General features: G+C 49.6%; 4 protein-coding genes across 10 annotated transcripts; 2 read left to right on the forward strand and 2 right to left on the reverse strand.

Annotated features, from left to right (window-relative positions):
• The first annotated feature begins 1546 nt into the window (after nucleotides 1-1546).
• On the forward strand, nucleotides 1547-34103 carry TMEM120B (transmembrane protein 120B). 3 transcript variants are annotated; one of them, XM_036929178.2, is made up of 12 exons: nucleotides 1547-1921; nucleotides 16608-16726; nucleotides 18459-18575; nucleotides 19752-19811; nucleotides 20492-20587; nucleotides 23914-24003; nucleotides 29785-29850; nucleotides 30355-30416; nucleotides 31444-31532; nucleotides 32469-32533; nucleotides 32885-32953; nucleotides 33441-34103. In XM_036929178.2, exons 1-12 carry the CDS (start codon nucleotides 1700-1702, stop codon nucleotides 33490-33492), a joined length of 1107 nt encoding a protein of 368 aa, XP_036785073.2. In that variant the 5' UTR covers nucleotides 1547-1699; the 3' UTR covers nucleotides 33493-34103. The 3 variants fall into 3 exon arrangements, with proteins under 3 accessions (XP_036785073.2, XP_036785074.2, XP_036785072.2); XM_036929177.2 differs by having other exon boundaries at nucleotides 1554-1921; nucleotides 31444-31536; XM_036929179.2 differs by lacking the exons at nucleotides 19752-19811; nucleotides 20492-20587 and having other exon boundaries at nucleotides 1551-1921; nucleotides 31444-31536.
• A 1346-nt stretch (nucleotides 34104-35449) lies between these two features.
• RHOF (ras homolog family member F, filopodia associated) lies at nucleotides 35450-47105 on the reverse strand. The gene is made up of 5 exons (XM_036929180.2): nucleotides 46228-47105; nucleotides 45853-45940; nucleotides 37796-37905; nucleotides 37574-37708; nucleotides 35450-36620 (listed from the first exon to the last, which is right to left on the reverse strand). The coding sequence occupies exons 1-5, from the start codon at nucleotides 46351-46353 to the stop codon at nucleotides 36456-36458; spliced, it is 624 nt and encodes a 207-aa protein (XP_036785075.2). The 5' UTR covers nucleotides 46354-47105; the 3' UTR covers nucleotides 35450-36455.
• A 9223-nt stretch (nucleotides 47106-56328) lies between these two features.
• SETD1B (SET domain containing 1B, histone lysine methyltransferase) lies at nucleotides 56329-78878 on the forward strand. The gene is made up of 17 exons (XM_036929542.2): nucleotides 56329-56873; nucleotides 57349-57536; nucleotides 57782-57880; nucleotides 58493-58763; nucleotides 60837-60949; nucleotides 61812-63050; nucleotides 66278-67105; nucleotides 67569-67830; nucleotides 67914-68245; nucleotides 68330-68432; nucleotides 68971-69456; nucleotides 70727-71998; nucleotides 72916-73082; nucleotides 74822-74953; nucleotides 75051-75170; nucleotides 75248-75385; nucleotides 76236-78878. The coding sequence occupies exons 2-17, from the start codon at nucleotides 57363-57365 to the stop codon at nucleotides 76407-76409; spliced, it is 5910 nt and encodes a 1969-aa protein (XP_036785437.2). The 5' UTR covers nucleotides 56329-56873; nucleotides 57349-57362; the 3' UTR covers nucleotides 76410-78878.
• Nucleotides 78879-82426: 3548 nt separating this feature from the next.
• Nucleotides 82427-108355, reverse strand: HPD (4-hydroxyphenylpyruvate dioxygenase). 5 transcript variants are annotated; one of them, XM_036929543.2, is made up of 14 exons: nucleotides 107334-107439; nucleotides 107193-107219; nucleotides 106648-106710; nucleotides 106202-106306; nucleotides 105588-105630; nucleotides 105320-105402; nucleotides 104282-104371; nucleotides 103238-103341; nucleotides 87417-87494; nucleotides 86730-86892; nucleotides 86526-86597; nucleotides 84974-85096; nucleotides 82860-82976; nucleotides 82427-82764 (listed from the first exon to the last, which is right to left on the reverse strand). In XM_036929543.2, the coding sequence occupies exons 1-14, from the start codon at nucleotides 107334-107336 to the stop codon at nucleotides 82654-82656; spliced, it is 1182 nt and encodes a 393-aa protein (XP_036785438.2). In that variant the 5' UTR covers nucleotides 107337-107439; the 3' UTR covers nucleotides 82427-82653. The 5 variants fall into 5 exon arrangements, with proteins under 5 accessions (XP_036785438.2, XP_036785441.2, XP_036785443.2 ...); XM_036929546.2 differs by lacking the exons at nucleotides 106202-106306; nucleotides 107334-107439 and adding an exon at nucleotides 108272-108355; XM_036929548.2 differs by lacking the exon at nucleotides 106202-106306 and having other exon boundaries at nucleotides 107334-107440.
• Nucleotides 108356-112828: the final 4473 nt, after the last annotated feature.

Genomic DNA, 112828 nt, shown 5'->3' on the forward strand with positions numbered 1-112828 from the left:
TTTCTTCTTTGGAGAACTGTCTCTTCATATCCTTTGCCCTTTTGTTAATTGGGTTATTTGCTTTGTGGGTGTTGAGGTATGTAAGTTCTTTATATATTTTGGATGTTAACCCCTTGTTGGATATGTCATTTACAAATATATTCTCCCTTACTGTAGGATGCCTTTTTGTTCTGTTGATGGTGTCCTTTGCAGTACAGAAACTTTTTAGTTTGATGTAGTCCCATGAGTTCATTTTTGCTTTTGTTTCCCTTGCTCGAGGAGGTATGTTCAGGAAGAAGTTGCTCATGCTTATATTCAGGAGTACACATATGTTTTTGAGGGCCTACTCTCTGCCAAGCTCTGGGGATGACAACCAAGACAGAGACAAGATCCCTGAGACCTCATGGAGACTAGACTATGCCCATGGAGGAAAACGTACAACCAACATGGAGACAAACATGTTCATATAATGGTAGCTTGTATGAAGGAAACAAAACAGGAGATATATAAGTGACCAGGAGGAGGCTTGAACCTCTGGGTAATCAGGAAAAGTCTATTCAGAGGTGATGTTACAGGTTGGATTGTGTCCCTGGGAAAGGTATGTTGTAGTTCTAATACCCACTACCTCATAATGTGACCTTAAATGGAAATAGGGTCTTTGCAGGTGTAGTTGAGATGAGGTCGTGCTGGAGTAAAGTGGGCCCTAAGTCCATTAGATTGGCGTCCTTGTAAGAGGAGAGGACACAAACAGCCACCAGGGAGGAAGGCCATGTGACAGCGGAAGCAGAAATTGGAGGGATGAAGCTTCAAGCTGAGGAATGACAAGGATTGATAGCCACCCTATGAAGAAGCAAGAAAAGATTCTACCCAGAGTTATCAGGGGGCATAGCCCTGCTGACCCTGATTTGGCAGGGCTAGCTGGCGTCGGGAACCGTAGAGAATACATTTCTACTGTTTAAGCAACCCAGTTTGTGGTTAAGGCAGTGCTAGAAAACTAACAGGTGTCATATGAACTAAGGCTTGAATGATGAGAAAAAGTCAACCATAGGAACAATGTTCTAGTAAGGTCAGGAAGAGGAAAAAACGGAGGCCGGAGAGTAACAACCCGGGGCGGGACGGGGTGTGGTAAGATTAGTAGGGACTGGAAAGCTAGGCGGGGATGGATCTTGTAGGAGGACCATGCAGGGGAAGGGGAGGGAATTTGGATTCAATTCGCTTTGAGGACTGTGTCATTCGAGTGACAGAAACAGCTGTTAAGAGTCACCGAGAGTCTTAGAGGGCAGGGAACTAGGATGTATTAATTGCAGTAGGTAATGACCATGTGAGATGACAGGGCCCTCCCCGCGCTTCCCCGCCCTGCCCCGCGACCTTGCTCGACTGCCGATGTCAGTTCTAGCATTCCAGGCCCTTGGCTTTGGCTCAGGTCAGGCAATGCCACGGGGTGGTGAGCTTCCACCTTCCCCAAATCTTTCTCCCTCCCGATCCTAGGCAGCCCAAATAAACACAGTCTAAGTAAAATAAGTTCTGCAAATGCAGTTTACAGTCAACCCCAACTGGGAGAGAGATTCTGGAGGCGCAAAAGCACTCTCACTAGGGCAGCGACAGACTGCCGAAACCTGCAAAACTCCGGCAGACTTCTCCCTCCCCCACGGCCCCGGCCAGCGCAGCGGGGGCGGAGCCGGGGAAGCGCGTGCGCAAGAGCGAGACCCGCCCCCTGGCGATGGGCGGGGCTGTGACGTCAGGGGCGCGCGTGGCTCCGGCTGCGCAGGAACAGCTGGTGGCTCGGAAGGCGGCCGGCAAGCGAACGCGCTTGGGCTGTAGGCGACCGCCGCGCGGGGCTGCGGGAGCCGCCGCCCCCTCGCGCCGCCGCACCATGTCCGGCCAGCTGGAGCGTTGCGAGCGCGAGTGGCACGAGCTGGAAGGAGAATTTCAGGAACTGCAGGTAGGGCCGGGCCACCTGGTCGTGCAACTCTGCTACCTGAGGTGCAATGCCTTCCCTTTCCTGCTTCCCCGGCTCTGGCGGTGGGGCCCTCAGGGCCTAGGGATACCCCTGGTTAGACCCTGGGGGCTGGGGGTACGCGTGGGCCAGCCCCTCCATCTCCCCGCACTTCAGCTCTACATCCACTTGGGTCGCCGGGTCGGAGCCCACCATTCCGCCACCTTTACTCCGCGCATCTCCTTCGCTGCAGAAAGTTGGTCTGTGGTCTCTGAGGGGAAGTTTCAAGTGTGTTCATGTGGGAAAGGCCTGGGGGACAGGTATGTGCTGGGACTCAAAGAGAACAGCCTGGCCCCACCTCCGCAGGGTCTCCTATACCCCCCACCACAAGCCCCCGAATTTCCCGCTACTCTGGCGGGGCAGCCCTCTCTTCTTGTAGATCCGTTTTGGCAGGTGTGCTTGGGAGACGTTCACCTTCTACCCGCAGGCTTTGCTTAGGGATTGGGGACCCCTGTTTTCTGTCTTTGGAGCCCTGGTATCTGTGCCAGCTTCTGGCGCTGCTGCAGGCTGAGTCTGGCGTTGTGGATGACATCTGTCAGTTCTGACAGCTGGGTTGCCTCCCTCAGTGATAGAGGCTGCTCCCAGCCCTCGCCCATCTGGCCCAGAGCCTTACGTGGGGTGGGGTGAGAGTGGGTGTAGGAGAGGCCCCTGAGAGAATGGTATTGCCCTGGAGGAGTCCTCAGGAGGAGCTGTTCCTCATATGAGGTTCAAAGAGGCCTCAGCCACCTTCTCTGGTGACAAGAAGTGCCTCAGGGACCTTGGGGTTGGCCAGGAGGAATTCCTGGATCGTTTTTGGAGATGAAGCTGTTCCCTCTCCAGCTACCAGCTTGTTTTCTCCAGAGAAGGCCTCTGTTTGCCTGAAATCACACCCCACACCCTCACCCCACTCCCTCATATTCTCCGCTGGAGCTGCGACATTGTCCCTGTCTACATAGCTCTTGACTGCAGTTGATTGGCCTCCTGTAGGGTCCAGAGGAGGGCAGAGGAGATTGCCAAGGGTGTCTGTGATGGATCTGTCTAGACATGAGGCAGTAGGTCTGGGTGAATAGAGAGATGGGTGCTGGGGAGAAGGCTGATCAGGAAGTGGGGTGCTGTTACAGGCATGAGCAGAGGATGAGGTAACCAGTACTAGTGTGCCTCTTTTGGCCTGTCCAGCGTGTGTTGGTTGGTGCCCTCTCCTTCAGGCCCAGGGTGTGGGTCCCCCACTGCCTCAGTTCCCAGGGGACCCTTCTGGTTCCACTCCCATTGAGAAGACTCAGCCACTTCTTAATACTTTGTCCCACTGGGTTCTTTTATGGGCCATGTCCAGCCATGGAGCCACAAAAGGGGTATTAGGTTCAGGAGTGGGAGAAGAGTTTTATGGTGCTTTTGTTGTTCATAATTCCTTTGCCTTGCCCTGCCTCAGATTAGGAGAGGAGGAGTCCTAACACTTCAGAGCTATGCAATTAATGCAATTAACAGTAATTAGATAGCTAGTCTTGGCAGGCAGAGGTTGCAGAGATGCTTGATTTGTTGTGTTCTTACTTGGTGTCTCTGGGGCTTAGGTGTGTGAGGGACAAAACAGACAGGAATTGGGAATTAATCCTGCATTTTGTTCCCTGGTGTACAGCAAGCAAGAGTTGCAGAGGGCTGGCTGGGTGGAAATTGATGTCCTCTGCTTGGTTCTTTAGCAGAGGGGGAACTGGAGTGCCTGGGTCCTGCTTTGGGGAAGAAGGACCCTGTAGGCCTCAGGCTTTGGTGGGCAGCTGCTGGGTCAGAGGCCAGGGATGATGGAAGGCCCCAGAGTCTCCTGAAGGTCAAGGTCATAGAGTGGAGCAAGAACACTGTCTACATCTTCAATTTTTAGGTGAGGAAACTTGTGCTTGGGAATGGCCATTGACTAAGCTGGGGTCACACCGGTATTTAGTGGCAAAGTCAGGACTGGAACTTCATTCTCTAAGTGGTTAATTGGGATGTCTGTTTTTGCAGTCCCCTCCCCCCATAAGAAATGTGAGAGCTCTGAACTCCTGAGATGAGTCTCTGGAAACATGCATATGCTAAATAGGGTATACATTGTCATTGTGTATGTGTTGCACAGTCTTTCAGATGAGACATTTGTTGGGGAACAAGGAGGTCACCACAGGTAGGCAGATGGGCAGATTGGAACTAAAAAGGTTAACAACGGGAAGGATTTTTTTTCCACCAGAAAATTCTGGTGTATCTTAATTTTCTTATATCTGCCTCAGAATCTGGGACTTGTGGGTTTTATGTTTGTATATGATTCAGTCTTTCTTAGAGTGGTGTATGTCTATGTTTGTCTCTCCTTCCCTTTTTCAAATGAAGGGAGGAAAGAGGAAACCTAATTCTAAAACCCTAGAGAATTTGAAAGATCTTTGGAATTCCCCATGTCCCCAAAGCCATAATCTCTGGGACTTTCTAGAGGAAAGGATCCTTTTTCTTTTGTGATTTGCATCCGCCCAGGCTTCACTGGACTCGGGCAAGGTCAAGTCACTAAGGGAATTTGGTTTTAGCTGATTGGGGTTTCAGCCATGCTGGTGAATTGAGCCTCAGTGTGAGACCAGCACGTTTTTGGTACTGTGACCTGTGGTGTGACCACAAAAGGTCACTTACAGACCCTGCAGCAGGTGACTTAATGAGCATTTCCTCCCTTGCATCGCTGGAAACCCGACTCTGGTCCTTCTCACCCAGGAAGGAGGTAGCCTGAAGAGGCCTTTCTCTAAACCTGATCTTGCAGAAATTCAGGAGCCTGGTAGGCCATTGTAAAGATTTTTGGCTTTTACTGCCAATGAAATGGGCATCCGTCTGGCTGCTGTGTATACACTAGACATGAGGGGGACAGGGTGGAAGCAAGATCAGAATCATTTTTTTTCATCACATGAGACAACAAATTTCCTTTAATTAAGCCAGTTTAAATAGAATTTTCAGTCACTTCTGTTAAAGCATCCTGGATTAGGGACTCTCAATTTTTTTTTATTAAGGTGTCATTGATGTACAATCTTATGAAGGTTTCACATGAGCAACATTGTGGTTTCAACATTCACCCATATTATCAAGCCCACCGGACCCCACTCCTCATTGCAATCACTATCCATCAGTGTAGTAAGATACTGTAGTCATTTCTAAGATCAGTATCATTTTATTAAAGCCCTGTAAAATAGATACTGTCATCTCCATTTTACAGAGTGAAAATCACATACCCATAGTCACATGGTTTGTAAGTACTGGAGTCAGGATTGAACTCATGCTGTTGTATGTTAAAGTCTGTACTCTTAACCACTACACAAGGCAGGTCTACCCTGGGCTCACTCTTGCAGGCTCTTGTTTCTCTTCACCTTGAATTGTCTTAGGGACCTCTTTCTTTAGAAATGGATTGTGTAGAAAGAACCCTGGTCAGGGAGTGAGGATTCCTGGGTTCAGGCCTGAACTCTGCCACTGTCTAGTGTGTGACCTTTTGCAAGCTACCTCTCTGAACTTGAGTCTCTACCAAACAAAGGCTGACAAGAATAATAGTAAGAACTAACTGTATGATACATGGATTATTCCATTTAATCTAAACAACAACCCTTACTTTATAGATGAGGAAACTGAGGCTAAGAAATGTTAAGTAATTTTAAAGTCACAAAGCTAGAATTTGAATGCAGGTCTGCTGTATACATCAGGTACTTTTTGGGTTCCTAACACAGTGTACTCTAAAGTACCTGAGACCTTTTGTTTTAGAAGGAAACTTTTGAGCCATTTCATTTGGCTGATGCTTTACCATAATGCACCAGTCAGGGTTCTTAACTGCAAGTCACAGAAACCCAGTTCAGTCAGCTTTAAGCCAGAAAAAGGGGTTTATTGGCTCATGTATCAGGAAGTCCATGTATCAGCAAATGACTTCAGGCAAGGCTGGATCCAGGGACTCTGCTGATGCCTCTTTGTATGTCTTTCTCTGTTCCCTCTTTCTCAGGGGTCTCACCTATGTTGCAGCAAAGATGCGCACTGGAAGCCCCAGGTTGATATCTACCAGCTTAGTAAACATGGAAGAAGCAGAGTAATTCCAGCAGTAGTCCCAAGGCCGACTCACTGTCCCAGCTTGGGTCATGTGATAATCCCTTACTTAACCAGTCACTGTGGCACTGATCCACTAGGCCTTGGTTACTTTTCTTACCCCTGGAGCCCAAGACTGGAATCAGTGCCACTCAAACCACATGTAAAAAGAGTGGGTGAGGGGTGGCCCCGTGAAGGAAAATCAAAATACTGGGAATAAAAAAAATCAGAGATGTTAGACAGGCATTTTGGGGGGTAATAGAAACAGTTTATATATGTGATTTCCGAATTGTGTCAAGACACTCCCAAGGAAGTTATGCATAACTTATAAAAATATAGAATGTATAAGATAAAGGCAGGGTGGGGGAACCCCCTACCACTAGAAAGAAGCACACGTTTTGGTGGTGGCCATGGCTCTGTTGCAGTCTGCTGCATTGCCCACCAACTTGCAGTGTTCTTGGGCTAAGGCCCTATCTGAAAATACCACGAGATTCCATTGCTGGCAATTCTTGCAGTATGTTGACTCAGGAGTTGTGACTTCTCAGTTCCGGATCTTAACAACTCAGCCAAGTTGTGTTAAGAAAGCATTTCCAGCTGTTTCACAGCCGTGCTGGGACCTGGAGTCATTAACCTCATCTTCCCACTGGCACAGAGCTTGGGGCCTCAAGCTCTCAAAGGACAGGAGAGTCAGCAGATCCTGTAATCCTCCAGTGGAAACTTGCTAGTTTGTGTCTTCTATACATGGTATAAAAGGATGGTAATCAGATATATTGGAAAGAATGATCCAATGTTAGTGTGTTCCCCCACCCTTATCTTATACATTCTATATTTTTATAAGTTATGCATATCCACATAGTTAAAAATTCAAATAGATATGTACAGGAATTCTCATAACACTTGTTTATAGCATCTGAAAACTGAAACTTAAATGTCCGTCAGAGTCAGAGTGGACAGTTCCACTGAATACCCATAGAGTGGGGTATGAATTACAGAATGAATAAACTAGAGCTATGTGTAGCAACATCAATAAATGTTATAGAAAGAAAAGCAACATTGAAAGTTGTAGTATAATAAAGTATTATATGATACGAAAGTATATACAATGTGTAATATTCAGAACAACACTACATATTGCTTACTGATACATATCTATGTAGTACAAATACAAAGACTTAGAAAGGAGTGATATGGGCCAGATGCAGTATAGTGGAGACGTGGGCAGGGCCCTGGCAAGAAGCAAATGACTCCCCAAAAGGGTCTCACTGAAAAGAGTTTCAGGAAGGTGTTATTTACAGAGGTGCAGCAGTTTAAGGGTGAGGCCCCTGCTGCTGAGACCCATCCTAATCCTAAAGGGGCAGAAGTAAGGGGGCAGTCACAGAGCTTGGCCATAGTCCACTGCTGGGAAAGGTGAGCTGCAGGTCGGGAGCTGTGATGGTTGAAGGCTGCAGCAAAGCAGGAAGGAAGCAGGAGCAACAAATACCCTGCTTCTCTCTCCTCCTGCCTTCCTGTCTTGTCTGTGCATCCCACTGGCTAACCCCAGGCAGGAGGCAGGGTAAGGGAGTCCAGGAGATGCAGTCCACAGTGGTCAGCCTCCCAGGGCACAAAGACAGAACTGATCTGGGATGGGCAGAGGGACAGAAATAACCGGGATAGGGGTTCTCCTTTTTGGGGGCAGAGGATGGGGATCCCACCTAAAACATATATGGGCTTTATAAAACTATGTGCACTGTTATTTCTTAAACTGAGGGAGAGAATATGGTGTTAATGTTACATTTATTTTCTATTATATGTTTCTGTCTTTTTTTGTATGCCTGAAATATTTCATATTAGAGTGAGCAGTAGACCAGAAAGTAACCCGGCAGTACCAAAAGGCTCATAAACAAAACCAGGCTCACTATCTCTAGGCTCAGTGTCAGTCATTTACATGATTATGACTGCACAAATATCATTTACTGCAGAATCGAGTACTGTTGGCTAGTATTTCTCTTGGACATTTTGATTACATTTATATAGTTAGCATTTGATTCTTTACTGGCAATGTTTGCCTTATAATTATCTTCTCTTTTCCCCCTGAAGCTCCATCTTTAAATATTCTATCAACTGTGTTATTTTTTTCTCTGATTGGTCTTGAACTAGACAGTTGGGAGTTGGGGCTTGCTTTGTACTGCAGAATGGAGTTCTCTTCTGCAGCTGCCTGTCTGTTCTGGTGCCCTCAGCACTCTGGGTTATTTTTAGAGGTAACAACTTGATGTGGGAGTCAGTCACATTTAATAAGGTGGTACTCCTAGTGCTGTGCAGAGAGCTAACTCCCAGTTTTTGGTGTTTCCCATGTTCCAATCCACTGCTGCCAAATTTAGAAAAAAATAATGGTTTGGCAGTTTGACATTTTCTTTAGAAGTTAAACTTATATTTACCATACAGTCTGGCAGTTCCATTTCTACATTATCTGCCCAAGACAAATGAAAATATATGTCTACACAAAGACGTGTACATGAATGTTCATGGCAGCATTATTCATAATATCCAAGAAGTGGAAATAAGTGTCCAACAACTGGTGAATGGATGAACAAAATATGATGTATCTATACCATATTTTTATTGCTGAGTACCAATAAGAAAATACAAGTACAGATTTTTCCTGTTCTCCAAAAGTAGAGTGTTCCTGTGAAACCTTTTATAAGCTGAAATGGTGTGAAGTAAAGAGTATCCCCTGCTTTTTGAAAGTTCGCATTACTCCACTTTGCTGTTGGGAAAGACTTATGTTAGTACCTGTTTTTGCTAACCCAAAGAAATCTGAAGAGGATTTTTGCTTGTATGATAAAAGCCATTACTTACTAATGTAGGTCTTTTGAAAAAGTAAAGTGGTATAGCTCGAACATTCAGAAAATAGGGATACCCATATGTGCTACAATATAAATAAGCCCCAAAACATGATGTTAAGTGAAAGAAGCCAGACAAAAAAATGATATATGATTCAGTCTATATGAGATGTCCAGAATAGGCAAATCTAGAGGGACAGAATGTAGATTAATGGTTGCCAGAAACTGGGGGGAGGTGAGAATGGGGAGTGAGCTGGAATCTTATTAGGTGATGGAATTTTCTAAAGCTGGATATTGCGCAATTTGGTAAATGCATAAAAATCACTGAATTTGCACTTAACATGAGTGAATTTTATGGTATGTAGATTATATGTCAATAAAGTTGTGAAAAAATAATGGCTTAGGTACTTGGTTTGATAGAAAAATACCCAGTGTTGTTGTTCAGAGATCTATATTTTTGAGTGCTTGTTTAGTTACTGGCTTGATGAAGGATTCATTCAGCCTGACTCCAGGTCCTTGTTTTTGGTGTCTTTAACATGACAGTGCCCAGAGCAAGAGCTTGGTAATAATGAGTCCAAGATTTGCAGCTTCTCTTCTTACCTGGTGTGGTAACTTTGCCCAGAAGGAAAGCTTTGTTCTTTGGCATATTAATCTGGATTCTTCCATTTGCCTCTGAAATGAAGACATTCAACCCAAGCTGACAAAGCCAAACAGAATAAAATGGCATTTGTTTACTTACATAATTGGGAAGTTAAAGATGTACTGCCTTCTGGTATAAGCTGATCCAAGGACTCAGACGAAACCATCAGGGTTCAGCCTTCCTCTACTGCTGTGCCCTGTTTACCTGTTAAATTGGGTTCATCCTCAGGCAAGACAGATGCATTAGCTCTGAGCTCATACCCTGCTACCTTCAAAACTAGTGGAAAAAGAGTTTTCTCTTTTCAGTAGTTCTAATAAAAACCCCACGACTGAGTTTTGTTGGTTTTGAATACCCATCCTTGAATCAACCAGCTGGGTTGGGAGGCTGATGCTCTCAATGGCTAGGCCTGGGTCAATATGCCATGGAACCTGGTGCAGGGTCAGCTCTGTGCCTAGCCAGATCTCATGGACTGAGTGTAGGGGAGGGGTGGATCTCCAGAGAAACTACTAGGGACATTAAACAGAAGGGGAATGGCTGCCTAGTTGGCAAAAACAACAGAAGGCTGCCATCTGGTGATGAGTTCCATTTGAGACCACAGGGCCAAGGTTGATTGGATGAAAGGCAGGATTGGATTGCCTCAGTGTGGCTCATCCTGCTCCTGGAAAAAGCATCTCAGAGCACTGTTCCAGTTGAGGGTCTGCTGGAGACACCCTCGTGCAAAATAGCCAGGGACCCAAGGGAAGACAGGAATTGTGTCCTTCCCACCTTCCAGAACCACTCCATGGACACTGCAGCAAGACACAGCTGTTGTAAAATGGTGCAGCTGCTGTGGAAAATGGTATGGCATTTCCTCAAGGTAAACAGAATTATTATATGATCTAGCAATTCCACTTCTGGGTATATTCCACAAAGAGGTGAGAATACAGACTCGAGCAGATACTTACACAGCCATGTTCGTAGTAACATTATTCACAATAGTAAATTTATGTAATAAATTACATAGTAAGTTACATTTTTCACATAGTAAAGTTATTCACAGCCAAAAGATGAATGGATAAAGAAAGTGTGATATATCCATATAATGGAATATTATTCAGCCTTTAAAAGGAAGGAAAGTCTGTCACATGGTACAATATGGATAGACCTTGACAACATTATGCTATGTCTAAATAAGCCAGACACAATGGGAATGTAAATTAGTTCAACCATTGTGAAAAGCAGTATGGAGGTTCCTCAAAAACCTCAAAATAGAAATACCATTTGACCCAGGAATTCCACTTCTAGGAATTTATCCTAAGAATGCAGCAGCCCAGTTTAAAAAAGACAGATGCACTCCTATGTTTATCACAGCACTATTTCCAATAGCCAATAAATGGAAGCAACCTAAGTTCCATCAGTGGGGATGAATGGATAAAGAAGATGTGGTACATATACACAATGGAATATTATTCAGCCATAAGAAGAAAATAAATCCTACCATTTGCAACAACATGGATGGAGCTAGAGGGTATTATGCTCAGTGAAATAAGCCAGGCGGAGAAAGACAAATACCAAATGATTTCACTCATATGTGGAGTATAAGAACAAAGAAAAACTGAAGGAACAAAACAGCAGCAGAATCACAGAACCCAAGAATGGACTAACAGTTACCAAAGGAAAAGGGACTGGGGAGGATGGGTGGGAAGGGAGAGATAAGGGTGGGGAAAAAGAAAGGGGGCATTACGATTAGCATGTATAATGTGTGTGGGGGGCATGGGGAGGGCTGTACAACACAGAGAAGACAAGTAGTGATTCTACAGCATCTTACTAAGCTGATGGACAGTGACTGTAATGGGGTTTGTGGGGGGGACTTGGTGAAGGGGGGAGCCTAGTAAACATAATGTTCTGCATGTAATTGTAGATTAATGATAACAAAATAAATGAATAAACGAATGAACAAACGAACAAGCAAGCAATCAAGTCTGGAGCCACATTCATAGAGACAGAAAGTAGAATGGTAGTTGCTAGGGACTGGGAGAATAGGAAATGGAGTTGTTTGATGGGTTTGGAGTTTCCGTTGGGAGGATGAAGAAGTCCTGGGGATGGATGGTTGCACAACAGCATGAACATATTTAGTGCCACTGAATTGTACACTTGAAATGGTTAAGATGGTAGATTTTATGTGTATTTTATTACAATTAGAAAAATAAAAATTTAATGATTAAAATGATGCATTTTATGTTGTATATATTTTACCAAAATTAAAAAAGAGAGTGAGAGACAGTTGTCTGGGAAAAAGTTAGGGTCCAGGAAATGAATTAATCCTTCCTACGATTTGTGGGATTGGCATGAAGTGGAATCAAGCAGAGATGGGGTGTGGATAAGGAATGCCCTGGGAGTAAAGGTGGAGAGAGTCACACTGAGGGCCTTGTTTCTGACTCCCCCCACCCTACATTGTATGCCTCATGGCTGGCAAATCCTGAGCCTGCAGCCGAGGACAGGAGTGGATCGGATGTGTAGTCTCCAGTGTTGGAACTACCGTGGAAAGTGGCTCTAGCCAATGTCAGAGAGTAGGAATGATTCAGTGTGCCAGGGGACAAAATTATGGGAAGGTCCATTGACTTCCCATCCCTTTCCAGTCTGCCTTAGGATCCAGCAGAAAATGTCCCCATCAGAGCATTAGAAACGTGTCTGTAAAAATGTAAATGTGGATGGAGAGCACTGAGTGTTGGTGCTGTGTGGACAGCTGTTATATGCTGTGGGTAGGAGTGTGAATTGGTATAGCCACTCTGCAGGCAGTTTGTCAAGATCTGTTAAACTGAAAACAAGCCTGTACCCTCTGACCCAGCAATCCCACTTCTCTCCCCCAGGGAAATACTTGCACGTGTGCCCAAGGAGGCAGTACAAGGATATTATTCAGTGTTGCATTGTTGGTTATTGTCAGAGACTGGAAACAACCTAAATATCCAGCATTAGGAGAATGGCTAAATAAACTGGGGTATATCCATAATATGAAATCCTCACAGCACTAAAGTGAATGAAGTATATCTGTATATTCTTATGTAGTTAGATCTTGAAGACATGTTGACTGAGAAAAGAAGGTTGTCAAATCATATCTATATTCTAATACTATTAATATATTTTTAAAAATCAAAAGTATGTGCATTAGGGTATAAGTTATGCTGCTATAACAAAGAAATGCTCAAATAAAGACTTAACTTAGGTAGCTTCTTTCTCACACAACAGTCCAGAGGGAGGCGTGGCCCAGTGTGAATGGTGTTCCAATTATCTGCTGCTGCATAAAATAACTATAATTGCATTTTGCTTATGGTTTTTGTGGGTCAGGAGTTTAGACCAGGTATACTGTGGATAGCTTGACTGTGCTGTATGATATTAGAGGCCTTAGTTGGGAAAACTTAAATTGCTGGGAGTAGCTCACATGGCTGGGACTGGAGTCATCTGGAATCATTTACCCCATGTCGGTGCCTGAACTAGATTGACAAGGTTTGTCTTAATTGTGACTAATGGTCAGAGTGTCTACATGTGGTTAGGGTTTCTATACAGCATGGTAGCCTTAAGATAGTTGAACTTTTTGCTCTAAGAGTGAGTATTCCAGCAAATAAGGTGGAAACCATATGGCTTTATGTGACTATTTCTTAGAAATTGTATAGTGTCAGTGCTGCCATATTTTACTGGTCAAACCAGCCACAGCCTATGTATATTTTAGGGGAGGGAACAGAGACCTCACCTCTCCATGTGAAGAGTGCTAAACAGTGGGCTAGCATGCTTTAAAAACATCGTAGGGAGGAGGGCGCTGTCACATGCAGCTACCTGGGATCCAGGTTGGTTTGGCCCAGGAAGGGGAGGTGGACCATTTGCATCATGTGGCTTCCAGCTCTGCTTTCAGGGTAACCAGACCCACTGTTGCCGTATCTCAGCCAGAGAAAGCAAGAGTGGAGGGCAAGCAGTTTCTTATAAAAAATGTGGTTCAGAAGTTACCCACATCATTTCTGCTTGCATCCCACTGGCTAACTCTTTGTCATACTGCTACACCTGGCTTCAAGGGAGACTGGGAAATGTCTGTAGCTGGATAGCCATGTGCCTGTTTACGACTTGGGGAGGTCCTATTAGTAAAATGAAGCAAAGGATAGTAAGTATTAGGGACAACTGGTTTTTGCAGTATTTTTCATATACATGCATATATATTTGTGTGCGTAAAGAAATAGGTCTATATAGAAATACATGGGTACATAGACTGCAGACTGAAAGGATATACAGACAAAGGTCTAGAAGAGATTGGTAACAGTGGTTACTTCTGGAGAAGGGAGAGAAGGTGGGATAGGGGTATATTTAAAACCTACTTTAGCCATAGCTATAGTGATTTAATTTTTAATGAGAATAATGTGTTCATATTTTACTTGTGAAATTAAATACTAATTAAAACTGGAGAGGGCCTGATGAGCATCAGGCTGCTAATGTTGCAGTTTTGGTCTTATCTCTTTATGGTGGGACCCAACACCAAAGAATGCCAGGAGATAGCATGGCCCTTTATCTTCCAGGAGCCTGAGCTGGCACTGCCAGAGGCTCTCATGCCAAAATGCCATCTTCTCAAAGGCCGTGCAGTCTAGTCAGGGTCTCCTGGCCCTGTCCTCTCTGGCCAGTTCTAGAGGGTTCCTTTTATTACCAGCAGATACTAGTTGAACATAGAGGGTTGTTTTTGGCCCTGAAGAATTCAAAGTGATTAAAACGCAGCCTCTCTCTACAGATGACTTATTAATAACGGATAGTAAGCTGGTTACTGTAGTGGAGAAAGTGGGTTTCCTGGCAATCAAAGCAAACATCACTGACACTGTGTCCCTCCTGATGGGAGATGCTGATGACAAAGCATCACTTTAGTGGCATGTCTGCCCCAAATACATAACCAAAATCCAACTGTGAGGAAATATCAGATAAACCTAGGTGAGGGGACATTCTTCAAAAGAACTGAACTGTACTTTAAAAATGGCATTGGCATGAAAGCCAAAAGTTGAAGAGCTGTTCTAGACTAAAGGAAACTAAAGAGATGTGAGCAGTGGTACAAGGCAGGAGACTGACCTGCCTCCAGGATCTGGGGGAGTTGCCATCAAGGGCAGCTAGTAAAATTTGAATTTGGATGGTATTTGAGGTCATAGTATTATATTGAATCAAGGTTACATTTTCTGTATTTGATAATTGTACTGTGGCTATACAAGAGAATGTCATGTTCTTAAGAAGTACTCGCTGAAGTATTTAGGAGTAAAGAAGCATGTTGTCTACAACTAACTCCCAAATGGTTTAGAAAAGGAGTAGGCCAACTTTTTTGGCAAAAAGGACTAGTAGTCAAGATTCTAGGCTTTACGGGTCATATGGTGTCTGTCACAACTACTCACTCTGCCATTGTGGTGCCAGAGCAGCCTTAGACAATATGTAAATGAACGGGTGTGGCTGTGTTCCAATACATTTATTTATGGATACTGAAATTTCAATTTCGTATACTTGTCACATATTATAAAATATTCTTTTGATTTTTTTTTTCCAACCAAAAACGATTTCTAGCTTACTGCCCATCTGCCTGCACAAATCAGGGGGCCAGATTTGGCCTGTAGGCTGTAGTTTACTGATGCCTGATACAGAAAACACACACACAAACGGAGATAAAGCAAATGTATCATAATGCTAACAGTTGGTGAATCTGGGTAAAGGGTATAGGAGAAGTCTTTGTACTCTTATTACAATTTCTTTGCGAATTTGAAGTTATTTAAAAAATTAAAAGTTAAATAAAAGAGAGACACAGTGTTCCTCTCTGGGGACCCTGGAAGGAAAGAGTGTGGATACTGTATGCTTCCCGGGGACCGAGGCCTCTCATCTGGGGGCCATACCAAGTGAGACTTGCTCACAGCATTCTTTGATGTTGCATCTGATTGTTACCTAGTCATATGTCACTGCCTTTACTTCTTCCTTATTTTCTAGTTTAATCTTCGTATCAAGGGATCCTGCTTGGCAGAAATGAGCATTTGGGCTTCTGGCCTTGCTATTTGACCATCCCTTTTTTCTCTCCCTCCACCCAAGAAAACAGCCACTGTAAATATGTTCATTGAATTAATGTTTTTAATTTCATAGCCTCCATTTCACATACTGTTTTCTCCAAATTGTTGTATTTATCCTAGATGGTCAGAAGTTGAGAGGGAGTGGATTGTCTCCCTGCATGTGGCATTATTTTGGAGGAAGTGCTGTGGCATCAGTGTTGAGAAGTCACTGTGTTCCATTCCCCCTGCATTGTGGCCAAATCTCTTGTATTTCCCCTGGCTTTGTGGTCCTCAATGATTACTTCTAGGAATGAGATACTGAGTTGATGGCAGTGACTGCCTGTGGTAGGGAAGGCTGCCTATGAGGGAAGAGCTATGTCTTTTTCTTAGTTGACTTAGCAAGGGCTCACTTCATTGCCAGAATTAGAAACCCAACACAAACTGGCCTAGGGGAGAAGGAATTTATTAATTCATATCACCAAGAGTATTGGATAGATAGCATTACATTCAGACCTGGCTAGATCCAAGAGCTGAAATGATGCTGTAAGAATTCTGTCTCTTACCATGTCTCAATTCTGTTTTCCTGTTTGGCTTCATTCTTAGGCAGGCTGCCCTCACTCAGCAGCCTCAGGTATACATTTGATCAGATTAGCGAACTGAGAAGAAAGAGAGCCATTGCTAAACCAGTACCAGCCTGAATCCCAGAGCTGACTCTCATTGGCCCAGTTTGAGCTCAGTGTGTTCACCTCTGATCCATCAGCCAGGGAATTGGAGGACACTGATTAACCAGGCCTGGATCACATGCCCATCCTTGGCATGGGGATGGAATGTCAAACCATCTGGACTAAGAATTGATGATAGGTGGCCCCTCAAAGGCATATTTGGATGCTGTTACCATTAGAAGGATGGGATCTGGGCAGAAAAAAAACAGTTTATTATCACACAAGTGCTGTGTTTTACTGCCTTCCCTGAATTTCGAAGCCACATCTTTGATATTGTAGTTGTGTCTTGTAGCTGTCAGACTGTAATCTCTAGTCATATCCCATTGGCACAAGCAAGCTATGAAAAATGACCTATTCACATTCTCTCATATGCCCTGCCTGGTCTCCTTCGTCCCTCAGGAAACTCACAGGGTCTACAGGCAGAAGCTGGAGGAGCTGACTGCACTCCAGACTCTGTGTAGCAGCTGCATCAACAAGCAGAAGACACGACTAAAAGACCTGAAGCACACACTCCAGAGGTAGGTGTGGCTGCAATTTAAAGACTTCTGGTTTTAAGGGACAGAAACCCAACTCAAAGCTGACTTGAGCAGAGAAGGGAAATTTTAATGGAAAAAAACAGGCATTGCTGGATCCAGGGGTCAAAGTGTGTTTTTAGGAATCTGTTTTTTTCTTCCAAATTCTGCCTTCCTCTAGATTGGTTTCGCTCTCAGGATAATTGTTCCTTCATGGTCACCAGAATGGCTACCAGCAGTGCCAGGCCTATATCCTCCAGCCTCACTTCCTACTGGCTTGGCCATCCCAGAAGAATGAGAATTTGTTTTTCTTTAAAAGTTCTGGGTGTGATCCTCATTGACCAGAACTGGTCATACCTCTGTTTGTGAACCAATCACTGAGATCCTGGTTAAATAAGGCTAGGTCATATGCTTAGTTCATAGACCTGGGGGATGGGATGACCTACGTGAACCATGGTGGCGGGTAGGGGAGGAGGATGAGAGGTAGTGTCCCAGAGGAAAGTTGTTATAAGAAGTCCTGTTGAGCAGGTCAACGGCAAATATCATTTTCATGGATGTGGGGGCTCACCCCACCTAGGAATCTGGCGTTAAGAAGTCTGGCATGCCTGGTGGGGACATACTTGAGTTCACGACTTAGCTAGGTTCCTGAGGGCAGGATCACATGCTCACATCCGAATCCTCATGTCTTCATTGTTTGGGTGCTCTCATCCCCACAGGTGAAAGAGTTCAATGGATGCTGTAACCCTCACCCTTCCAGGCAGGCAGGGAAACTGAGGCTCTGAGAGCCTTGTCCCAGGTCACTTAATTGGGCCTCCATTCCAGAGTGTGTGACTCCTGGTCAATTCTTCCTTTCCTTTGTGGACAATTTTTGGTGAGGTTATGACTATACCCCTAACTTTGGCTAACTATTTGGAAATGGAGGACCATTAGTTGTGGGGTAGAATATGGATGGTTCCATGTAATGCTATCTCCACTCTTGGAAAAACACATCTTACTGATGGCAAGACTCAGAGTCTTTTATCAATCTGGGGTTTTTCAATCTCGGCACTCTTGATAATTCTTTGCTGCAGGAGGCTGTTGTGTAATATTTAACAGCATCCCTGGCCTCTCTCCATTAGATGCCAATAGAACTTTCTACCCTGTTGTGTTAACTAAAATGTTCCCAGACAGTGTCAAGTGTCCCCAGTGGAGAACCACTGGGTTAGAGGGTAGACCCATGAGAACCCTACTATTCTGAGAGTCTGTTTACTGACTTGTTTTTGTAGTTTTGAGAGTTAAATGTCACCAGAGAATGACAGCCAGGCCTTGATGGTTGACTGCTTATATATTCAAAGTGCTTTCCTGCTGTCCTCTTAATAACCTTCAGTTTATTCCTTTAGACTAGGGAGGACAGTATTACCAGTAGACATCCATTGTATTCATTGATATCCTTATCATCCTCAATGCGTTATGTTGCATTTACTGACTTAACCATCACAGTGGTATTGTCAGTGAGGTAGGCCTGATGCTATCTCCTGTTATTAGGTATAGAAAGTAAGGCAGAGTGGTTAAAGGACTTTGCCAAGGTCACAAGGCTAGCAGAGAGCCAGCCTCAAATTCAGAGAATACAGATGGAAAACTGAGGTTGCAAGAAGCATTGAGATGGAAAGATAGGAGAGCAGTGCCCAGAGTTTCCAGATTCTTCCTCTAGTCTTGAGTAATGCCCCTGCTTCTCCTAAGCCCACACCTCTGACTACAGGTACAAGCGCCATGCCAGCCGGGAGGAAGCAGAGCTTGTTCAGCAGATGGGTGCCAACATCAAGGAGAGGCAGAACATCTTCTTTGACATGGAGGCCTACCTGCCCAAGAAGAACGGGTAGGAACTGGGAACTCACCTCTTCCCCTGCCAAGGGCAGGTGCCCAGGCCTAGAATACCTAGTCTGTATAACTCCCACCTCCCTGTTCACAGCACAGAAGCTGGACACAAAAGGCCACATACTGCATTAGCTTATTCACATGAAATGTCTATAACAGGCATATCCATAGACATGAAGTAGATTTGTAGGTGCCAGGGGCTGGGGGAAGGGAGGAATGGGGAGTGACTGCTGATGGGTACAGGCCTTCTTTTTAGGGTGATGAAAATATTCTAGAATTAAGTAATGGTGATGGTTGCACGACATTGAGAATATACTAGAAACCATTAAATTGTATACTTCAAAAGGTGATGTTATGGTATGTGAATTGGATCTAGATTTAAAAAAGGGAATGTTCATAGCAGCTTTATTTTTAATAGCTCAAAGCTGAAAACAAGCCAAATGTTCATTAATAGCAGAATGAAAAACTAAGTTGTGGTATCTCGACTCAGTGGGATACTACATACAATGAAAACTACATACAATAAAGGAATTACTGATGCCCAGACAACATGGATGAATCTCACAGACATAACCTTGAGGGAAAGGAAGCCAGGCATAAAATAGAACATGCTGTGTACATTATGTGAAGTTCAAAAATGGTCAAAACTAATCCATGGTGATGGGAAACACAGCAGTGGTGACCCTTGGTGGGCAGGGAGCATAAAAGAGTCTCCATGGGCTGGAAGTTTTTTATTCTGTGATCTGGGTATTGGTTCCATGGATATGTAAGTATATAAAAATTCATCATGTTGTATACTTAAGACTTGTGCACTTATGAAACTTACACCTTAATTTAAAAAAGAGCCCTTTTGAAATTGATGTGGAGATTGTTCACATGCCTTCACCTCATTGGCTGGAACTTTGTCACATGCTCACATTAACTGCAAGGGAGGCTGGGAGATAATGGTCTCTAAGCCAGCTACAATGGGGGGAAATGGGTTAGTCCTGTCCTGTGTCACAGTTGTCACATTCTCTAATCATTATTCTCACTTGATGTGAGAATTTTACTGTGTGCTAAGCATTTTCCAACATCCATTGCTCAGTGCATGCTTATTAAACTTGAATGTTTTTTGTTTGGGGTCCTATTCCCAGAGCTGTTAAGGAATGTGTCAGCCCTCACAGGTCTTTCCTTCCAGGCTCTACTTAAATCTGGTCCTCGGCAATGTGAACGTGACCCTTCTCAGCAACCAGGCCAAGTATGTATCCCAGATCCCCACCTGGTTTTACAGAATCCAAGGCATTTTGCTCTTTCAACTTAGGAGAGATGGACCAAGCTAGCTTTTTTGCATAAATAAAAAAGTAACAGTTGGAGCCCTGGCTTTTCGTCTTTCTGACACTCTCCTCCGTGGGGAGACCACCTGGGAGAGGTTTCCTTCCTTCATTCACAGAGTTGGCAGATGGGACTGCCACTTTCCTGTGAGAAATGGGCGCTGCTCTATTCCAGGCCTTCTCACACACTTTTCTCCTAGGAGGCAGGCAGTCCTGTCCACTTGAATCTATCCATTTCCAGGGGAAATGGAGCTATGGCATTTCTGATGCAGTAGCTGGTTGAGAGAGAAGACCCTGTCTCTACCTCTGGCCATCCCCATCCCAGGCCCAGAGCCCTACACCAGGAGTCCATTGATTGTCACCATTAATTCAAGGCCAAGTCTCCCCTTGACTGGGATCGGAAGACCCTGTGGGATGTGGGTGGTGGGAGGTCCAGGATCTAATGGGGCTGAAAGCCCCATCCCCAGATGACATGTAGTTATTTTACTGTAAGTCTAGTAACAGGTGATCTTTCCTGGGGACATCTGTCAGATGACATGTAGTTACATTATTGTAAGTCTAGTAACAGGTGACCTTTCCTGTTTCCTGGGGACACCTGTCACTGCAGATTTGCCTACAAGGATGAGTACGAGAAGTTTAAACTCTACCTGACCATCATCCTGCTCCTGGGTGCTGTGGCGTGTCGATTTGTCCTTCATTACAGGTAACAGGGTGTGATGGTGTATGGGGGCATGCAGTGGGTGGGGTCGGGGGACTCGCCTGCATCTGCAGCGATTGGTGTGATAAGGTGTAGGTAGAGAAGGGCCATTTCTCATGGAGAGTGGCAGTCCCGTCTACCCTACATCCATCCAGCAAACAAAGCATCCTATCAAATGGCTGCTGAAGAGGCCCTGTGGTGGAGTAGTTAGGAAAGAGCCCAGTGGCACACCCACACAATGGGTATTATCGGGCCTAAAAAGGGATGAAGCACTGACATGTGCTATCCCGTGATGAACCTTGAAAACATGATGCTGAGTGAAAGAAGTTAGTCACAGAAGGCCACGCATTGTATGATTCCATTTAAATGAAATGTCCAGAATTGGCAAATCCACAGAGACAGAAAGTAGATTAGTACTTGCCAGGGGTTCTGGGGAGGGGATATGGGTACAGTTTCTTTTGGAGTGATTAGAATGTTCCAGAATTAGATAGTGATCATGGGTGCACAACTCTGAATATACTAAAAGCTACTGACCTGTATACATTAGAAGAGTGAATTTTATGGTATGTGAATTATATCTCAATTACAAAAAGAGTGAGAAAGAGGGAAAGGAATGAAAGGAAGGTAGATCTCAGCCTGCCTGAGTTTGAATCCTGGCTTTGAGACTAACTGGTTCTTACCACGCGCTGGTTCCCTCTGGGAGCCTCAGTCTCTGCATTTGTACAGCCAGGGTGGCACCAGTGCCTACTTCACAGTGCTGCTGTGATGACTCAGGTCATTGAAACTATGCAGCAGGCTCTGCCTATGCCTGGCACCCAGTAGTGGCCTTGAGAGCGCCGGCTGCTGCTGTTTGAGTAGGAGGAGGCCGTGCTGCTCTGAGAGGCCGAGGCCAGTGGCCTGAAGCTGTACTGCTCCTGGGGATTTTGTTTCTCCCTCTGGCCCTGGGTTTTCCCCCTGAAGGGGAGGAAGCCAAGTACAGCCTGGGCATTTGATCCACATGTCAGGGGGTGTTTCTAGGCAGGGAGTCCAGTTGCTGACCTGGCCACTTGAATGTCCGAACAAAGGCTTTTTAAGGCTCTGGACCTGTGCCCACTTGCTGCCTGGGCCAGGCCTATTTGCCTGGAGGGCAAAGGCTGCACACATTAGTGATGCCTGCTCACATGCCCTTCTGGAAGGGGTTAGAAGTTCTTGATGTGTAACCAGATTCCCTTGCACTGGGACCCCTGGGACCCTCACAGGGCAAACCTGTAGTGTACTGTCAAGTTCTAAGGTTTCCTGAGGGCCTGGGTATTTCCATTTCTCTCCATCCCTTTCTGTACTCATTTCCAGGAGATCTGATAACAAAGCACCACAAACCAAGTGGCTTAAAATAACAGAGATATATTTTCTCAGAGTTCTGGGGGTGAGAGTCTGTGGGCAGGACTGTGCTCCCCTTGAAGGCTCTGGGGGAAGACCCTTCCTTGCTTCCTCCAGTTCCCGGCATGGCCGGCAGTCCTTGGCTTTCCTTGGCTTAAAACTATTTCAGTCTGGTCTCTGCCTCATGCACCTCAGTCCTGCCACATGGCCTCTTCCTGGGGTGTCTCTCTGTCTCTCTCATGGTCTTCTGAGGGCACCAGCCATTGGATTTAGGGCCCACCGTAGCCCAGCATGACCTCACCTTAACTGATTACATTTACAAAGACCGTGTTTCCAAATAAGGTCATATTCTGAGATCCTGGGTGGACATGCATTTTTGGGGGGACAATATCAACCCAGTGTGCCTTCTGCAGGCTAAAATAGGACAGGGGTTGGGTGCTGGATGGGCAGCTCATCTCTGTTCCTGCACCCTCAGGGAAAACTGCCCTGCTGTTTAACCTTGGGCAAATGACCTAACCTCTCCCCGCCTCAGATTCTTCACATAGAAAATGAGGATATCAAGAGTGTTTTGGCAGGGTGGTTGTGAGGACTGGATGAGTTGTTTGTTGTATTCAGAGCAGTGCCTGGCAGACAAGTGTTGCATAAAAGTTAGTGGTGGTTGTGATTACCGCCACCACTTTGTGCAAGGTTGGCAGGCTCAGAAAAGATCCACCTTAACAGCCAGTGCATCCTAGGAGCAGGGCTTTCTTTCCTTACTCTTGCTCCCTTGGGATTGCTTCCTTGCTGGGTGCCCCACCCGAAGGCCCTTCCATGACCCTAACCTATGTGTAGCATGGCCAACATCCTTCAGAGCCCAGGGTTCTGGGTCCAGCTCTGCCAGTCATGGGTTTTGTGACCTTGAGTGGAGTCCTTGACCTCTCTGTTTCTGCTTCCTTATCTTTCCCTTGGCCAGAGGACACCCACTCTACCCTAGGCTCAAAGAGTGGGTGGAGAGTGTGATGCTTCCTTCTTCCACCATCAGGCCAAGAGGCTGTGTCTAGGTGAGATTGTTGGGACCAGGTTGGGAAGCAGGCAGAAAAGAGGTGGTTAGAGTTAAGTGTGGATTTGGATCTCAGTCCTGAGCAACTCACTTCCCCTCTCCGAGCCTCAGTTTCTTCATCTGTAAAATGGGATGTAGTATTAGTTTGGGTTCACCTAGAAGAGACCCCCGAGACAAGCATTTGAGTGCCAGTAGCTTATTTGGCAGGAGATCCCAGAAAACACTGGTAGGGGAATGGGAAATGAGACAGGAGGGGCCATCCTGTGGACACCTGGAGCTCAGTGCTGCTGAGATCTGGGGACGTGCCTCAGTTAATCTGCCTAAGGGGCAAGGGAGCAGGGATATTTATCCTCTAGCTGCTACTGCTCAGGGGAATTGAGGACTGCTCCCTGCAGGTGTTAACTCCCCTGTGCTCCTGATCTGCCCCACACACACCAGCAGAATAAGATTTCAGGGAGTTCTTAAGCTCATCTTATAGACAATTCAGGCCATAAGAGGTTTTTTTTTTGTATGTGCAACAAAGTTTATAGATGGTTTGAGGGGGCAGAGGGGATTTACATCTTGACATTGTAGACAGTTTAAAATAGAATATTAGGTTTCCTGCTTAAAACCTTGTTGCCATCCCACCAGAAATCTCACATCAGACAGTAAGAATTTAGAAAGTTGTAAGGTTGGTATGGGCTGAATGGTGGGGGAAGGAGAGAAAGCCTCAGCTAGAGTCTTAAGGGCAGGCAGGGTCCTGTATGAAGGTGAGGAGGGGAAGCATTCTAGGGGAGGCCAAGCTCCCTGAGCCTTCCTTGGGACCTAGAAAGTTTCCAGAGGCATGCCTGTACAGGCAGCCCTCACCCTGGTTTGCTGTTCTGTTGCATTGGGGCCAGGACAGCTGTCCCTGGTTCTGATACCTGCTTCCCTCCGTGGGGCTGTTTCTCCATTCCAGGGTGACAGATGAAGTCTTCAACTTCCTGCTGGTATGGTATTACTGCACCCTGACAATTCGGGAGAGCATTCTCATCAGCAATGGCTCAAGGTAATCGGGGGCCCAGCTTTGTGGTGAGTATAAGGGGATCCAAAGGGCAATCTGTCCTGGAGGGGAGGCAGGTGAGAGCTGTCACCCTCCCAGCCTGTACTCCCTTCCTTCTTGAGGGGGGTGGGTCCATGACTATCCAGACCCAGGGAGAAGGAAAACCAGGTTGCTACAGGGTCACTTGCTATGGTCCATCTCTTGCTTACAAGAAACTCTAACTCAAGTGGGTTTAACACAACAGGAAACTTGTTTTCTCATATCAAGAAACTGGTCCACTGGGACGAACTTCAGGTAAAGCTTAATCCAGGTGCTCAGACAATGTCATCAGAACCCAGTTTCTCTCCATGTGTCACCTCTGCCTTCTACTTTGTTGTCTATATTCTCAGGCTCCATGTAGAGTCACCCACCAGCTCCAGGCTCACGTCTTTATTTCTAGCATTCCCAGCAAAACAGGGCACATCCTCTCTTCCAAGAGTTTCACTGGGTCCTTCTGGTGCTTGCTGATCGTATGCCCATTGCTGAGCCAGTCACTGTGGCCGGAGAATGCATGACTGCGATTGGCCAGGTTGAGCTTCTGCATGCCCTGTGGCCCTCCTTAGAAGCCTGGAGGCTGAGTGTCAGGAGTAGAATGGTTCCCCAGAGGAAAATGGGATACTGTCACTAGAAGGACAAGTGGGTTCTGGTGACGAGAGTGCATGGTCCCCCATGGGAGATGGGAAGGATGGTGGACAGATGCTGAGGGCCTGGGGCCAAACCTGCCTTGTCCCAGAGCCACTGCTGGGGAGGAAGATGGCCAGGCTGAGAGTGAATACCCCTGATTTCTGGTCCCAGTGCTGTCACCCAACAGATCCGTGACCTGGGACAGTTGATGTCCCCTTTTGGACTGTTTCAGACACACTATTGTGTCTCAGTGCTGCTGAATCTAAACTAAGCACTGTTGGGGTCCCCTGGTCCCTCCATATCTAAAGGCCTCCAAGGACAGGGAGCCCCACTGTTTTCTTTCAGTCTCCTTTCTGCCTGCCTGTGTCTGAGCTGAGAGTCTGAGGAACATTAAGATCCATGACCTGCCACCTGCAGGACCCATTTTCTGAAGGTCGAATTCCTTTGTGGGGTGGCCGGCTGAATCTCTGTGTTCTATTCATGTCCCTGTTCTTCCAAAAGTCATAGTCACCCACCCCCTCCCCACTTGCTCCCTCCTGGGGGCTAGTAAGGAGCAGCCAGCACCTGTGTGTTTGAGATTGTGGGCATCAGCCAAACCCCAGGTAATATGCTACCTTCTCGCCTTTCTGCCCAGTGGTCTGTTATGGAAGGTGTCTCTCCTGCCGGGCCTTAACTGGAATATAGAGGCAAGAGGTAAGGACCAGGGAACAGAGATTCTTAGGTACACATCCCTGTAGCATGTAGCCCTTTAGAAAAAAAAATCAGTGTTTCTCAAACTGCACTCTTGTCCCATCCATGCCATTTTTGGCAAAAGCACATATCACCTCGATGATAGTTTTCTCACATTTTAAACCAACCTTCTCCTTTTTCTTTTTTTTTACTTAAAATAAGTATTAGTTTATTCCAGAAGGAAATTTTATTTCACCACTGTACATGGAAAACCAGCATCACTTGCAGGAAAGAGGAAGTAGCGTAAAAATCTTTTCGTTTTCATTGTATAACTTAACTGAAGTCAATTACTCTTGCTTCCTGAAGGCTCTAAGCTTGAGGTCTGCTCTCTCTGTATATATATGTGTGTAAAAAGGGATATTAGCAGATCTTGAGAGGCATTAAAGCTGTACTAGCATCTAACCAAGATGCTCTCCTTGACTTAATCAGGAGAATGGAAAGAGAACTGAAAAGTGATTTCTCACCATGTGATTCTCTAACATCTAGTGTTACGTTTGATTATCATCTAAAGTTCCCCCTGCTTTGGGGAATGCTGAAGTAGAAAATATTATCAAATAAATAACATTCATAGTTCTCCTTAATTTTAGTTTACCAGAGGTTACCAGAGAAAAATTGTACCTTTCTGCTTTGGGTGTGGTTGGAGGGGAGCCAGGGTAGTATATAATGGGGAAATGGGGCCAGGGCAACTGGCAAGGCTTCTTTGTCAAGGATCCTCTTCCTGTACCTGTGGGTTTGTCGTCTGTCTTGCAGCTTCACCATCCTGATGGACTCACATTAAGAGCGTTCAGGGGCATGCTACATGTCTGCCAGTCACTGACACTTTAGTAAGAGTTACTCTGGTCAGCTCTTTTTCTAGTATGATATGTTGTGGATGGGAGGTTACCAGAGAAAAGGAAACAGGACTGACTGGAGGTCCCCGCAAGTGTGGGGCACATCAGGAAAATGGGGCAGGGAACAAATGGGAGAAGAACCTGGTTCCAAAGCCAAGTGTTATTCGGCTACTTTAGCAGGGGCTTTTCTGGGGCCTCTTTGGAGCTCATGTTCTTACGGGACAGCAGGGCTGTTTCTGAGCTTGTAATGCAAAGCTCTCTATGTGGGTCCACTCTGCCCCCCAGTCTGTCATTTTTCACACATTTGTTGAGCATCTCCCAGGAGCCAGACACTGAACTAGGAACTCCAGGATAGCTCACACTCCGTGCCTTTTGGGAGCACTTGGAGTTGTTTTTAAAAAGATCCACTCATGGCAAATATGGTTCAGGAATCTCCAATTGTAATGGCACTGGTCCTCTAGGCCTGTCTTCCCTCTGGCCTGGGCTGGGGTTTGGAGGTGGTGGTGAGTCTGAAATGGGTGAGGTTTCTCATCTTCTGGAATGACTGTGGGAGTTGTGGCCAATTTATAGGGGCATGGCAGGTGGGCCAAATCTGAGTGACTAAAACATGTGACTCATCCTCAGTATCTGTTTGATACTTAGCCTCCTTCCTCCCCAGCTCCTTCTTGGAGCTGATTTCTCCAGGGAGCAGGCAAGGGAGATGCCTCAGAGGTTCCCCGTTGCAGTTGGCACTTACCAGGGAATAGCAAAGAGAGAGCACGTGAGAAGCGGGGAGGGGTCCAGACTGGGAGGAACTCTGCCTTTCTCATTTCAGAAGCATCCCAGGGCCAGTGCAGGAGCTTAGAATTGGTACCCAGTAAACACCCCTTGGGCTTTGTAGAAAGTAATCAGACTCAAGCTTTGCAGTGAAGGATTGTCCTTGGGGCCATGCCAGCGTTCCAGAGACAGCAGAGCTGAGCCATATGGGCTTCCTGGAGTCTTGCTGCTCTGTTTTGTTCTGACTGAGCCTCTTTCTTCCTGTTCCCCATTGCATCTGAGACCTGAATTAGGGCTGTGGTCAGGGAACCAGGTCTAGAGAATTGGGGATGTGCAGGGACCCCGCATGTGGGATGGAGCCACCCTTGGTTTGTGTCTGATATCTCTCATCTGAGATGTAGTCCATTAACTCAGTTACTGCAATAAGCAAATCAATTTACTTTGCAAATTTTGCAAATGAGGGAAAACCACCAGTAGGAGTAAACATGAAGAGGGAACATGGGGGCATAGAAATAGTCCAAAGAGGTGAAAAGGTTTCAAACAACATTAACAGCCCCATCCTCATCCTCATCCCTTTGTCCCCTTGCTGCAGCCCAGGCTAGCATCCCACTGCATCACAAACCGAGAGGAAAAAAAGCTCCTTTCCTCTGCAGATCTAGCTGCAATCTTGAGACAGGCTTCTGATTGGCTATTCTCAGGGCACATGCTCATCCCTGAGCCAATCACTGTGGCTGGAGGGATGCAGACCCCTGATTGGCTGGTTCTGAGTCATGTACCCAGTTATATTCCTCACCTGCAATGCAATTAATCTAGACTGAGTGTGGGGGTGAGGTGGTTCCCAGAAAGCCAGGGTGGGAACCAGAATGGAAGGTGATTGATAAGCAAAACAGCAGCCGTCCCCTACAGTTAGTTCTGGGCCAAAATTAATTGTGAGTCAGGAATCACAGTGGCTTTTCAGCCCGTGGGTGTCTGGTTCCAACCTGCTTTTATAGAGGCCTTTCCCAGGATGCAGAGGTGTAAGGGGTGGCAGGTGAGGGAGGGATCCTCAGTGTAGAAGCCATTCACACAACCGTCCAGATGACCTGAAGCTCAGCCAGAAACTGCTGAAATTGTAAAGTGAGTGGTGCACATACCTGTGCACACATGCAAATGTAGCTAAGGTGTCCTGAAGGGAGGACTGTGGTCTCCTGGGCCCAATACCCCGTTCTGGCCATGTGTGCACCTCTCTTCTTGGGGCATCCATTGACTGCTCATTGGAAAAACCCACAAGCCTTCGCAGGCTTCAATTCATTTCTGTGGCAAATCAGGCCCAGAGAGTGACATGAGTTTAGAGTTTCTTTTTGGGATGATAAAAATGTCCTAAAATTTATTGTGGTCCTGGTTGCACAATTCTGTGAATATACTAAAAACCACTGAGTTGTATACCTTAAATGGGTGAATTGTACAGTATCTGAATTTTATCACAATAAAACTGTTACATAAACACACATTCACATGCACAACACCAGCCCAGAGTCCTGGGGTGTATAGACGGATGATGGGGCTTGTGAGTGCCACGCTGGGGAAGGAGCAATTTCTAGCCTCTCCCAGGGCCACTGAGCTGTTTATTGGCGGCATCTGTCAGAGCTGGGCTCTGGGCATTGTGAGCTGTGAAATTAAAAGCTGCTGCTCATCCAGGCTTGCTGCACAGACAGAGAGAGGGCATTTCTTGGGGGGCTTCAGGGAGTAGGACAAAGGAGCCAGGGCTTGCCAAGACTCGAGGGCTTGTGTGGGGCTTTGTAGAGAACTGGGGAGGTTCCAGAGATGCTTCTTGTGTGCTCTTCAAGCTGAAGTCTGAGGATAGGGCCAACTGTCTTTTCTATCGGAAAATTAGAGCCAAGGGCCCTCATAGACCCTGACAGGCAAGAAGGGAATATGGGGAGGGGAAGACTGGGAACAAAGGAGCGGATGGCCTCTCATCCTGCTCTGTGAACTCCTGTGGCACCTGCATCAATCTTCTGTCACCTCTGTGCTGGTGGCGTCTAGAGCAGCTGCTGCTTTGACCAGCCACACTCCTGGACATCATTCATTTCAAGGTGTATTAAGTGCCTGCTGTTTACCTGGTGCTGTTAGTGCTAGGAATAAAGAGCCACAAAAAACCTTGCTCCTCACCACAACCCTTGGGGCATCCGTGGACCATATTGTGAACTCCTAATTTATGTCCAGAACTATTGTAGGGCTGCAAAGAGAAGAGATTAGTAAGATTTAGTTCCTGCTCTTACAATGTTTGTTCTGGTTGGAAGGTTTTCAGACCACTCAGACCCACTTATTAGGGCAATGCAAATCAAAACCTCAATGACACACCAATTTTCATCCAATAAAATCAGCAGAAATGTAAAATTTTGGTGTCCACCATTGGTGTGGGCTTGGGGAACCAGACATTCTACTCTATTGCCAATGGGTGTGTACATTGGGTTGGCTATCATTTTTGGAGGGCAATTTGACGAGTTACAATGCACACACACTCTGACCCAGCCATCCTACTGGGACAGGGAGGCGGGGTGGGGTCCTGGTAAGGTTAAGATGTGTTCTTAGCATAGAGTGAAGCCCCTGGAGGCCCAAGAGCTTCTGTGGGTCTGGTGGTTAATCTGTGAGTGGTTATTTGTGATGTGCATCTCTGCAGGACAGAGAAACAGGCAGAGTCATGGCTTGGGTCTGTTTCATGGCTATTTCAGGGCTCAGAGGAGCCCTTGCACTTATAGACTGGAAGGCAGGGAGAGACCTGTACTTCCCTCCCCACCTGAGTGCCTTTCCTTCTCTTCTCTCCAAGAATTAAAGGCTGGTGGGTTTCTCACCACTACGTGTCCACGTTCCTTTCTGGAGTGATGCTGACCTGGTGAGTGGCTCCTACTGCCTCTGCTCACCCTCCCCAGGGAGGTGAATGGGGAGTTGGCAGTGGGCGAGGGGTCTGGATGGGGGTGCTTTCCAGGGCCTTGGGCCATGCAGGAAAACATGAGCATAAACCAGACCACAGGGAACCCCAAGCCATCTGGGCAGTTCTCTAGGGAATGTCTAGTTGGCTTGCTGGCTGGAGCAGAGGTGACAGGGAGCAAGGCTGGATAGGAATCAGCACAGGGATGAGGCTGTGGCAGCAAAGGAGACTGAGATGGAGGGAGGAGGAGTCAGCAGGAACCTAGGCTTCACAATGACTACCTGGGCTGCCATGGTTCTCCAATATAGAACCTAGTCCAGCCCCAGGGGCACTGGTGATAAAGGACAGAAGTTGGGGATCTGGGTTTAACTGGGTAAAAGCTTTTCTTCTCTCTTATCTGGAGGTGGGTGGGTGTCAATGTCTGATTTCATAGCATGCCTCATCTTTGCTGTCCCCGCTTCTCTGCAGGCCCAATGGACTAATTTACCAGAAGTTTCGTGATCAGTTTTTAGCATTTTCCATATTTCAGAGTGAGTATGTTGCCTGAATTCAGGGGAGGGGGCATGGTTTCCTGTGGCTGTTCATTGATACAGGCCCCTGTCGCCGCTTGGGAGTGGTGTGAGGAAGGGAGACAGGGGAGATCCCTGGCCAGCCTGGGGCAGAGGAGGGTCCCAGAAATCCAGAACATGGCTGTCTCTCCCCCAGAGCAACTCCATCCTACCACCCAGCCCCCAGCTCTCAGAGAGGGTGGCCTGACCCACCCCTACCCCCAGGAGCCTCTGTCACCACCCTTTCCTTCCCCAGATCAGAACTTGCAACCTTCAGGTACTGAATGGTGTGGGGGGCACTATTTTGCTACCTTCAAAATGGAAATATATGTTCTTTTGCTCATTTAAGAATAGTTCTGGATTTATATGAAGTTGGTCCCAGGGCTCACCTCTGCAAAGGAATTGCTTGGCTGACTGGGGACAGAGAGAGCTGTATTTTCCACCAAGTACCTGTTTGCTCCCTTTGAATTTTATACTGTGTGCATACTGTGCTATTAAAAATGCAATTTTTAATTTTTAAATAAAACCTTGCTTGCAAACAAATACAAATATATAAAACAGAGTGAAAACAGCAGATCTATGTCCTTTCAAACATTTTTATTCATAAATATGTATAATCTGTAAATACGGTATCCCTCTGTACATATAAGCTTTGCTTATAACCTTTTTTTCTTTTAATAATTATGGGTATTATTCCACATTAATACCCAGAATTCTACCTTCTCGTTTTGAGTGACTACCAAATATCCCATTGTATAGAACTGTCTCTTGCTGTCTTGGCATGACACACAGCTCCCAGGTGGTGCTGCCATTCCAGCAAGCATCTGTTGAGTGCCTACTGCATGCCTAGGAAAGCTCTACAAGTTTTTAGTCTAGTTAGGGCTTAGTTGGGTCCTCAGATAACCTGAGGTGTGTGTGTGTGTGTTGGGGCGTAATGTACCCTGGCACCCCCTTGCGCCTGTTGCCCAATCCCCCAGGCCCTGAGACAAACCCTGTGTTCTTCCTGCAGGCTGTGTCCAGTTCCTGCAGTATTATTACCAGAGGGGCTGCCTTTACCGGCTGCGGGCCCTGGGGGAGAGGAATCATCTGGACCTCACGGTGGGTGAGTAGCACAGCCTGGGCAGGTGGAGGGACAGTACTGGCCCCTCCCTGCTCCCCTCACACCTTGCCCCAACTCCCCACACTGGGAGCACATGCCAGTAAGAACATAACAAGACCTGCCATGCACAAAGCCTGAGTTGCTTTTCATAATTCATCATGGATTCTATTTCAGCTGACAAGCTGAGGCCAGCTGTGTGCCAGGCCCTCAGTGCTGGCTTCTTTCTTATCCTTTTAAAATGTGTCTTTTTTTGTCTGTGTCTTGTACATAATGTTAGCCTAGTGTTTCTGTGCTTATGAAATTTATGTATAATATCAAACATAAATATATACATGTATATACATTGGGAATGTGTGCTTATCATTATTATTTTTTTAATCCATAGGGGTGGGTGGGTACCTATTCAGAAAAGCTTGAAGACCTCTCTAAGCTTTCAGGGGAAACTGTTTTTTATAAAACTGTCAGCTCTTGAGATAGTGATTTTCATCAAATTACTCTGCAAAGTAGGCTCTACTTTGTCAAGACTTGATTGAAATGATGCATGCAAAAGTCCATTAAATGTATATCATCTCTATTTCTGTTAAAAAATATTTAAGTTCATTATAAAATGCAAACTCCCACACAAATTAAATAAATTATTTAGAAACATTGTGCTTCTCACATGAGTATTCCTTGAGCGTTGCCAAGCCCACTGTAGTTCCTGGTGACGTGATATGTGAGAGCACTCAGGCCTGATGACAGGTATTCTGCGTATTCTCTGGGTTATTTTCATACTGAGCATTCATCCACCTACGAGAGGTGAAAGCTGTGCCCCTGCCCTGTGTTTGTTTGTGTCTGGCTGATCTTGGGGTGACTGGAATGGCTGGGCAGTGGGTGTTTGGTGAGGCAGCCGAATCCTTCACATGGGCCCTTCACTTCTTCCTTCCTCTCCACAGAAGGATTCCAGTCCTGGATGTGGCGGGGCCTCACCTTCCTCCTGCCTTTCCTGTTCTGTGGCCACGTGAGTCCTCCTGGAGTTTGTGGGGCTCATCTGCTCTGGGCTAACCCCCCTTGAACAGGTCTTCTTCCTCACTCACCAGCCGTCCCTGAGCTGGGCCCCACAGGGTCCTAGCGCTAGAACAGCCCCAGGGGTCTGGGATGCCAAAGGCAGATCCCAGAACTGGCCCTCAGTGTCAGCGTGCCCAACCCCAGGCTACTCTGGCCTAGGATGCCAATTTTGTTTTGAGGGTTGTCAGTGTCTATGGGCAGTTAATACCAGAAGCTGGGGACCTGGGCCTCTCCATGGGTTTTCCCATGTGGGTCCCTGGGGGGATCAGGTGGAGTAAGCAGTGCCTGCCTTCCCTCTCTCCAGTTCTGGCAGCTCTACAATGCTCTCACGTTGTTTGAGCTTTCCAGCCATGAGGAATGCAGAGAATGGCAGGTATGGGGTATGCGTGCATGCGTATGCAACTGTGTGTGGTGGGGGGGGGTGGGGGAGGGTCCTGGGGTTCCGGTGAAGGCTGGGTGGGCTTGGGAAGAATTATTTCTTCAGCCACCCTTTACCCCCACCATGGGGCTCTGCTGTCCAAAGCTCCCTCTGCTGGGGCTGGGAGCCTGTGGGAGGAAATTTGGGAGACCAGGGAACCCCCTCTGAAAATCCCAGGGAGGTTTTGCTCCATCAAATGCTCTGCAGGGTGGAGGGAGGGAGGAGCACCCCCAGAACCCTGCCTGACCCTGTGGACTCATGCCCTTCACCCAGTTGACCCAAATCTGTTTTCTGATGGCTGAGCCCTGGAATTTTGGGGGTGCTGAGGCCCTGGGCTAGGGTGGGTGACTCAGCAGAGAGCTAAGCCCGGCTGGCACAGCCTTCCCTTCTCTCTGCCCACCTCCTGCCCTGGGCACTCTTGTGTTCTGTACACCCCACCCAGGTGTTCGTGCTGGCGCTCACATTCCTCGTCCTCTTCCTCGGCAATTTCCTGACCACACTCAAAGTCGTGCACACCAAACTCCAGAAGAACAGAAACAAGGCGAAGAAGCCGTGAGCCCTGGGACCCCTCGAGCCCTTGAGACTGCAGGGGAATTCCAGCCAGCACCTTCGCTGCCTGTTTCCTCCCAACACCTGGGGTCAGAGGCCAGTGAGAGCAGCCACCTCAGGGCCCAGGGGCATCGCTGGGACCCGTTGGACAAGAGGAATGTGACCCCAGACTGTCCTCGCAGTGTTAGCCTGCCCCAGCCTCCCTATTTATGACAATATTTAATATGGGGTCCTCTGGACTTCCCTAGCACCCTGCCTTCCCCCTGTGCCCTCTTGGCCAAGACTGGGTTAGTCTTCCTGTTGGGTGGGCCTAAAGCCTCAGGGAGCCCCTCTCGCCTGCTTCTGTCATTTGAGCCCCTCTGGTTGGGGCTTGGATGTGCCTCACTGGGTCTGGAGTTATGCTGACCTGCGACTTACTGAGACCTAGGTAGGGGTGGAAGGAAATCCCTCAGCATCCTGTGGAGCCTCCTTCCCCGGCCCACCTTCTGCTGTAAGCCTCACTGTCTCCCCACCTCCGAGCTTCTGCCCTGGGGATATTTAAGTTCTCAGAGAACTATTGTCTGTCTGTGCCTCGTGCTCTTTGTGCTTCTGGAGTCTCCTGCCTGCTGGCCACCTGAGCAAGGTGGCCCTACCTCCCTGAGGCCGGAGGTGTTTCTGACTCGTGGTCGCCACCAGAGGGCACCCCAGCCTCTGCTGCATTTGGGTTGTCTGAAGGCGTTTTTGACACCTGAAAGTTTGCTTCCTGACCACCCCTTCCCGAATTCTTGCAGAGGATACTCAGGGAGTGGGACCAAGATCTTCAGCGCTGGCTGGGACTTAAGCCACCATGGAGGTCACCCCCTCCTGGCCAGAGGTGCTGGAATGTGGGGGGAAGAATTTGAGCAGGCTCAGGCAGGTGTGCTGGTCACTTGGTGTAGATTGTGTCATTGTGGGTAGGGTAACACTCCAACAGGTTTGGTGGAATGTTCTGCCCCTTCTCCCACACATGGGCCTCAGGTGCCCTTAACTACTTGCCTACAGATCCCTTTTCACCAGAGCTCACAGCTGGTGTCCATAGTCATGCTTTGGTGCTCAAAGGGGATCACATTTTTATAATGAGTTACATTTTTTAAATATCAACTCCTACCCCAGTATAATGCCACATAAAAATCCAGATTTCTACTTTCTCTAGAAAGATCTGTTGACATTCCCACTGGGCAGCCTCAGCTGGGCTGAGCTGCCTGCCTGCCTGGGGTTGGGTGCGTGTTTTGCTACAGGCACCACCACCCCCTTTTATACCTTCCCAGCTTCAGTCCTTTGGGTCTTCTATGTGGCTCTTTAGGCATTTGGTGTGCCCTAGACCAGGAGTCAACAAACTTACTCTGTAAAGGGCTAGGTGGTAAATATTTTAGGTTTTGAGGGTCAGATGGGTTCTGTCACAACTATTCTAGTTCAGTTGTAGGGCAAAAGCAAATGCATGAATGAATGGGCATGGCTGTGTCCCAATAAAACTTTATTTACAAAAACAGGCAGTGGCCAGATTTGGCCCACAAACTGTAGTTTGCTGACCTCTGCATCCTAGGTCATCATTTGTCCATGAGGCCTTGGACCAAATGCTCTGTTGACTCCCCAGGGCATGGCAGGGTCTTGGGGAGCCCTGGTGCAGTGGGGTGGACTTCAAAAGCCTTGTTCCCTAGCAGTGGACTTCACAGAGGCTCAGGCTTAGTGTGGCTGCAGCACTGGGTAAGGGGGCTGAGGCAGGAGATACCAGGCAGGACAGAAGCCACCTGAAGCCATTATCCCATTTTTAGGTAAAGCTGACTCCTAGGCTCACTTAGGAACCAAGCAGCTCCCAATCTCTTGGGTATTCGAGTCGTCTGGGGCACTTGTTTAAAAACTTGTGGACCTCCAACCCTAGGCATTTCAGAAAGAGGTTCATAAATCAGCTGGGGATTGATCAGGTTTGTTCTAGCAGGAGGCCAGGGTGGTCTCAGCTCCAGAATTCCTCATCTGGGTGAAGTGGAGGCTGAACTGGGCAGATGGAGGCTGATGTCTGTTTAGATGAGCCAATAATGTCCTTTTGCAGATAGGGAAACAGTGTAAAGATAGAGCTGGTTTGCCCATGATCACTCAGAGCTGATACCCCTTTAAACCTTGAGTTCCTGGCAGTAGGGCCTTGCAGGTGAGGAGACCCCAAGCAGGGGTTGGGATGGGTGGTCCTGGGTATACTTTTCGCATTTTGAGAGTTTCTTCTCCCCTTTGGTCACATGCACCCAGCTCTGGAAAGATGGCAACCAAGCCCAAGGTTGAGCCTGAAGTCTTCTGTGTGCGGCGGAGTCAGGGTGGTGGGGGCTGGCCCTGGCCCTCATGTCCGGGGCTGTTGCCTGTGTTCTCCTGATAGGTCTGGGTCCCGTTGTGACTGACCCCAGAGTTCCTGGGGTAAGGAAGAAGCTGGAGGATGCAGCCTCGCCTATCTTGGGAGCCCAGGGAGGGTGATGTGGGAGCAGCAGGCTTGGGGGGCCAAATCTACATTGACCCACGTACCAGATGGAGTTCTTCATTTCAAGTGTAGGCTTTGAGGAGCCACAGGATGTGCAAAGGAGGTTGTACATGTCTGGTGGAGATTGTGGAGAGGGCATGCCTGAGTCCTGGGACCAGTGCTGGTTTCAGGTTACAGAGGGACTGAGTCCAGACCCCCTCACCCACCACCACACAAGCCACAACTCCACTGATATATCAGAGGCAAGTTCATGGTTGGAGCCCCAGCTGGGAAAGGAGAGAGTTCCAGAATGTTCTTAAGAGTCTAGCCATAGGCTCCAGCCACCAGGCACTGGAGAGACCAACTCCAAGTGCCCTGGGGAGCAGTCTGGGCCTGGGGACCTGGGCCTTGTCAGTCTTGCTGGGAGGGTTGTGTGCCCTGCCCAAAGGGTCAGAGCAGCAGGCAGAGCCGGTGGTGTTTCTGCCGCTGCGTTTTCTTCAGAGCGCTGAGGGCAACCTTGGCAGCCTCTCGGAAGATGTCCTCTACATTCTCCCGAAACTTGGCAGAACATTCCAGGTAGAGGGCAGCTCGGATCTGTTCGCAGGCACTCTGACCCTGGGTGGGGGGAGGGGCCGGCATTAGATGAGGGGCCTGGAGCTTAGGGCGCTTCCTGACGCCCCCTGGCGGACTTAGGCGCTCAGGCTGAGCTGTGAGGCCTCTCTCCATATCCCAGGCCAGCCCCCACGAGTGTGGCCTGAGGCAGGAGGGCCTGTCTGCTGGGGCCCATGGGCTGCAGCTCCTGTGGGAAGCTCCCGCCCCAGCCTCCCCGCTAACCCTCAGCCTCAGCAGGGAGGCTGAATCCGGAGATCTGGGCTGATTTGTTGTGGATGCCAGGGCCTCAAGGCAAAAGGGCTTCCTACAGGCCTCTCCCTTCTCGTCTCAAAAGCACAATTTAAGCAACTGAGTTTGCTGTTAGAGTAAAATATACCTTTATTTCTAAAACTTATTAATGCTTATTCCTTTTGATTAAACTTTATTAGTTTTCCTTTGTGTTTCTTTTGTTCTCCCTTGCCTCACCCAGAAAGCTACCAGATTTGGTGTTGCCCATGATTCGTTGGGTATGGGAAGCCTGCTTTCAAACAAGCGCCTGCCTCTCAGTCCCCTCGGGCAGGCAGGATGGGATGGTGGTTCAGGCCCAGACTCTGGAGCCAGAGGGCCTGGGACGGGACCCCCACTTCAGGTTAGCTGTGTGAGCCTGGGCAAGTTAGTTAACTGTCCTGGGTCTCCGTTTCGTCCCTGTGAGATGGGGGCTGCTACCGGTGCCTGCCTCAGGATTACAAGGATTAAATGAGGTTAACTAATGTAAAGTGCTCAGGTAAGCAGGCCATCAATATTAATGCTTTAAAATTAGTATTTTTAGAATCCTGCTTACTTCTGCTCCCCAAAAGGCCACTAAGGCACCCCAGTTGTAGAACCCAAAGGCCTGGGAGATTTTTTGGCCATGGCTATGCCCAGAAACCTGGGCTCCTGGTGGTGGGGTTGAGGGGAGAGAGGGGCCCCTGTCCAACCTGCAAGTAAGTGATGGGCTCCATCTGGGCTGCCCGGAGTTTTCGCAGCTGCTCCTTGTCCTTCCTCAAGTCTGTCTTACAACCAATGAGCACCATGGGGATCCCACGGCAGAAATGGGTGACCTCAGGGAACCACTGTAAAGAAAGACAGTGGCCATCAGGGCTAGGGCCAGATCTGTGGCCCTATCCCCAGAGGCAGGCAAACTGGGGGACAGGTCTCACCTTGATGAGGACATTGTCATAGCTGGTGGGGTTCATGACATCATAGCAGATGAGCACGAGGTGGGTGTTCTGGTAGGACAGGGGCCGCAGCCGGTCATAATCTTCCTGCCCTGAAACCGGAGAGCAGGTGGGGCTCACCACTTCCTTGTCCACCTGAGTCCCCTGCATGGGCCCAGATGGGCAAGGCATTGGTGACCCTGTGTCTCTAGGCCTGTTTCCTCATCTGTAAAACAAGTGGCAGACCAGGCCCGGATGGCAGCAAAGAGTACAAGAGATAAAACTCATGCAGTGCTCAGAACTAGGCATGATTACAAAGCAAGTGCTGGAAAAATGGATAGCAATTATGCCATGATAATTACCGCCACCCTCTGTCCTCACCCTGGTGCTCAGGCTGAAAGTGAGAACTCAAGCCAGATCCCTCGTCTCCCCCAAAGATTCAGACCAGTCAGGCTGGGCAGGCCCAAGTCATGGCAGGTAATGCTGGAGAGTGCTGGCTGCAGGGAGGAGGACCCCACACAGCAGCTGTCAGCCCTGCTGTCCATCAGTCTCACCTGGGGGAAATGAATGTGCCTGGTATTCAGCCCCTCCCCAGCACCAAGTGAACCAAAACCCAAGGCTGGGCTTGTGCAATGGAGGGTTTTCGTAAAATTTTTAGTAATTTTTTATATTGACAATTTCACGCTTACAGAAAAATTTCAAAAAAGAGAACTCACATACTCTGATTAACTATTTACATTTTGTCCCACCTGCTTTATCTGTATGTAACATTTCTAAACTACATGAGAGGTAATTGCAGACACTTGGCTTCTTTAAACAGGGATAGTTCGGCATTGATTTCCTAAGAACAAGAACACTCTCACCCCAGTACGTTTGTCAAACTCAAGAAACCAAATCCACAGGCCACATGCAGATTTCACCAATAATGTCCTGCAGTAGATTTTTCCCCTGTCCAGCAGCAGGCTGGGGGGTTATATGCTGTGCTGTCATCATGTCCCGTTATTTCTGAAAAACTCCCACAGTTCTCCCACAGAGAACTAAGAGGCTTGCAGGCTCATTGGCAAACCACCCAAAACCTCTGCAAAGGCCCAGTGACCTTTCTTTCATGAGCTCAGAATCCAAACAAGAGACCCAGGAACCCACCTTCTGCCCCACCCCTCCCTCTAGCATGAGGGTGCCTAGGTGGCACCAGCCTGCTCTCCACTCTAGTCCCTCCTTGCCAAAGGCCTCTCAGGATAAGTTGGTCTCTCCGCTGAGCATGGACAAGCTACGTCTTGTTCTCAGCCCCTCACTGATGACGGGATGGCCACCCTCTCCCTTCCCACTGGAACCCCACTGGTATGCAGTGAATGGCATCCACAGTTATGACCATGGCTGGGCCAGGAGGATTGGCCATGCTGTCTTTCAGCCAAATTCCCCACAACACTGGAGAAGGGGTAAAAGGTAGTCAGGGTTCAGCAGGCTAAGACCTTCCTGCTCTCATCTCCACAAAGCTGAAGAAATTATGTAAGACAGTGGGAAGGTAACCAGCCTGGCATGCTATTCTAGCCCATCTCCCCTTTTTCCAAGCATTTCCCCAAACTGTCCCCACTCCAGACCCCTGTCCATGCCATTCTAGACTGGTGCTGTCCGATAGGGTAGCCACTAGCCCAGTGTGGTTATTTAAACTAATTAACATTAAAAATTCAGGTTCTCCATTGCAATAGCTGCATTCCAAGTGATTGAATGCCACGCAGGGTAGTGGCCTCTCTAATGGGCAGCACAGATGCAGAACAGTTCCATCATTGCAGTAAGTCCTATTGAACAGCATCCTTATCCAAGCCACCATCAGTCTCCCCTGTTACCTCTTCCCTGGTCTGCTGCTGCCCTCACTGAATCCATTCTCTTACCTGGCAGATGGATGTTAAAACACAAGTAAAATCCTGTCTCTCTCCCCTCAACTGAAACACCTTCAATGGCTCCTTCTTACCCTCTGTATAAAATCTAAACACCTCCCAGTTGTCCATATGAGCTGGCCCCTAAGGGCCCTGACCTCATCTCCCTCCCTCCACACCCCCTCACTCACTGTGGTCCAGCCAGGGTGGCCTCCTTGCTGTTTCTCACACCCACCAAGAACTTATGCTTCAGAGCCTTTGTATTTGCTGTTGCCCATACCTGGAATGCCTTTCCCTTATCTTTTCCCCATTTTCTTCCTAGCATTTTTATTTTGAACATTCAGACTGACTATGCATATGATTGCCTTTTTCAGGATAATTGCCTTCTCTCTACTACTTAATACCCTCTTATATGTTTTACACTTTTTACAGTGCTTTTGCCTATGAATGATTAAAAAATCCTTATACCCATCACCTGATGTGCTAGTCAGGAAACATGAAGGAATACTCCCATTTATATGGAAAAAAACTGAGTTTCAGGGAAATGAAGTGACTGGCCTGTAGTCACTGAATCAGGGACTGAGCCAGGACTCAACCCGGTTAACCCAATTCCAAGCTGAGCGTTCCTTCTGCTGAGCCTCCACAATGCTGTGTTCTGCTTTGTATTGTGCAAAAATAGGTCTGGGCCTCTACAATGCAATGATGTGGCTCATAATTCCAGCATAACATATATCCTCATTCCCTTTAAGAAATATGGCAGGAGTGGACAAGTAGAGGTACGGGGCCCATAGTGTCCCAACACCGCCTCTAGCCCAGTGATTTCTGAGAGGCTGTCCCTCATCAAGAGAAGCCTGCCCTGCTCGTCCGCTGCCTGGACTCAGGATTCTTTGGTTCTTGCCTGTCTCCCATGGACTGTTAGCACCCCAAGGAGAGGAATCACGTCTGTCCTTGAAGATAATTCCTGGCTCCTGGTAGGTGTCTAGTCACTACTGGTTGGGTGTTATCTTGAAGTTGTTCAGATGCAGCAGGGACGAGGCCTGAGATGTGCCACTGGGTTTAGCAATTCCGGCTTGGGATGATTTCAGCAGAAGTCGGGCTGCAGCAGGTTGAAAGAGGAAGTCAGACCTCTCTTGCTCCCCCCTCGGGGCCTCCATCTTTGCTGTTGCCTCTTCTAGAAGGCTCTTCTCAGACACTGACATGGCTCACTCCCTCCTTTCCTCAGGTGTCTGCAGAAATGTCACCTCCTCCGAGAGAACTTTCCTGACTGCTCTGAAACAGCAGCCTCCTTTGCAGTCTGTTTCATGACCAACTGTGGCTGTGCTTTTCTTCCTAGCATGTATCCCAGGATTTTTCTGGGTAATTTGATCTCCCACATGAGGACGTATGACCCTTCTGGGTAAGTGCTTGATGAATGTAAGTGTAATGACAATCTCCATGGCTTCCACCATTCTCAAGGGCATTTCATTTCCATCACCTGGGTTAATTTAAGCAGCCACCCTGGGAGGTTGGGCTGGGCAGGGAAAGTTCTTCCTTTTAGGTGCCCACGTGGCTGAGGAGGGCCCTTTTCAAGATCATAGACAGGCTTCCTGTGAACTGGAGCATCAACTCAGTCCCACCTTCAAGGTCAGCTGCCTGCCAAGCCACTCTATAAGTGCCAGTCCTCCCAGGAAGCCTTCCCTAGCCTTCCCAATTGGGAATTAATCTCTGGACCTCAGTTTCCTCATCTGTGAAATGGATGTGTGAGAAGCAAGTGAGCCTTGATGACAATAATAATAAAAATGGTTAGTATTAACAGTACCTATCAGCGGTGCTCACCCATTATATGCCAGGTCCCATTCAAAGTCCTTTACCTCACTGACTCATTGCTACTCATCTTTTCCCCAGCCTATAAGGTAGGGCTATTGTTATCCCCATTTTACAGATGCAGAAACTGAAGCACAGAGGGGAAGTGACTTGCCCAAGGTCACAAAGCTAAGGGGAAGCTCTCTGTACATGTCAGAGGACCAGAGGCAGGGCTATTGGAATGCCTCTCTCAGGCCACCCCAGAGGGTAGGGAGTGGTCCTTGCCCTGTAAGCCCCAGCTCTGACTAGGAGAGGACAAGGCTGCCAACACAGGCAGGCAGACACAGAGACTGACTCTAGGAGGGGATAAGCAGCCAACCTCCTCCTCCAGGTTGCCTTCTTGATTGTGCCTGTGTCGGCTTTCCCCAGGATTCAGTGCAGGCTTCCACGTGGGGACCAGGCCTGCAGGTAATGGACTTCTTGCAGTCTCCTTGGGAGGGTGCAGTGTCCTAGACACCTCTCCCCTGTGAGTCAGGAGAGCCAGGCTCCCCTCAGACTCATGTTCCATGACCTTGGCACCTTCCCTCTCTGGGCCTCAGTTTCCTTATCTGGAAAAGGGGGTGATAACCCTACCCCTGATACTGAAGGTAAAGGACTTGTCCACTGAGCAATGCTGGACAAAAGTGAGGGACTGCTACTATGGTTACTATTGAAATAGAAATTTCCAAGGGCCTGGGGCCAGGGTGGGGGTTTCTAACCCCTGATCTTTGGACCAACAAGTTTTAGGGGGCCTCCTAGCCACAAGGTGATGCTGTTACCGTCCATTTACCCACATTTACTATTTACTACCATTTACCTACTGCGAAGGCTTAAAGGGGCCAAGTCAGGTGACTTCCTGGAGGTTCTCAGGGGTCCTACTCTAGCCTCTATAAATGGGCTTGAGAGGTAAAAAAGCCCCAGAGTCATGTGTGAAAGGATGCATTTATTTCTGGCCAGGAAAGGACATCTGGGCCATGGCTCCCCTTGAAGCCACCCATCTTCCTGAAGTTGACAGTGTTTTGGGGCTAGGAGGAAGTGAGGCTCTTGCCTTGCCTGAGAGTATTTACTTTGTGGGAAGGAGATTTGCTTCAGCAGGCAGTCTGGGGTGGCAGTCATCTTTCCTGGGGTCACTAAGGCCCAGAGCTGGGTCGAGGACAGAGAGTGTCATCAGGCCACAGTGGTCCCCAAATCTGCTGGAGACACACACAGGACAGGTGGTTCCCAGCTCTGGCAAGGGTGTTGCTCAGGGGAGGGGTGCAGGCAGCATGAGAAGAGGAAGCTGCCAGAAGCAGAACCCATTTTTAGTGGTGCTATTGGGGTCTGCCCACCTGCGCATCCTCCCGAGACAGGGGTTTGAAGCAGCTCAGCCGGAGCTGAGCCCATGACCTGACTGACCCACAGCCTCCAGGGCTCCTGGCTCCTGGCCACCCATTTCTTCCCTGATCCTTGTCTTAGCAACTCCTTTGCCTCATTTCCTACTGCTCACATCTTAGGCTGGGGCAGGGACCACAGCCACCCTCCTCTCTGGCACCCCCCACCCTCCACTCCCTCCTGTGACACCCAACACTGTACCCCACCCCAGGCCCAGATAGCTCTGTCTCTAGTTGGTGTCTTAACATCCCACCTCAGCTGCCTCCCCTCTGCCCAGGAAACGTCGGCCCTCACCACAGCTTCCTGCCTGAGCTGCCAGGGCTGGGAGGCTGCTAGGGCAATGGGTGCTCATGGCCCCGCCCCCCATCACCTTTGAGCACCAAAGCCCTTCACCCCTCCCTTCACCCTCCCATCCCTGCGGTGTCTGCAGCTGCTTCCACAGGATGGAGATAAGCAGCCTGACTGACCTCCCATACGGACTCCTGTGGCCAAGGTCCCAGAGAGTCAGCCTCCAGGGTCCACCCTTGTCTCACTGCTCTGGTCACCAGTGGTTGGTTGGAAAGATGCTACCTTCTACCCCTTTCCCCCAGGGTCTAGGCCATCAGGTTCTAGAACTTTCTACAACAACCTTTACCAGACTCATCTCCAGCTGGGCAGCTCCCCTCATCCTCTTAGTCTGTCTTTTTTTAGTTGGTCACCCGGCTGGTTTTTCTGCCACTTTCTGCTGATATCCAAACACCCGTAGGTAGTGTAGATGAATCTCATCACCTTTTTCACCCCGGCCCTCTTCCAGGGGCATCTCTGCATCCAGATTTATTTTTCATTCATTCTACAAGCCTCGTTCTAGGCCAAGCACTGTGCTGGGCACTGGTGTATGGAAGAGGAACAACCTAGTCTGTCACACTCCTCCTGACAGTGGGGCACCCTTGAGGGAGCAGCCATGTTTCTTCCTCACTGAGTGTCCCCTCTTGGGCCATCCTGCTGACTGGGGCCATTCTACTCCCACCGGGGCACTCCTGAGAGGTTCAAACCCTAGCTCTGCTGTTCTGCAGCTAGGAGAGTCCTCTTGCCCTTGTAGGTAGGGGCCTGCACCACGCCCTAGCAGGCCACGTGTTCAGAAGAACAGTCTTGTGCTTGAAAGACTGGAGATTAAAAAAATCATAATGACAACACTTAGCAAGCCCTTTCCTGTGCTGAGTGCTGGGATCTGACTTAATCCTCACAACTGTTTTAGACCTGATTACAAATGAGGAAACTGAGGCCTGGGTGTCCCTGAGGACACAGCCAGGGAAGCTGGCATCAAAGCAGGGGGTAGGAAATGATGGGTGGAATCATCACTGCCCCAATGATTGCATGCTCCTGGTGATGCTGGCATGGCACCCCTCCATCCCTCCCACGGCAGCTCAGTGTAAACCCTTCCTTACACCGAGTAGAAGCTTTCCAGAGTCTCCGCAAGACAATCTGCTCTGATGCTGACTGTCTTTGACACGGATGTTCTTTGAGCAGCTTTCTCTGGGTGAGGCCAGACAGTGGTCCCTATGCTGGGTCTGAGTGGGGAGGCTGTCCTGGACAGTGAACCTGAGATCTACAGGAGAGGCTCTGAGGACAAAGGAAGGAGGAGAGAGCAGAACAGCCTCCTGACTGTTCCTGCCCTACCAGCACTCCACTCACAATGTGGTTCAGAACCTGCCCTTCCCTGGGTCCTGGGTAGCACACAACACAGCTTTACTGCTCTTGAGGCCATACCCTTGGGAATCTCTTAGAAGCCCATGGCTTTCCCAGTTCATGGGGCTGGAGGCATGGCCTTGTTCTGGGGGTGGCCCTGGGGGGCCCTAATCCAACGAGAGGGTCCTCAGAGGCCACTGCAGCAGGGATCAGCAAAGCCTGCCTAAGTCAAGAAGGCAGGAGGGGCCTGGGGCTGGGCAGCCCATTTTCTGATTATCTCCAGGGTGGAATGAGAGATGCTCCTGGCAGCCTTAGGGTGTGTGTGTGTGTGTGATACACACAAGGCTTGGCTGCAGGGAAAGGGGCTCCTGATGACATGGTTCCACGCAGGTCACTGAACACTGAGTCATGGAGGATGGGTGAGGCTCCAGCTAGGGATCCTGACCTTTGCTCCCCAATGTTGATTCAGCCGGGTGGTGGGGGCAGAGCAGGATGGAAGCTCCTGCGGGCAGGCCCCCCTCCAACAGAGAGTTACAATCCTCCCACTGACTATACTCCTCCTCCCATCTATCCCCCAACAGCAGGGACTCTGCTGACTCTGATGCATTAGCATAAATCCACTTGCATTAGATGCTGCAGGTGGCAGAGAGAACCTCATTTTGGACCTACATTCCCTAGAGCTTTGTTCCCTCTTTAGTGCCTGGTTTCTTCCCAGGGAACCAGGAAGACAAGGAATTGTAGCCACAGAATCCCGAAATATGGGCTCAAAACTGTAGACCACTGAATTCCAGACCCATGCACTGTAGCTGGTGGAATCCCAGAAGGGTGGACTCAGAACTTCCATCCACAGGACCCTGGAGCCTCAGGATTGTCCACCATGGAATCCTGGGATCACAGGCTCTATCTGTAGTACATTCTAGAACCGAAGGACTCAGAAACACAGCCCATGGAATCCTAGCATCAGGGGATTCAAATCTGCAGCCTACAGAATCTTGACACCACAGCGTGTAAGACACGAAAGCCTGGGACTATGGGAAACAGAAGCACAGCCCACGTCTTTCTAGAACCGCAGGAGAGGAACGAAGCTGTGTGTTCTTAGCATGTCAGGTCTCAGAGGGTGTTCAGGAGCTCAGCTCACCCAAATACCCTCGTTTACATGGGGCAAATGAGACACTCTCAGCTCCCAGGGCCACCCAGCCAGCGCCCCTCCGAGGCCCCCAGGAATAAGATGGCAGGACCCCGCAGAGGTTGCCGTGCGGGGGTGGGGATGCCAGGCGGGGGAATCCTTCAGGCGGACCCCAGGAACCCTCGGCGCGCAGGCGCACTCACCGGCGGTGTCATACAGGTTCAGGGTCACCTCCTTGCTGCCCACGGTCACGCTGGCCGAGTACTTCTCGAACACGGATGGGGCGTAGTGCTGTCGAAGAAGGGGTCGGGTTGGTTCTTAAGGGCTGCGGCGGGGGCCGGGGACCCAACTGGATTCTCCTTCCACTTTGATCCCATCAGGTTCAGCCCCCCCATTCCGCTGGGCTCGGGAATTCCCCCGGGGGCTCCCTGGGGTGACGGCTGCCTCTGGGCGCAGGATGCCGGGGAGCCGAAGTCCCGGCTGCGGTCGCAGGTGTAGGGCCGTCCCTAGCCCCCAGTGGTCCCAAGTCCGTCCCCCACCCCCAGCCTGACCCCCTTCAGACCCCCAGCGGGCCTCACCTCGGGGAATGATCCCTGGCTGTACACCATGAGCAGTGAAGTCTTGCCGCAGCCGCCGTCGCCCACGACCACGATCTTAAGTTCCTTCCTACCCGGGCCCGGGCCAGGGCCCCCAGGGGCGTTCATGGCCCGGAGCCCTCAGCACTGACTACCGCGCGCCGGGCAGAGCGCTGGGGCTGAGAGCTCCGGGGCGGGGACGGGGGCAGGCTCGGGGGGGTGGAGCTAGGAGAGGTCCAGTCCCTTCCAGCAGCCGCCGCCACCGCCTCCGCCAGGCAGCCACCCAGCCCACCTCCCACCCTCAGTTTCCTTCCTGATAGGGTCTTGGCTCAGGGCGTTTACCTTTCATTCCCAGGGAAACTGAGGCAACTGAGAAACACAGTGCTCAGCCGCAAGCACATATCCCACTCTTCCCTGGAGCGTTAGAGCGCACCCCCGACCCCCAAGATCAGATAATTTCCGTGGCTCCTTGCCTGGTACCCCGATTGGCAGGCTCCGCCTTCTGGCAGGGACCCTCTGATTGGCCGGCTCGGCCTCCCCCATCAGACAGGGACACTTTGATTGACAGGCTGTTCCCCAGCACCAGGGTTCCAGGAGCCTTGCTCCCAAGCTCTGGGGAAAGCCTGCAGCTTTGCTCTGCCCCAGCTGTCTGGGCAAGTCCATCTCTGACCTGGTTTACTACAACAGGTAGGTTGGTGGTGCCAACGAAGATGCTGGAACGAGTCGTGTCTGCCCTCCTGGTCTGGCCCTCCGACCGCCCATGCAGGTGCAGGTTGCGGGTGGGAAACAGCGGTTCCGCCCACCTACCCCTCCTTCTCCCTAGGGACGCAAGGTGGCTGTCTGGCGCCCTCTGCCGGACCACCACCTAAGCGCAAGCGGCTTGGGGAGCAGGTGGGCGGTCCCGAATACCCTTTCCGGGGGTGTTGCCCCAAACCACTTGGGCGGGAGTCTCTTTTTCGCGGGAGCCGGAGGCTTGAGCCCAAGATACCGTCGGGGAACCGACTGGGTAGGCTTGAGTAGATCTAAGGGGATCAGCTGGGCCCCTCCTTCCATTTTGGACACTGATGACCCTTACCCGCAGGCCGAAATTTGTGTTCTCTGGCCAGCAGCCACATATCCTTCATCCCACGGATTTTCATCAGTTCTCCCACAGTCCCTGGTCACAACGGCTACTTGAGCACTCACTATGAACAAGTACTGTGCGTCAGCTGGCCGAGACCAACCCTGCCCTCCATCTCTTTCTTTTCCTGCGACCCTGGGCTTCTTTGCAGGACCCAGGCTAATGGTCAGGAGTGGCAGGGGACCCCTGGAGACAGTGTGCAGCAGCCACGCAGTGGGGAATGGCCAAGTGAGAAAGTCAGGTCATTTAAGCGGGGGTAGAACTTCTGGTAGTTCCCTCCGAGAGGGAATGGCATGACTCAGAATTTTTTTTTACCCCACCGTACTCCAAAGTTTCCCAATTTTCAAGTTCCCAGGAAAGATCAGTAAATTTACTTCGGGGAGGAAATTGCCAACGGGGCAGTACCATATATGTGGGGTCGTTTTGCAGCGAATGCAAGGCAGGGCCTAACCACCAGAGGGCAGCAGCGATCGTCAATTGAAGCCCAACCTTGTTGCCCGGCAGAGCCCAAACACCCCTGGACAAATTTACAGCCATTCCTTTTTTTGCAACACAAATTTATTGAGAGGCAATTGTGTTCCTGCCTATGAGAAGCTGAGTCTTGGAGGAAGTCCAGAGTTTGAAGATGTGAACAGTTTAGATTTGTGGGGTTCGGGCAAGGTTGAGCTGTGTGGCACGTACCAACTGGCCATGTTGGGAGGGTGGGCCAGTGGAAGGAGGATGGGTACCCAGCCTGGACATAGGTTCTGAAGTGGCTGGAGAATGAGTGAGGCTTCTCGCGGTTGTCAAGGTACCCGGGGTTAGATCAGGGACAGCCTGGCTGCCAGACTCAAGTGGGGTGTTGGCATTAGGGAGCCAGCCAAAACTAGGCCCTCAAGGTCTCTCCTGTAACTAACTAGGGAGGAGCTGTGACTGGCTGGTGCAACCTGGGGAAAGAGGGCACTTGGTCTAGCGACTGTCAGTAGTGAGACTCCCCAGGACCACAGCAGGGGAGAGAGGCCAAGCCAGGATGGAGGGACTATTCCCAAGGAGAGAGGACAGAAAGGGACTTTTGAGTGAAGGGTGGGGGGCACTTACCTTTGCAGCCAGCCAGCCCCAGGCCTGACCTCAAATAGGGACCCTGAAGCTCAGAGAGGGAAGCTACCTCATCTGGGAGGGACCTGGGGAGAATTCCTGTAGGAGGATCACCCCATTCTGAGCAAACTGTGTCACCTGAATTCAACTTAGCTGCACAAGCCCACAGGAGGGCTCCTGATTTTCCTCAAAATCCTGACCTGTTTCCACTTACTCCATCTGAGAAATGGGGTTGCAAGTTTGACTTAAGACAGAACAAAGGACTTACATAAAACTGAGGGAAAGAGGAAAAGGAAAAGTGACTCTTCTCAGCATTCCGAGGTCCAGGCAGACCAGCTAACACTGGCCTTAGCCCATCCACCCACCCCTGCCTGGCCAAGAGGCTGGCAGAACCCCAGCCCCACTGAACCTGGAATGTGTTTGATTTGGACCCAATTCCAGTGGTGGTGTTGGATCCAGGCTGGATCTATACATAAAAATACCTAGGAGCCAGGCCAGCTGCTCTGAGCTTCCTCAGAAGCAGCTGGGCCAGGGTGGGCCAGGGCAGGCCAGCTGAGGAGCTGGGCATGCCAACACACCCAGGGATCCCTGCTCCCTTACCTGGGAGATGTTCTGAGGACCCGTGTAATTTGCTTCCTATTCACTGGGAATTCCTAGAGAGATTTAGGAGGGCAAACTGGTTCTTGCCACAGAGCTGTTGGACACAGAAGCTTAGGGGAGCTGGCCAGGTGGCATTTGTGAGGTGAGTGCATTTGGCCTGTGCCACAGTGATGCCAACTGAGCACAGGAGATAAGTAGGTGCCAGATTCACTTCTGTTTTGTTAAGCAAAGTCTGACCAGCACAGGTCACTGTGGGAAGTTACTAACAATTCTAATGGCTTCTACTTTCCCAGTGCTTCAGAATACTTTGAGAGGTAGCTACGCACCTGAAATGTCATCCACTCCAGGTGAAACAAGAGCCTTCCTGTTCTTTGAGGTCCTAGAGATGAGAGATGGCCAAGAGTAGCCTCAGAAGTCAAGGACTTTCTCCAAGCCTCAGCACTTTGGGGGTGGGGGTCCACTGATCAAGTACAAAAATGCTCCCCTCACAAAGCCAGACTTAGAAAACAGCTCAAATGATCATCAACCAACTTCTTCCTCTTGGTTCACATGGGGAGGTCTGGTCTCCCAGAGGGGTGGGAACTTGCTGAGATCCACAGCCAGCATTGGACACAGCCAGTGGCCAAGACAGAAGGGTGCTTCTCTCCACAGCAGAGACTGGGTCAACACCCAGTGGGGCCAAAAGTCATGTTCCACGATGGGCCGGAAGAGGCGGGACCCTGGCGTCCAGTAGTGAAGCAGGTCCAGCCACCTCCTAGCGCCCAGGGCCTCCCTTCCGCTGGCGTGGCCCTCTCCAGGCAGCCCTCACAGCAGCGCCAGGAGCGGCCCCGCCCCCAGATCCCTGCACGACCAGGGGCGGGGCCTCTGGACCGGGGGTATCAGCAGCCCAGGAGAGGGCTGGCTTGCTGCTCCCTGCCCCAGGGGGTTGGGGTTGGTGACAAAGAGGTAGGAAAAGGGAGAAAGAGAAATGGTAGCGGGGAGAGGACACTTCTCCCTTCCAAGAATCACACCCAGACCACAGTTTAGCACCTAATTGCTCCCTAATTGGTCTGAGGGCTGAGTGGAGAAACTGGCTGTAACCCTCCAGGATGCAGGGAGGGGAAGATTTAAATTATTTCACTATCCAATGCCCAAAGGAGATAAAGACCCCTAGCCCGGAGACCCCCCAGGACTCTATCCAAGGGAACTCAGGACCTGGGGAGAACTGTCTCCCCAGAACCCTCAGGGGCAGAACTGTCGAGGACACCAGTGGCTGAGTGTAATTTAAACCTCAGGTGGTTTGGGGGGAGTGTGGAAGGAGGTAAGAGGCTCACAGGATACTAATGTGGGCCTCAGCAAATTTTACACAGTGCCTTCCCCATCCCTTCCCCCACCCCAGGTTGGGGGAAGTGTGGTGCCCCGTGCAGTGGGGTGCATCCCCTTCTCCCCAGAGAACAAAATGGACCAACCCCAGCTTATCTGGGACTTGGAATCGCCTCAGAAGGCCCAGGCATGGTGGCCAACAGCACCATGCCAGCTACTTTCAACCAGCTTCCACAGCTACCAGGCAGTGATGCCAGCAGATAGCTGGCATGGGAGGGAACCCAAAATAACCCAGACAGCTGGGGTGAGGGGGTGCCATGGACACAGCCGCTGGGATGGAAGTCAAGACACCTGGAACCCTGTCCTGGCCACTGGTGGCTGCCTCATGACCTTGGGTGTGTCACTTCTACTCTGGGCTGCTGTGTGTGCGCCCTCCCCTCCCCCCAGATCATGACCTGATCCTGGGAACAGTCTGTGGAGCTGGGGGCAGGCCACCATCTGACTCAAACTGCACAGGAGGAAAAACTGGTGCTGGCTTGCAGCCTACAGAAAACCAGTCTTCCTCTTTGCCCTGAAGCTTTGCCACGTGCTTGGGGGGTGGGGGGGTGGACTGGGGGGAGGAGCTCCCAGATAGCTCTGCCCCCACTCCCTGCAGCCACGTGGAAATGAAGGCCAAATAGAGAAAAGCCCGAACAGGAGGCAGCCTTTTAATCACACTTAATCCTGTCACCACCCTGCCATCATTACACAGGAGACTAGCCCAAGGTCGCCAGCACAGCTAAGATTCAAACCCACAGCAGCCTTAGAGCGTCCCTTGATTAAGCAATAAGATGCCTCAACAAAATCTCTAGGTAAGCCCTATGGGGTCCCCCAAACCTCAGTCTAGCCCTCAGTGGGGTCAAAGTGGGCATGGCAGATCCAACACAGAAGCCAGACCTTGGCCCCAACAGGGGAGGCTGCCTGGATCTGTGGCACCTAGACCCAAATGGTTCATAGAAGTAATCACAAATTAGCTATCACATGGGGGAGGGGTCAGAGATCAAGGGTCACAACCATCTCCACCCGTGGAGCTTCCTGGAGACAGAGGATGGGAAACTGTGCGCAGTCAACTTGTGTTAGGGGAGTAAGAGATTTGTCATCACGACGGGGCTGAGGTGTCTGTGCCAAGCAGACCTCCAGGATTCAAGCCCATGAGCTTGGTCCTCCTAACCACACCCTAGGTGTTACCCAGCCCAAAGGTTCTCAAAATGTGTCCCCAGATGACAGCATCAGCTTCACCTGGGAATTTGTTGGAAATTGCAAGTTCTCAGACCCCTACATACTCAATCAGAAACAAGAACAAGGACCAGACCCAACCCAACCCCCGTGATATGGGTGCAGACTCAGGACTGAGAATCACTGACCTAGTCTCATCGTATAGATGGGGAAACGAGTTCAGAGACCGTGCAGCTTATCCAAGTTTATAGCAGTTAAATGGCTAGCCAGGTTTTAAATTCTGACTCTAGAAACAGGGTTCTTTGGGGGAGGGGAGAAAACTGCAGGAATTCCCTGGAAGTGGGAGAAGAATCAAGAAACCTCCTTCTCAGAGGAAGCTGGCCCAGCTTCTGTTCTTCACCTCCCTAGCAGCCAGACACCAGAGGGGAAGAGGCCGCTCACGCAGTCACCCCACATGCCCCCACTGGGGGCCGGAAGGGAGGGCCAGAGCAGGGCGGGGCTTCCTAGCAGCTGACTGTGCCTTTCTGAAGAGGCATCCAGGGCCCTTCCCCCACCACAAAGCACACAACTGGGAAATACTTGCAAGTGCAGCCTCTTCTACGCTGCTAAATACGGCAGAGAACTGCACGCCCCAAACTCTTTTGACAACAGAAGCTGACAGGCAGGGATGGATGGACCAAGCAGGCCCAGCAGGCGGCCGATTTCACACACACAACCCCACACATCTGCGTGGGGGAGGGGCTGCAGAACCAGCCTAGCGGGTTTGGGGTGCCCGCCCTCCCTGGGCTCCAGGCCAAAGCCCCCCAAATCTCCCTCGCAGCCTGGTAAAGGGCCCACACCTACCTTAGTGGGCGGATTGTCAGAGTCAAACTAGACCTGCTCCTGCTGTCCAAGGGAGGGCGGTCCACTTTGGGGGTACCGGGCCGTTGCCCCTTCTCCGGCCAAGAGCCTGGGGTTGGAGGGGGCGAGTCGGAGGGATTGTTAGGGGGGTTGGCTACAAACTGGACAGGCTCTCCTTGAGGGTAGGGGAAACCTTACAAATGTCGCCCCCGCTTCTCACCTGCCAAGGTGGCCCTCATTCTGGAACGGGTAGGAGGGGGGTGGCTGAGTCACTAAGGTTCAGCCCAGGCGAAAAGCAGCAGGAGGCGACTCATCTGCATTTCCAAAGGCCCGCCCCGACCGCATCCCCTCCCCAAGGAAGGGACGGAGAGCTGAGGGCTTGCCTAGGGCCCTCTGCGTCTGGGGATCCCGGGAAAGGCCTAAGCAGCTTTCCCAGGCCCCAACACCTCGACTTCTCCCACCCCCGCCCGCCGCCGCAGCCTCTGGAGCGCCGGGTTGGATGGTGTGACCCGGACGGCCAAACTGGGAGTCGGTGGCCTCTGTGAAGGCCGCACACCCAAAGTGGAAACAAAGGGCCCCTCCGCCCCTTGCGCTCGTCTGTCAAAGAGCGCTTGGGAGCCAAATATGGGCGCCGAGGACCAGGGTCAGTCCGGGCAGCCGGGGAGGCTTCCGCGGGCTCCGGAGGAGTCGGGGCCCTTGGCCACAGGCTCCCGAGCGGAGGGAGGAGGAAAAGCACCCGCGGCCCAGCAAACGAGCGAGGCCGCCTCGTGCCTGCGGGGGCTCCCGAGTCGGGCGCGGAGTCCGAGGCGGCTTCGGAGCCCGAGCTCACCGTCGAGGCCTCCCCAGCCAGGGGCGTCCACGCGGGTGGAAGCCAGACCGCGGGCGGCAACACGCCGGCCTCCCCTCCCCCCGGCCGCCGCCGCCTCCCTCCTCCCTCCTCCCGCCCGGCGAGCGGCAGCCGCCACCGCCCGAGCCGCGGGCGGCGCGCGAAATGGCGCCCGTCTGGCCGCCTGGCCCGGCGGAGGCAAAGGCGCGGGAGCCGGCGCGCGAAGCTCCCGGGCTCGCGGCCCCAGAAACTGCCTCCGCGACCACTCCTCATCGCGGGGCGCTGCGCCGTGCTGGCTCTCGGGGCGCAGCCCGGCCGAGCCACCGCCTGCTCCGGGCTCCCAACGACAACCGGGGGAGGGCGGGAGGCGGAGGAGAGCGGCCGCCATTAGCCGCCGCAGTCCGGCCCGCCCGAGAACCGGCCCCCGCCTTGCCTTCGCCCCGGCCCCCAGCCCGGACGGCGGCTCTGCTCTGAACCTGAAAATAAAACTCGTGTTTGCGAGGGAGGAGCGAGCGCGGCTGGGAGAACAGGCAGCGCTGGGGCTGCAGGCGGGAGAGATGCTGCGTCATGATGGCAACATGGACGCCGGCCTTTTGTCCTTTTTTGCTCAGGAAGCGCAGGCGAGCCTGGGAGCCCCCAAAAGCCGGCTTCGGAGTGCAAGCCCCCACAGTAAAAAAGGAAAGAGGCCCGAGGCCAGGCGGGAGGGTTTCCTCTTCTTCTGAGCCCCACATCTCCAGAACAGTTTACTTCTTCCCCCCACCAAAGCACAAACCTAGAAAAGAAAGGGGGACGCGCGCAGGCGGCCCCAGGGATGCCCCAGGTCGCTGGGGAGACCTCGCCTCAGGGGCGGAAGGGGCAAAAGGGTCTTAAGAGCCCTCCGTGCTTCCCCAGCCCTCCCCGAAGCAGCTGCCAAACCTCCACAAACCTCCCCTCAGCTCCCAAACATTTGCAGTTCTTGGCCTGCTCGAAAAAATATTTCCTCGAAGGGGCAAAATACACTTTTTTTTTTTTTTTTTTTACTTACCCCGCTCAGCGCGGTGCCATGGAGTCTGGATGATCAAGCTGGGTGGAGATTTTGGAGGTGTTATTGTTAAAAACATCTTTTTTGGGGGTTGTTTAGTTGGGAACATTTTGGGCCAATGGTGGTGTCTTTTTTTGGTGGTTACCTTTTTGTAAGTTACACTCTTATGGCATTTTCTGCTCCTTCCACTTCTGCAAACTTTCCAGGGTTGGGTTGGCAAGAGGCGAAGCTTCGCTGAGTACTGTTTACTGCTCTGGATATAGTAATGGTGTGATCGTCATTAAGAGACAAAAGGCGAAAATACAGTCAAATCAAACAAAAGGCAAAACAACGCACGGCCATCCCAACCACCATAGAAAATACCCACGAGTTAACGTTAGTGTTTGGCTCGAACCAGCTAGGACTTGTTTTCCAGTTTTAATCTAGTTTCCTGTGACGGCTTTTGTCTTTACACAAAGAGGTCTTCCTTTCCCTCACCCACCCTTCTATAAGACGAGAAAAACAGAGCTGTTCTTTAAGTAGATCGATTTTCAAAGAAAGTGTGCATGTTACGGGGAAGAAAACTAACATTTATTGCTGTAAACATTTTCAAAAGCTTAAACCTAAAACCATAGCTTTATAAAAGCAAAATCGTCTAAAAGCATTTTAACTGGCTTAGACAAGAGCGACAGACATACATGCAGATGAAGGCTCAGAAAATTAAGGACATCTCAGCAACATTAACATGAAAACTGCACTGCGTTAAGGACAGAATGGATTGGGTACTTACAACGCAAAAGGTTTTTAAAAACTTAAAAGCGTCAACAAATGCTTAAAATTTTTTGTTACTGCCATTTCGCTAGTCTTAAAACTATACATTTAAAACGTTACCTTGTTACAAAGAGAGGAGTTAATAAAATGGTCAGATTTAAGTGTTTAATAGAGGAAACTATAAAATTTATTGTTCAGTCAAGAGAATACAGATTAAGACAGCTCCAAGCTCCCCCCCCCACAACCCAAGAAAAAAAGAGGAAAAAAATTAAATATGTCATTTACTTAGGTTTTTTGGAATTCAAAATTGTTAACTGCTGATATTAATGGTGTGCTATGACCTAGTTACACAAGACAAAGATGGATTCCAAGTCATAAGGAAAAATCCAGATCTTTTTAAAAAGTCTTCTTCATTCTTCCAACTGTGAGTCCTTTAGCCTGTTGGCAAATGTTAAACACAACACTGAGGCGTCCTGAACTGGATGGTGGAGTCAAAGGAAAAACATTCCCCATTTGCAACAAAGGAAGAACCCACTTGGCCATTTAATTCCATTGCAGAAAAATGGCTCCCCTCATCTGTTGGCCTCTCCTTGGTGTCTGATGAAGGATGTTTTGAGATCAGCGTCTAATAACTCAAGCCCTATAGAAGCCGCGCGCTGATTGGCTGCCGCGCCCTGCCGCCCTGCTCCAGCCAATTACCTACCCACGGCCAAATTACAAACCCCGAAAAGAGCCCCAATATGAAATACACCACCACGAAGCCCCAGCGAGGCGGCTTTCTCTCCTCGGGCGCCCGACTGGACAGGTAGAGGGGCTGCAAATGCGTCCTCGCAAAGCCCAGGAGCCTCGGAGTTGAACTTACAAAATGGAAGCCGCACGCTGATTGGCCGCCGCCACTCCCGGACCTTTAATAAAGAAAGGGGAAGGAGAAGATAAATGCAAAAAAGGGGGACACTCTCCTCCGCTGCTGGCTGGAGGAGGAAGGGGGGTGTGCGGGAGAAGCATGTGTCTAGGACAATTACTGGGCGCTCCTTTCCAAAAATAAAAACAAGAGCAAAAAGCTTCTATCATCCAGGTCCAGGCGAGGGCTGCATCCTGCCGGGAATGTGATTGCTAATTTGGTTAAAATCCTGGTTCCCCCTCCCAGCTCCGCTCCCGGGGGGAGGGGGTCGCGGGGCAGAAGAGGAAGCCGGAGCGAAGATACCTCGATGGCAACTCGTCTCGAGTCGGCCTTGCCAACCCCCACCTTTCCCGGCGTCCTAACACAATCACACACACACACACAAACCCAGCCTTTCCCCCGAGCCCCGACGCGCCCACCTTCGGCCTCGGCAGTTTGCTAACAGTTTTGGAGGCCCGAGGCGCACGCCGCGGCGGCCGCGGCTCGGAGGGTAGCCCCCGCCGCGGAGGTAGAGCTCGGGAGACCCTCCCGCCCCGCCAGCCGAGTCCTCCACCCAAGTCCCAGCAGAATAAATAAATTAAAAGGCCTTCCCCCGGGGAGGGGGAGGCAGTGTGGGAGCGCGCGAGTGAGGTGGGGGGCCGCCGGGGCCCGGGGCTCTGGCGGCGCAGCTGCCGCCGCCGGGAGAACATCGGGGAAGCGGCGAGGAAAGCGAGGGGAGGAGGAGGAGGAAGAGGAGGAGGAGGAGGAGGAGGAGGTGCGCGCTCGGGTCGGGCTCCTCAGCGGTGTATTGTGGGATGTGCGGCTCCCGCGAGCCGAGCCTCCGCCGCCAGCCGCCTCCCGGGCAGCAGCAGCAGCAGCAGCGGCGGCGGCAGCTCCGGGCTCGGCAGCCGCGCCGGCGGCGCACCCCCCGGCCCTCTGTCCGGCCACCCCGGCCTCGGCTCCCGCGGGGGGACACCATGTACTGGCTGGCGGCGCAGGGAGGCCGGCGCCCGGCGGGGATGTAAGCGCGACCCGGGAAGGGAGAGGCCGCGGCCGGCAACCGGGCGGCCCGCGCCCCCGGCCCGGCCCCGAGCGAGCTGGCGGGCGGGCGGCGCCAGGCCTGCCGCGAGCCCAGCGCCGGAGCCGGGCCGGGGGCCGAGCGAGCGCCACGGCGGGCGGCGGCGGCGGCCGCACGAGCACCATGGGCCAGAGCCCGCGTCCTCCGGGCGCCCCGGGCCCCGCCAGCCGGCACCGGGGGCCCCCGGGAGCGCCGAGCTGCCGCCTCGAGACGGTGGCCGAGCGGGCGGGTGCCTAATTCTCCCGGAAGGGTTATTCTCTCCATTCTTGTTTTGGGGGGAGCCAGCGAGACAGCTCCTTTTGGGGCGCGCTGGTAAGGTGGGGGGGTGGGGGCTGGACGATTTGATTCTTTCGCGTGTGTGTAGAAGCGGCCGCCGCCGCCGCCGCGGCGGAGACGACAACAACTTGCCCGTTTTCAGGTTGGGTTAACGGCATGGAGAACAGTCACCCCCCCCACCACCACCACCAGCAGCCCCCGCCGCAGCCCGGCCCTTCGGGCGAGAGGAGGAACCACCATTGGAGAAGTTACAAGTTGATGATTGACCCGGCTTTGAAAAAGGGGCATCATAAACTGTACCGCTACGATGGGCAGCATTTCAGCCTGGCGGTGAGTAGCCGGCGCGCCTCCCCGCCGCCCCTACGTACCGCTCCACAGAGTCCTGCCCGGGGAGGGGGGCAGGAGTCCGAGCGGGCCGGGAAGGCCCCTCCCGACCACCGGGGCAACTGTCAGCCGGGTCGCCAGCCCTAGAGCTTGACAAGTGCCTGGAGAAGGGGGTCTGCCGCTGCCCCTGGGGAGTGGGACCAGCCCTCCCAGTTCCTCCCCGCACCCACCCTCCCTATTCCTTCCCACAGATGTCCAGCAACCGCCCGGTGGAAATTGTCGAAGATCCCCGGGTCGTCGGCATCTGGACCAAAAACAAGGAGCTGGAGCTGTCGGTGCCCAAATTCAAGGTAGGACCCCTCCCCCAGGCCCGCGGTCGCTCCCCTCACTCTCCGACTTCGAAAATAACGCCAGTCCTGACCGAGCCTAGCCAGATTCCGAGTTCCCGCCGACGGGGCCGGGGAAGTTTTGGCGGGGAGGGGGAGATTGCTGCGAGAGAGGTGACCTCTCTCAGCTACTGTAAACAAAATAACACTCGGTGAAACTGTAATCAAGGCGCTGATACACTGTCCAGCCCTCTCAGCTGGGGGCTCCAGGTCCCCACCTGGCTCCTGCCAGCCTGGGGGCTCGCCGCGGGACCGCCGCCCTTCCTAGCCTTGTGGCTTCAGGGAGACAACTTTCTAGCCCAGGTGTCGCCTATGACCGGGCAGCAGGGACCTGAGGCCAGAATGGGGGAGTGGGGAAATAGAAACTGTTTCTTTTTCCCTTTCCTTTCGAACCCACGTTCCAAACGGTTTAATCCTCTGTTTCCCGGGCCCGCCCGCGTACATTTTTTTTTTTCAAAAAAAAAAAATTATGTTTTTACTCTTCATTGTTTTCAGCCGGCGGACGAGTGGGGAATGTTGTGTTTTCCCTTAAGTTCCAGTGTTCTCCAAATTCCCTTCCCTCGTGTCCCCTGCCAGATCGATGAATTCTACGTGGGCCCGGTGCCTCCGAAGCAGGTGACATTTGCCAAGCTGAATGATAACATACGTGAAAACTTCCTGAGGGACATGTGCAAGAAGTATGGAGAGGTGGAGGAGGTGGAGATTTTGTACAACCCCAAGACCAAGAAGCACTTGGGCATTGCCAAGGTGGTCTTTGCCACAGTCAGGGGAGCCAAGGAGGCGGTTCAGCACCTGCATAGCACTTCGGTCATGGGCAATATCATCCACGTGGAGCTGGACACCAAAGGTGAGTGGAGGGACCCAGGACACCCACTGCCGAGGAGCCACAAGACCTTTTAGTGAGACCCCTGCCCCTCCCAGAGCCCTTCCTGCAGTTTTGGGGACCCCCTTACTCTTCTTTGGGTGTCCCCCTACAATGGTATTTTCCCCCCTCCTGTGGGCAGAGTCACGTGGAGCTAAATGTGTTGTCTGTTGCTAAGAGACAAGCTATAATTCACCAAAAGTGCCGGTCCTTGGCCACTGCATCCCCAGGGACCACTCGGAGGCTTCCCCACTGCTGACACCCCTGTGGATCCTTCTCAGAGCCCTGGTGGCCTGCGTTTAGACAGTCCCCAGTGTTGCCATCTGTGTGAGAGGAGGAGGCAGGTTTTGTTTATTTGTGGGGGGCTGAGGGAGAGCCATTAGGATGCCTTTAACTATATAAAGAGTAGGTCCCTCAAGTAAAGAGAGCCCTCCCAGGATCCAGGGTACCCATCCCTACCATGCCACCCCTTTCCCCTGGAAGTGGGAGCCAATCTGGGCCCAGAGAGTGGTTTCATTGATCGTGTTCCTGATAGAGTTGGGCGGGCTGATGGCTCTGGGTGCTAGAGGGCTGACACTGTGCCTTCCCTCCTCTCTCTTAAAGAGACAGTCGCACCTTCCTTGCACAGGAATCCCGCTGTGTGTTCACTCAGAGCTAGTTGCTGGGAGAGCAGGGCTGGGAGGCCATATCTGGCACCCTCTGGATCCTGGGAGGCTCCTTCTGAATGCTGGCTGGTGGGGCTTGCAGGACTCTAGGACATCCCCCAGAGTTAGTCTGTGGACTCTCTAGGGAAGTTGCCACCTGTGTGGAAGAAGGTGCCAGTGCTCTGAGGACCAACTAGCCCTGTGACTAGGCAGGCGCTGTGGGGTCTCAAACCTCTCGGGGTCTCCTGGGAGACCCTGCCTGGGATGGCTTAGGTGGGTGATTGTGAACACCAGGTCTAGGGACAACTGGAGCACACCAAACCTAAGGCAGGAAAATATAAACTAATTTTTTTTTGCTTTTAATAATGAATACATTCTGCCTGAGTTTCTGAGACCTTGCTGGGGGTCGTGGAGGGACACTCGTCCTGTGTGGGCATGGTACAAACTCTTGCCAAGCCTACCCCTAGTTTTGAGTTTCCTCAGCACATGGCCCAGGTTGCTGTCCAAGCCACAGCCCCCACACCACCACCCCTTCTAGTTTCTCAATCTCTGTTGGGGGAGTGCAGACTGTTTCAAATTACATACCCCTTGGGTGGCTGTAGGCTTTTTGTTCCTGACAATCAAATGTGAAGCCCCCTCCCCCCTGTTGCCATTTTAAGTAGTAGCCAGCTCTCACCAAAATTTCATTTCTGCAAAAAAAAAAAAGCTGGGGACCCTCAAAGACTTCCAACTAAGTTTGTATTTCAAGAAAGAGACCAGTAAAGTGTATAGTGTAGCTCAAGGAATGTGTCTTCTTTGCATATGTAAGCAGCTGCCTCAGAGGGCTCTATAAATATCAATCATCTGGGCCCCTTGGTCTATAGAGGCCTCTCTGCTTGGGGGTGGGGGTGGAGGTTACCAGACAGGGCTCAGTGGATCTGTGCACCAAGCAGAGCTGGGGAGCTTGGTCAGAGGAGGAAACACATGGGGTTCATAGTAATGTGGCCCTAGAGTGTGTTTTACAAACTCTGCTGATCACCTGGCCCCAGATAGTTAACAACAAACTTGGTCTCCTCTCCACTTATTACGAGGCCCTGCTGTTAGAGGGGAAGAGCAGGACTCTAAGACCTGACTCTTGAGGTGCCAGGGCCCAGGTGACGGACAGGAGGGGGCTTTGTGTTGCAGGTGGCATTTCTGTATTTGGGAGAGTCCCAGCGCTACAAGACATTAAGTTCTGAATACCAGGATCAGAAAAGTCACCCAGTTTAGCAATTAGGTTGAGCAGCTATGACTCTTGAGTGAAATGCTAAGAGAGGTAGGAACTTGGGCAAGGTCACACATAGCTTCCCAAGCTTGGGGGTCTCAAGCTCAGGAACTCATCCTGCAAGGGCTGCTCCCTTCTGGAGCCTCACTCAGTCCTCCCTCCCTTTCATAGGGGAAACCCGCATGCGGTTCTATGAACTGTTGGTCACTGGCCGATACACACCGCAGACCCTCCCAGTGGGTGAGCTGGATGCCGTCTCTCCAATCGTGAACGAGAGCCTACAGGTGAGTTTATCTCTGTCAGCCCAACTCCATCACCAGCTTCTGATGAGCTCCCTACCTTAACTCCCCCACCTCCAGCTTTGGACAGCAAGGCCTAGGAGGGAAGGATCCTGGCCATGAGCAGGCTGGAATTCCCACACCTAGAGCCCATGTTGGGCCTGCTTTCTGTGTTGATGCTGCGACATTACTGTGTCTAATGTCCTGTGTACTCCACTACCCCTGTCCACAGAAAGCAGAGTTAGGTCCTTTCCAGAGCAAGACTCACTCCTGCCCCAACCGCTGCTTCCCAAGGCACTCACCAGGACTTCCCTCACATGGGGAGATTCTCATCCCAGCTCTTCCCCGGCATCAGCCCAGCCGCCCCCACGATTAACTTTTCAAAAATGAAGAGGCTTTGCTTATTTGCTGATCAGCTGAATTGTCACACTATATAAGTTTGTGTCACGCTATTTAAGTTCTAAAACATTGAGAGGCTGGAGGATTGGGCCATTGGTCATCCCCTCACTCCCAAGACCATAGTTCTTCCTGGTATCCTTGTCTGGAGGGTTTTTGATTTCCAAAAGCCTGAGATGAGAAAGAAACCCCAGTTCAAACCAAGATATCAGGATCTTCTTTTTTCTGTGCTTCAGGGACTAGGAAAAACCCTCAAGGTTCACTGAGGATAATTGCTACCCCAAGATTATAGAAAGATAGAACCATCTAGACACTCCTCTTCAATCTCCCACCCTGCTTCCTTACCATGCTGCAGTTCTACAGCAGCCAGTTTGGCTGTGAGCTCCCCAACAGCCCTGGTGAGAAGGGAAAACAGCCCCATTCCATTGCACGTTTTCCCCCAGTGATCTCACACTTCTCTCTCTATATGTAGCTATCAGATGCCCTGAAGCGCCTCAAGGATGGTGGCCTCTCTGCAGGCTGTGGCTCTGGCTCATCCTCTGTCACCCCCAATAGTGGTGGTACACCCTTCTCCCAGGACACTGCGTACTCCAGCTGCCGCCTAGACACACCCAACTCCTACGGACAGGGCACGCCGCTCACGCCACGCCTGGGCACCCCCTTCTCACAGGACTCCAGCTACTCCAGCCGCCAGCCCACACCCTCCTACCTCTTCAGCCAGGATCCCACAGTGACCTTCAAGGCCCGGCGCCATGAGAGCAAGTTCACAGATGCCTATAACCGCCGCCATGAGCATCATTATGTCCACAACTCTTCTGCAGTCACTGCAGTGACCGGCGCCCCCACTGCCTTCAGGGGCTCTGTGGACCTCCCATTCGGGGTGGTCAGTAGCAGTGGAGGCAGCAGCGGTCCTCCGTTCAAGGCCCAACCACAGGATCCAGCTACCTTTGCCCACACTCCACCACCTGCCCAAGCAAACCCTGCTCCTGGAGTCACATTCAAGTCGGCTTTCTCTCCGTATCAGACCCCTGTGCCCCCTTTCCCCCCACCCCCCGAGGAGCCCACCACCACAACCACCTTTGGGGCCCGGGACAGTGGGGAGTTCCGGAGAGCACCGGCGCCCCCACCCCTGCCGCCCACTGATCCTCTGACCAAGGAGAAGCCAGGCACACCGCCTGGCCCACCACCTCCTGATGCCAACAGCATGGAGCTGGGTGGCCGGCCGACCTTTGGCTGGAGTCCTGAGCCCTGTGACAGTCCAGGCACGCCTACGCTGGAGTCGTCTCCTGCTGGGCTGGAGAAGCCGCATGATAGCCTAGACTCGCGCATTGAGATGCTGCTGAAGGAGCAGCGCACCAAGCTGCCCTTCCTTCGGGAGCAGGACTCAGACACAGAGCTGCAGATGGAGGGCAGCCCTATCTCCTCCTCCTCCTCTCAACTCTCCCCACTGGCCCCCTTTGGCACTAACCCCCAGCTGGGCTTCCGAGGCCCCACACCGCCCTCCTCACGTCCCTCCAGCACCGGCCTGGAGGATATCAGTCCCACACCACTGCCTGACTCGGACGAGGATGATGAGCTTGACCTGGGCCTGGGGCCCCGGCCTCCACCTGAGCCAGGTCCCCCGGACCCCACCAGTCTTCTGGGCCAGACAACTGAGGTAGCTGTGGACCTGGCTGGAGACAGGACTCCAACCTCAGAGAAGATGGATGAGGTACCACCATGTCTGTCCATCTCTGTCTGGGATTTGTTTTGTCTTTGTGTCCCCCCTTTACTCCTTTGAGATATTATTCTCTTAGGATAACTAGATAAGAAAGAAGCAACAGGTCTAGGGCAGCCAAAATAACAGGTCAAATATAGAGAATAAAAAGAGGATGCAAAAATTACCAGGGGCTGTGACTGAGCAGCTGGTGTGGCTCTGAGCTCCCTAGCAGCCATGGAGAGAAGAAATATGACTTAGTTCTGTTTCTTTCCTTGTTAAGTATGGGAGTGGGGGGTGCTTTTCCTAGGGGTCAATTCTGACTTGAGCTTCTTTGGTAGTTTGTTGAGAACCCAGAAAGTATGGACTGTATTGATGGTTCTGGGCCCCCTTCTCTGCTGTGTGGCTTGGGATGATCTGAGTTGATCCTGATGTTCAGGTGGATTTGGGAAGAACAGTTATCCAGGGCTAGGCCAGGTGGGAGATCCGGAGCACAGTCTCCCAGAACCTGGTGCTCTCTGAAGAGATGGGAAACCATGGTGGGCAGAGAGGGTACTGAAATCCCCTCTCCCTCACCCCAGGCACCAGGAATGAAAGAGTTAAGGGTTAGCCCAGGGGGAGGGTCACAGTCAGAAGCAGGCAAAGTAGACCTTTCTCTACCCTCTCCTCACCCACAGATCCTCTGGATTCTCATTGCTCAAACTTACAGCCTCAGGGTTGAGGGTGGGGGTGGGGGAGTGGGGGGGGACAGGGGTGTTACCTGCCACGTTCCCTTAGGGGAAGGGTTAGGCCATCTTCCTTGGCTCTGTTCCTTCCTGCTTCTGGTCCAGGCACCTGCCCTGGCCCTCCGGGAGACCTGACTTGGAACCTGACTTGGAACCTGCAGGCCCCGGGGCATGAGCAGCCAGGGGCTTGGACAGAGCTCTGTGCCCCGTGTGGGTGGTAGGGAGGAGGGTGCGCCCTTCCCAGGTCCTTTGATTAGGCTAGTTTGGCTGCCTCCGGGAGGAACAGAGAAGACTTTGGTCTGCCGGGGAGGGGACTGTAGGTGGCTGGTGTTTCAAGGGCCTCCAGGAAGTTCTGGGAAAGTGGTTTCTGGTGTAAGGGGTCCAAAACGGATAGCTGACAGGTGTGCAGAGGTTGGGGGACATGGGCTGCAGGCCCTGCATCTTCCCTTTTCTCCCTTCCTGGTCCCTGGGATCAGGAGATGTTTACCATGCTGACGGGCTGGGCCAAGGCTGGGAAGCGTAGAGTAGTGGGAGGGAATGAGCTCTCCCACCATGTCACTATATGGGAGGAGAGAATGAGGCCCAGGGATGTGGCATCTGGGTTGCTTTCGGTAATTAGCCCAGGGAAGCCAGGGAGTACTGATAACCTCCAGGATGGCCCTTGGGAGCCCCCTGCTGGCAGCGGGGAGAGCAGCACCCGGGATCCTCGGGACGGCCTGCGAGGCCCAGCCCAGGCTGGGGGTCAGAGCAGGGGAACCACTGGGGGAAGTGGAGGGTTGGGGGGAAGGGGGAATTCCCTTTCTTCACAGAGGCTGGTGGTTAAAATTTCAGGTGCCAGTGCTTGAGCCCCGGCTTTGTCACTTACTGGTCATGTGAACCTAGAGAAGGCACTTTCCCTCTCTGGGTCTGTTTCATCTGTGAAATGGGATGGAGAGAGCACCTGGCTCCCACTGTCGGGACCTAAGTGTGGTGCCTCCCAATGGGCGGATGAAGGGTGGCGGGGACTGATCCTACTGGACATGATTGGACCCCAGGGCTGGGTTAACCCCTGTGTTACCTGTGGTTGGGCACCCTCTAGTCTGCCCTGAGGTTCCCAGTGAGCTCACCAGGCCTGCCTCAGCAAGTGGGTGGGGACCCTGGGAGAGAGGGAGACAGGGTGAGAGAGAAAGAGTGTGTGTGTGACCAACCTAGTGAAATCCAGAGCTCCCTGCTGCTGCCCCAGGTTCGGTGTTCCTCTTCCCCCGCCCCCTCAGCTATAGGTGTGACCTCTGACCTGACAGCCTGTACAGACCCTGCCCCTCAGCCTTCAGAGGCATTCCCTAACTCTTGCAACCTACAAACAACTCGGTCTCCTCAGCCAGGTTCACCTAGGACAGAGCCCAAGCCACATTTTCACCTCTGGTCCTGAAATACGGTGGGGCGGCCCAAACCTCTCCTCCCCACTGTTCTGTCTCTTCCCTCCACCTGCATGGGGACCCCAGTGTCTCCTGCAGATCCAAGTCCCAAAGCCCTGTGTCCCAATGTAAAGGGGCCCTTACCCATTTTAGAGCTGGGGTCATCCTTGACTCCTGCCCTGTTCATCTGATACCACAAATCCCTGAATTCTGACCACAGCCCTCTCCTGCTGTGGTCCAAACCAAGTGTGCAGTCTGGAGACTAGGTGAAAAGAGTAACAAAGGAAAGATAAAGAAGACTCACCTCCCATTTATGTCCCCTTAGTACTGCTGAACTCCCTGCTTAAAAGTCGCCTTCTCTGCCCAGCCCTGTCTGACACAGTGAGGACAGCAGGTTGACTGCGAGCCCAGGTTAGGGAGCTGTTTCCTGGTTTGAATCCTGGCTCCCTCTCTTATGGGCTGTGTGGCGTTGGGCAAGTTACTGAAGCTCTCTGTGTTCCAATTTCCTCATCAGTAAAAATGGAGATAACCTACTTTGTAGAGTTGTTTTGAGGATTAACTGAGTTAATATATGTAAAGTGCTTAGAGAGGCCTGGCACATAGGGAGCCTTACAGAATGTTGACTGTTAGTATTATCTTCTCTGGTAGAAATGGAAAGAAACAGAATCTGCTTTTCTTTTTACACCCCCTCCTTCTTCCCAGCTTTCTTTTTCTCTATGACTAACTGTGTGTTTCACATTTTTACCTGGTAATGCTTTACTGCTCCCCTATAGAAGTTCTTGAAAGCAAAAATTTTGTCTGTCTTGTTTATGGCTGTGTCCTCAGAACCCAGAACATTTCCTGGCACACAGCAGGAGCTGAGTGTTTGCCAAATGAATGAATGAACCCTCATGATAATCACATGAAGCAGCTACTATGATGCCCACTGGGCAAATGGAGAAAGTGAGGCTTACAGAAGTTAAGTGACTTGCCCCAGCCCCATGGCCGGGGCACTGAGAATCCACGTTGCTGATTAGTCTTGCAGAGGCTTCTTCTCCAGCTCGCTGGTATTTGGAAGGGGACTCTGGGTGCCACCTTGGCCTCCGGACTCACCCTCACTGCTCTCTCCCTGCTCTTCCCACAGGGCCAGCAGTCCTCTGGTGAGGACATGGAGATCTCGGATGACGAGATGCCCCCGGCCCCCATCACCAGCGCTGACTGCCCCAAGCCCATGGTGGTGGCCCCAGGGGCAGCAGCTGTGGCAGCTCCCTCGGTGCTGGCCCCAACCCTGCCGCTGCCCCCACCCCCTGGCTTCCCACCACTGCCCCCACCCCCGCCCCCGCCTCCACCACAGCCTGGCTTTCCCATGCCCCCTCCTCTGCCGCCACCCCCACCTCCCCCGCCCCCCGCCCATCCAGCCGTGACAGTGCCCCCACCACCCTTGCCGGCACCGCCACCCGGCGTCCCACCCCCGCCTATCCTGCCGCCACTGCCGCCCTTCCCCCCAGGGCTGTTTCCAGTGATGCAGGTGGACATGAGCCATGTGCTGGGTGGCCAGTGGGGCGGCATGCCCATGTCCTTCCAGATGCAAACACAGATGCTGAGCCGTCTGATGACTGGCCAGGGAGCCTGTCCCTACCCGCACTTCATGGCCGCTGCCGCTGCAGCTGCCTCAGCTGGGCTGCAGTTTGTCAACCTGCCACCCTACCGCAGTCCCTTCTCGCTGAGCAACACCGGCCCTGGCCGAGGGCAGCCCTGGCCACCCCTGCCCAAGTTTGATCCATCAGTTCCGCCACCAGGCTATGTGCCACGCCAGGAAGACCCACACAAGGCCACTGTGGATGGCGTCCTGCTGGTCGTGCTCAAAGAGCTCAAGGCCATCATGAAGCGTGACCTGAATCGCAAGATGGTGGAGGTGGTGGCCTTCCGGGCCTTTGACGAGTGGTGGGACAAGAAAGAACGGATGGCCAAGGTGGGCAGGCAGGTGTGACCACTCCAGGGTTGCAGGCGGGTGTGAGGCAGGAGCCCAGCCAGGTGCCTACTCTTCTCCCCGGGCATGTTTCTGGAAACACTGCCACCCATGCCCCCAAAGTAGTATGAATATTATTTGTGAAACTTGTGTGTCAATGATACAAATGTATACTTACAATGTGTTTCTTTTGGATTCCAATCTCCAAAGTGGGCAAACACTATTGGGACACAGGTGGCTATTTAGCTCACTCTGCAGGTGAGGAAGTTGGGGTTCAGTGAGGCAGGGTGAGCATTGGCCCCATCCTGAGTGGGGCATGAAGTGCAGCCAGGTTTGCGAGAAGGAAGTTCCAGCCACCCTGCAGCTGTCCCTGGTGCTGGAAGGCAGCTCCTCAGGGAGGGCTACTGAGCAGGGTTGTTGGCAATGCCATAACCATGGTGACAGTCCCTCCTCTCTGCCACCCCAGGCCTCCCTGACCCCTGTGAAGTCGGGCGAGCACAAGGATGAGGACAGGCCAAAGCCCAAGGACCGCATGGCCTCATGCCTGCTGGAGTCATGGGGCAAGGGTGAGGGCCTGGGCTATGAGGGTCTTGGCCTGGGCATTGGGCTGCGCGGGGCCATCCGCCTGCCCTCCTTCAAGGTCAAGAGGAAGGAGCCTCCGGACACAACCTCATCCAGTGACCAGAAGCGACTGCGGCCCTCCACCTCTGTGGACGAGGAAGATGAAGGTTTGTGCCCTGCCCTCCCTGGGTGTGGGGTGTCCTCTTTCCCTGCACCCCTGCCTGGCACTGACACCCCTCCCTCCCTCCAGAGTCTGAGCGGGAGCGGGAGCGGGACATGGTGGATGCCCCCTGCGAGCTGGCCAAGCGGGACCCCAAGGGTGTGGGTGTGCGGCGGCGGCCTGCCCGGCCGCTGGAGCTGGACAGTGGCGGGGAGGAAGACGAGAAGGAGTCCTCGTCGGCATCCTCGTCCTCTTCGGCATCCTCGTCCTCGGCATCCTCAACGGCCTCGCCTTCATCCTCAGCCTCTGACGAGGAGGAGCGGGAGGGCACCGAGGGGGACGAGGAGGGCGAGGAGGAGGAGGAGGAGGAGGGCCCTGGGAGCCAGATCTCCTCCTCCTCGACCTCGTCCACGTCAGATAAGGTACCGTGTGAGTCAGGGAGCCGAGGGGCACGGGGCCGGCGAGGGGGGCCCTTGGGTTCACCCACACCGCCGTCCCTCCCCAAGGGTGACGATGGTGAAGATAGTGATGGCCGGGACGAGTCTGAGGATGGCGAGGACACAGCCCTGTCAGGGGCGAGTGAGAAGGAGGAAGGGGACTCAGGTGGAGGTGAGTGGGGCGGGCTCTGGCACCTGGCCTGGCTCAGGGTCCCTCTGCAGAGAGGAGAGCCTGAGCAATAGGCAGCAATACTTTTGGGGACAAATTTCTTGCCTTTGAAATGTGAACTCATTAAAACACATACACAATGTACAGTATGATTCCATTTCTGTGAGGTGTCCAGAACAGGTCAGTCCATAGAGAGAGAAAGCACACTGGGGGCTGCTGGGGGCTGAGGGGGGAGAACTAAAGGGATGGGCTTCTTCCTGAGCTCATGAAAATGTTCTGGAGCTAGAGAGAGGTGGTTGTACACATTGCGAATGGACTAAATGCCACTGAATTGGTTCCTTTAAAATGGTTAGTTTTATGTTACGTGTATTTTGCCTCGATTTTAAAAAATGGCAGTTAGTTAATACACGCACACATCTCCCCACATATCTGAGGGCCACATTCAGTCCAGGTGCCCCCAGTTTGAGACCTTTGGTGAGGCGTCTGGCTGGGGTACAGCAGCAGATAATGAGAGGGCTGCCCACATGTGTCCCCCACCCAGAGGAGACAGTGAGCATCGCCGCCTCCCAGGCTGGAGCCGGGTCCTCCAGTGAGAGCTCCGAATCTTCTGAGTTCGAGTCAAGCTCTGAGTCCTCATCGTCATCCTCAGAGGATGAAGAGGAGTTGGTGGCAGGAGAGGAGGAGGAAGATGAGGAGGAGGAAGAGGTGGTGGAGGCAGCCGCAGATGAGAGCATGGCTCCAGCTGCTCCTGACAAGGACTTGGAGAAGGATGAGGACACAGGGGCACCCGCGATGGAGTCCTTGGATGCGGAAGAGGAGGTGGACATTGAGGCTGAGGACCGGGCCCTTGAGGAGCAGACTGGCATGCTGGAAGATGCCCCCTTGCCTGTGGTTATTGAGCTGGCTGGCTGCAAGGAACCCCCTAAGGAGTCAAGCCTAAATCAGGAAGGGACGAGGTTGTTGTCTGCAGAGCTCCCTACCAGAGAGATGGAAGTCCAGCCCCCACCATCCCTGGAGCCCACCCCAGGTAATATCTGTAGCCCCTGGGAGGGTGGTAGGGGCAAAGGCAGATGTCTACACTGTCAGAATGCGCCTGGGTTCCTTTGGATAAATAACTTAATCTTACCAAGATTCATTTTCCTTATCTGTAAAACAGGATCAATGAATAGTGCCTCCCCTACAGGGTTGGGAGGGCAGAGTAAGATGACATGTACTGTGCCAGCATGAAGTCTGGCACCTGTTAGTTCCCTAAAGTAACTGCTGCCATCACCATTCCTCAGTGCTGGTATTTCCCCATGGTGTGGTCCTCAGACCAACCATTAGTCCTATGAGATGCTCCCCAAAACAAGGGTGTGTGTGCATGGCCATTTTGGTGGACATTATAGTGGCAGGTAGTTGCTGGTCCATGTGAGGGGGCCATGGACACTGTACTGTCTTGGAGCTGCACGTGGCATATTAAAGGCTCTAACAGCACTGTCCATCAGAACTTTGTACAGTGATAGAAACATCTTCTATCTGCCCTGTCCAACACCGTAGCCACTAGACACAGTGTCACCTAGAGCACTTAAAATGTGGAGAATGCCACTGCAGAACTGAATTTGTAATGTTACTGAATTCTAATTAGTTTAAACTTATATAGCCACATGTAGTTAGTTTGCACCTCTAGTAAGTCCTTCAGGAGAGAAATCTGTTGTATTTTGTTTAATTCTATGTTATTTGGTTACAGAACCACAAGTCTTAAAATATTGTCATGAGTATTGATTAAGCCACTATTGTGTCCCCACTAGATTTAGGCATTGACAACAGTGGACCAAACAGATAATATCTGTCTTCATGGAGCTTACATTCTAGAGTAGGGTGATAAATGACAACAGATAAGTTGGAAATGTATTATATGACAATAGAAACAAATGCTAGGGGAAAACCTTAAAGGCTCTGACAAATCCTGCAGAAAGGGACTTGCTGAATTTTTTTTGATAGCAGAACCCATTTTATTGATCCACAGGTATGCCATTCTAAAGACAGCAGTGTCAAAGGCTAGCAACCATGTCTGCTGTGTCTTTGATTTACTACAACATTTATTAAGCACCTTCTGTGTGCCTGACACACGGCTGGGTGCTGAGCAGTCCTTGAGTGGTTTAGCTAGAGGAGGATAGTCCCCATTCTCACAGAACCCCCAGGGACTTGGGGCTACAAGTTGGTCAGGTATCAAGAACATGGTAGGGCAGCATAAATAGGACACTGAGAGATGTTTGAAACAAATAATAACAGTCTGGTTTTTGACCCCCACTCTGCAGAGGGTAACCTGGAAGCAGAGCCTGAGCGTCCGACGCTGCTCTCCTTGCCCGTGCAGCCGCCACTGCCACCACCACTGCCACCCCCTCGGCCACCCCGGCCGCCCAGCCCGCCACCAGAGCCTGAGACCCCAGATCCTCCACACCCCTCTGTACCTCTGGAGCCTCCCCCTGAGGACCAGCCCCCACGTACTCCAGGCCTTTGTGGCAATCTGGCCAAGTCGCAGAGCACAGAAACAGTGCCAGCCACACCGAGTGGGGAGCCCCCACTATCAGGGGGCAGCAGCAGCCTGTCACTGAGCTCCCCACAGGTGCCCGGCAGTCCCTTTTCTTACCCATCCCAGTCTCCCAACTTGAGCAGTGGGGGCCTCCCAAGGACACCTGGCCGGGACTTCAGCTTTACTCCCACCTTCCCCGAGCCTGGGGGGCCCCTGCTCCTGCCTGTCTGCCCCCTCCCAGCTGGCCGGCGTGATGAGCGGTCTGGCCCCCTGGCCTCCCCGGTGCTCCTCGAGGCAGGCCTGCCGCTCCCCCTGCCCTTGCCCTTACCCCTGCCCTTGGCATTGCCTGTGCCTGTCCTGAGGGCCCAGACTCGGGCCCCTGCCCAGCTGCCACCCCTGCTGCCTGCCCAGCTGGCTCCATGCCCACCCCCCATCAAGAGGAAGCCGGGCCGGCCCCGGCGATCCCCGCCGGCTGTGCTCTCCTTGGATGGGCCCTTGGTCCGGCCACCAGGAGGGGCTGCCCTCGGCAGGGACCTCCTGCTCCTGCCAGGCCAGCCACAGACCCCTGTCTTCTCCAGCACCCATGACCCCCGGGCTGTGACCCTGGACTTCCGGAACGCGGGGATCCCAGGCCCCCCACCGCCCTTGCCCCCTCAGCCCCCACCACCTCCACCTCCACCACCTGTTGAGCCTGCCAAGCTGCCCTTTAAGGAGCTAGAGAACCAGTGGCCCTCTGAGGCCATCCCTCCAGGTCCCCGAGGGCGTGATGAGGTCACCGAGGAGTTCATGGACCTGGCCAAGATGCGGGGGCCATGGCGTCGGCCGCCTAAGAAGCGCCATGAGGATCTGGTAGCCTCAGCCTCGCCTGAGCTCTCGCCACCACAGCCCCTCTTCCGGCCCCGGTCAGAGTTTGAGGAGATGACCATCCTGTATGACATCTGGAATGGTGGCATTGATGAGGAGGACATCCGCTTCTTGTGCATCACCTATGAGCGGCTGCTGCAGCAGGACAACGGCATGGACTGGCTCAATGACACCCTCTGGGTCTACCATCCCTATATCCTGCCAGTTGGGGTGGGGGTCCACCCCTCCTAGAGGTTGGCATCTCACCTACCCCTCCAGCCCTGTCTCTCATGATACCCACGAGGGCACTAGCCCGTGGCCCCACCATGATGGAGCATGTGTGTTGGCACCGCACCAGGCTCCACACAGTCCTCATTGGTGCTTTAAACATGCCCTCTGTGCAGGCCCATTCTGCCCCAAGAATAGTAGGTCTCAGCCAAACCTAACTACACAGTTATACCACATAACTGCAGCAGAGTTTGAGGGCCTGCTCTTCCTGCCCCCTTACCACCTAATTTAATCTTCCCAGCAGCCCAGTGAGGCAGGGGCTAGCATTGTTCCCATTTTACTTATGTAGAAACTGAGCTTCAGAGAACCTGAGAAGCAACTTGCCAAAGTCTACACAGCTATAAAGTAGCACAGCTGAGATGTGAGTGAAGGCAAATCTGGCTCCAGAAACTGGGCTCTTAACAACACTGCCCTCATTGTCAGTTCTTACTACAGCCCTGTGACGGTGGACCTCACATCATCCCGGTTGTACCAAACAAGTTTATTGAGCACTTGGGGTCAGGTATTCTGTTATGTACTCTAAGCACATGTAATCATTTGGAGTGGCATTATTATTACTCTAATTTTGAAACTGAGGCAGAAAGTAGATAAGAAACAGCCAAGGCCATGCAACTACCCTGAGTACATGTCAGGTACCCCTGACAGAGTTCTGATGGTCAGTGCATTTGGCCAGTGGGCAGCCGCATGGAGGTGGCAACGGTGTGGGCAGTAGAGCTGGGCATTGCTAGCCTCCTGGAGATTGGTCTGAAGGTAGAGAGGCTGGGCCCGGTGGGATGGGTGACCAGAAGAAGGACCAGGAGGGGCTCTCCAAGAATGTCCTTGTAGCCCTTGACCCACATCCACCCACCAGCCTCTCTTCAGCTAAGAAAAAGAAACGGGATGACGGCATCCGTGAGCACGTGACAGGCTGTGCCCGCAGCGAGGGCTTCTACACCATTGACAAGAAGGACAAGCTCAGATACCTCAACAGCAGCCGCGCCAGCACCGATGAGCCCCCCACAGACACCCAGGTACTGCCATGGGGCACCCAGCCACCCGAGAGCCTCCTGGCTGCCGTAGGTGGGGGCTCTTCTGGAAGGGGTGCTGGGCATTGTGAGGGTTGTGGAACTAAAGGAGCGGAGCTACACATGGAGGGTGTTATCTGAGTGCTCAGGCTAAAGGCATCAGGTGAGTTTTTGAGGGGTGGGCAGTGGAGAGCCCCCAAAGGGTTTTAATCAGGGATGGGAGCAGAGGACAGTTACATTTCCAGAAGGTTCTTTCATTCCTTTTTGGATCCAGCAAATACCTATTGAGTGCCTGCTCTGAGGCTACAGCAGTGAACAACACAAAATCCTTTTCCTCGTGGAACTTACATTTTAGTGGGGGATAGGAACTAATCAAGTGAACAAATAAATGTAGAAGTTCAGGTGGAAAAAATGCTATGGGGAAAACAGGAGAGGAGGTTAGGGTTTGGGTGAGTCAGAGTGGGTCAGGGAAGGTGATATTTGAGCCAGACTGGAATGCAGTGAAGAGACCAACCATGTAGATAACTGGGAGAGACTTCAGTAAAGAGTTAAAACAGGAGAGGGGTTCCCTAAGACAGTAAGTCACACAGAGAGAACAAACAGTATATGCAAAGGCCCTAAGACTGGGAGGAACTCAGCAGTGTTAGAAAGAAAGGGAAAGGCTAGTTGTGGCCAGAGAGACAGAGAGCAGGTCGTCTGGGCCCTGGAGGCTGTGATGATGAGGTTAGATTTATATTCTGTATATGACAGCAAGCCACAGGAAGGTTCTGAGAAGGGGTGAGGGCCACCTGGTTGTAGTTTTTAAAGCTTACACTGGCTGTTGTGTAGAGAGTTGGCTCCAGGATTCCAGAGGGGAAACTGAAATATAGGGGAGACTATGGCTGCATTTTCCAGTCCAGATATGTGAGTTGTTTGAACTTGGGTGGCCGTGAAGGAAAAAATGGATGCATTTGGAAGAATATCAGGAATGTTAGCATATTAGGAAATTGAATGGACAGGACTTGGGGCCAGACTGGGTACAGGAGACAAGGGAATTGGGTGGATGCCACTGCATCTGACTTGGGGTCTGGGTAGCCAGATACCAAGCACTGAGGTGGGGAGGGAGATGCACTTACACTTTGGGGCAGCTTGTTTGGGGGTTTGTGGAGCATCTGAGTAGTGAGGTCTGGCAGGCACTTAGCTGTATGGGGGCAGAGAAGAGCTCGGGATGGAGTACTTCCTGGTCAGGATGGAAATGTTAATTGAAGGTCACCACAGGGAGGAGCGCACCCAGGGGAGGGGGTCTCGGGAGGAGGCAGCCCCAGTATGAATGGTGGGGATAGGGGATGAAGGTGGCCAAGAGAAAGAAGGAATGCCAGGGTGTCAAGGAAGGAGCCATAATTTTGGATTTTTGGGGGGGTCAGAGGGGCCATGGGGGATCAGGGTAGACACCCACCATCTACTCCAGGAAGCAGAGATGTCTTCAAATCTTCTTGCTGAGATAGGAAAAGACTGCAAGAGGGAAGGGGAAGTTTCATCTTTACCTGAGGCTGAAGGAACTTGAGCATACTCAGATTTTGGCAGGAAGGCTGAAGTAGAAGTGACAATTAGGGACAGGATAGGCACAGATAAGCCCAGAGCAAGCAAGCTGAGAAGAGGGGTGACAGGGACCCAGAGCTTAGGCCACCAGAGAGGGGGTGGGGCCTGGGGGACCAGCCTGCCAGCCTTGGCGCCCCCCCCCTCTGACCTGCACCTGCCACCGGCAGGGCATGAGCATCCCAGCGCAGCCCCACGCCTCCACGCGGGCAGGCTCGGAGAGGCGCTCAGAGCAGCGCCGCCTGTTGTCGTCCTTCACTGGCAGCTGTGACAGCGACCTGCTCAAGTTCAACCAGCTCAAGGTGAGGCCGGGTCCTGCCCAGGGCATCCAGGGTGGCAGTGGGACCTGAGCCCAGGGCTCTCACACCTCCACACCTCCATCAACTTTACCTTCCTCAGTTCCGTAAGAAAAAGCTGAAATTCTGCAAGAGCCACATTCACGACTGGGGCCTGTTTGCCATGGAGCCCATTGCTGCTGATGAGATGGTCATTGAGTATGTGGGCCAGAACATCCGCCAGGTAGGCACTACCCTACGGCGGGTGGCAGGGCGGGAGCGGTACTGGCCCAGCCCAGACTGAGGCCTTCTCCTGGGCAGGTGATTGCGGACATGCGGGAGAAACGCTATGAGGATGAGGGCATTGGTAGCAGCTACATGTTCCGGGTGGACCACGACACCATCATTGACGCCACCAAGTGCGGCAACTTTGCACGCTTCATTAATCACAGCTGCAACGTGAGTGCCTGGCAAGGGCCTCCTGCCCCTGCTACTGTGCCAGGAACTGGCTCGGCTTCTTCCCCAGGCTCGGGGGTGACCCAGGGTGATGGGGAGGGAGGGTGGGGGATACAGCCTTTCCTTTCTGAGCCATGATGGTTTTCTCATCTGTAAAATGGGCATCATGAGCAGAAAGGTACTTGAGAAGCAGTCTGTTCAGTTAATAGTTATGGAGTTCCTACTCTGTGCTGGACTTTTTCTGTGCCTTGGTTGGTGGGGCTCAGCCCTCAGAGACCTCCCATGCTAGGCCGTACTGGCCGGTAGAACTTTCTGCAGTGAAGTGCTCTGCTGTCCACTGGCATTGTAGTAGCCATGCGTGGTGTCGAGCATTAAAATGTGGCCAATGCAATGGAGGAACTGAGTTTTGGACTTAATTCTAATTAATTTAAACTTATGTAGTCACATCTGGCTAGCCAGTGATGACCATCGTGGACAGCACAGGTCTGGGGGGGCAGGTGGGCATGGATAAGAGGATAAGCACAAAGGTGTGAGAGTTTGCTGACCCCTTCTCTGGAGCTCAGAAGTGAGTGTCCTGGGCTATAAATTTAGGAGCCACCTGTAATATAAGTGGAAATTAAACCCCTGGGAAATAATAGTTATGTTATCATCACCATCGTTCTTATCTAATATCAGAGGCAAGGAGTCATTGTCACCCAGATGGGGGTGCTGATGCCTAGAGCAGGTAGCCAGTGGGCATGAGGGTCATGCGGCAAGTATGTCAGACTTTGAGCCCAGGGCTTGGTTGGGTGTGGAGGGCCTGGTTGGGGCTGCTGGGGCCTAGGCTCACCCTTCCCTCCTGCTGTGCCCACAGCCTAACTGCTACGCCAAGGTGATCACAGTAGAGTCGCAGAAGAAGATCGTCATCTACTCGAAGCAACACATCAACGTCAACGAGGAGATCACCTATGACTACAAGTTCCCCATCGAGGACGTCAAAATCCCCTGCCTCTGCGGCTCTGAGAACTGCCGGGGGACCCTCAACTAGGCTGGCGCTGGCACCCAGAGGAAGCACGCCAGCCGCCGCCCTGGGTCTCCCAAGTGCGGACCCCACGGCCCCAGGGCCCGGCCCCCTTCCACCCCATTTCAGGTGCTGTCCCTCTACCCAGCGGCCATGTCAGGGCTGGCGCCCCCAACACTACCCCAGGACCTGCCCACAGCTCCAGCCCCCTCAGGGGGAAAGGGCTTCTCTGTCTCAGCCCATGTCTCTTTTGTTTTTTAAAGACTCCCTTCAGGATCTTTGTTTGATGCCAACATAAACCTCCCTGTCTCTGTCTTTCCCTGGCTCTCCCCTCCCCTTTCTCCGTCTCTGTCCATCTGTCTCCTCCTCTCTCTTGTCTTTCTTCTGTCCTTATCATCAGCCTCTTCCCATGAATGCTGCTATGTTGTTTTGTCTTCTCTTTATTTTCTTCTTTGTTATAAAAAAAGACCTTTTAATTGTTGAAATGTGAAGGCAGAATTAGGGAGTGAGGACCTCCAGTGGGGGCTACAGAGGCCTCGGTTCAATGGTGTGTTGGCCCATGTTTCTGAGCCCTGCCGAGACCAGAGCACTGGGCCTGGTGCTGCAGAGAGGAGGGGAGTTGGACCAGGCAGCTCTGACCTCAGAACGCTACGGAAGGGCCCATCTCTGCTGGTGGACTCAGTGAAGAGAAGACCCTCCCTGTCTGTTCCTTTCCCAGCAACCTGGGGGCGCCACTTCCCCTGGCAGAGCCTGGTGGAGCCAAGCTAGTCCCACCCAGGCAGGAATTTCGCCCTGGGCTCAGCCTGCCACCCCATACCCTGTCACCCCCAAATCTTGGGTTCAATGTTTACTTTCTCATTCGAATGCCAGCAATGAGGGAGTCTCCCGGAGGCTCCTGTGTGGGCAGTGGGGGGGCACTGGGAAGGGTCGTGTCCACTCCCTCCTGCCCTTGCCTTCGCCTTGTGACAGGAGGGCCTCCCAGGGCGGGTGGGCCCCCAGTCCCGCCACTACGGGTCCCAACCACGCTGTGTGCATGTGGCATAGTTCTGTTCATAAGCTTTGCCGGCTAGCCCCCAGCCCACACCCTTATCCACCCTGCCAGCAGCCCCTCACCTCAAGAAGTCAAGAACATATTTATTTTTGGAGTGAGAAGATTATTTCTCCCACAGAAAGGAAAATCTTGGGAAAGATTTAAAAACTCAGATCTGACAGGTTTTTTTGTAAATCCTTTTTACCCCTTCCCATCCTCCTCTTCAGGGTTTATTTCCATGAATTTCTTTTTCTTGTGTGTGTATAAAATCAAAACGAAGGGAAAAATAGGTTTTTGAAGTTCAGAACCAACTTCTGTATATAGGCTGCCATAAAGGACTTTTTCTCGGGAACATTGTTTCTTGTAGAAACTTGTGGGAAGACTTTTGCTCATTTCTTTGTACTTCCAGAAAAACCACACACGCGCGCGCACACACACACACACACACACACACACACACACACACACGCAAGCAAGTCCCCCACACCCCAGAGAGCAGAGCAGGCATGTAAATAATTTATGGAAAGTGACTGTTGTGACCAGGAGTCATCTTCACCAAGATGGGAAAGCTCCCGGAGGGGCCGCCCCACCCTGCAGACGCAGCCCGGGAGCCCCTAGTATCTCAGCTTGTGTCAAGCTTGTTATGTAAATTCTGTACAAAGGATTGTTATTTCTCTCTTTTTTTTTGTCTTTGGTGGTTTTGTTGGGTTTTTTTTGTTTATTAATTTCTTCACCCCATGCCCTCTCTGTTTGAGACTGTGCCCACCGGTTTCAGTGTCAAGATTGATGAAATCAGTGGCATTAAGACACAGAGATGGGACCTGGGCACAGCGGCTACCTTCTCTTCGGTTTGCGGTTTTCTGCCTAATTGTGCAACCAAGGAAATATTTATTTTTCACATGAAGAAATGTGTAGTTTGTAGAGATGACTGATTTAAGTTACTTGTGCATCCCCCAAGGGGCTGTCCTCGTTCTTTCCCCAACCCCCATAAAATAAGTGGATGGAGATGTGAGGGAACCAGGGCCCAGGGGCCAGCTTCACCCCCACCCTGGCCTCACCTTGCCCAGCCTGTGAGGGGCTGCTCCCTCCCTGTCCCCAGGAACCCCCACCCCATCCCCAAAATGGTTTGCCACATCCAGAAATGTGTTGGCTCATTTTTCTTTCAGTGCTTTCATTTTCATTGAACAAATCTTTGCTTTCAAAGAGCTGGGGGGTTCTTTTTTTTTCCCTTGTCCGTCCCTCTGAACCTCCCTCCTCTTGCAAAGAAGAGAACCCATAAGGTTTAGGGATGTTTGTGCATATAGACTCTGTCATCTGTATGTAACCTGTTTTGAAGAGAAGTGTTTCCGTTGTGGGTGTGTCTTGCTGTAAATATTTGTTCATATTTTTGTGAATTCAATACTATGTACCATTGTATTATAGTAACTTTTATAAAGCAGACCATAAATATACTGACTTTTCTTACAGATACGCCGTCTCTCTTGCTCTCCTCTCTCCCTCTTCTCCTTTATGTTAGGGTCATGTCTTGCTCACATGGAGAGTGGGCTTGCTAGGCTGAGGCGATGGAAGGGGCTAGCTGTAGTGTGGTCCACTCAGACCAGTCCTTAAACTCTGAGCCTGTAGGTAGATACTGTGAACTGGGCCAAATTATAGTCAGACTAGACCTCCAGCTTTTAAGTTTTGCTTCTAAAACTTTTATTAAAATCTTAGGTATCTTAACACTGCTAATAGTCTATAATTAAGGAAACAAGTTCAAATATCCTATTGCTATCACTTCCCTAGAAGAATTTGGAAATGTGGTACCTCAAAATGTTTAACACTTAGGGAGAAGGGACTTATTTTGAGGGGAGGAAGAGGCTAATACAATAGTCACTAGTTTACTTAGTTCTCAACCAAGCATGTCCAGTGTTTATGGTATTCCAGAGCGTCTGTGCCCTGTAGATCTCCACTCTGCCTGATTCAGTGGTGGGGTGACTAAGGGGCCCATGGAGAGTTTGTTAGACTATGTCCACTTATCACTGAGAAGGACAGACATAAAACCTCAGCAGCATGACTGAAAAGATGTACCTCACTTCTTACTGGAGAAATGCAGATTGCACCATGTACTATTTCCCCTGTCAAGTGGCAAATACCAGAAGTTGGAAAACATCCAGCATCAGTTAGCATGAGGCCGGGGGCATTCATGCACCCTTAGAGGAAGCATAAATCACTGCAACCTTTGGGAGGAAAAATTAAGTATTAACAATGTTTAAAATGCCCATAAACGCTATGCCCAAATGTTCCACTTTCAGGAACTGGGCCTGACAATCCCAAACAGGGAATGTACAAGGAGTTCTTTGCAGCCTCTTGTGAGCAAAGAAATTAAGGCAAGGGAGATGTCCTTCAGTGGTGGGCTGGTGTTCGGAACTGTACATCTAGACAGCTGAACAGCCACCCTGAAGGTGAATTTGTAGGGACAGAAAAAGCTGAGGGTGAGGCTGAGCCAGGAAAGAAGATAGAGGGAGCTGCTGACCATTCATTCATTTATCAGGCCGACATTGAGTACCTACTATGTGCCAGATACTCTTCTAGGCTCTGGGGATATAGGAGTAGAGAAAACATGCTCCACATCTTCATGATGATTGTGTTTTTAAGGTGAACCAGGCAAACAGGAAGAATAAATGTTATAATAAGGAGAGAAATAACTAAGAGAAGGTAGTGTCTGTTGAGAAGGGGGTGAAATTTTAAATAGGGTATCGGGGAAATCTGCCTAACCACATGTGAACAAAACTCAAAGGATATAAGGGAGTCAGCCCTGTGGGGAAGGGTATTCCAGGCAGGAGGAACAATAAGTGCAAGTGCCCTGGGGCAGGAGCCTGGCTGGAATTTGAGGACCAGCAAGTTCTGTGTGACTGCAGCTGAGGGAGGGAAAGGGAGAGTAGAGGAAATGAGGTCTAAGAGGTCCCAGATGGGGTTGGAAGAGACATTCCCTGTGGGACCTTGCAGGGCAGCTGAGGACAACCCAGGGCATCCAGCCCAATCACCCAAAGGGAGCACACACCCAAACTGAGTTTCCTTCATCTTCCCCTTGAGCGCACTCCTCCTGCCATATTTTCCACCATGGTCAATGGTGCTTATAGTCCCCTGCTCTGCCCACCATTGCTGCAGCTGGTTACCTGAGCTCAGGCCCCCAAAACCCTGGGCCTCTCTCCTTTTCCAAGTCTGATTATCCTTCTCCCTTATTCTCCAAATCCATCCACTACTTCCCTGCACCCCCCATGCCCCCATCGACAGGATAAATCCTTTCTTCACTGGTTCTGCTGTGGGGGCCAAAAGGCCCCAACTGAGGCCATCCACATGCACAGGGCAGACCAAGGTGGGGTACAGAGGGGGAGGTACCAGGTAGACTTGGGCAAGAGCCCTTCACCCAGACCCTCACCCAAAATAACAAGAGTAAACACAGCACTGCCACTATGTCAGCTACTATTTTCAACATCTTTGATATTAAACTCATAGCAGCGCTAGGAGATAGGTATGATTGTGATTTAACAGATGAGGAAAACAGTGGGACAGAGAGGTCAAATAGCTTGCTCAAGGGCACACAGCTAGCAAGTGGCTCATCTGAGTTGTGAATCCAGACAATCCAGCTCCCTAGTCTATACCCAGCTGACGAAGGTCTGCCCTGCCCACATGCACTCCAAAAAGCCATACTTCACTTGGAACCAGCTGATCGTTCCTGCACAGGAAGGCAAACCTAGAATTGTCTGATTGTTCCAAGAAGGACCAGAATCCTAGAATTTGTATGTGAAATACTCAGCTTTGTGAAATGTTGACTAAAATTTGTTTAAAACCACGCAGACAAAAACACATCTGTGAGCCAGATTTGGTCCATGAGCCAAGAGTTTGCAACCTGCTGGGGTACAGAATCTCTCTTCTTTGTATAAGCCATGGGAAATTAGAGGGAGGGCATTTCTAAGCCTGGGGCTTGCCATTCCTTTGGCTTCTCGTTGCTCTCCTTTACATTTCTGAATTCGTGAGCCCAGAAGCCCTAACTTCTTCTATAACCTGAAAAAACATATCCCCAGTTCCCTTCATTATACTCAGATTTTTTTTCTTACACTGAGATCCATCTGCTCCTAGTTCTGAGTTGACTCATCCTCAGGGAAGGCTTCCTATCAGAAGCAGAAGGAAAGAGACCCAATTTACCCCTACTTCCTCTTCTCTGGTTTTGAAAGTTTTCCTTCCAAGAGTTTTAGGGACCAATTTCTTCTTTCCCAACTGCATCATTTTTTTGCAAGGGCCACTCACACTTGAGTATGAACTAACGTCTTTTCAAAGGTAGTCCTCCCTCGGAGCAAGGCTGGGGGTAGTGAATCTGCACTGGGGGGATGACTGCCATGCTGAGGGTAGAGGGAAGAGCTGAGGGTCTACCAGCTCTACCTCTCAGACCAGGAACCATGTCCTATGCTTGCTGAGCAAGGATGCTGCCTCAAAATCTCTTGGCTAACACCCTCCCGTCTCCTATACCCAGAAGGTTTGGGCTCAGGGCAGTAAAATTGGGGACATCTCATTTTTAGAGATCGTAAAGTCATTAGATGCTACCAAGCGCGGTCCCACCTTACCGCCTTTACCTTTGTTGTTCCCTCTTGGGATGTTCTTTCCCCAAATTTCTCCATGGCTGGCTCCCAAATGTCAACTCCCCGAAGAGGTCTTCCCTCCATCGAAACTAATCCCCCTTACCAGCTTCACCTCCACACAATCTCATCACCTGTTTTATTTTCTTTAGCATTTACCACTCCATGAAACGACATTGTTTGTCTTCCCCTCTAGAGTGTAAGCTCTTTGTGCTCCTTGGTTCCAGAACTTCTCCCGACCCGCGCAGTCCTTCCTAGGGACGTCCTGGCACCCCGCGCCACCCGGGCTCTGCAGCTCTGCGATCCCTCAACGCTGCGCCTCCTGAATCTGAGCCGCCCTGCTCTCCCTGGCGGCCAGAGGGCGTCACTGCTCCAGCCCGGCACAAACACCAGGACTCTGGTTGGACCCCGGACCGCTTTATTCCGGAGGCGGGAGCAGGGAGGAGCATCAACCTAGGGGGCGTGGTCACGGTGTGGGCGGAGCGTTGGGTGGGTGACCCGGAGTCGGCTAGAAAGGAGGGCTCGCAGTACGGGGCCTGAGGGTGGGCGTGGCCCAGGACGGCGGGCGTGGTCCGCCGCGAGCCCGCAGCTGGGCGGGGCCTCGGGGGCCGGGCAGGAAGCGCGGCTTCTACTTGCCCGGCATCGAGCCATTGGCCTCCATGTCGGTGAGGTTACCCCTTAGGTCCTGCTCCTCCTCGAAAGCCTTGAACAGTGAATTGAAATTGCCGGCTCCAAAGCCCTGGAGCGGAAGAGAAAGAAGGTGAGCTGCGGGCCCATAAAGGCAATTGTGCTACCCCTGCTTGGCCCCTCCGGTTTGCCGGGGACCGGCGGCACCTGGTGGTTGTGGCGCTGGATGACTTCCAGGAAGAGAGTGGGCCGGTCTTGCACGGGCTTGGTGAAGATCTGCAGGAGGTAGCCTTTCTCGTCGTAGTCCACAAGAACTTTCAGCTCCTAGGTGGGAGACAGGGGATTGACTTAGGGGGATGTTAGCCCGCCCGTCTAGCCTGGCAGGGTGGAACCTTAGAAAGTCTACAGGGGCTCCTGCACCCCCAAAGAAAAGACCCCTTTCTCCTGCAGTTCCAGACACCTCCAGATAGATTCCAAACTGTCCTATCACTACTCCTCTGCCACAGTCCTGTGTAAGCCACCATCAGTTCTGGCCCGGACCACTCCAGTATCTTCCACACAGGTCTATCTGCTTCCCTATTGCCTCCTTACGTCCTCCCCACAGACATCAGAAGGGTCTTTTAAAAATCAGATCATGTCATTGCCCTATTTAAAAATCCTTCAGTGGAAATTAGAACCCTCATATGTTGCTGGTGGGAATGTAAAATGGTGCAGCTGTTGTGGAAAACTGTTCGGCACTTCCTCAAAAGGTTAAACAGAGTTACCAAATAACCCAGCAATTCCACTCCTAGGTATCAACCCAGGAGAATTAAAAACATATATTCACTCAAAAACTTGTGCACGAATGACCATAGCGTTATTTACAATAGCCAAAAAGTGGAAACAGTTCAGATGTGCATCAACTGATGAATGGATAAGCAAAATGTGATATACCCACACAGTGGGATATTATTCAGCCATAAAAAGGAATGAAGTGGCAGGTATACCTCTTTTATTGTGCTTTGCAGACAGTGCATTTTCTACAAATTGAAAGGTTGTGGCAACCCCACATCAAACAAATCTGTTGGTGTCATTTTTCCAACAGCATTTGCTCACTTCATGTCTGCATGTCACGTTTTGATAATCCTAACAATATTTCAAGTTTTTCATTATTAGTATATTTGTTATGATGATCTGTGATCAGGGATTATGACTTGCTGAAAGATGATGGTTAGCATGTTTAGCAATAAAGTTTTTAAATTGAAGAATTGAAGTATGTACATTGTTTTTTCAGACATAATGCTGTAGCACACTTTAATTAGACTACAGTGGAAAAAAGTTTCATATGCACTGGGAAACCAAAAAATTCATTTTAACTCACTCTATTGTGATGTCACTTATTACAGTAGTCTGGAACCAAGCCTGCATTATCTCAGAGACAGGCCTGTACTGATATTTGCTACAACATGGATGAACCTTAGAAAAACAGTATGCTAAGTGAAAGGGGCCAGACACAAAAGGCCATATACTGTATGATTTCATGTATATGACATGTTCAGAATAGCAAATATGTAGAGATAGAAAGTAGATTAATGGTGGGGGTGGGAGAGTAGATGTGTTGGGTTGTGAGGTTTCATTTTAAAGTGATAAAACTGCTTTAAAATTGCTGTTGATGATGGCTGTGCGATATAGTAAACAGCTAAAAGCCACTGAATTGTGCACTTTAAAACAGTGACTTATATGTCATGTGACTTATACATCAATAAAGCTGTTAAAAACAAAACCAGTGGTTTCTGGCCACAGAAGAACAACATACAAACTCTTAAATAATCTACAAGAGGAGTCAGCCCCTGCCACCCTCTGTGAGCTAGGTCATTCCTCTAACATTCCCCTTCACTACTCTAGCCTTTGTGTTCTTCAGACACTCGGAGTTTGCTCCTGCCTCAGGACCTTTGCACTTGCTGTCCCCTCTTCCAGGACTCCTTTTTCCCCAGTCCTTAATACAGTCAACTTCCTCTCATCATCTAGATTTTACTGAAGTGTCACCTCTTCTGAGAGGCCCTCTCTGAATACCTACTTCCTGTAAAGTAGCTCCCATCACTGTCATAGCCTGTTTTAACTTTTTGCACAGCACCAACAGTCTCTCTGATGGTGTTTGTGTTACTTATTTGTCATCTGTCGCCTCACTAGAAAGCAAATCCTGTGACAGCAGGAACCTGGACTGGCTTTCCCTCTGTGCCCTGATGGCTGATACAGGGTAAAGGCTTACATAATACTTGTAAGGCAAGGTGGAACTCAAGCACATCCTCCCTGGCCAAAAGAGGACTCTTCACGAGCCTCACCTCCAGGGTGTCAATGCTCTCTTTCACCCGGATCTTGGCCGACTTGAGCTTCTCCCGGAGTTGCTTGTAGTATGTGGGTGGAACAGCCAAGAACTCCAAGCCTCTCTCTCTCAAGTGGCGAATCTGTCTTGGAGCAGGCAGGGTCAAGGTCGGCCTCGTTCTCTCTCCATGTTCAACACCCCCAGCCAGGTGGAGGTGCTGGGCCAGGAGGAGGCAGAGTCCCTATTTTAGCTCCCCCCAGCTGCCAGGATACACCATGGTCTCATCCCCTTCCTCCTCTAGTGTGGGCCCCTTAGAAGAACAGCAATCACTAACATTTACAGAGTGTGCACTAGGGGCCTGTCTCAAGCATTCTCTGTGTATTGCATCATTATGTCCATGCAGTAAGCTTTAGAGGCATCTGGACAGTTATTATCCCCATTTCCTAACTAGGGAAACTGAGGCATGGAGAGGTTAAATATCTATTGTCAACATAGTAGCCAGAAAGGTTTTATCAAAATATGAGTCAAATCATGTCACTCCTCTGCTTACCTCACAGTGGTGTCTCATCATAGAGTCAAATTCAAAACCCTCACCATCTACCCTCATTCCTACCTTCTCACCTGTCTCCTATCCCTCACTCCCTAGCTCATTCTGTTCCAGCCACCCTGATCTTGCTGCTCCTTCAGTCTTCCTCTGCCCTGTCTGTCCCTTCTGCGTGGGGCACTTTCTCCAGATTTCCATGTGCTTCTCTGCTTCTCACTCTGCATTCTCAGATGTTTCTTTCTTAGTGAGGCTTTAGCAACCACCCTATTTAAATATGCAGTGTCTTTCACCCTCCGTCTCCATTGCCCTGTTTAATTTTCCTCCAGAGCACTCACTACCGTCTAACATGTATTTTACTTCTTTTCCTTTCTGCCTCTATAAGGGTAGGAACTACTGTCTTGGTTGGCTGATGTATCCCAAGTACCTAAAACAATGCTTGGCACATAGTAGGTGCTCAGGAAACATCTACTGAATGAGTGAATGAACAAATGAATGGAGTTGCTGAGGTCTTGCAATGAATGCTTGGTTGGGCCAGGATTGAATGGGACAGTCCAGGTTATTGTCCACAATGCCATGTTGTCACTCACTGAATGCCACAGAAGGAATAGGTCAGACCAGCCTCCCCAGGGGCTGGGTCCAAAGACTAAGAACATTTAATTTGGCTTAAAGGACCTATCGATCTTGTAGCCTTATTAGCCTTAGTTTCCAGGTGAGACAACTGAAGCCCAGAGATGGAGTTGAATCCCCAGAGACACAGAGCAAGTCACTTGCAGACCCAGAACTAGAATCCAGGCTTCCTGTTAGTCTCGCAGCTGCTACTTCTAAGCTAGGAGTGTTCTGTAGAGAGACTGAACACTCTGGGGTGGGAATGTACTTGCACAAGTGTGGCAGGAACCAGTAAGGGAGTCCTGTTAGCCCTCTGGGATGATGAAAGGGGTCCAGGATTCCTCCCACCCCCTACTACTTTGCAGATATTGGCTCTGGAGCTGAGTAGGGAGTGAATTAGGACCAGGAATGGCCTTCTAACCGCTGTGATGATGTCTTGGGTCTTGAGAGCGATGTGCTGGACCCCAGCACCCCCGTTATAGTCCACATATTCCTGTGAGGGGCACAAAAAGGGCCACTGTCATTGGCCCATGTCACCCACGCCCCTCTCCCAGAAGAGCTCTCAAATCTCTTCCCTGCTTTCTTCTTCCCCAACCAAGCCTCTGACACACTGTGAAGGCTCCACCTGGATCTGGGACTTCTTCCTGCCTGGTGCTGGCTCATTAATTGGCATCTTGATGGACTCCTCATAATTGGCCACCACAATGGAGCGCAGAGAGCTGTACTCCGTGTGCACCTGTGTGTCATCCACGGACCAGAAACGGTGGAACTGCAGGTTCTTCAGGTACCTGTTGGGGGCGTGGAGGGACATGTTGGCTCTCAGTGCCAGCTGGGGACTAGGTGCCTGCCCCTATTTCTACCTTCCAGACTTTGTTTTCTGAGGAGGCTCCAAAAGTACCACCATTCATCTTTATAGATTTGTCCTGTTATTATGACAGTTTTCCTTCAGGTGGAAGTAATGCATCTGTGACAAGATCTAAATAGTGTGTCAGTGTTCCATCAGATGGAAGGGCTTTGATGAGGGGCCCTTGCTCCTCCCAGCATAAGGGCCATATTGGGTAGTGACAGTCTTCCTCCAAGCCTTCCAGATTTGTGACACCCTTGGCCTCCTCAGAGGGAGGCCCTGTGGATCACTTTGGGTCTTAAAGCCTCTGGCCTCTATGGTGATAGTTATATAGGAAACAGATGGACTGGTGACTTCAGGGCTAACCTCCCCCAATTGGGTGCTCTGTTTCCCATTTTGCTGTTCCAAGACAATTGCTGGGGAGTGGGCCTGTCCCCTTCTTGGGAAGGGGTTGGGTCAGGGACTCACCACTCTGAGGCAGACACCATCTCCTGATCAGGCTGGTTTCCTACAATGTGATCGATAATCTCAAGATAGCATTTGGGCCTAGGAAGAGGGAAACCATTGGAGGTCAGGAGTAGGCCATGCCCTAAATCCCCCCTCCTTCTTTTCCCCAGGCCCTCAAAAACAATAATAGCTCAGCACTTTTATTCAACATATTACGGGGCGTGCTAGCCACAGCAATCAGACAAGATAAAGAGGTAAAAGGCATCCAAATTGGTCAGGAAGAAGTTAAACTACCACTATTTGCAGATGAAATGATGTTGTACGTAGAAAACCCTAAAACTCCACCAAAAAACTATTAGAACTAATAACTGGATTCAGCAAAGTTGCAGGATACAAAATGAATATGCAGAAATCTGTTGCATTCCTATATACTAACAACAAACTAGCAGAATAAGAAATTGGGGAAATGATTCCATTTACAATTTCATCAAAAAGAATAAAATACTAGGAATAAACTTAACCAAGGAGGTGAAAGACCTGTACTCTGAAAACTACAAGACACTCATGAGAGAAATTAAAGACACAAATAAATGGAAGTCTATCCTGTGTTCATGGATAGGAAGAATTAATATTGTCAAAATGGACATTGTGCCCAAAGCAGTTTACAGATTTAATGCAATCCCTGTCAAAATACCAACAGCATTTTTCAGTGAAGTAGAACAAATAATCCTAAAATTCATATAGAACCACAAGAGACTCTGAATAGGCAAAGTGATCCTGAGAAGGAAGAACAAAGCTGGGGGTGTTATGCTTCCTGGCTTCAAGCTATACTACAAAGCTATAGTAATCTAAACAGTATGATACAGATCCATAGATCATTGGAACAGAATAGAGAGCCCAGACATAAACGCACACATATAGTCAATTAATACATAATAAAGGAGCCATGTATGTATAATGAGGAAAAGACAGCCACTTCAATAACTTGTGTTGGGAAAACTGGACAGATATATGCAAGAGAATGAAACTGGATTATTGTCTAACCCCATACACAAAAGTAAACTTGAAATGGATCAAAGGCCTGAATGTAAGATATGAAACCATGAAACTCTTAGAAGAAAACATAGCCAAAAATCTTTTGAACATAATCATGAGCAATTTTTTCCCAGACACATTTCCTCAGCCAAGGGAAACTAAAAAATGAACAAGTGGAACTACATCAAACTAAGCTTCTGTACAGGAAAGGACACCATCAGCATAACAAAGTGGCATCCTACAGTATGGGAGAATATATTTTGTAAATGACTCATCTGATAAGGGGTTAACATTCAAAATGTGGAAGGAACTCATATGCCTTAATGCCAAAAATCCCCCAAATCACCCCTTCAAAAAATGGGCAGAGGACCTGAACAGACAGTTCTCCAAAGAAATACAAATGGCCAACAGGCACATGAAAAGATGTTCCACATCGCTGATCATCAGGGAAATGGAAATCAAAACCACAATGGGATATCACCTCACACCAGTTAGAATGGCTGCCATCCAAAAGACAAGAAATAACAAGTGTTGGACAGAGGATTAAAGAGTGTGGCATGAGAGGTGAGACAGAAACCTCCTCCCCAAACCACATATAATATGAAAATATAGCAAATACATCTAATCCTGAAAGAGCAACAGGAAAGAAGGCTGCGGCAGACAGCCTACACCTGGGGAAAACAGCAGACCTCAAGGAAAAGAGTAAAGTACCAAAGCCATGATCCGGAGGGACCCAAGCCCTTTCCCCATCCCAGCTCACTGGAGGGAGGAAGAGAAACGGAGCAGGGAAAGGGTGGAGGCCTAGAACTGCTAAACATCCAGCCCTGGAGATCTTCTTTGGGAGCACAAACCTACGTTACATGGTGCTATGGGGATTAGTGGGGTTGGAAAGCTAAGACAGGAGGAATACTTGGAGAAACTGAGATTCCAGCCACTTGGGGAAAGCACGTATTCACAGTCAGCCACTCTGGGACAAAAGAACGGCAGGCAGCTGGACAGCTACATGTAAGAGAATGAAACTGGATCACTGTCTAACCCCATACACAAAAGTAAACTCCAAATGGATCAAAGACCTGAATATAAGTCATGAAACCATAAAACTGTTAGAAAAAAACATAGGCAAAAATCTCATGGACATGAACATGAGTGACTTCTTCGTGAACATATCTCCCTGGGCAAGGGAAACAAAGGCAAAAATGAACAAGTGGGACTATATCAAGCTAAAAAGCTTCTGTACAGCAAAGGACACCAGTAGAACAAAAAGGTATCCTACAGTATGGGAGAATATATTCATAAATGACAGATCCAATAAAGGATTGACATCCAAAATATATAAAGAGCTCACACACTTCAACAAACAAAAAGCAAATAATCCAATTAAAAAGTGGGCAGAGGAGCTGAATAGACAGTTCTCTGAAGAAGAAATCCAGATGGCCAACAGGCACATGAAAAGATGCTCCACATCGCTAATCATCAGAGAAATGCAAATTAAAACCACAATGAGATATCACCTCACACCAGTAAGGATCGCCATCATTGAAAAGACAGACAACAACAAATGTTGGTGAGGTTGTGGAGAAAGGGGAGCCCTCCTACACTGCTGGTGGGAATGTAAACTAGTTCAACCATTGTGGAAAGCAGTATGGAGGTTCCTCAGAATGCTCAAAATAGAAATACCATTTGACCTAGGAATTCCACGTCTAGGAATTTACCCTAAGAATGCAGCACTCCAGTTTGAAAAAGACAGATGCACCCCTATGTTTATCGCTGCACTGTTTACAATAGCCAAGATATGGAAGCAACCTAAATGTCCATCAGTAGATGAATGGATAAAGAACATGTGGTACATATACACAATGGAATATTACGCAGTTATAAGAAAAAAACAGATCCTACCATTTGCAACAACATGGATGGAGCTAGAGGGTATTATGGTCAGTGAAATAAGCCAAGCAGAGAAGGACAAGTACCAAATGATTTCACTCATATGTGGAGTATAAGAACAATGGAAAACTGAAGGAACAAAACAGCAGCAGAATCACAGAACCCAAGAATGGACTAACAGTTACCAAAGGGAAAGGGACTGGGGAGGGTGGGTGGGAAGGGAGGGATAAGGGTGGGGAAAAAGAAAGGGGGGTATTACGATTAGCATGTGTAGTGTGGAGGGGGGGCATGGGGAGGGCTGTGCAACACAGAGAAGACGAGTAGTGATTCTACAGCATCTTACTACGCTAATGGACAGTGACTGTAAAGGGGTATGTTGGGGGGACTTGGTGAAGGGGGGAGCCTAGTAAACATGATGTTCTTCATGTAATTGTAGATTAATGATACCAAAATAAAAAAAATAAGAGGAGAAATAAATAAAATCGAGAATAAAACAGTAGAAAGAATCAGTGAAAGTAGTAGCTGGTTCTCTGAGAAAATAAACAAAATAGATAAAACCCTAGCCAGACTTATCAAGAAAAAAAGAGAGTCTACACATATAAACAGAATCAGAAATGAGAAAGGAAAAATCACCATGGACACCACAGAAATACAAAGAATTACTAGAGAATACTATGAAAAATTATATGCTAACAAACTGGATAACCTAGAAGAAATGGACAACTTTCTAGAAAAATACAACCTTCCAAGCCTGACCCAGCAAGAAACAGAAAATCTGAACAGACCAATTACCAGCAATGAAGTTGAATTGATAATAAAAAAACTACCTAAGAACAAAACCCTTGGACCAGATGGTTTCACTGCTGAATTTTATCAAACATTTAGTGAAGACCTAATCCCCATCCTCCTTAAAGTCTTCCAAAAAGTAGACGAGGAGGGAATACTTCCAAACTCAGTCTATGAGGCCAGCATCACTCTAATACCAAAACCAGACAAAGACAGCACACAAAAAAGAAAAATTACAGACCAATATCCTTGATGAACATAGATGTAAAAATACTCAACAAAATATTAGCAAACTGAATTCAAAAATACATCAAAATGGTCATCCATCATGATCAAGTAGGATTTATTCCAGGGATGCAAGGATGGAGCAATATTTGAAAATCCATCAACATCATCCACCACATCAACATAAAGAAGAACAAAAACCACATGATCTTCTCCATAGATGCTGGAAAAGCATTTGACAAAATTCAACATCCATTCATGGTAAAAACTCTCAACAAAATGGGTGTAGAGGGCAGGTACCTCAACATAATAAAGGCCATATATGATAAGCCCACAGCCAACATCATACTTACTTAACAGCGAGAAGCTGAAAGCTTTTTATTTAAGATCGGAAACAAGATAAGGAAGCCCACTCTCTCCACTTTTATTCAACATAGTACTAGAGGTCCTAGCCGTGGCAACCAGACAACACAGAAAAAATAAAAGGCATCTAGATCGGTAAGGAAGAAGTTAAACTGTCACTATTTGCGGATGACATTATATTGTACATAAAAAACCCTAAAGAATCCACCCCAAAACTACTAGAACTAAAAACTGAATTCAGCAAGGTTGCAAGATACAAAATTAATACACAGAAATCAGTTGCATTCCTATACACTAACAATGAACTAGCAGAAAGAGAAATCAGGAAAACAATTCCATTCACAATTGCATCAAAAGGAATAAAATACCTAGAAATAAACCTAACCAAGTAAGTGAAAGACCCTGAAAACTACAAGACACTCATGAGAGATGAGAGAAATTAAAGAAGATACCAATAAATGGAAACACATCCTGTGCTCATGGATAGGAAGAATTAATATTGTCAAAATGACCATCCTGCCTAAAGCGATCTACAGATTCAATGCAATCCCTATCAAAATACCAACTGCATTCTTCAACGAACTAGAGCAAATAGTTCTAAACTTCATATGGAACCACAAAAGACCCCGAATAGCCAAAGCAATCCTGAGAAGGAAGAATAAAGCTGGGGGGATTATACTCCCTGACTTCAAATTCTACTACACAGCCACAGTAATCAAGACAATTTGGTACTGGCACAAGAACAGACCCACAGATCAATGGAACAGTATAGAGAGCCCAGATATAAACCCAAGCATATATGATCAATTAATATATGATAAAGAAGCCTTGAATATACAATGGGGAAATGACAGCCTCTTCAACAACTGGTGTTGGCAAACTGGACAGCTACATGTCTGTAAGAGAATGAAACTGGATTACTGTCTAACTCCAAACACAAAAGTAAACTCGAAATGGATCAAAGACCTGAATGTAAGTCATGAAACCATAAAATTCTTAGAAGAAAACATAGGCAAAAATCTCTTGAATATAAATATGAGCACCTTTTTCTTAAATGCATCTCCTTGGGCAAGGGAAACAAAAGCAAAAATGAACAAATAGCACTACATCAAACTAAAAACTTCTGTACAGCAAAGGACACCATCAGTAGAACAAAAAGGCATCCTCCAGTATGGGAAAATATATTTGTAAATGACATATCCGACAATGTGTTAACATCCAAAATATATAAAGAACTCACACACCTCAACACTCAAAAAGCGAATAACCCAATTAAAAAATGGGTAGAAGATCTAAAGCCTGCAATGGCAATAAGTACATATCTTTCAATAGTCACTCTAAATGTAAAAAATGGGTAGAGGATATAAACAAACAATTCTCCAAAGAAGAAATTCAGATGGCCAACAGGCACATGGAAAGATGCTCCACATCGCTAATTATCAGGGAAATGCAAGTTAAAACTATAATTAGATATCGCCTCATACCAGGATGAACAACATTGAAAAGACTACTAACAGCAAATTCTGGCGAGGATGCGGAGAAAGGGGAACCCTCCTACACTGCTGGTGGGAATGTAAATTAGTTCAACCATTGTGGAAAGCAATATGGAGGTTCCTCAAAAAACTAAAAATAGAAATACCATTTGACCCGGGAATTCCACTCCGAGGAATTTACCCAAATGAAACAACTTCTCAGATTCAAAAAGACACATGCACCCCTATGTTTATCACAGCACTGTTTACAATAGCCAAGAAATGGAAGCAACCTAAGTGTCTATCAGTAGATGAATGGATAAAGAAGATGTGGTACATGTACACAAGGGAATATTATTCAGCCACGAGAAGAAAACAAATCCTATCATTTGCAACAACATGGATGGAGCTAGAGGGTATTATGCTCAGTGAAATAAGCCAGGCAGAGAAAGACAAGTACCAAATAATTTCCCTCATTTGTGGAGTATAACAATGAAGCAAAACTGACTAGCATTTGGAGAGGGGGCGGAAGATGGCGGCGTGAGTAGAGCAGCGGAAATCTCCTCCCAAAACAACATATATCTATGAAAATATAACAAAGACAACCCTTCCTAGAATAAAGACCAGAGGACACAGGACAATATCCAGACCACATCCGCACCTGAGAGAACCCAGCGCCTCGCGAAGTGGGTGAGATACAAGCCCCGGCCCCGCGGGAGCCGAGCGCCCCTCCCCCCAGCTCCCGGCGGGAGAAGAGCAGGCAGAGCGGGAGGGAGACGGAGCCCAGGGCTGCCGAACACCCAGCCCCAGCCATCCGGGCCAGAGTGCAGGGCCCTCGATACTGGGAAAACAGGGCAGCAAGAACAGTGAGCAGGCACTGGAGGCTGGGCGCCAGAGGACATAAGAAAAGCGCGCGACCATTTTTTTTTTTTGCTTTTTTGCTGCTTTGTTTTGGCGAGCGCTTTTTGGAAGTCTTAAAGGGACAGGGACCCCAATATTAGGGAAACAGGGCAGAAAGACCGGTGAGCAGAGGCCTGAGGCTGGCACCGGAGAATAAAGAAAAACGAACGACCACCTTTTTTTTTTAATTAAAAAATTTTTTTTTTTTTAATTAAAAAAATTTTTTTTCTTGTTTTTTTTTGTGGTCGTTGTTTTGTTTTGGCGGGTGCTTTTTGGAAGTCTTAAAGGGGCAGGGCGGGTCACTTAATCCAGAGGTAGGGAACCCGGGATCTCAGGGCACCCTAACCCCTGGGCTGCAGGGAGCAGGGAGGCCCCTTACGGAGATAAATAGCCTCCCAGCAGCTCCTGCTCCAACGCGACTCCACCATTTTGGAGTAGCTGCCCGAGCCAGGCCACGCCCACAGCAACAGCGGAGATTAACTCCATAGCAGCCGGGCAGGAAGCAGAAACCCTGTCTGCGCGCAGCTGCCCAGCACGAGCCACTAGAGGTCGCTGTTCTCCCAGGAGAGGAGGGCCACAAACCAACAAGAAGGGAAGTTCTTCCAGCCGTCACTCGTCCCAGTTCTGCAGACTATTCCTATCACCATGAAAAGGCAAAGCTACAGGCAGACAAAGATCACAGAGACAACACCAGAGAAGGAGACAGACCTAACCAGTCTTCCTGACAAAGAATTCAAAATAAGAATCATAAACATGCTGACAGAGATGCAGAGAAATACGCAAGAAAAATGGGATGAAGTCCGGAAAGAGATCACAGATGCCAGAAAGGAGATCGCAGAAATGAAACAAACTCTGGAAGGGTTTATAAGCAGAATGGATAGAATGCAAGAGGCCATTGATGGAATTGAAATCAGAGAACAGGAACGCATAGAAGCTGACATAGAGAGAGACAAAAGGATCTCCAGGAATGAAACAATATTAAGAGAACTGTGTGACCAATCTAAAAGGAGCAATATCCGTATTATAGGGGTCCCAGAAGAAGAAGAGAGAGGCAAAGAGATGGAAAGTATCTTAGAAGAAATAATTGCTGAAAACTTCCCCACACTGGGGGAGGAAGTAATCAAACAGACCACGGAAATACACAGAACCCCCAACAGAAAGGATCCAAGAAGGGCAACACCAAGACACATAATAATTAAAATGGCAAAGATCAAGGACAAGGAAAGAGTGTTAAAGGCAGCTAGAGAGAAAAAGGTCACCTATAAAGGGAAACCCATCAGGCTAACGTCAGATTTCTCAACAGAAACCCTACAGGCCAGAAGAGAATGGCATGATATATTTAATACAATGAAACAGAAGGGCCTTGAACCAAGGATACTGTATCCAGCACGACTATCATTCAAATATGACGGTGGGATTAAACAATTCCCAGACAAACAAAAGCTGAGGGAATTTGCTTTCCACAAACCACCTCTACAGAACATCTTACAGGGACTGCTCTAGATGGGAGCACTCCTAGAAAGAGCACAGCACAAAACACCCAACATATGAAGAATCGAGGAGGAGGAACAAGAAGGGAGAGAAGAAAAGAATCTCCAGACAGTGTATATAACAGCTCAATAAGCGAGCTAAGTTAGGCAGTAAGATACTAAAGAGGCTAACCTTGAACCTTTGGTAACCACGAATTTAAAGCCTGCAATGGCAATAAGTACATATCTTTCAATAGTCACCCTAAATGTTAATGGGTTGAATGCACCAATCAAAAGACACAGAGTAACAGAATGGATAAAAAAGCAAGACCCATCTATATGCTGCTTACAAGAGACTCACCTCAAACCCAAAGACGCGCACAGACTTAAAGTCAAGGGATGGAAAAAGATATTTCAAGCAAACAACAGAGAGAAGAAAGCAGGTGTTGCAATTCTGGTATCAGACAAAACAGACTTCAAAATAAAGAAAGTAACAAAAGACAAAGAAGGACATTACATAATGATAAAGGGCTCAGTCCATCAAGAGGATATAACCATTATAAATATATATGCACCCAATACAGGAGCACCAACATACCTGAAACAAATATTAACAGAACTAAAGGAGGAAATAGAATGCAATGCATTCATTCTAGGAGACTTCAACACACCACTCACTCCAAAGGACAGATCCACCAGACAGAAAATAAGTAAGGACACAGAGGCACTGAACAACACACTAGAACAGATGGACCTAATAGACATCTACAGAACTCTACATCCAAAAGCAACAGGATACACGTTCTTCTCAAGTGCACATGGAACATTCTCCAGAATAGACCACATACTAGGCCACAAAAAGAGCCTCAGAAAATTCCAAAAGATTGAAATCCTACCAACCAACTTTTCAGACCACAAAGGCATAAAACTAGAAATAAACTGTACAAAGAAAGCAAAGAGGCTCACAAACACATGGAGGCTTAACAACACGCTCCTAAATAATCAATGGATCAATGACCAAATCAAAATGGAGATCCAGCAATATATGGAAACAAATGACAACAACAACACTAAGCCCCAACTTCTGTGGGACACAGCAAAAGCAGTCTTAAGAGGAAAGTATATAGCAATCCAAGCATATTTAAAAAAGGAAGAGCAATCCCAAATGAATGGTCTAATGTCACAATTATCGAAATTGGAAAAAGAAGAACAGATGAGGCCTAAGGTCAGCAGAAGGAGGGACATAATAAAGATCAGAGAAGAAATAAATAAAATTGAGAAGAATAAAACAATAGCAAAAATCAATGAAACCAAGAGCTGGTTCTTCGAGAAAATAAACAAAATAGATAAGCCTCTAGCCAGATTTATTAAGAAGAAAAGAGAATCAACACAAATCAACAGTATCAGAAACGAGAAAGGAAAAATCACGACGGACCCCACGGAAATGCAAAGAATTATTGGAGAATACTATGAAAACCTATATGCTAACAAGCTGGGAAACCTAGGAGAAATGGACAACTTCCTAGAAAAATATAACCTTCCAAGATTGACCCAGGAAGAAACAGAAAATCTAAACAGACCAATTACCAGCAACGAAATTGAAGAGGTAATCAAAAAACTACCAAAGAACAAAACCCCCGGGCCAGATGGATTTACCTCGGAATTTTATCAGACATACAGGGAAGACATAATACCCATTCTCCTTAAAGTTTTCCAAAAAATAGAGGAGGAGGGGATACTCCCAAACTCATTCTATGAAGCTAACATCACCCTAATACCAAAACCAGGCAAAGACCCCACCAAAAAAGAAAACTACAGACCAATATCCCTGATGAACGTAGATGCAAAAATACTCAACAAAATATTAGCAAACCGAATTCAAAAATACATCAAAAGGATCATACACCATGACCAAGTGGGATTCATTCCAGGGATGCAAGGATGGTACAACATTCGAAAGTCCATCAATATCATCCACCACATCAACAAAAAGAAAGACAAAAACCACATGATCATCTCCATAGATGCTGAAAAAGCATTTGACAAAGTTCAACATCCATTCATGTTAAAAACTCTCAGCAAAATGGGAATAGAGGGCAAGTACCTCAACATAATAAAGGCCATCTATGATAAACCCACAGCCAACATTATATTGAACAGCGAGAAGCTGAAAGCATTTCCTCTGAGATCGGGAACTAGACAGGGATGCCCACTCTCTCCACTGTTATTTAACATAGTACTGGAGGTCCTAGCCACGGCAATCAGACAAAATAAAGAAATACAAGGAATCCAGATTGGTAAAGAAGAAGTTAAACTGTCACTATTTGCAGATGACATGATACTGTACATAAAAAACCCTAAAGACTCCACCCCAAAATTACTAGAACTGATATCGGAATACAGCAAAGTTGCAGGATACAAAATCAACACACAGAAATCTGTGGCTTTCCTATATACTAACAATGAACCAACAGAGAGAGAAATCAGGAAAACAACTCCATTCACAATTGCATCAAAAAAAATAAAATACCTAGGAATAAACCTAACCAAAGAAGTGAAAGACTTATACTCTGAAAACTACAAGTCACTCTTAAGAGAAATTAAAGGGGACACTAACAGATGGAAACTCATCCCATGCTCGTGGCTAGGAAGAATTAATATCGTTAAAATGGCCATCCTGCCCAAAGCAATATACAGATTTGATGCAATCCCTATGAAACTACCAGCAACATTCTTCAATGAACTGGAACAAATAATTCAAAAATTCATATGGAAACACCAAAGACCCCGAATAGCCAAAGCAATCCTGAGAAAGAAGAATAAAGTAGGGGGGATCTCACTCCCCAACTTCAAGCTCTACTATAAAGCCATAGTAATCAAGACAATTTGGTACTGGCACAAGAGCAGAGCCACAGACCAATGGAACAGACTAGAGAATCCAGACATTAACCCAGACATATATGGTCAATTAATATTTGATAAAGGAGCCATGGACATACAATGGCGAAATGACAGTCTCTTCAACAGGTGGTGCTGGCAAAACTGGACAGCTACATGTAGGAGAATGAAACTGGACCATTGTCTAACCCCATATACAAAAGTAAACTCAAAATGGATCAAAGACCTGAATGTAAGCCATGAAACCATTAAACTCTTGGAAGAAAACATAGGCAAAAACCTCTTAGACATAAACATGAGTGACCTCTTCTTGAACATATCTCCCCGGGCAAGGAAAACAACAGCAAAAATGAGTAAGTGGGACTATATTAAGCTGAAAAGCTTCTGTACAGCAAAAGACACCATCAATAGAACAAGAAGGATACCTACAGTATGGGAGAATATATTTGAAAATGGCACATCCGATAAAGGCTTGACGTCCAGAATATATAAGGATCTCTCACGCCTCAACAAACAAAAAACAAATAACCCAATTAAAAAATGGGCAGAGGAACTGAACAGACAGTTCTCCAAAAAAGAAATACAGATGGCCAACAGACACATGAAAAGATGCTCCACATCGCTAATTATCAGAGAAATGCAAATTAAAACTACAATGAGGTATCACCTCACACCAGTAAGGATGGCTGCCATCCAAAAGACAAACAACAACAAATGTTGGCGAGGCTGTGGAGAAAGGGGAACCCTCCTACACTGCTGGTGGGAATGTAAGTTAGTTCAACCATTGTGGAAAGCAGTATGGAGGTACATCAAAATGCTCAAAACAGACTTACCATTTGACCCAGGAATTGCACTCCTAGGAATTTACCCTAAGAATGCAGCAATCAAGTTTGAGAAAGACAGATGCACCCCTATGTTTATCGCAGCACTATTTACAATAGCCAAGAATTGGAAGCAATCTAAATGTCCATCAATAGATGAATGGATAAAGAAGATGTGGTACATATACACAATGGAATACTACTCAGCTATAAGAAAAGGGCAAATCCAATCATTTGCAGCAACATGGATGGAGCTGGAGGGTATTATGCTCAGTGAAACAAGCCAAGCGGAGAAAGAGAAATACCAAATGATTTCACTTATCTGTGGAATATAAGAACAAAGGAAAAACTGAAGGAACAAAACAGCAGCAGAATCACAGAACTCAAGAATGGACTAACAGGTACCAAAGGGAAAGGGACTGGGGAGGATGGGTGGGTAGGGAGGGATAAGGGGGGGAGAAGTAGGGGGGTATTAAGATTAACATGCATGGGGGGGTAGGAGAAAAGGGAGGGCTGTACAACACAGAGAAGGCAAGTAGTGATTCTACAACATTTTGCTATGCTGATGGACAGTGACTGTAAAGGGGTTTATAGGGGAGACCTGGTATAGGGGAGAGCCTAGTAAACATAATATTCGTCATGTAAGTGTAGATTAGTGATAGCAAAAAAAAAAAAAAAAAAAAGGGCAGTTCCTGTGTGGTAACCTCCAACGAGTTCTACACAAGGGTATAAAGGGCATATAAAAGTGTAGGCAAAGGGTCTGTTTGTGTTTATACAGAGGATCAAAGCCTAATTGGGCTACCCCGAAAATGAACTAAGATACGATATGAAAAAGAACTTCCAACATCTGCACTCTCTGGAAGACTCATGCCAGAAGATGATCATCAAAAAACCCCAACAAAGATCCACGCACTGCTACAGCTGTAGATGCACTTATCCCACCAGTTCCTGGACTTGCCATGGGAATGAGGAAGGAGATATCTAAGCTGGCCTGTGCATACAGTAAAACAACAAAATTGGACTGGATCTATACTGTTGGAACTCAACCAAGAATTTGGAGAAGTGCAAATTGTAGCGCTCCAAAGTCTTACAACTAAAAACTATTTACTGTTAAAAGAACATATGGCATGTGAACAGTCCCCAGGAATGGGTTGTTTTAATTTGTCTGATTCCTCTCAGACTGTTCTAGTTCAGTTGGACAATATCCACCATATCATAGATAAGTTTTCACAAATGCCTAAGGTGCCTAACTGGTTTTCTTGGTTTCACTGCAGATGGCTGGTAATTACAGATATGCTTTGGTTATGTAACTATACTCCTATTATGTTAATGTGTGTGTGCAATTTAAGTAGTAGCTTAAAACCTATACATGCTGAAGTTACTCTACAAGAAGATATATCAAAGAAATAATCAATCTTCCCATGTTTTCTTCCGCCTGCTACTTCTATAGCTTTTCTTCTTCCTTCCTAATTACAACCCTTAAATAGAATTCGTGCCTCATATCAAATTTACCGAGTATCATAATTCTTCCAAGTGGTAAAGATACCTCAAGACAAATGCTGGGCATAGAAGCCACAGGGCATAAATATGCAAAGAAGTAAAAAGCTAACTTTTTCAAACAATAAGGCTTCTCTCTCACTTACCAACTTCACATTTCCCTGTATGGCCCCGGAAGATGACTGGTTAGCCAGAGACGGGTAAGATTCCTCAAGGGAGGAACAACCTAAGACAGGCACAGTCGCAGGGGGGCCATCAGGTGAGAAATTGGGGATCAACAGAGGTGAGGCTTAGAACCTCACCCCCACGCTCTGAGAGAAATCTTCTGCATACGTGGATGTTTTATTGCCCTTGTCTAGCTTGGATTAACACATAGTCTACAGGCACACACCTGATCATCTACATGTGCTCTCTTACAACACTAAACTATGTTTTCTACCTTTATCTTGTATCTACCTACCACTTCAGCATTTTATTAAAAATAATAATAATAAAGAGAGAAATGTGGTATCCACATATAAATCAAGTATAAAAACCAAATGAGTATTCATATTTGAACTGACTGTTTATAGTTCATAATGCATGAGCAAAACCGAAAGTTTCTGTGATGACTGCCCTTGTACTGTTCACCATGTAACTTATTCATTATGTAAGAATTTGTTCTACATGTAAGAACTTGTTTGTTATGCCTCAGAAGATTGGAGACTGACAAAAATTAGGCTTGGGGTGGAATAATGATTGTGCATTGAGAATTGACTCCCCTATACAGAATTTTATTGTCGTTAACAACCATTTGATCAATAAATATGAGAGATGCCCTCACAAAAAAAAAAAAAAAAAAAAAAAAAAAAGGACAGACTTCCAATGGTAAAATAAATTAGTAACCGGGATGTAATGTATAGCATAAGGAATATAGTCAAGATATTGTAACAGCCTGGTAGGGTGATAGCTGGAACCTAGAATTATGTATATAAATGTTCTACCACTGTGTTGTACACTTGAAACTCATGTAATGTAATACTGTGTGTCAACTACCCTTCAATAAAAAATAATTATTAAAAAAAAAAAAAAAAAAACTGACTAGCATTTACCAAAGGGGAGGGGTGGAGGAGGGGAGTGGGGAGGGAGGGAGAAAGGGATTGAAGGGCATTATGATTGACACACATGGTGTGTGGGGGGGGGTTATGGGGAAGACAGTGTAGCACAGAAAAGACAAGTAGTGACTCTGGCATCTTACTACACTGATGGACAGGGACTTCAGTGGGGTATGGGGGGACTTGATAATATGGGTGAATGTAGTAACCACAATGTTTTTCATGTAAAACCTTCATAAGAGTTTATATCAATGGTACTTTAATAAAAAACAAAAAATAAAAAAAATAAGTGTTGGAGAGGGTGTGGAGAAAAGGGAACCCTCCTACACTGTTGGTGGGAATGTAAATTAGTGCAGCCACTGGGGAAAGCAGTATGGAGGTTCCTCAAAAAACTAAAAATAGAAATACCATACAATCTAGGAATTCTACTTAGAGGAATTTACCTGAAGCAAACAAAATCCCTGATTCAAAAAAATATATATGCACCCCTATGTTTATAACTGAATTATTTACAATAGCAAAGATACATAAGCAACCAAAGCGCCCATCAATGGATAAAGAAGAGGTGGTACATATACACAATGGAATATTATTCAGCCATAAAAAGAAGAAATTCCACCATTTGCAATAAAATGGTTGGACCTAGAGTGTATTATGCTAGGTGAAATGAGCCAGGTGGAGAAAGACAAATAGCACATGATTTCACTTATTTGTGGAATCTCAAAACAAAACAAAACAAAACAAATCGAACAAAATAGCAGTAGACTCATAGACACTGAGAAGTGACTGGTGGTTACCATGGGGGAGGGACTGGCATGAGTGGGCAGGGAGGGTGAGAGGGATAAAGAAGCACAAAAATTCTCAATCACTGTAAGTCAGTCACAAGGATAGTAGAACAGCATGGAGAATATAGCCAATGATTCTGTAACATGTTGACAGACAGTAACTACACTAGTGGCGGGTGAGGATTTAAGAGTATGGGGAACTGTTGTGCCATTGTGTTGTATATCTGAAACCAGTATAAGATTATATATCAATGATATTTCAATTAAAAAAGCAATAATAGCTTACTGTTTCATGGCATTTACTACAGGTACTTTGTGTCAACTCATGCACTATTACTAGCCCCATTTTCCAGTTGAAGAAACAGCAGCCTAGAGAAAGAAAGTCACTTGCCAAGGATACATAGCTATGAAGTAGCAGAATTGGGATTTGAACCCAGGCCAACTGTTTGCAGAGCCTATGCTCCTAGCCTCCTTGCTCTCTTCAAGCCACCCTTGGGGACCCTTGTAGTTTCCCTGCAGGCTCCTGGAGGCTCTGCCCTCTCAGAGATGCACAGTTGGCATGGAGGAGAGGGGCGTTGTCCTCCACCCAACCCCTGGCCCGAGGGGCACTCACAGCTTGGAAAGTAAGGGGTCCGTGAACACTAGAGGCTCGAATCCAGGCAAGAAGCAGCCGCTGTAGTTCATTTTCTCTACCAGGGTGTGTGTAGTGTCCCCATACTGTGGGTGGAAAACAACCTGGGTTGGTCCCAGAGCTCCCGTCCCTGTTGAGGTCATGGCACCAACACAGTACAACCCGGGTCTGACCCTAACTCGATGTGTGATCTCAGACAAGTCACTTCCCCTTTCTGAAATGAATTGCAATCTGTCATTTGGGACATTATTTGACTTTCTGCCCCACAGAACCAGAAGCTCTGGAAGTGTGGGGATGCTTTTGCTCATCCTGGTACCCTCAGCGGCTAGGGCACAGACTGGCATGTGGCAGGCACTCTGTAAATGAAGACCGATGAGGGCTTTGGTTCAAATTCTGCTGAAGGGCTTCTTCAGGGGTCTTGGCAATCTTTAAGTCATATTTAACCTTGAGGGGGCAGGACCTAGGACTGTCTCTGCATGATAACAGCACAGGTGCTAAACAGACTTGGTAACCTTTGCTGAATATCTGTGATACGCCAGGCGCTGTTGTTCTAAGGGCTGTACACTATTTATCTCATTTGACTCCTACAGTGACTCTAGGCAGGGTTATAGTTAAAGAAAGCAGAGGCACAGAAAGGTTAAATAGCATGCCTCAGGTCACACCTGTGATTCAGCTGCAGTGCGTGATCATTTAAAGGGTGTCCAGAGAGGCAGAGTGCCTTACTCAGCCTCCCACAGCGAAGGTGGGGAGGGGACTCCCCAGACCCCACCTGCCTCCTTTCTTCAAAGCCCCGCCCCAGCCTACACCCCATGCTGCCACCCTCCTCCCAGGAGAAGGAAAGCCCTGAGGTGCTGTCAGCAGCCTCTGCCCACTGGTCAAGCATTTCAGGAGGAGATCTGAGGCAGAATATCTGAGCTTCGTGGCAACAGGGTTGGCTGGTATAGTGGAGTGGGGTGGGGCAGGGGAAATCCTGGCATCTCAGCGGGTGCTGACAGCAGAAAGGGTTGGGGACCTCAGTCAACACACCGTCTGCAGCACAGCGAACTTCACTTTCCCAAATTTGTCTTGCTCTACCCAGGGCTCCTGCACAATTTTGGCGCCACGCTCCCGGGCTTTCTGCAGAGGAGATAAGGTGGGGGAGGCAGTAAGTGCCGGACCCCCCAGGCTCTCCTGGGGATTGCCCTGCTGAACTGCCTCTACAGGGTCCTGCTGTAGCCTTCTCCAGTTTTTCCAGCCCCAGGCAGGGCTCCAGCCAGCCTCAGCTGTTGCCGCTGATGCCAGGCCTGATGCCCCCTGTTGGCAGATAGGGAAACTGAGACCCAAGCCCAGAGTTGGGTCTGTGGGAGACAAAGCACGTGGGGGTAGGGGGCTGTACTGCCTCTAACTCACTCTGTGTCCCTTTCCCCTTTCCAGTCCTCAGTGTCCCCATCTGTAAAAAGGGTGGTTGGATAAGAAGAATATGAGCCAGCATTTACTGAGTCCCTACTATGTGTCAGACCCTCTGCCAAGAGTCTTACATGCATAATTCACAACATACTGCATGCCTATGCTTATTGCATGTCAGGTGCTGCTATAGGTATTAGTCTCTTTAATCCTCACAGCAACATTACATGAAAGGTCCTGTTATTGTCTCCATTTTATAGAAGAGAAAACTGAGGCACAGAGAAGTCAAGTCACTTGCTCAAAGTTGCATAGACAATAAGATTCAGATCTGGGCAGTCAGCCTCTGGAGTCTATGCTCTGAACCTCTAAACTGCCTCTTGAATACAGTGTTTGGTGCAGTCTTGCTCAAGAAGTGGTCATTGTGGTATCGCCTCCTTGCAACGACCCAGTGATGTAGGTGCTGTGGTTGTTCCCATTTTACAGATGTGGAAACTGAGGCTCCAAGTGAGGACATATTGCAAGAGGCAGGATGTTGCTGGATGGAGCTCAGGTGTGTGTTACACTGAAGTCTGGGCTTGTCGTTCCCTCATGGCAGTGCCCTCCAGCCCTGGCAGATAGGCTGACAGAGGGCAGGCCGAGCCTTATGGCTACGCTGCTGCGCCAGCCCAGCTGCAGTCTCACCTGCACAATGTAGTCACAGTCTTCCACCTCAAATGCGATGTCCTTCACACCGTCGCCATGTTTCACCAGGTGGTCGCCCATCTCTGTGGCAGGGGAGGTGGGTGGCACTCTTGTCATGGCCCCTCACCTGTGCCATCAGCTTCCTGGGCTCCATCTCCTTCTAGGTGGGGAACCCTCCTGAACCCTGACCCACCCCCATGTCCTTGACCCTATCCACAAAGCCGTGTCTCCACCCACTGGCCACCCTGAATCCCCAGGGCCCCCTCACCTCTGTTCCAGGGGTTGAGGGCGGAGGAGAAGACAAACACAATCTGAGACATGGAGAAGGGAGGCGTAGCTGGTAGCTTAGGCAAGTGTGTAGAGGTGCACCCTGCCCCATCCTCCCTGCCTGCCTATGAGACCCCCTCGTGCAGTAATAGGACCAGATCACCCCTTCCAGCCAGGCAGGACTCCTTGACCCTGGGTTCCATCCCCTTTCCACCTTAGCTTCCCTACAGCCCTTGGGGATGGAGGCTTCTCTCATGCCAGACCCGCCTGGGGTCCTGAAACAAGCCGGGCCTCCCCCTGAGGGAGAGCTCTGGGGAGCCCATGGACCAGGGCAGTGCTCAGACTTGCAGCTCTGGTGTCTGAGGTCTCTGCTACCTTTTCCTGAGCATCTGCAAGGCCAGCATTGGGCCAGGCTGAGAAGAAGAAACTAAGAAGGTCCCTGTTGCAAAGGTTTTTACAGAGGTGCCCTGGTGGAGGGCCCAGTGGGGCTGTTGGAACAGGCCAGGGGAAGGGCCTCTGGGTCTACTTCACCCAGGGTCCCCAGGGAGCTCAGAGACCAGCAAGGGGAGAGAGGCTGGCCTCTGGATGAGTGGGGGTCCTGTGCTGGAGACTCACCTTCCCTTGCTTGATCACGTGGCTGACAACCTCCCGGGAACCTGTTTCCAGGCCCTTGTAGGCTAGAGGTTCAAAGCCCATCTTGCTGCAGTAGAATGATGCAGCCTGTGCCGGAGTTGTGACAGGTTTGTTAGGGCTCTCCTAGCTGAGAGCCCCCAGTCACCCTCAGCCTGTCTGCCCCATTGCCCCAGGTGCAGAGTCCCTCCTGGGAAGAAAGACTGCTCCCTGGCCCATTCTGACCTCAGATAAGTTTCCTGTTAGGGTCTGAGGCCCTGATTGTGTAATTAGGACCCAAAGAGTGTCTGTCCTTCCTGGGATGGTCCCAGCACTGGCCCAGATCCTCCCCTCCCAGAAGCCAATCAAAGACCTGGCTGGAGGCCTGCCCATGTCCAGGAGGCCCTCCTGCCTGCCTATTGCCCATTCCAGCACCTCTCCCCAGCTGCTACCTGCTTGGCATTGCCAACCCAGAAGGTCACAGAGTGGAAGTGTAGGAATCGGCCTCTCTCGGGCTGCAGAAGGAGAGAAGGGGTGAGGGAGGCTGAGTCACTGGAAGTAGGTCTAGGGAAGTGCAGGTAGAGAGGTGTCCCCTAGCCACCTCCCTTGTCCCAGCCTCAACCCCAGAAATGAGGAGAAGCCAACTGCCCCCTGCAGCCTTGCCAAGCCTCAAGAGAGGTTTTTGGGTAGAAATTGAGCTCCTGGGGGTTTGAGATTGGGAAGCCCCAGCAGGAGGGGCTTTTCATGGAGGGAAACAGCCTTATGATACAGCAACATGGATTTAGGTTAGCTCTTAGAAAGAACTTCCAGACAAAATTAAGGGATTGACAGGAATTTCAGGAGAGGTAGGTTTTTCTCAGGAGGCTGAGATTGAGACTAGCTCGGAAGTTGGGGGTGGGGGTCACAGAGATGACCTTGAGGGTCTCCTGGGTATCACATTCCCACCATAGTTGTTCTGCTATTCCCAGTCTGCCAGGGCTGTCACTGCCCTGCTTACCTTCTCTCCTTGGTTGCTGTAAGTCGTCTAAAGAGAAAGAAAAGGACAGTGAAGACTTGGAAGCTTGAACACAGGTACTTCTGGAAGTCTCACCGAGATCATCTCCAGGGCAGGCTGCCATGGCCCCAGACAGGCACTTACCATCACTGATTTTGGTCAAATTCCTGCTGGGAAGGCTGGGACAAGAGGCCTGCAGAGTCTGGACTGATGTTTTTAATACCCAGCAGGTCCCGCCCCCTGGCCTCCTGGCCTTCCTGGGGGTGGGAGCCGATCCCAACCCTGGAACATCCAGCCATGGCCTCATTGGACAGGGAGATGCTGCCCAGAGAGGGGAGTGACCTGCCTAAGGCCACTCGCCATGGGGAGCAGGGATGGGGCAAGAAACAAAGGACCCCAGGGTGGGACCCTTTCTAGGACCCCAGGCTGGAAATGTGACCTCTGCCCTCTAGGATCCAACGCTCAGAGGCTAATGTCAGCTTGAGTGCCTTGGTGGCTCCAGAATTATTATTTAAGGAGCATTTGAAAGGGATTAGGGACTGGTCTTGAAGCTCTGTTTGCATAGCAAGTATGTGGTTTACATTTAGGTAAAAGGGTTCTATTCCATTAGTGGTTAGGCAAGGGTATGGGATTTGAGTCCCAGATGTGCTGTGTACTATATGCTGTGTGCCTGGGGAAAGTCATCAAACCCCTCTGAGCCTCAGTCTCCCCGTCTGTGAAATGGGAGCAATAATAATGTGATGGGGATTAAATGAGATAAAGCATAAGTTTTCAGAACAGAGCCCTGCCCACAGTAAGGTCTCTATTAGTGTCGGTTATGATTGATTATGTTTCTTTGGGGTTTTGGTGGGGCTGATAGAAAATAGGGCCCCTTGGCATTGCCACAGCTGAGTACTGGGAAAGACGTTATGGCCCTGCCCTGCCCCCGGTTCTCAGTCTCTGAATTCAGAGTGGTGGAAGCTGATGCTGATGGCTCTGGGAGCAGGAAGCCAGGGCTCTCTCCAGCACCCCCCCACATCAGTCCTCAAGTCTGGCTTTCCGGGAAGATGGAGTGGCGACTGCTGGTCAGCCATGGCATTTACCTGAGGGCTCCCGGACAGCCCCCTGCCGCTGGCTCCACCCTGGGCCACAGCAACTCTGCTGCTGAACATCTTGCCGCCTTCCCGGGGAACTGACTGCCAGCTATCCTCATTGCTTGGAAACTTTTTCCAGCCTCTGATGCTGACAGTCTTGGCACATGACTGTACTATAACTCCTTAACCCCTCCTTGTAGTTTGGCTTCCAAAATGTCCTGCATTAGCTCCCCGCAACCGCCGTCCACCTTTTTTTAAATGCAGAAAGCAGACCATCATGGTTAATAATGACCTCAAGGCTCATTTTCCAACTTTCCCATTTTTCAGATGAGAAAACCAGACAAACAGCAAGAAGGTACCTGAGGGTTCCCCAGTCTTTCCTTCCTTTCTCCTTCCCATGTCTCTCCCTCTCTACCAGAGAGCAGAGAGAGGCTTGTACCAGGGACGAGCCCCTCCCGGCAGCGTCCTCAGCAAACCCTGCCAGGCCCCTGGGCCCCTTCCAAGTTTCCACCCTCTCCCAGAAGCTCTCTCACAACTTCCAGCCCCATGTCCAAGGTTCAGCTAAGTCCTGCATTAGCCAGCACCCCTGGGGGTAGGGCCATGCAGTTGATAAGTGGCAGAGGAGAACTGGACTGTGAACCGGATTATCCTAACTCTACAGCCCACAGTTTTAACTACTGCATTACCTTCTATACAAATGGAAGAAACAGATACTCACACTGGACGGATGGGGAATCAGGCCCAGAGAGGTGAACATATGTCTGTGAGGTTGTGGAGCTTAAAAGAACAAGATTCAAATCCAGCCTCTTTGCTTCTGAAGTTGGATCTCATTCCAGCGGTCCAGGCACATTCTCCCTTCTTTTCTTTGTTTTCTGGGCAAACCTGGAGACAGGTGAGGTGGTTCCACATCTTTATTCTGCCCTCCTGGGTGCCTCACCAGCCCGCCCTCAATGTCCACCTCAGCCCCCTGGGTCTAGGTCTCCAGCTGAGTGGAGCTCACAGGCTGGAAGTTTCCATCCGGGGGAAGGGCTCATGCTTCACCCCAGGTAAGGAGGAACATCTTGTTCCCTTGCTCACAGTGGTCAATGCAAATCCCCCATCCTGGATCCTGGCCTAGCATGTGTCCTGGGCACAAAGTCAATGTTTACTTAATCAAGGAAGCTTGTCATCAGCAGCCTCAGGGTGCTGAAGGTGTCTGGCTCAGCTGGGCAGGGCTGGTGGCTTTGTCTCTCCTACCCGCTGGGCTTTGCATCCAGGAACACTGTGGGTCTCAGTCACACTATGGGTACCTCAGTGCCTCTTATATCGTGGGCAGAGACTGGGAAGGGGGAGCCTGTAGGGCCCCATCTCTGAGCCTGTGTCCTCTCTCAGAAGCTCCTTCTCACGTGGGGCCTAGGAGGGTAGCAGGTCAGCAGTGACCAGGTATGGCTGTCTCTGTTTTTGTCACCGTCTGCCCAACCTGCGCTAAGAGCTGGGTTCCAGAAGCCTTGCTCATGGAGACTGCTCTTCAGATGGGCTCCTAAGGCTGTGCCCTGGCCTGCAGAAAACAGGGACCATAGCAGGCTTCAGGCTGCTGTTTGTGGAAAGGGCCTGCTGGCATAGAGGAACTTGGATTTCAGGAAGGTTCCTACCAATCCCAGAAATGATGAGAGGGTCCCTGTGTCTAAACTGTTTGTACAGGCAGTGTGGCTTATGCTAATCACCAGCTTCCCTTTTGGGGGCTGGGATTTAGGTATGTGCAATGCTGCAGGTGCCTATATGACTGGCCCCCAATAAAAACCCAGGGTCTCAGCCTCAGGCAAGCCTCCCTGGTATACATTTCACAGCCCTTTGTTGAAGGAATTTAGTGTGGCCTGTGTGACCTCATTGGGAGAAGACCCTTGGCAGCTTGTACCTGGTGCCCTGTTGACCTCACTTGTACATTTTTTTCCTTGGCTGATTTTGCTCTGTATCCTTTTTTGCTTAATATGTCTTAACCATGAGTATGACTATATGCTGGGTCCTGTGATTCCTCCTAGCACATCATCAAAGCTAGGGGTGGGCTCGGGAGCCCCTGACACAGTGGTGACAGCAGCGGGATTCACCTGATAGACCCTGACTCCCTGAAGTGTGGTGAAAGCATTGTCTGGGGAAAGGAAGGATGAAGGGGTAAGAGGCAGGCTTCCTGAGGCATGAACATGAGGTTTCTAGCTGTATAAGCACGTGCCATCTGCTTCCTTAGGACCATGACCAAGGTGGCCTTTCTGAAGACCTGCTGGGCACCTGGTCCCTGCCCAGGGGCCATGGGGAAGCCTGCATGGCTTACTGGAATGGTTGGCCAGCCTTTGATGCCTGGGTGGCTACGGAGTTACCCCAGCAGCTTGGATTGCAGCTGAATCTATTGTGAGAGGTAAAAATTACCTCTGGGATTTGACAACCATGAATGCAACCCCAGGAGAGCTGACTCGCTGGATCCTTCCGGCTTTTTTTTTTTTTTAATTTTAGTATCATTAATCTACAATTACATGAAGAACATTATGTTTACTAGAGTCCCCACTTCATCAAGTCCCCCCAACAATCCCCATTACAGTCACTGTCCATCAGCGTACTAAGATGCTGCAGAATCCCTACTGTCTTCTCTGTGTTGTTCAGCCCTCCCCTTGCCCCGCCCCACATTACACATGCTAATTGTAATGGCCTTGGGCTTTTTTGTCTGCACTGGCTAAAATGAGGATGGAAAAGCTCAGGGCGAGCGTTGTCTTTGGTTTTTGTTCTCTTCTCAAGGTGGACGGAAGAAGAGCCCAAACAGCCCCACGGGTGGCTTTGGGAGGACCAAAAATGTTAAAAGTTTGCATTATTCTCTCCTCCAAGTGGGAGGAAAAAGGTTAAGTCAGTTCTCAGAGCTGGAGCAAAGCTTTCAATAAATCAGAAGGGAAAGGTGGGTGGGGGGAGCTTTGGTTGCTGCAGTCCCCCAGCCTGTAGTGCCGAATTTACTGCTGGGCGTTTACATTAATTTGCAGTGAAAATAAAGGGGGGACAATTTTTTTTAATGGCTTTGTATTTTATAGTTATTGCATCTGGATATATGGTTAGAATTGATGTAAAATATTATATGCCTGTAATTTTGTCAATACTAGAGGGATTGTCATAGGTAGGGAGAGCTGGGGAAAACAGTGTCACTGAGACACAACTTTCTGGCCTTTTGCCACATGGGCAGCTTGAAGTTGAATTCTTTGAGTGCTGAAAAGAGAACAAGTGTCTGTAACTGATGATTCTTACTATGTTTACCTTTTGGAGCTTCTGGGAAGAAAAAAAGACAGCATGAAAAAGAGGCAGTCTCTGAATGGTGATACACTTGTGAGGTTGGAAAAAGCAGTTTTTAGTTGCATATGAGCTCCTGTGAAATTACATGTCTGACCTTTTCAGCTGCTGTGTATATTTTTGAGGGGATCAACTTGCTAAGACCAACACAACAAAAAGGGGTCAGGAAAGCCTTGCTTGTCTCATGGACCTGGGACACCGTCGTCTGGCCCTGCAGCATCCTTTGCTGCTTGGCTGCAGCAGAAGAAAAGCTGGTGCCTTTTTCCCCTTGGTTTTATTGTGTATAAAATGATAGACAAATAGAAATGGTCTATCATTAAGGCATACAATGTAATGTTTTGATGTACATCTCCACTGCTAAATGTTTACCGCTATCAAGCTAATTATCATATCCATCACCTTACCTACTGACCTGTTTTTATTTTATTTTTTGCCACTGACTTTTGTGGAATTCTAAATTCACAAATCCCAATTGCCCAGCCCCAACTCTAAAGTTGAAACCTGCCTCTGTCTGCAGAGCCATCTCAGCCTCCGCATGAGCTGTGCAGAACTAAGATCAGGTAAAATTGCTCCACTCAGTGAGGAGGACTGGTACTCTAGGACATGGCAGATTTGGGGCAATGCTCTGTGGGACCATATGCTGTGAGCATCATGGATGCTGCTGGACCATCCAGATGTTGGTGATGAAGGGTTTACTCTGTGATAGGACCAATTAAAATTCAGCTGCTGATCAGCTCCCTATTTCTGGTGCCAACTGATTGCATTTCTGTGATTCCTCCCCAGGAGAGCAAGTTGGGCTAGGGCACATCACAGTTATCCACCCCTTCCAGCTCCCGATGGATGAGGATGGCCAATACAAATACAACTGGGGATTGTTGTATTTGACTTTGCGGTTGGTTGTGGTTTCCATGAATGGACTGATCACCTGACTGTGCCTCCCCACTTTCTCCCTGAAAATGCAACTTCGTAAGGCAGTCTGTTCAAAGCAGCCATCCCCTCAAAATAAATTTTCTTTTTTCTAAACTGTTCACTAGATCAGTGATCAGGATGAAAAGGATTGGGAGTTATATAAACCCATTTTGAACATTAAAAAACAACAGGATTTTGCCTTGCCCCCTTTCTGAACCTAATGAGTCTTTCTGGATAAATTGCATAAAAATATTTTTCTGTGAAATGCTTTTCTCCATCTTGTGTACAGCCCTTCCAGACAAAGGTCTGGGGAGGATAGGGGATGATTGAAAAGAGTAAAGTTTTAATTACTGAATA

The sequence above is a fragment of the Manis pentadactyla genome, chromosome 14 (assembly GCF_030020395.1).
Source record: "Manis pentadactyla isolate mManPen7 chromosome 14, mManPen7.hap1, whole genome shotgun sequence".
NCBI classification, from domain to species: Eukaryota; Metazoa; Chordata; class Mammalia; order Pholidota; family Manidae; genus Manis; species Manis pentadactyla.

Excerpts from the sequence above, each read along its gene's own strand:
- RHOF (XM_036929180.2), bottom strand. The coding sequence starts at position 46,353 with ATGAACGCCCCTGGGGGCCCTGGCCCGGGCCCGGGTAGGAAGGAACTT. Across the intron at positions 45,941-46,227 it reads GCCAGGGATCATTCCCCGAG|CACTACGCCCCATCCGTGTT; the intron begins GTGAGGCCCGCT and ends CTTCTTCGACAG. Across the intron at positions 37,906-45,852 it reads GAACCTGTATGACACCGCCG|GGCAGGAAGATTATGACCGG; the intron begins GTGAGTGCGCCT and ends CTCCGGTTTCAG.
- SETD1B (XM_036929542.2), top strand. The coding sequence starts at position 57,363 with ATGGAGAACAGTCACCCCCCCCACCACCACCACCAGCAGCCCCCGCCG. Across the intron at positions 57,881-58,492 it reads TGTCGGTGCCCAAATTCAAG|ATCGATGAATTCTACGTGGG; the intron begins GTAGGACCCCTC and ends GTCCCCTGCCAG. Across the intron at positions 74,954-75,050 it reads TCAAGTTCAACCAGCTCAAG|TTCCGTAAGAAAAAGCTGAA; the intron begins GTGAGGCCGGGT and ends TACCTTCCTCAG.
- HPD (XM_036929543.2), bottom strand. Across the intron at positions 106,711-107,192 it reads ACAGCAACCAAGGAGAGAAG|CCCGAGAGAGGCCGATTCCT; the intron begins GTAAGCAGGGCA and ends CTCCTTCTGCAG. Across the intron at positions 104,372-105,319 it reads ACTGTGACTACATTGTGCAG|AAAGCCCGGGAGCGTGGCGC; the intron begins GTGAGACTGCAG and ends TCTCCTCTGCAG.
- TMEM120B (XM_036929177.2), top strand. The coding sequence starts at position 1,700 with ATGGGCGGGGCTGTGACGTCAGGGGCGCGCGTGGCTCCGGCTGCGCAG. Across the intron at positions 16,727-18,458 it reads CTGAAGCACACACTCCAGAG|GTACAAGCGCCATGCCAGCC; the intron begins GTAGGTGTGGCT and ends CTCTGACTACAG. Across the intron at positions 19,812-20,491 it reads CTTCTCAGCAACCAGGCCAA|ATTTGCCTACAAGGATGAGT; the intron begins GTATGTATCCCA and ends CTGTCACTGCAG.